We start from the raw sequence: 144,179 nt of genomic DNA on the forward strand, positions 1-144,179 counted from the left end.
GAAGCCTAAGCTTCTTGCTCACGGGTACATTTGTTTAAGCGGCCATTCTTTTTAAAGTGATAGAGTCCACATTATTTCCGTGCACGTGATCACAGTGACATAGAAAAGTTACTATGTTGCACCAACAGTCCATCAATCAAAACAATGTTGCTGAAGGAAACAAAACATAATTGCAGCTATAAGGATCGAGCAATCTGACCTCTTTATGCATAATAATTGCATATTGTGTATTATCATGAAAATCTGCTCAAAACATGTTATACCGCCCAAGTGGGCCACTTTACATTTCTAGTGTACAAGATAAAAAATATCTCTTATTTTCGCACATAGAATGATAAATATAAAAAAAAATCACTGAGATTCAATTCGCTAAAAAGGCCAGATGCCTCAACAAATATTCGTGCTTTACGGTGTCGAGCCCGAGTGGGCTATTTTGATCCAACTGTACAATGCATCTTCAGCATATCTGAAAATAAAAGGACAATGTGCACAATGTTTACTATGTCTCTGGATTACGGTGAGTAAAAAAACATTACACCTTCACTGCTACAGGCAATTCCCGCTGGGTGCTGAGCTTTGAGCTTTCCCATTGTTCATGACAAGGCCAGCTCGTCATAAGCACAGCTCCAGTGGTACTGCATGACGAGCTGACCTTGTCATTAGCATGGAAGAGGTTTTAAAAGACTTTCAGAATGGAACTTAATCAGAAAGTAGGCAAGTTAAAAATACATCAAGTTTGTAAATGGACTGAAAGTTCTTCCCCCATGTTGTGTCCTGCGGGTTGTGTGGTATTGTATCTAATGATGTAGCGGGATTCTATTTTACGTAGTTCCAATAACCTGTTTCCACCCCGTTCTTTATGTTCTACACAATCAATGACAAAAAATTTCACAAGATTGGGGTTCTGTTGATGCTCGGCTAAAAAATGCCTGGCCACCGGATATTGTGGATTTGCATTTTTGATTGCCCTCAAATGTTCCAACGCCCGCAACTTGGCTTTTTTAGTAGTCATGCCAATGTAGAATTTGTCACACGGACATTGCAGTGCATACACTGCGTATTCCGTGTTACATCCCAAACGTTTGGTAATTTTGTGTTCTGCTTGATCTTTGCATAACTTTAGACTTTTACATTTGTGGCTATTTTTACAAGCCTTGCACTTAGTGCAGGGGAAAAATCCCACAATATGCGGGGATTTAGAGGGTTCTTGTATTAGGGCATTACTTAGCGAATCTTTAAGAGATTTCGCTTTTCTGAAGGTCATAGAGGGATTTTCATTAAGTGCCTCTTTTAAGTCACGGTCCAATCTGAGGATATTCCAATGTTTATTGAGACTTTTCCTCAATTGCCACGATTACACAATCTGCAATTATTATGCATAAAGAGGTCAGATTGCTCGATCCTTATAGCTGCAATTATGTTTTGTTTCCTTCAGCAACATTGTTTTGATTGATGGACTGTTGGTGCAACATAGTAACTTTTCTATGTCACTGTGATCAAGTGCACGGAAATAATGTGGACTCTATCACTTTAAAAAGAATGGCCGCTTAAACAAATATACCCGTGAGCAAGAAGCTTAGGCTTCAAAACGCGTAGGGTTTGTTTCTCCGTGTGCCAATAAATACAGCACTTTGAACACCATTTGGGCCCCGGTTCTGGTCTTTTTTCGTTGAAATACGGACTAGTTGTACCAGGAGTGTGTGGTATATATATATATATTTATATATATATATATATACATATAAATATATACTTTCCAAGAGAGGTTCGCTTTTCCGATTTGCTCGGTGCTCCAAAAGGTGCGTCACCCTCGCGGTGAATCAATCCACTTAAACATGCAGCAACCCCTTCACGAAGAAGAAGAAAATAGGGTCGCACTCCAGCAGGTATGATCCAGTGATTAATTTATTCTTAAATCATTTAATTAGTCCGCAAAACACAGACCCAACCAACGCGTTTTGGTATTGCAAAAATACTTGCTGGAGTGGGACTCTTTTTTCTTCTTTGTATAATATGCACTAGACAGTTACTCAATGAGGTAGCACTTACTAATTAACCAGTAGAGAGAACTCCAGTTTGGTAGACATTTTGTGCAAAGCTGTGGACTCTTGTTGCATAAATGGGCAGGTGAGTTTCCATTCTGTCGCAGTCACTCACACAGCTACTGACACACACATACAGACATCTACTCGAACACCCATTCTGCCAATCTCACATCTAATCACAGAGCCAAACAGTCACTAACTCACCAACCCATACAACCACTCCCACTTACACTAACATACCCACAAAACCACTCACCAACCCATACAACCACTCACAGACCCATACAGCTACTCACACACCCATTCACCGACCTATACAGCTATTAGGCTCATGTTTCACTTGTACAAAACCAGTGAAATTCAGCAGTTATTTTTACCTGAGCTAATTATGACCTACCCCTGCAATCCTTCATTATGACCTCGCATATTACAACCCTCATGACATGGTCAGTGACATCGCTGATGACATCACTGATGATACCTCAAATTACATCACTGATGACATAACTGATGACATCATCCACAGAACCACTCACACATCCACCTATAAAACCACTCATTCATATACCCACTTATATACCCATACAACTAGTTACACACCCACTCACTTATCCATAGAACCAATTCATGCAGGCACTTACTCACCCATATAGCTACTCACACACCTACTCACTCATCCATACAGTCACTCACATACCCACTCTCAACCATATAACCACTCACACAGCCAGTCACTCCCCCAAACATCCACTCACACATACCCTTGTTCACCCATACACCTACTCACACATCCACTCACTCACCCATGCACCCTCTTAACAAAGATAGTCACTCATCCATACAGCAATTTAGAAATCCACTCATACACCCACACAACCACTTACATACCGGTTCATACAACAATACAACCATTCACACACATGCTCACTACCCAAGCAGCCACTTACACAGATACTCACTCTCTAATACAGCCACTTAAACACCAACTCACTTGACTAAACACTCACTCAGACAGCCACTCCCACACACATACAGCCATGTACATACCCAGTCACTCCCTCATACAGACACTCGCATAGCTAACTCAGTCACCCATGCAGTGACTCAAGATTCTACTCACCCGCCCATTCAGCCACTCACATAGCCACTTACTCATACACCCAGAAATTCATGAATACAGCCACTGAAGCAGCCACTCATTCACCCATACGGCTACTCATAGACCGACTCACTCACCATACAGCCACTCACACAGCTAATCATGCACCCATACACCCACTCACACATATGGTTTTTTATGCATACACCCACTCACACAGAGACTCACTTACCCATACAGCCTCTCAACACAGACACTCACTGACCCATACAACTCAGACTTCCACACACATAAGCACACAACCACTTACATACCTATTCACACAACTATACGGCCATTCACACACCTGCTTACTCATCCATACAGCCACTCATATTGATACTCACACTCTAATATAGCCACTTAGACAGCAACTCACTTAACGAAACAGCCACACAGACAACCACTCCTGCATGCATACAGGCACTCGCTCATACAGCCACTCACACAGCTAATCAGTCACCCATACAATGACTCGTGCATCCACGCAACCACCCATACAGCCACTCACACAGCCACTCACACACCCATACAGCCATGACTCAACCACACACTCACCAATACAGCCAGTCAAACAACTACTCACTCACCCACACAGGTACTCACACAAACATATACACCCAAATATTGTCTCACACACCCACTCAGACACCTATACAGCCACTCAGAAACCCACTCACACACAGATACACACAGTCACACAACCACTCACGTAATATATTTTAGAAATAATCTAACTCATTAGTAGTACATCGAGGGGCATATTCTCAAGAAGTGTGATAACCATCGCAAAAGTAACTTAGCGCAACTTCCAACATCGCAGTGTATCGCGGGAAAATGATGCTGTGTTAACCAAGCATTCTCAACACGGCGGTACCATGCAATAGTCTCCAGATAATGCGTCAACTGACCCTGTTAAAATCAACACCACGCAGCAACAATGCGAAACGCGAGCACAAAAAAAATGTGATGAGGCCAATCGTGATACTAAAATCAACGTAAACCAGCTATAGGCCTGCAATTCACACGCTTCATGCGGGAAAAATCACCATAAAAGTAGAAAAAACTGACAAACAAATGGCAAACATCAGCGAAGCACAATGGATGTTGCCGGAGCAAGTACGGAGGAGAACCAGAACCCCACAAGCCCCCCAGAGGACCTGCCTAGGACCTCGGGGTCAGGGAAGGACAAGGAGAAGAAGAGTAGGAAGAAGCGCTTCAGTCTGCAGGAAAACAGGATCCTGATGACGGAGGTGGTCGAACACCATCAGCAACTGTTCGTCACCTGCACTGTGTCATTGGCAACCAAAAATGGACCATGGCAGTACATTGTGGACAAGGTGAATGCAGTGGGAGTGCTGAAGAGGATAATGGAAGATGTCAACAGGTGCTAGAATGACGTCAAACGCAAAACGAAAGCAGCAATGCAGACTGGAGGTGGGAGTCCTGCACCACAGGAGGAGCTGGACGAGTTGGAGAAAATGGTGTCCCAAGTCATCAGTGGGGAGACGGTAACTGGAGTCGGGGGACCTGACACTGCTCAACAAGACTGGACACAACAGCAACAGGGTTAGTAACGACCAGGGATGGGGGGACGGGGGAGATGGTCACAATGGCATACATGCACAATTGAGCTGAGCACATCTGCGTACAAACCATGCCCCAGACCCCAACTCCCACCAAGAGACCAATGTACCCAAGTATGCAACATCTCAGCACTGTATAAGCACAGAAGGCAAAGGCACATCGCAGAAAAGGGATAAGGGGCAGCAAAACAGAGCAGCAGGGGCCACAGCCCCAAACTGCAGCACACACACATAACATGCAGAGCACAGCAACACTGACAACAATGTGGCACAAACCGCAACACATCCACAACAGAACATCGGACACAACTGGTGCCGACTGGATGTAGACACTGGCCAATCACAAGTGGCATTGCAGGGAAAAGTGAGATGATAATGTACAAGTACAAACACACACGTCTGTTGTTGAAATGTCCACTGTCCCCCATCAAATAGGCAGCTCCACCCGAATAACCACGATGTACACAGTCATGCAGTCTGTATGTAAACATGTTCAATGCGACAACATACATGTGAACACATTGTTAAACTGCATTTTCCCTTCACATTGCAGAGGGACAATCAACACCTCCTGCAGACCAGCCCGAACCTCTCTTCCCTGATGACGAAGAGGACCACCACAGCTTCAACTCCGACGCCCTACAACAGCTCGTGGAGAGCCTTCGCAGCCCACTCCAGGAGCAGAGCAGCTCAGCTGCTACAAGGAGACCCCACCCCCTGCACAGATCACACAGCAGGCAGCATCCATCACCACAGCAGCCTCCTAGGACCCCCACGAAGAACACATGGACTTCCAATGCCCTGTGTTGGGATGCCAGGAGCAGCTGGCTGAACAGGTGGAGGTGGGCTTCGACCACATGGCAGACAAACTAGATGCCATACTTGTGTGTCTAAGTCCCATCAGGGACCACTCACAGTCCCTAATGGACACCCACAGTCCGCTCCATGCTCTCCAATGACCCATGGATGACATCCCCAGAGTCCTGACTCAGAGACAAGAACGACTGACTAGTTAGAATGGCTCCATTGAGCTCGCCCGGGAGGTGGAAAACATGCAGAGGCTCATGGAGACCATGGAGCAGGCCAATCCGGAAAGAGTGGCTGCCACGGCTGCACACCAGTGAGTGGTAGCTGGGTTCCTCTATGACCTCATAACCATCCTCATGGCATTGCTGCCACAAGGCCTGGCACTGATGCATGCTGCTGCTCCCACTAAATCCACATCTCTGCGCCCTGAAGTGTCAGTGCCACACAGTACGGCAGATATTCCCCCTCTGGCCCCTGAGGTGTCACTACCACACAGTGCTGGAGAAAGGCCAGCATCACCCACACTTGAGGCACATGGAACAGCAGTGGACAAAGAGGTGGATGAAAGCACCATTGTGGTGAGAAGGATGCAGTAGCATTCATCTCCGCCATATGGCCGCTTTCAGCTTGGTTCTGCCCTCTGCATCATCACCTTCCACTGTACCCCCGACACTCACCTTGGACCTCGCAATGGACTGCCATATTCTGTTTGATTGCCAATGACACAGCAATCAGACTGCAGACTGAACTCTTCCTTTGGACTTGTCATTCCCTTAAGGACTCTGGCTGGCCCTCCACTGGCCAACATTGTAAATTGGGGTTTGCATAGCCCTGTACTGATCCAGATGCAACACTCCACCGAATGTGCATTAAACATTCCGACTCACACAGATGTGTTGTGTCTATGGTCTTTCATGTGTGGTAGTATTGATGAATGTGGGGTCAGTGAATTCCCCCTACATCCATGTGGGTCATGTCGTTGGACTTGGGTCACAGTGTGACTCATTGCCGAATGTTGTCCGGATGGCACCAATGCAACAACAGCGACATACGCATTTGTTAATTCCATGTCCAGCCCCATACGGATCCATGCCCAGAGCCCGGAGTCATTGTTCAAACCCTTACACTGGACTGGCATACTCCCTCCAGTCCAGCCCACTACGCTTAAGATCCAGGGGGGGACAACAACGCCTCATGTGCCAGGACTCCCCTTTAGTGATCTGCTGCTCACATGTCTAGTTGTCAGCATGCCATGGCCACCCCCTCATGGCTGGTTTACACCCACACCACACCCATCCAGAACACGCATCACAGCACATGTGACCCTGCCAATAAAAAGGGCCGGACGCACGTGCACAACACCATTTCCAACCTCTCACGGGGTGTATCCGTGTGGTGTGCATGTAGGCCAGGGGCCTGTGACATCACATTCCACAGGCCCGGAGCTGACATGATGGCATCCGTACTATGATCCTCAATATTAGAATTGGGATTTCTGGTTGGCTGAGGCTTGCGCCAAAGGCAGGCAGAAACCACCACTCTAGTTAGGGCAAGGAAGTTACACTCCAAAGATAACCCCTGCTTACCCCCTAGGCAATGTGACACGAGCAGTAAGGCTGACCCCGGAGGCAATGTGTAAAGCATTTGCGCACACACCCACCAGCAACAACATCCCAGGCCCCCCACAAAAGGAACTCCACACAAGGTTATATCAAAAATAGCCTTTGTATTATCAAAAACACATCAGATAGTAATCACACCATATACATTGTGCCGACTGGCGCAGGCAATATTTACAAGGGATTCTGTACACCTGACCGGGCCACATGGACCTCTGTCAGGATCATCACAAAGGGAACTTGGTAAAGGTGAACTAAAACATACAAGTAAAAATAGGTCATAGAACGTACAGTCAGTAAACACTGCTAATAACTGCACTTGCAACAGTCTGTGCCATGAAATCCATCATACACCGTATCCCATCAGTCTAACTACATTAGATCCTCACCACCTAAGTAAAACCTTACACTAGAGGCGTAAATCACACAGGGAAGTACAATCTCCCTAACATACCTAAACAGGTAAAACAACCTCCAATGCATACGTCATATCTAGAGGCATCAAACACAGGGTGCGCACAACATACTACACACAGTACATTTCCTAACACCCAAAGCATCAGCACATAATTCACATCAAGGTCCAGGTTACGCCACTGCACTAAAACCTAAACGTTGCAGCTGCCCAATAATTGCTGGGCAGCTGAGGACAAGAACAGGGCCTAAACTAAGTGCTGCGCAGCGGTGGAAGGCCAAGGTAGGGAGGAAGGAGTGCGTCTCACTCCTAGATGTAAAGTACATGTCTCTAGAAAGAAAAGAACCTAAACGGTGCAGCTGCCCACTACTTGATGGGCAGCTGGGAACTCAAAACAGCGACAGGGGCTCTCACTAGCCCCTCAGGACAAAGACTGCGCAAAAGGTTGCAGCCCTATAGGCTCTGGAACAAACATATTGCACACTTTTGGAGCCCTATAGGCTCTGAACACATGAAGGGCATTTTTGGAGCCTTCCAGGCTCTAAAAGAAACATGTCCCTCCAAGGAGCGCACCGGCTCCGGAAATGAGGAGGAAATTCGGGGCCCTTCTGGGCCAGTCATGCAATTGTGGAGCCCTCGCTGGAGCCCTCGGGCTCGGGAAACTAACGGGGGTGGGGGAGACACCTAGGCTCCGTTAAACAAATAGGGCCTGTTTGGAGCCACACTGGGCTCATAAAGAAAGCATGCCCCACTGTGGGAGCGGCCCACTGAGCACCCGGGGCCACTCTTGACTCGGTGCCCACACTGGCACCACTTCCATTGCCTCCCCCCCGGAGCCTTACTCACCGGCTCCGTCGGGGAGGCTCTCTCTCTCGGGCGGCAGTAGCGCTTTGCAGGGCTCTCTCTCCTCATGGGAGCCCCGCCTTCACAATGCGCCCGCTTCACCCGGTCTTCACCCGGTCCCCCATCTCAGGACCGGGACTTTGGGGCCGATTATGATGGCGGACGGACCTGAGTCCGTCCGCCACCATAGAGTAGGAGGGAACCTCCGCATTGCCTGCGGAGTTCCCTCCTGTGCAATTAGGATGTGACCGCCACCCTGGCGGTCACATCCTCAATCTTTAACATTGCGGCGGGTGCAGCTTCAAGCTGCACCCGCCGCAATGTTAAAAATGCATGCACGGCATTTACGTGCATAAAGCAGCAGGCACCGCGCGGTGCCTGCTGCTTTGTCCACGCAAATGCAGGGGGGTACCATAGGTACCCCCCATGTGCACCCCCCCTTCACCCAGGGGGCCCGCAACGGGCCCCCGAAGTGAAGGTCCATATGCTTTTCCACGGCGGAAAAGCCGCAGTGGAAAAGCATACTTTCTACGCGATCATAATATGGCTGGCGGTGTCTGATAGACACCGCCAGCCATGTTATTGCTTTTCCGCCGCGGTCGGAAGGCGACCGTGGCGGAAAAGCAGCGGACTGAAAAACGATCCCCCAGCCATCCTAATCTGGCGGGGGGTCTTTTTCAGTCCGCAGCGGTTTTCCCGCATCCTCCGGGCCGGCAGTGGATTCCGCCGGCCCGGAGGATGCGGGAAAACCGCCATCATAATGTGCCCCTTAGTGTGTGGAGCCTTCGTGGCTCTGGGGCAGCTTCCAATCAGAGCGCGGCGGCGGGTGGGACTTCCCTGCAAAACCGGAAGTTCCGCCCAGTGTCAGGCACTACGGTGCCTGACTTCCTGTTTTCGGCGCGAGGGCCACGGCGGTAATTTTCGGGCAGAAAGGAGGGGTGGGCACCCTCGGTACGCAAAATAAAACATAGAAGCGGGGTGAGCATCCGCTAAAGCACACAAATAAGTGGGTTGGGCACCCGCTCCAGAATTAATTAATTATGCGGGGTGGGCACCCGCGATGGCCACCCAAAGGGCAGGAGCGCTTCCCCCCGAGGGAAAACGACAGCGCTCTGCTCCTAAATAAAAGATAAAGCGCTCACAAGGCACTGGGGCACAGCAACTACAACGCCCCCCCAAAGAAGGATCCCCCAGAGCAAGGGGTCCCAGCAGTCCTGGGCATCAGGAGGGGCAGAGCAGGGCCCAGGGGCCAGCACACAGGGCACTCCAGCAAGGAGACAGCCCCCATGGCGGTCCCTCCTGGGCCCCACTAGCAGCAAGCCCCCTCCTGTTAGGATTCAAGCAAAAACTCCAGGTATCCAGGCATCCAGGGGCTGGGCAGGGCCCAGGGAGGCAAGCCTTCCCCTGGGCCCCAGCAGCGGCACGCCCCTGGTAGATTCAAGTCAGGAACAAGAACATTTAACATGAGGTCACAGCCTCTTTTTATACACACAAATCCTTTGTCTACAAAGGTGCAGGCAAGGGGCGAACCAGATGCAACTGGTTCTGGAGCACTTTGTTTTGCTCAGCCCCTCTGCCTATTCACAGGGTGGGTCAGGGACATCAGACACACCACAGGGAGTGGAGCCAGCATTGTAGAGGGAAGGCCCAGCCCTATTCAGGTCCCAGGTGCACTCCTCCCTGCCATCAACATGCAGATCTCTCCATTCACCACCGGGGCAGACCCTTCCTGACTCCTGGAGCCAGGCACACCAGCCAGTTCCAGCCACTCACAAGCCAGTCAAATCACATTCACTGCACAGACAGGCCAACTTCTAGAAGTGGCACTTCCACACTAGATACAATAAATCTGCACACATCATCGCGCGTATTTAATCACACAAGTTGGCACATACCAAACTCGAGCCTGTACTCCCCACACATCAGGAACTACCATGGACACACATATCCCCCATGCATTCCTATGGGAGGGCAGGCCAATCTCAAACACGCACTCAGAGAGCGCACGCACTTTATACTGCGCCACAGTGCTAAAGTGCACAAATACCAGAAATCACTATACTTAGGTAACATTAAAAGGCAAAAAGTTCAGGGGTGAACCTGCCAGAAGAGCCAAGTCCAACACTCAATCATTGAGGGTCCATGACTAGCAGGGCACAGACTTGGTGGCACCGAATACACTGCGGCCGACACAGGCACATCGCCACAGAACGGTGACTTTTCGGTGCACTGAGGTAGGTGCACCTTAAGTGCTGAGCGGGTGAGAAGCCTGCGATGATGCCCCATCCTGGCAGTCCAGACGGCTCAGGTTTTGTGTGCCCTGCTGTACCACAGTGTAGGCCTGAGCCAGCGGGCAGCGTGGGCCTACCGCCATGTGGCGTTGCCTCCTGGATCACAGAGTTAGTGGCACCTATGATGCTGAGCGGGTGTGCAGCCTGCGATGATGCCGGGTGCACTGGTATGTCCTCTTCCATGGAGAAATCAAGACCCAGCACCAGATGTGAGACATGGGGGCCCGCGGAGTGGAGCTGCATGATGTGGAGAGTTCCATGCCTGTGGGCCCCTGGCTTGGGGCTTTCACCAGCACATGGAGGGCCCTCAATTCTACACGCCAGTGGCGGAAGGCGAGCAGTGAGACCTGGGTGCGCAGGGGCGGGCATGCACCGATGGGAGGGGCTGGGGTGCAGCTGTCTGAGTATGCAGGGGCGGGCATGCACCACTGGGCGACCGGAGAGGCTGGGGTGCAGCTGCCTGGGTGCGCAGGGGCAGGCATGCACCGTTGGTCGGTGGGAGGGGCTGGGGTGCTGCTGCCTGGGTGTGCAGCAGCGAACAGGCGATGATGTTGCGTGCAATTGTATGTACTTTGCCATTCAGGTATCTGGACTCTGTTTCAGATGACGGGTCTGTCTCAGATGTGGGACCTGGTGAACTGCACTACATACCGGCACGTGGTTGGAGACTCACCGGTGGCAGCAGGTGAGTAGTGTGGCCTGGGTGCGCAGTGTCCGCACTCTCTCTCCCTATCCCTCTCTTCTTTTCTCCGTGTCTCTCTCCCCCTTTCTGTCCATCTATCTCTCTCTCCCATCTCTGTCCGTCTATCTCTCTCCCCCTCTCTGTCCGTCTATCTCTCTTTCTCTTTCCCTCTCTCTCTCTCCTTTGTCCCTTGATGTGTGCAGGACACACCTTCTCATCATGATTTTTGTCTTGCAGGCTGTGACCTACGGAGTGTCCTGAGGGGTGCCGCTGTGTGTCTTCATTTCTGTTCTGTGTTTGTTTTAATACATTTTCATTTGTTGCTTCAAAGGTGAATGTGTGATGCTCATTATTGTGTCAACACATGCATGTAACCAGAGGTGATTGTGTGTCATCTGGCGGAACGTTTGGTACATGATTCTGTGTAGTCGATGTGGCATGTCTTTGTCCGGGGAAGGGGGGGCCCGGGGAGGGGGGTCCTGGTGGTGGTGGTGGGTGTTGTGGCCCTCTTGGGTGTCCGGGATGCATGATGAGGGGCTCCATGGCATCTGTTGTTCTTCAGGTGTGGCTCTGGGCTGGGCTCCCGTTTGTGGTGCAGGCTGTGGTTCGACTTTACACTAGGTCAGGGCAGGTTTTAGTTTCCGGATGCTAACACACTTTAACGCGTGTTTTGTGACCTTATCATCTATCTGGCTGGTCATTGAGAATGTTGCGAAGTGGTGTTGTGGCGGCTTTTGGCACGGGAACACCTACTCTGCATCTCATTAGCAATAGTTGCAGGGGTCATCTATGGTGATGTCTTTTGCGGCTGCTATCGCAGGTAAACTGGTGCTATGGGCTGTTAGAACCAGCTTGTGAATGGGGTGATACATTTATCGTGCCTTTTACTGTGATAAAGTACTGTTAACTCTGCAATAGCTCCTTGAGAATATGCCCCCAAGTATACTATTTCAACTTTTGTAGAACCTTAGTATATATGTTTGGCACTCATCAACTTTTAGAAAAGACACACAATCGCTGGAGGACGTCATCAGTGATGCCATTTGAGATGTCATCAGTGATGTCCTGACCATGTCATGAGTGATGCAATATATGAGGTCACAAGCAGTGAATTGTTGGGGAGTAAGTTATAGTTACCTCATGTAACTATAACTGCTGAATTTCACTGGTTTTGTATGAGTGGAATCTGAGCCTAACTATAACGTCTCTGTAACCGTTGTTATTTTCAGTGAATTCCTAAGGGTATTTAAATTATATTTCCTAACTATAACATCCCTGTAAAGTTTTTTTTTTTCAGTGATATATATATACAATTTTGAATTTGACATTAAGATATTCCGGGTACTAACATATTTGATGACCTGGTCAGTGTATTTGTACATATATATCGCACGTTTGCCTTTGACAAAATCTATTTGCAATTTTTGTTGCCAGTGCCCTGCTATGAACTATGTTTAACATGTTTAGTCTGTTTACCATGTTCAGCAACAGTCAGGTGACAGCACTTCACATGATGATCTGGGTGGGTATAAATAAAAATTTAAATAATTATGTGAAACACTTGATTGGCGTTTATGTGAACCAGGCGACTGGGATCGCCGAAACGCGTCTTACCACTTTGCACCGAGTAATTTAATTAATAATAAAAATCAAATCACCAGCAACCTACAGCGCATCAAAGTGTTTGTTTTCTTCGATGGTGCCTGCAATGCATTTTGGAGCGTAACCAGATATATATATGTCCGCTCCTGCCGGTCGCTGAGACCCGAGCCAGCTTCATTACAGTGAGCATGCGATTAGGTAGCGTACCCCTATCGATCCCATCACGTATGTGTGTCAGGGTGGAGATTTCAACAGCGAAAATAATAGGACTGGCGGAGGTGTCATTTCCTCACCTATGTTTGTTAATGGCATGCATATATATACATATATATAGATCCCATCTCATGTATAAATCTTCCACTTTGGTTGTTTTAGCCGAAACTGAAGCAAAAAAACACCATGGCTCTGATATATTTTGAGCATGTTTACTTAAATGCCTGCTACAATGCTACCCAATGCATTTCAGAGCTCCCGGCTCCTTGATCACGGGTCAGTTCACATTCAACTTCCGGATCCTTTTAAAACCACATGTGATGTCTTGTCCATGCCAAACATAAAAAACAGACTTTCCGGTATTTCATTGAGGAGTCAAATTTCAGCTTTCAATTGTTATCTTAATATTAGATTATCACCAGTTAGTACTGGGGTCTCTAGTTGTCAGAGGTATGCACCTTTATCCAAGTAGGGATCCTTGCTTCTAGTCAGTGTAAAGGGGATACATACTCTAGATAACCCCTGCTCACCGCCTTGGTAGCTTGGCACGAGCAGACAGGTTTCTCCCAGAGGCAATGTGTAAAATATTTGTACTCAAAATACACAGTAACACAGCAATAGCACCATAAATGGACACCACACCAGTTTAGAAAAATAAGGCATCTTTATCTAAACTCAACAAGACCAAGACGACAAAAATCCAACATACATTTAGTAAAATAGCAATTGAAAATAGTAAGTTCCATAATAAAGCTTTTAGAAAACAATATCTCCACCTGGGGTTATTACGATGTCATGACAGCACTAAATCCAAAGTACGGCGCCGACTGCAAAGTGCAGGGTGTCAGGTATGGAGTCAAGTCTATGATGATGCATGGCATCATGGAGATGAGGCGTCGGTGCTGAGGCCGGCTCCTTGGCTGCCACAGGGGAGGCGAAGTGTGGTGTCTGCGAGGAGGCGACGTGGCACATCCAGGACAGGGGAAGCCAGTTGCGTTGGCGGTGAGGCGTCGGTTACAGTGAAGCGATGCGAAGTCGGTGAGTGTTGGCGCCGTGATAACAGGATGCAGGTGCTGGGGATGACGGAGTCGATGGGATTGCTGGCATCGGGAATGCCAAAAACTAAGGGCATTGAAGGGCGTCGGACCTGCAGTGCAGGCCGGGCGGTGTGTCGTGCACTTCACAAGAGGTGCCCCTGGCCTCGGTGCAGGTCTCCGTGGCATCGCTGACGGCATCAGACATTGCTTTTCTTGCTTCTCTTAGATTTCTTCCACCTCCCAACAGCCGAAACAACCTCCAGAGGCCCAAAAGGGGAATAGGCACATCATGGCAGGTCAGAACTCTCAGCAGTAGAGTTCAGGGGAGCTGGGGGTGAAGTCTTTGTGTCCCTGAGACTTCACATCTGGAATCCAGCATACGCAAGCCCTTGGAGATTCTTTTTCAAGCAGGTTTCTCAGCAAAGTTCCAGTCTTTGTCTTTTTCATGGCAGAAGCAGCAACTGCAGGCTAACCCCACACAGCACACAGCACAGGGGCAGTACTCCTTCTTAAAGCTTTCCAGCTCTTCTCCTTGGCAAAGATCCTCTTGAGTCCAAAAGTGATCTAAAGTTCTGGAGTTTGAGGTCCATTACTTATACCCTATTTTGTCTTTGTTCTTCTTTGTGCAAAGGTCTTTGAGACCCGTCCAAACAAGTTCTGTCTTCACTGGTGCAGTATGACCACAGGGGGTGGAGACAGCAGTGTGCAAGAGAGATAGGCCCAGGTGCAAGGAAAACTCCGCCAATACTCTAAATGCAGCCAAGGTCTATTCAGCTCAGCTCTGAGTCATCCAGGAAGGGCCAGGCAAACCTCAACACCACGAGTGGTTGTCTACAGTGAACGCCTATCCCCAGCCCCTGCCACACCAAAACCAGACACTCAATCCAAAAAACAGGCAGAGGCACACAGAATAGTTAAACAAGAAAATGCCTACTTTCTAAAAGTACAAAATAATCAAAATATCTAGCAAACCATTTGATAGGCTGCCAACTTTTTACGCAGACTCAGACCAAATTCTCAAATAAGTTGGTCTATTTTATTTAATTATTCATTTTCGAAAATTTCATTTTTTTTTATTCACAAAGACAGATGTCAGATACACATAACAGTTCAAATAACATCACAAGACAATGCACATACCATCAAGACAAATAAAGATTGAAACAAAGGGTCGAAATAACAAATAACAACAATTTGATATAATTTCCAGTCCAAAAACAAACAATAGGTAACCTGCAAGAACAATTTTCAAGGAGACAACTAAGGTTACCAGCCAACATGGGTAAATGCATTTATGGCGACAGAGGATTTGTACATTCAATACATTATTTCCCTCAACCTCTACTTATTTTTATATTGAAAAACATCCCCTGAAGGTAGAAATATGCCAACGTGTTTTGAATCCCACTCAGTTTACGGGGACTCTCTTCAGGGCTGTGACTGGATTCTTGTGTGGATCTTGAGAATCCCTTCAGAGTTGTGAGGATTATTGTGTGTGTGTTTTCTTATGGGGAAGCTCCTTTAAATCTAGCACATTCGCCACTCTTTCAGTATATGTGTGCTAAGCGGTACTGCAGTACCTTTTTTTCTACTTTGAACTTTCAGTTACTGTTCCCGATTGATGTTCGTCGTGGCAGTTTGAAATAGTTTGCGATTGTTCTCGTTCACGCTGATGGGTTCAGAGTTAATCTATCTTGCTTCCGTGGCAGGTCAACAAGCATTCTTCCTGCTTTCGGTCTGCTGAAACTTGAAAGTAGACAAACAGGTACTACAGTACCGCTTAACACACATATACCGAAAGAGTGGCAACTGTGCCAGAATTAAAGGAGCTTTCTCATAAGAAAACACACCCACAATAATCCTCACAACTCTGAAGGGATTCTCTAGATCCACATGAGAGTTCAGTCACAGCCCTGAAGAGAGTCCCGTAAACTGAGTGGGATTCGAAACGCGTAGGCATATTTCTACCATCAGGGGATGCATTTCATGATAAAAATAGGTAGGGAACGAGGGAAATAATGTATTCTCTGTCGCCATAAATGCATTTACCCCCATTGGCTGGTAACCTTAGTTTATCTCCTTGAAAATTGTTCTTGCAGGTTACCTATCGTTTGTTTTTGGACTGGAAACTATATCAAATTATTGTTATTTGTTATTTGGACTCTTTGTTTCAGTCTTTATTTGTCTTGATGGTATATACATTGCCTTGTGATGTTATTTGAACTGTTATGTGTATCTGATATCTGTCTTTGTGAATTAAAAAAAAAGAAATTTATGAAAATGAATAATTAAATTAAATAGAAAAACTTATTTGAGAATTTGGTCTGAGTCTGAGTAAAAAATCGGCAGCCTATCAAATGGTCAGCTAGATGTTTTAATTATTTTGTATTTACTGGCCCTATCTAGCTGTGTGTCGGAAGGCCCGCCCCTTGCATTACCAATGCTTACTAAAAGTGCCATTTTCAAATACACAGCTTAAAAACCATCTTTACTAAAAGATGTGTTATTAAAGTCTGAGTTCCGAGAGCTTAAACTCATTCCTCCATCTTGTCCCAATGGGAAATTATACTTGTAAGATGTTACAAGGTATCTCCAATGGGAGCCTATGGAATAGATAGTCTTACAATAGTGAAAAACAAAATTGGCAGCATTTCACTATTAGAACATGTCACACACACCAGTACATGTTCTACCTCTCACATACACTACACCTTGCACATGGGGGTACCTTGGGCCTACCTGAGGGGTGTCTTACATTTAAGAAAAGGGAAGGTTAGGGCCTGGCATGTGGGTGCACTTGCCAGGTCGACATGGGAGTTTAAAACTATGCACAGAAACTGCAGTGGTAGGTCTGAGATACCTTTTCAGTGCTAATCGTGTGGGTGGCACAAACATTGTTGCAGGCCCACTAGTAGCATTTGATTTACAGGCCCTGGCACACTCAGTGAACTTTACAAGGGATTTACCAGTAAATCAAATGTGCCAATGAGGGAGAGCCAATTGTTCTATAATAAACCTGAGACTATTGATTAAGTATGCTGAGAAAGACTGTGAGAGATTGTCCTTGGAAATAGAGGAATATATAAAGACGCTCAAAGTAAAATGCAGTAATGAGGAATTTGAAAATGAGATGACCAAGCTTGAGACTAGATTAGAAAAAAAGGAAGAAGAAATAATAGCTAAAAACAACATAAATTCCATAGAGACCATGTGGATTATAAAAAAAAGACCAGATTTTGATATTGGGAAAGAAATTTGTCCAATTGAGAAATACTACACAAAATAAATCATATATCGAGCAACCATATACCTCCAGGAATATTGCACGAGAATACTCCAAAGAGCAAATTGTGACAGATGTTTACGAAATAGATCAAGCCACAAGCAACAATAATGAAAGTGATGCATCAGTACAATCGGACATCACAGGACTAAAATCTAAAATTTTAAAAGAGTTCAACCTGATTGCTAGGGGAAGATTATCAACGCAAACAAACAGAGGTGCACAGGTATACAAAGGTCATGCAGGCAAAGGAGGCCACAGAGGAAACATAAAGAAAATTGACAACACAGAAAACCTGGTGGAAATGCAAACAAGAGGGCAGAAAATGGCAAAATGATGGACAGAAACACAGTGGTGAATCTTTCTAACATTATTGTTACAACCCCACAAATTGAAGTTTTATCTTTAGGTTTATTATTTTACCCCACCTCACATTTTCATTACACTCAAATCAAAATTGATTTGTTCCAATTTGTGAGAAAATTTAAATTAAATAAAATGGTAAGCTACCAAATGTCCATCGATTAACAGTAATGTTTCTGGAAGACCAATTAATTTGAAAATAAGTGATATTGAGTTGTTACATACAATGAATGAATTGGAAGAAAATTACAATTTTATTGATGATCCTTTTTTGAATTTGGTAAATGATGATATAAATATGGGTTTGAGGTGTACTAGTGGATTTAAGCCAAAATCTACTTTTATGCCACAGTTGGTGAATGATGCTGTTGATACATTTGAAAGAGACGTGACTAAAAAATTCAAGAGAATTTATAAGAAAAAAGTTTTTGAAAAAAACAATTTGAAAAAAGTACATGTGGATGCAATAAGTGAGCTGAGATGCAACAATAATATTGTGAATAAAAAGTCTCATAAAGATGGAAATGCAATTGTGCTACCTAAGGAGATATATTCAGATGAAGTTTACAAACAATTGAATCATACTGACAGATACGAATTAACTACTAGACAAAATATGAAAATACGAACAAAGAATATCAAAAACAATTGATTGAATGGTGGGATAAGAGCTTAATAGAATGAGAGTAATATCAGTTCCTAACCTGTATATTTCCCAAACTACCAGCAATGTATCTTTTGTCTAAATTACATACAGGCAATGTAAACCTGCCAGATAGACCTAGTTCCGCGTCAAGAGGGAGCTTACTTGAAAACACCCCTCGGTATGTAGATTTTTTTCTGCGCCATTTGTTCAATCTCTCCCTTTATATATCAAAGACGTGGGAGATTTTTTGTGGATAATTAATTAGATCACCTGGGAAGAGAACTATACATTAATGTGTTCAGACGTAAACATTCTCTACACATGTATTCCTCATGAATTAGGAATCAGAGCTAGCTGACATTTTTTGAGAGCAAGATATCTGTCCTATCTATTCCATACTGAAATGCTTCTTGATGTGTTATTTTATGTTGTTATACTAATTTTATTTCTAAAGCACAGCGGTTACCCAAGGGTGTCCTAGTGCTGGCTACTGCCTTTCGATAAGAGAGGTATGTGATGATCTATGTAGTGAAAAGCCAGGTTTTCAGTCCCTTCCTAAATGTCATCAGTGCAGTGGCATTCCTAATATGGAAAGGAAGCTCATTCCAAGCCCTTGCGGCACATGTGATAAAGCTTCCCCCACCCCAGTTGACTTTTTAACAGGGTATAACCACCCCTTTGGCTCCAGAGGAGCGAAGAGCTCTTTTGGGGATGGACCATTGAAATGCAGTTTCAGGTAGTCTGGGCCAATTCCTTGAAGGGCTTTGAAAACTGCGCACGGGGATTTGAATTGAATCCGTAGTTTGACTGCGAGCCAGTGTAGCCTTTTTATTTCTTTTGTGACAGAAACAAACGTTGGTATCCCGGTCAGCAGTCTAGCTGCAGCATTTTGCATGAGTTATAATAATAATAATAAGGAATTTTATAAAGCGCCTGGTTACGCCAAGTCGGCGTGTCCCCACGGTAGGATAAGCGGGAGAGGCAGAGCCACAAAACCTAGGACAACGTCAGAGCACAACTTTTAAAGAGAGAACAGGTAAGTTTTAAGAGCCTTCCTAAACTTCATCTCAGAAGACTCCAGCCAGATGTTCAGAGGAAGTCTATTCGAACTATGGGTTGCCACCCATCCTGGCCTTCATAACCTTCGGGACTGATAGCAGGCCAGTCCCGCTAGATCTAAGAGGCCGTGCAGGCATAAAGGAGGTAAGGAGACTCCGCAGATACACAGGGCCAGTGCCCTGGATAATGCGATGGCACGTGCAGAGAGCCTTAAACATCACTCTCTTCCTAATAGGAAGCCAGTGTAGGACTTTTAAGGCACTTTTGGAGGCAACCCTCCTGGGTTGCATGAGGACCAGTCGTGCCGCTGCATTCTGCAGCACCTGAAGTCTGTTTAGGCATTTAGCAATGGCACCTAGATAAAGTATATTGCCATAGTCTAAACGAGAAGTAACAAGTGCATGCACCAGCGTCTTCCTGGCCTCTATGGGAGGAGTTTGTTTAAATGTTTCTTTTGGATATTTAAATAAAGGCTGTTACAGTAGTACACACGCGATGGGATTAGAGATGTTCTCACTATCCGTTGACTGTCACCTGGTATAAATGACATTATTTTCTTAATCATTCTGAGGAGATGGAAGCTAGTAGAGGCAGCCACATTTACCTGGTTCCCAAAAGGTAATTTTATTGTCGACTATTAATCCCAGGATTTTGCTTTCCTGGTTGGTGCAGGGAGATTCCACAATTCTTCTGGCCACCAGTCTGGGGTCCAAACGTTAGTATTATTTCAAAAAATGAGGACCTTAATTTTGCTTGGAGTTTAACTTCAAGCAGTTCATGGTCATCCTCAACTTGACCGCTTTCATGCAGTTGTGGATCTTTTTCCCTTTCTCGGCCTTCTGTCCTGTTCACAAGGACATGACAATTTGTGTGTCATCTGCGTAAGATGTCAGCTGAAATCCGAAGGATCGGATCAAGGCCGCCAGTGGCGACACGTAACCATTAAAAAGTGTGGGACTAAGGGAGGAGCCCTGTGGTACTCTACACGGCAGAGAAAAAGATTTCTAGCGAGCCTTGTCTGAATCCACAATTTGAATTATTTTGGTAAAGAAAGATTTCAGAAGGTTCCAGGTATAGCCGTGCACCCCGCAGGCCGACAAGCAGCCCATCAGAACATCATAGTGGACCGTGTTGAAGGCCGTGGAGAGGTCCAGCATGATTAGTGCTGCATTACCTCCTTGGTCCAGGGCTTCTCTTAATTCTTCAGTGGATTTTATAAGGGCTGACTCTGTACTGTGTCCCACCCTAAATCTGTATTGAATGGGGGCAGTATGTTATTTGCCTGGTGTCAAGTACTGAGTTGAGTATTCATGGTTTTTTCCACCAGTTTTGCCGGCAAGGGGTGACAAGAGATTGTGTATAAACAATGAGAGAGAGTGTCCCAGGGATGAAAAACATCCCTGTGATATAGGAAAAATGAAAGAGAGATTAAAAAGAAAAAGTTTTTCCTTTTTTAGGAAACCCCTCACTCACCAACCTCGTTGGTGACATGCTTCATCATCGGGGTCCACCCAAGCAGCCGAGTGCCACTTGGGTGTGCTTCGACGCCTGAACTACAGCGGTGCTGGTTGTTTTTTTGTGTGAAAGACAGTGTGTGAGTGGATTTTAAAAATATCTTTGTTGTACTCCCTAAAATTTTTATTGGTGCAACAAGATAAGGTTAAAAACAAATATGATACTTTTTTGGGCTAAATTGACCAAGGAAGTATCGGTGAATTAAGTGATAGTGATGGTCAACATGTTCAACCTAAGTATATTAGTGTTAGCTTTTCGTCGGGACCAAGATCTGAAACCGGTAGGTCTGCACACTCTAAGGTGCATCCGTCACCTGATTCCACTACTAGCCAAACCGTGTACTTACGGTAAGGCCACTCTACAGCCTTCTGTGTAGGAGTATTCCTTATGGCAGATTAAAGCGGGGCTTGCCCCATGGATGCCATGGGGTGGCTGGCTTACAGATGCATTGTTCTGAAGCCTTTAGTGGCAACCTTCAAACCTACTGCTGTTGCCCACGGGATCCGGTGGGCAACACCAGTAGGTTCGAGATTTTTTTTAAGCAAAGTAAGGATGGACGCAGTCTTCCGTCTCTTGGGAAACTGCCCAGACTCAAACATGGCATTAAATAAGGGGGTGAGTGCCAACCCAATGAGCTCTGGAACTTGTTTCATCACGGATACTGGACAGGCATCGTAGGGGGATCCCGATCTAATGGATGCCTGGAGATTTATAGTATCTTGCTTCTCAAGTAAATAGAATTTGTCAAGAGTTGGCCATGGATCAGTTGTAATACTGGCCATTACAGATGGTTTGTCGACTCCTTTTATCGCGGAGAGTGTGAACAAGGAAAAGACGGCCATTTCCTCACATTATTCTGGACTACTCTGCGGTTTAGGATGCCTAGGGGCAGCCAGTTTGATTACTGTGCTGAAGGGTTATTTGGTTGAGGATTTAGCCTGTATGATTTGATCAGCGAAAAAAGCCCTTTTCGTATTAAACAGTAGCTTTTTGGAAAGAGTGAGACTCTGTTTATAAGATTCTTTTTCAACCTCATTATAGCCTCTTCTCCAGTTGCTCTCTAAGGGCCAGATGTAGGTAATTCGTATTTACCGATTCATAAATACCGAATTTTACCAATTCGGTATTTATGAATCGGTAAATATGAAGGTGTGAGATGTAGGAAAATTCGGTAATTGAATTACCGAATCTGTAAAAATCGGTATTTACCGCATCGGTAAATACCGCATCGGTAATGCCCATTGATTCCTATGGGCATTGAAGCCCATAGGAATCAATCGGCATTACCGAATCGGTAAATACCGATTCCAGCAAGGGTGCAGGGGGTGTCACTTTGACACCCTCTAGCACCTTAAAGACGGGCATGTGTGCCATGTGGCACACAGACATGCCCTAAGGGCATGTCTGTCTGTCACATGGCTAGGTGTGCATGCACACATGTGCATGCACACCTGGATTCGGTATTTTACCACCCAATTGGATTGGGTGGTAAAATACCGAATCTGTAAGGCCTGTGGGACTCTCAGGAGTGCCACCTACATTTGGATATACCGAATCGGTAAAAATACCGATTCAGTATTTTACAGAATCGGTAAATGTACCGATTCGGTAAATTTACCGATTCTGTAAAATATATGCCCCTACATCTGAAAACTCAAATACCGGTCGGTAACGGCCAAATTCGGCCGTTACCGACCGGTATTTTGGCTCCTACATCTGGCCCTAAGTGCTTACAGGCATGTTTTTGCTTCCTCAGATCTTCAGAAAACCAAGGGGCTGAAGGTTGGGAATGCTTGGGAACCTATGTTTTCACCGGAGCTAGCTTGTTATATGCTGTAACTATCCACTCAGTGTAGCATGTTGTGGCTTCTTCCACTTCAGCAGGAAGAAAGCAGGACGTTGCCCTGAGAAGATCCTCTAGCTCTGTGCTCTTAATTTTCTTTCAGGCTCTTGTTTCTATCTCCCTCTTTCATATTCCCTTGCTATGATGAGGGTTGGGTACTGCTAACTCGAACTGAATAGCAACATGATCTGTCCAAGCAAGTGGCAGCACCCCCGTTCAGGTCAGCTGTGGGTTGTTGGAGAAAATCCCATCCAAAGTATGCCCTGCAACATGAGTGAGACCCTCTACAAGTTGTCTTAATTCTCCACTGTTCATCACCTCAACCAGACTAATTGTTTCTGGATCAGAAAGTGCTTCCAAATTAAAGTTAAAATCCCCAAGGATCGTGATTCAGTCGGAGCGAGCCCATCCTCTAACAAAGTTACGACCAAAGTTAGGAATGCACTTCATGGGCCTGGAGGTTTGTACAAAAGGATGCCCTTAAAAGAGTTGTGATGAGGGGTGTAAGAACTAAAGCAGGGTGCCTCACGAGCCGAGTTAGATGCTGTCAAGAAGGTGGCATGTAAAGAGTTGTGATATATGATTGTCAATCCCCCTCCTCACCTAAGAAGCCTGTCTTGCATGTAACACAAAAAAAACATGGGGTGTAGCCTTAGCCAGATCTTGCCCTGAAGCCTTATCTGACCAAGACTCTGTAATAAATGCTGGTTTATGTTGTGATTCTCAAGGAGTAGTGCACACTCCGTCATGTGTTTGATCAATGATCTGGCATTAAGCAGTAGACAGCGCAGTGGGTTAACTTCAGGTCTCTTATTAATTGCTTCTTCATTGGGTATAGGAAGTTTAACAGAGTGAAATAGAATTTGGCGAGAGTTAGGTTGCAGGTAGGACATGTTAATAGCAGATCGCTGGGAGTTGTGAGAAGTATATTATGGAGTTTTATATTATGGAGTTTTATATAGCGCAAACTTGAACCGAAGGTATCAGAACGCTTTACACGAGCACCAGTTGTGTTTCATGAGGACCCATTCATTTTTTTTGTTAGGCACGGGGAGATTAAGTGATTTGCCGAGAATAACAGGATGTTCCACGTCTTTGACGAGATTCGAACCCGGGTCCCCAGATTTGACGTCCACCACCCTAGCTGTTAGGCCAACTCCTCTCCCCCAAAGTGTTAGACACGGACTGGCAGTGCCTTTACCTTTGGGATTCCTAGCAAGAAGGTCGGCCCTTGAGTAGGTCAGGATTTCTGGCTTCTGGGAACCAGGGGGACTGGCCCTGAGTACAGTCTGAACGTGGACGGGTGCAGACAGGCTTCACTTTGGTGCGCCCAGCACACCTGATGCGTGCATCCATTGCGCGATTGCATCAGCATGCACGTTAAGTAGTCTGAGGGCTGAAAGAACTAACCCACTGACCAAGATGGCACCCCTGTTAAAAACTTGCGAGGACCAACCGCTTACCCCGCTTGTCAAGGCAAAAGTGCAGCATGCGAATGCAGGTGAGTGTAAAACCCAATATCACTAATCACAATTTTTTTAAAACCATACCAAAGTTAAAAAACAGATTCCCTGGTGAGCTATAACCCAGCTCTGTTTCCAGGAAAGGCAGCGCTGCGTGGTCATGTCAGCATGCACATTAAGTAGTGTGTGGGTTGAAAAAACTAGCCCGCTGACCAAGATGGTAGCCCACTCAAAACTTGTGAGGACCAATCCATTACCCCACTTGTCATGGCAAAAGTGCAGCGTGGGAACGCAGGTGAGTGTAAAACCCAATATCAGTAATCACAATTTTTAAAAACCATACCAAAATTAAAAAACAGATTAGCTGGTGAGCTATAACACAGCTCTGTTTCCAGGAAAGGCAGCGCAAATATGCCTCCCTAACAATTTTTTAATTTTTGATAAACAAATGTATGGACAATCCCAGGAAATGGGGACCTGTTTCATCCCCCGTTTTGCTGGGTTGTACCTTGGCTGGTGGGAGGAGCATTGAATTTTGATAACCAAGTCCTCCTATGGGTTTGATACATTGACAACATTTTCTGCATTTGATAGGGAGATCTAGAGAAAGCATGTGATTTTGTCAATATATTAAATGATAACTCTTCGACTCTTACATTTACGAGCCACAGACACAGAACCACAATAGACTTTTGGGATTTGAGATTAAATCTTAATGGTAACAGATTGGAAAGCAATCTGCTCCATAAGGACACTGCAGGAAATAGTCTATTGCATGCAGAAAGTTATCATCCAAAGAATTTGATCCAAAGTATCCCTTTTGGTGAACTGTTAATAGCTAAAAGCAATTGCAGCACGGAAGATGGGTTTCAAAATGAAAAGCAGATTATGATAAGCAGATTTTTGGAAAGAGGGTATTCGAAAAAGGGGATGAAACAGGCATGTGAAAAAGTTAACAAATGTGTGAGAACTGAACTTTTGACCCCCAGTACCGAAAGTCAAACAGAAAGACATCAAGTGAGGTTTGTTACCTCTGTAAATGTACAGGAATTTATATAGCGCAAATCACCGAGCGGTTTCTAAGCGCTTGCTTAGGGAACCCGTCCTGGTATTCCCCTGTGAGATAACCCCGGCAGGGTATCCGCAAGGTGAAAGCCAGGCATCCCGCCGCGAGGGGCCGTTGTGGAGATTAAGCAAGCTATTGCCCAGAGTCGCAGAGTGTGAACCCGTGAATCAAGTAGGCACCGGAGCGAGAATTGTCGAGTCCATGGACATTTTAGGACTCAAGACCCCGCCGAGCCGGGAATTGAACCCTGGTCCCGGGCTGACCTCTGCTTCCAGGTCTGCCTCATCTAACCAGTGAGCCACACTTCTCCACCTCTTTTCACAGTTAAGCATGGGAAGTTAAATGCAGTATTGAAAAGTCCCGGGAAGTTTTAAAAACTGCCTCTGATTTAGTGAACTATTTAGGTAAGAATCCACAGGACACCTTTAGGAGGGCTATGTTCTTAAAAGACACTTTCAGTTAGAGACTAACGTCTAACATTGAAATGAATAACATACAGGGCTTTTATACATGTGTTACATGTAAAGCCTGCAAGCATAGCCACAACTACAAAACAATCAAGTTATCTACAGATCATCAACCGTTTAAGATAACCAAACATTTACTGTGTAATTCAGATCATGTGGTCTATGCATTAAGTTATCTCTGTAACAAATACTATATCGAAGGTACTATCCATAAAGGGAAGAAAAGAGTGCTGGAACACCTGAGGGCAATAAAGAAAGGATGAAGAACAGTATACAATTGCCAGGCACTTTAAATTACAACATAACCAGAACACAAATTTGCTATCATTTGTTGTGTGGAACAGGATCCCAATTAGAGAGAGAGGAGGCAATAGAGTGCAAGAGTTAAGACGATTAGAATCCAAACTGATCACCAGGTATAACACTCTGCACCCTTCTGGGCTTAACCTTGATGGAGAATTAGCAGTACACCTAGGCTAAAACAAAGTATGAAGATTAATATTATATTCCTTATAAAGAGGTCCCTCCTTTATAATGAATAATCATGTTACGTTAACATTTTATTCACAATTAAGTGGTTTTTGATTGCCTCTGTTTGAATTTTATTGCAGATTTTCCAGAAATGACATGGAGAACATTGGTTGCTAGAGAGCTAACTAGATCTAGCCCTGTGGGGCTCATTCCATTTTTCACCTGATTATGTGAGCAGGGTTTGGTTTAGAGCATTTTTATATATCCTTTCGTTAACGTGGTTAAAATGAATAATGTTCAAGTAGATTAGGGTCATAAATAAGATTATGTTTTTCTTTATGTATTTTGCAACCTATTTTTAATAATGAATTCAGATATGCCTACTTGGGCTGAATTTCATAAAAGAAGTCAATGAGTTTTGAATAAGAATAGTTAAAGTCAACCAGCTAAAATATGTGAAAACACACAAACATATGTAAGTATTTTAAGGTTGTATCATTTTCCTGACTAAAATTGATTGATGTTAGGTATTTTTGAGAATTGTAAAAATAGTTATTAGTTTATTTAATTTATTTTTATTTTTTTCTTTACTTATGTTACGATGCATTGATAAAATATTTGATTTAAATGTTTTCAACCTGCTGTTTTTGATGGTGATAATCTAATATAGGGATAACAATGAAAAGCTGAAATTTGACACCGCAATTGAATACCAGAAAGTCTGTTTTTTATGTTTGTCATGCACAAGAAATCACATGTGGTGTTAAAAGGATCAGGAACTTGAATGTGAACTGATCAAGGAGCAGAGCGCCTCAAATTACGTTACAGTAGAATTTATATATATGAAAAAATCACCCAGATCCTTCATCAGCTCGCAGCGCCAATTATCACCGCTTCTGCTACGAAAAGAATCAGGAACCACTAGAACTGCAGGCAAAGTTAAATCTTTATTCTTGCTTCCTGGTTACGCGTTTCGGGTAACACTTGCCCTTGGTCACACAATCTGAAAGCTATATATATATATATTTCCACACAAACGGGCCACACTCCCGTAGTTCTTTTGCAATTTTTTTTTTAGTTTCTTTTTACTCCTTCATTTGCAGGGATATAGGGGAGAAAATGATCTACGTGTTGCGGTATCTCCAAATAACAAGGTATTTGGAGATACCGAATCGCGTAGATCGTTTTCTTGCCTACATCCCTGCAAATGAAGGAGTGAAAAGAAACTAAAATAAAAATTGCAAAAGAACTATGGGAATGCGGCCTGTTTTTCTTTCCAACCGGAAGGATTGTGTGGAAATATTGAGCGGTGTGGCTCTGCTGCAGGGGATCGCAACTGTGCTGAGCGCTGCATAAACCGGCGAAGTGGAACCGTGCTGTGGGAATATATATATATATATATATATTCACTGAAAAAACCATAGGTTTCACACCAGTTATAGTTAGGTGGAAATTTTACTCGCATAAAACCATTGAAATTTCCGCGTTATAGTTAGTTGGACTCACTATAACTTGCGCGTGCAATGCACTGCTGATGACGTCACATATTACATCACTCATGACATGGTCAGTGACATCACTCATGACATCACTGATGACATCTCAAATGACATCACTGATGACAACATCCTTGTGACAAAGTGGCAGACCTCCTATCAGCATAAAATAACCTTTGACACACACATTCAAAAATAGAAACTAACATTTTCTTAAAAAAGGAGAAACCAATACCAATTACAACAACTTATTAGGTAATTCCAACATCTACATACACATCCACTCATTCACCAACAGTTCTATATAGTCATTCATGCATGTACTTACTCATCATATGTACTCATACACCTATACATCCTGTTACACACTAATACTCATCCCTATAGTTACTCACACACAAATTCACACATGCAAATAAACTATCAAAAAACCATTTACTTGATTATACTGCTATATACACACCACTACACATACTTCTACAGAAACGGAAACGAAGCAAACCACATTCACTGGATGATGTCATCAGTGATGTCATCAGTGATGTCATTTGAGATGTCATCAGTGATGTCACTGACCATGTCATGAATGATCTAATATGTGACATCATCAGCAGTGGATTGCGGGTGCGCGATATATACTAACTAACTATATAGGAGCAATTTCAATGGTTTTGTATGAGTAAAATGTCCAGCTAACTATAACACCACTAAAACGTATAGTTTTTTGAGTGAATTTCAAAGGTTTTGTAAAAGCTAATTCCTAAATATATAACTCCTGAAACCTATGGTTTTTTCAGTAAATTTCAAAGGTTTTTTTAAATGCTAATTCCTAACTATATAAGGCCTGAAACCTATGGTTTTTTCAGTGAATTTGAAAGGCTTTTTTAAATGCTAATTCCTAACTATATAAGGCCTGAAATCTATCGTTTTTTCAGTGAATTTCAAAGGTTTTTTAAATGCTAATTCTATTAGCGGATAACGTTTAAATATATTAATATCCTAGTGGGACCACCTGAGCAGCCCTAGAGGGTCAGGGTGTTTCTACCCTGCCCCCTTTTTGTGTTCTACACGTTTGTTTTTCTGCTTTCTTGTGCCTAATTCCTAACTATATAAGGCCTGAAACCTATGTTTTTTTCAGTGAATTTGCAAGGTTTTTTAAATGCTAATTCCTAACTATATAAGGCCTGAAACCTATGGTTTTTTCATTGAATTTGCAAGGTTTTTTAAATGCTAATTCCCAACTATATAAGGCCTGAAACCTATGGTTTTTTCAGTGAATTTCAAAGGTTTTTTAAATGCTAATTCCTAACTATATAAGGCCTGAAACCTATGTTTCTTTCAGTGAATTTCAAAGTTTTTTTTAATGCTAATTCCTAACTATATAAGACCTGAAAGCCCACCAGGAATCTCCAGTATGCACCAGGGGACTGCATTGCAGAGAGGTGTAATTAAGCCACGGCCCTTTTTACACCTCTCTGCAACGCAGCCCCCGTGCATGTTTGAAGAGGGGGAACTCATTCCCCCTGCATACTGGGGGCCCCTGGGGGCCAACTAGCCCACCTGGAACCTCCAGTATGCGCCAGGGGGCTGCATTGCAGAGGTGTAATGAGGCTATGCCCCTTGTTACACCTCTCTGCAACGCAGCCGCCTGGCGCGTTTGCAGAGGGGGAACTAATTCACCTTGCATAATGGGGGTCCCTGGGGGCCAACTAGCCCACCAAGAGCCTCCAGTATGCACCAGATGGCTGCATTGCATAGAGGTGTAATGAGGCCACACCCTTTTTTACACCTCTCTGCAACGCAGCCCCCGTGCATGTTTGAAGAGGGGGAACTAATTCCCCTTGCATACTGGGTGTCCCTGGCAGCCATCTTGTGCCTTGTTAGAACCAAGGCACAAGAAAGCAGTGAAACAAAGGTGTGAAACTCGCAAAGGGGCCAGAGTAGAAACACCCTGACCCCCTAGGCCTGCTCAGGGGGTCCCACAAGGACCCCCAAGGCAAAAATATATATATATATATTTTTTTTTTAAGTGGCGGGGTACAAAAAAACAATAAAAAAAATATAAAACAACAATAAGAATAAAAAAACAGTTCTTTTCAGAACTACCTCCAATTTATATAAAAATGCTACATTTTTAAAAAAAACTCTGTCTTTCTTTTTTTCTCCAGGGTACGCGTACCGGTACGTGTACCGATACGTGTACCGGGGCGCGCACCCCCTCAAAAAAAGAACAAAAAATGTGTGTGTGTGTGGGGCGGTGGGTGTGGGGTGTTTGTGTGGGGGGTATGTGTGTGGGGTGTGTGTGTGTAGGATGTGTGGGTGTGTGTGTGGTGTGTGTGTGTGAGTGTGTGTGTGTGGGGGTGGGGGTGGGGGTGGGGGTATGTGGGGGTGAGGAATGTGTGTGTGTGTGTGTGTGTGTGTGTGTGAGGTGTGTGTGTGGGGTGTGTGTGTGTGTGGGGGGGGTGTCAGAGGTGTGTGTGTGTGGGGGGTGAGGTGTGTGGGGGGGATGTGTGGGGTGTGTCAGTGAGGTGTGTGTGTGTGTGGGGGGGAGTGAGGTGTGTGTGGGTGTAGGTGGGGGTGTGGGGGTGTATGGTGTGTGTGGGTGTGTGGGGTGTTTGGGTGTGGGTGGAGGTGTGGGTGTATGAGGTATGGTTGGGGGTGTGTGTGGGGGGTGGGTGTGGGGAGTGTGTGGGGGGGTATGTGTGTGGGGCACCCCCTCAAAAAAAGAAAAATAATAATGAGTGTGTGTGTGGTGTGTGTGTGTGTGGGGGGGGGGTATGTGTGTGGGGTGTGTGTGTGTAGGATGTGTGGGTGTGTGTCTGTGTGTGTGTGTGGGTGTGTGTGTGGGGGGGTGTGGGTGTGTGTGTGTGTGTGTGAGAGGAGTGTGTGTGTGTGTGTATGAGGTGTGTGTGTGTATGTGTGTGTGTGTGTGAGGTGTGTGTCAGAGGTGTGTGTGAGTGGGGAAGGGGTGAGGTGTGTGTGGGGGATGTGTGGGGTGTGTTTGTGAGCTGTGTGTGTGTGTGGGGGGAGTGAGGTGTGTGTGGGTGGGGGTGTGTGGGGTGTGTGGGTGTAGGTGGGGGTGTGGGTGTGTAAGGTGTGGGTGTGTGGGGTGTTTGGGTGTGGGTGGAGGTGTGGGTGTATGAGGTATGTGTGGGGGTCGTGTATGTGGGGGGTGGGGGTGGTGTGTGTGTGTGGGGGGGTATGTGTGTGGGGCACCCCCTCAAAAAAAGAAAAAATAATAATAAGTGTGTGTGTGTGTGTGTGTGTGGTGTGTGTGTGGGGGGATAATGGGGGGGCGTGTGTGGGGTGTGTGTGTGTGTAGGATGTGTGGGTGTGTGTGTGGGGTGTGTATTTGGGTGTGTGTGTAGGGGTGTGTGTGGGTGTGTGTGTGTGTGTGAGGAGTGTGTGTGTGTGTGAGAGAGGTGTGTGTGTGGTGTGTGTGTGTGTGTGTGTGGGGTGTGTGTCAGAGGTGTGTGTGTGTGGGGGAGGGGTGAGGTGTGTGTGGGGGATGGGTGGGGTGTGTCTGTGAGGTGTGTGTGTGTGGGGGGGGAGTGAGGTGTGTGTGGGTAGGGGTGTGTGGGTGTAGGTGTGGGTGTGGGTGTGTAAGGTGTGTGTGTGGGTGTGGGTGTGTGGGGTGTTTGGCTGTGGGTGGAGGTGTGGGTGTGTGAGGTATGTGTGGGGGGTGTGTGTGGGAGGGGTGGGTGTGGGGTGCGTGTATGTGGGGGTATGTGTGTGGGGTGTGTGTGTGTATGAGTAAAATGTTCAGCTAACTATAACTGGTGTCAAACCTATGGTTTTCTCAGTGAATTTAATAGTTTTTTTAAATGCTAATTCCTAACTATAACTGGTGTGAAACCTATGGTTTTTTCACTAAATTTCAAAGGTTTTTTAAATGCTAATTCCTAACTATATAAGGCCTGAAACCTTTGTTTTTTTCAGTGAACTCGCAAGGTTTTTTAAATGCTAATTCTATTAGCGGATAACATTTATATATGTTAATATCCCTATTGGACCACCTGAACAGCCCTAGGGGGGTCAGAGTGTTTCTACAAGGCCCCCAAATCTTTTTTTTTTCTTGTAAAAAAATGAGGTACGCGCACCGTGCACGTACCGGTGCGCGTACCGGTGCGCGTACCGGTACGCGTACCGTAAGAGTACCCCGCAATTTTTATTTTGGGGGGACTTGGGGGTCCTTGTGGGACCCCCTGAGCAGGCCTAGGGGGTCAGGATGCTTCTACCCTGCCCCCTTTTTGAGTTCTACACGTTTTTTTTTCTGCTTTCCTGTGCCTCAGTCTACCGAGGCACAAGATGGCTGCCAACAGTTTCTGTTTTGGAGTGTTGACAGACATTGGCAGCCAATCAGAATGCAGCTCGCGCACTAGAGGTACGCATACCGTACGCGCACGTACGCGTACCGTAAGCGTACCGGTAAGCTCACGGGTAAGCTGCCATAGATATATAAAAAATTTTGAACCTAAATTACTCAAAATCCACTGGAGCACATATCTTGAGACATAGCAAAGGCACATCGGGCTACCAGTCCCTACAATTTTGCCAAGTTTGGTGGAAATCCATTCAGCCGTTCGAGCTAAAAGTGAGACCGACCGCCCTATGGAAATTAACATGGGGAAAACACGTTTTGGGACCCCCCTTTTATCTCGGCCCCCGCTTGACGAATCCCCCCCAAACTTTCAGGGAAGGACCGGAGCGTCGCGAGGCAAAGGTAAGGAAAAATTCAGGAAGATTCCTCAACCGGCGCCAAAGTTATTCCCAATAGAATGTTGCGATTTCCCTATGGAAAATAATCCTAACTATATATACCTACTGGCGACCGCCAGTAGGTAATATATATATATATATATTCACTGAATAAACCATAGGTTATAGACCATATATAGTTAGGAATTAGCATTTAAAAAACCTTATTTTACTCACACAAAACCATTGAAATTCCATATATAGTTAGTTGCACTAACTATATATCGCGCACCCGCAATCCACTGCTGATCATGTCACATATTACATCATTCATGACATGGTCAGTGACATCACTGATGACATCACTGATGACATCTCAAATGACATCACTGATGACATCATCCAGTGACTGTGTGTTTCTGTAAAGTTTAAATATGTTTTACATATTGAAGAATGAGTAGATGTAGAAGTGTCTGGATGAAGGATTTAGTAGGTGCGTGACTGACTGTATGAGTGAGTGATTAAATGTGTCTCACTGAATGCATGGGTTAGTGACTAAACTGTCTTAATTTGTGCATCATTATGTCTGTTGTGATGTAAACTGCTGCATGTGTTGATCATTAGCTATACGAGAGGCTATATGTGTTATTAATTGGTTGCCCAAGTATTTCTATGGGAGATTGAGTTTGTGTGGGGGTGGCTGGAAGGTGTGTGACTCTGTGCATAGATGTGTGAGCAGTTTATTCACTAGGTGTATGAGTTCAAGAGTGCATGTGGAAACAGCTACATGGGCAGTTGGCTGTGTGCATGAGTGTATTGATGAGTGAATGGATATCTCAATGCTACATGTCATAGTAAGTACATATGTAAAACACAGTACATGTGAGAGTTGGCATATATAAATAACTGTGCATGAGAGCCACTGAATGAGTGAGTGGTTGTATCGATCATTGTGAACTTGTATCAGGGATTGTATAAGAGAGTAAATATGTGTTAGTATATGTTTCAATAAGTAAGGTGTGTATAACTGTATAGTTGAAGAAATGGAGGTGAGATTGTTTCTTTGCATGACTGACTGGGTGTGTGAGTAACTCCATGGATGAGTGGCAGTGTGTGAGTGTCTGTATACACTGAGTGTATCTAAGGTTATATTAGAGTCTGAAGAGGTTTATCGTATTAGCACAAGAATGATGTCAAATGAGACGTCATCAGTGATGTCATCAGTGATGTCATTTGAGATGTCATCAGTGATGTCATCAGTGATGTCACTGACCATGTCATGAATGATGTAATATGTGACATGATCAGCAGTGGATTGCGAGTGCGCAATATATAGTTAGTGCAACTAACTATATATGGAATTTCAATGGTTTTGTGTGAGTAAAATAAGGTTTTTTAAATGCTAATTCCTAACTATATATGGTCTATAACCTATGGTTTTTTCAGTGAATTTTCAAGGTTTTGTAAATGCTAATTCCTAACTATATATGGTCTATAACCTATGGTTTTTTCAGTGAATTTCAATGGTTTTTTAATAGCAAATATCATAAGCTGTCGAATGTCAAGTACGTGGTAAGTGAAAACATTTTCGTGTTTATGCACACTGATCTGCTTTGAATGGTGCACCCCCCCCTCATTTCTATTAGGAGTACTCTCTCTTTGCAGATAGTGAAAGGTAGTTAACGCAGGCCTTTGCCCCCGTTGTAATCCGTCGTGCCTGCTTCTCTCTCCATTTGATTGATTGTTATCCAAGTATTTACTGTTTTAGAATTAGTTCTCTTTGGTTCATTCTCTATTTACAAACAAACACAGAGTCGCAATACTCTGTTTAGTCTTTGCAGATAACGAAAAATCGTGTAAAAAAAAAGAAAAGGAATCGAGCAAAATCAGTAGGCCACTAATGGGATCTCTTTTTGACCTCGCTAAAATAGAAACATTAGGAACAACCCCTCATGACAAATACAAAACTAGTGAGATGAACTGAACTCCACACAATGATGGCTGCAAAACAGCTCGGCTCCGCCACCCACCCCGCCCAAAATAACGATAAAGAGCGGCTGCCATGATTGGTTGCGGAATGGCCACGACGGAGCTACGAAATGGTGCTGCTCTCATGCTAACCCCAGCTTCAGTCTGAAACATCCAGAAACACTGTAGACTACCAATTCGATCAGTTCCGGTAGCGCCCCAATGTAACCCGGTAGAGAAGAACTAGCCCTCCCCTCTTTGACTGATGGTTCTTGTTGCCTGTCCCTTCTGTTGTCATTTAACAGAACTATTTAGCCTGCTGAAAGGGGTTGTGTTCCGACCGCTGGTTGGTGGAGACATTTTGACTATATTCTGGACCTGCGTTGTCGCGTAATGCGTCATATGACGCGCCGCGTTAGCGCATCCGGAAGTCATCCGGGGCGCGCAGCGCGTAACGTAAGCATAACAAGTCATGTGACTTGTTAATAAAACTTTTCATTGGTTCATTTTACTTTTCTTATTGTAATGATGAAAGGCTTGGTCATATGACCTAAAAATTACGCTTTTCATTACTTCCGAACATTATTTTTTCTTAAATATATGTTATAATGTTCCAGGCTAATGTACTTTCCCGGAAATTTTACAACTGTCCTGCAAGTAAAATATATTCTTTTTTCGAGAAAAAGAGCGTTTCTTCGTCCCATGACGGAGCCGTTGAGCAAAAGAGGGTCGACCTGCTGTCTTAGTCGCCGATACGCCTGAATATGAGATTCTTATCGATCACTTTATGTTGCAGGAATAGAAAACACAACAGCCCTTGACCATTTATCTTTACTGCGTTCCTTCGTATTATACCTTTTACCCTTCATGTAATTGGTCTGCTTTATTTCACTTGCCTTTTAATGATTCTAAAACAGTGACTATTATTAAAAACTTTACCAATGTATATACTACTACCATGTTTTCTTTTAAAAACCTTTATTGTGAAAATTTCATTATACAAATACGAGCCTATAACCACGTGGGCCTGCCACGGAGCAAACTGTAATCGTATATGATGAATAGACATTTACACTGTAGAGGAACGTAACGGGCGGGCCATTAGGTTGCAAGAACTAAGGTGTCTAACAGTTACGGAATCGGTGGACGTACATTTTATAATTAAAATACGACAGGGCCAGTTACAATAAAATTATCTAGATATACATTTGCGGGCAAGTACCATGGGTGACGTTAATTCAAACTTTCAACAGTACAGTAATCAATAACACATCAGAACTTAATATCAATAGGGATGTCGAAATATTCAATCAATTCTCGTCCCCGCCCGCCATGTGCTTCAAAACTGCATACGTATCTCGTGATTTCAAGGTTCTGCAACCAGTACACAACAAGGAGTTACGAGTCCCATTTATTCCGGCGCCATTTTGGGCGAGGACGGGCAGGTCCAGGATATAGTCAAAATGTCTCTACCAACCATCGACTATGATGATGTTCATATGCTGTATTTATTAGAGTAACACTCATCTGTCCACATGAAATTAATTTGCCACAATCTAAACATGTCATTTTAATCTTTCCAAAGTTCTTCTAAATATTTGGGACCATTTCCCTTGCCTCTGAAGCTCTCAGTGCCACTTCTTTGATGAATGTACTAGCAGGTCAGGGGTTCTCCTCCAAATCTCTCTTTTATGCAGCACTATAATTAATTGGTGCTACCTCTCCATATGACGATGCATGGTATAGTTACCACAACTATATTTTTTTTCGGTTCCTCTGGAGAGTTCATCGTGGCAGATGAAGCGTGTAACGTACCGGGCATTTACCTTTTTTTGCATGTACAGGAAAGGAAAAAAAAATCGAGCGTCCGAGTTCTAAGGTGTCCCAGGGCCATTTTAGTGGACCAGGCCCAAATCCAAAGAACAGGCCGCCATTTTGAGAGTCCTCTTGCAGCCGCCTGTCGCTGTAGCATCAAGAGCAGCCGAAACTCAGCTGAATGGCAACTGAAACGGTAAAGGGGCGCCCCACTACAGCAGACGAGCCTCCACCTAGGAAGGCCCATTCACGCCGGCTCCCCCTCCCCCCCTTCGGGCACCCCACGCCGTTATTCGGAGCAGTATTGTAGGATGGCCACACCAGTGCGGCAACTTGCTAGACATCACCTCGGTGGTAACCGAATCTCAACGCCTTGTGGTGTCTTCTATTCAGAAAACATTGTTATGCTGCCTTCGACCTATTCGCCGCAAGTGCGCACACAACTCAACTGCATAGCTTGCTAGACACCACCTCGGTGCCATCCGGATCTTGGAATGTCAGCGCCTTTTGGTGTCTTCTCTTCAGAAAATATTGTTGCGCTGCCTTTGGCCCCATTCGCACATCAGTCCGCTACTGACGCCATCTCACAGGCTAATGGGGCGCCCCACGCTGACTTTCAGCATTGTAGGATGACCACACCAGTACAGCAACTTGCTAGACATCACCTCGGTGCCATCCGGATCTCGGCGCCCCACTGCAGATGAAGTGCCTCTCAACTATGAAACCACCACGGTGACATCCGGATCTTGGCGCGTTGTGCTGCCTTCGGCCTATTCGCACATCGGTCCGCTACTGACGCCATCTCACAGGCTAATGGGGCGACCCACGCCGAGTTTCAGCATTGTAGGATGACCACACCAGTACAGCAACTTGCTAGACATCACCTCGGTGCCATCCGAATCTTGGCATCTCAACGCCTAGTGGTATCTTCCATACAGAAAATATTGTTACGCTGCCTTTGGCCCCATTCGCACATCAGTCCGCAACTTAGACATCACCTCGGTGCCATCCGGATCTTGGCATCTCAGCGCCTTGTGGTGTCAGTCAGAAAATATTGTTGCGCTGCCTTTGGCCCCATTCGCACATCAGTCCGCTACTGACACCATCTCACAGGCCAACAGGGCGCCCCACGCCGACTTTTACCATTGTACGATGGCCACACCAGTGCCACAACTTGCTAGACACCACCTCGGTGCCATCCGGATCTTGGCATCTCAGCGCCTTGTGGTGTCTTCAAATCAGAAAATATTGTTGCGCTGCCTTTGGCCCCATTCGCACATCGGTCCGCTACTGACGCCATCTCACAGGCCAACGGGGCGCCCCACGCCGACTTTCAACATTGTAGGATGGCCACAGAAGTGCGACAACTTACTAGACACCACCTCGGTGCCATCCGGATCTTGGCGCATTGTGCTGCCTTCGGCCTATTCGCACATCGGTCCGCTACTGACGCAAACTCACAGGCCAACGGGGCGCCCCACGCCGACTTTCAGCATTGTAGGATGGCCACACCAGTGCACCTTACTAGACACCACCTCGGTGCCATCCGGATCTTGACGCGTAGTGAAGCTGCAGCAGCTGCAAATAAGCTTCAGACAGTGTTACAACCGCTGCTCAGAACTCTCAACTATGACACCACCTCGGTGCCATCCGGATCTTGGCATCTCAGCGCCTTGTGGTGTCAGTCAGAAACTATTGTTGCGCTGCCTTTGGCCCCATTCGCACATCGGTCCGCTACTGACGCAAACTCACAGGCCAACGGGGCGCCCCACGCCGACTTTCAGCATTGTAGGATGGCCACACCAGTGCGGCAACTTGCTACACACCACCTCGGTGCCATCCGGATCTTGGCATCTCAGCGCCTAGTGGTGTCTTCTATTCCGAAAATATTGTTGCGCTGCCTTCGGCCCCATTCACACATCGGTCCGCTACTGACGCCATCTCACAGGCCAACGGGGCGCCCCACGCCGACTTTCAGCATTGTAGGATGGCCACACCAGTGCGGCAACTTACTAGACACCACCTCGGTGCCATCCGGATCTTGGGGCGTTGTGCTGCCTTCGGCCTATTCGCACATCGGTCCGCTACTGACGCAAACTCACAGGCCAACGGGGCGCCCCACGCCGACTTTCAGCATTGTTGGATGGCCACACCAGTGCGGCAACTTACTAGACACCACCTCGGTGCCATCCGGATCTTGGCGCGTTGTGCTGCCTTCGGCCTATTCGCACATCGGTCCGCTACTGACGCAAACTCACAGGCCAACGGGGCGCCCCACGCCGACTTTCAGCATTGTAGGATGGCCACACCAGTGCTGCAACTTGCTGGACACCACCTCGGTGCCATCCGGATCTTGGCGCGTTGTATTGCCTTCGGCCTATTCGCACATCGGTCCGCTACTGACGCCGCCTCACGTGCCAACGTATTTTCTCCGCATTTTATACCCTATGCCGCATAACAGGTCACGTGACTTGTTTATAAAACTTTTCATTGGTTCATTTTACTTTTGGGTTCCTAATGATGGAAGGCTTGATCATATGACCTAAAAACAACACTTTTCATTGGATGAAAACTTTTTTTTTTTCCCAAACGATGAAAGCCCCACCTTGTTTCTGGATGTTTCAGACTGAAGCTGGCGTCAGCATGAGAGCACCACCATCTCGTGGCTCCGTCGTGGTCATTCCGCGAGCAATCATGGCAGCCGCTCCCCACCGGAAGCCTGCGGGAGTCGGGGCTCCCAAAACTTTTGATGAATTCTCAAGGTGGAGGGGACGCTTTCGAGAATGGGGTCCAAGACCTAGCAGACAAGCGTCCGATTTCCAAGGTGTCCCAGGGCCATTTCAGTGGACCAGGCCCAAAAAGGAAACAGCCTGCCGCCATTTTGAGAGTCCTGTGACAGCCGCCTATCGCTGCACCGCAAGAGTGGGCGCAACTCAGCTGAATTGCGGCTTTTGACACAGTGGACCAAAAACGGACGGAATGGCAACTGAAACGGTAAAGGGGCGCCCCACTACAACAGATGACACTCCACCTGGAGAGGCCCGTTCACGCCGCCTCCCCCGGGGCGCCCCACGCCGTTATTCGGAGCAGCATTGTAGGATACCAAAACCAGTGCGGCAACTTACTGGACATCACCTTGGTGCCATCGTTCTGCTGCCTTGGAACTATTCGCACAACAGTTTGCTACTGATGACCCACCCCCCGCGACGCCCCACGCCGTTATTTGCTGGGTGGCAACTTACTAGACATCACTTTCGTGTCATCTAGATTTCAACGCGTTCTGCTGCCTTGGAACTATTCGCACAACAGTTTGCTACTGATGACCCACCCCCCGCGACGCCCCACGCCGGAAATCTGGACGTTGTGCTGCGTTGGGACTATTCGCACAGCCGACCGCTACTTCGTTGTTTTTCCCTAAAAATGTTTATATGTTATTACTATTTTTGTTTTCTTGTATATATTTATAAATTATTAAAGTTTTATAATCTTACTACTTTGTCGGAGTGCTATATATTTTTAATGTGACACATAATTGTAAAAACTTTGATGTACAAAGAGTCATCCCTGGAATCTTCCGCTTCAGGCTCGGTCCCCTCCCCAATCACAATACAGGATGGTTTTCAGATAATAGCAACGCTTCTGCTGTGACGGATCTCATCGAGTGTGGGCCTTGATCTACTATAACTCCTTTGAAGAGGGGTGATTCTTTACAGCTGTGGCCATAAACTACATCTGCAGGGCTAGCTGATACCCTAGGACCAGCCTGGACAATCGGACACAGAGGAAAAGGAGTGTCAGAGGGTGCGGTAGTGAATAGGGCGAAAGGGAGGTGTCGGGCGGGCACAGGGTGTGATTCTCAGGGAAGAGCAGCGCAGATGGGGGGAGGTTTATTACCCATGCATAAGACAGAGAGCGGGGGTGACCACTGCCTGGGGGAGATGCTTGCGAGGGTGGGGAGCCATGCTAAGGATCGACAGCGTGCACAGAGTGGGTCTGGTCAAGGCATCTAAAATGGCTGCCGTGCACGACAAAAGTGTGGCATTTGAAAAAAGACAAGATGGCGCAGACAATGTTTTTCAACACTTCCTGATTTCCTTCGAATCGAACGTTAACAGACGTTGGGGCATATTACCAAAGTTAAGCGATATTTATCCCTAACGATGCTTAGCAACGATTTTTTTACCGTCAGAAATTATCGCAGATAAACCTTGCTATTATCAAGGTTTATCGCAAATACGATAAAAAACGACCGCAATGCATTAATATCGCTGAAAACTCAGCGATATTCATGCATTACCGAGCTAATGCTCTTAGCCATGTTATCCACCTCCCATTGGATAACATGGCTAAGAACTGCTCAGGGCAGGTGCTAGCTTTTGGAGATATTCGCGCTTATCTCGAATATTTCCAAAAGTTGATAATAGGAGATAGCGATGTTAGCGACTGTTTCCAGTCGCTAACATCTTGGCATGCCCACTTTGCATGTCATTAGTGATAAATATCACTCACATGCAAAGTGGGGCCCAAGATGGTCGCTATCTCCTACTAGCCGTCGCTAACTGGTGTTAGCAACAGCTAGGTAATACAGATATAATTTTATCTCCGCGAAGCGGAGCGCTGTTACAGATATATATCTTGTTTTTGAACGTTAATTTCTCAAAATGCACTGAAGCACATATATTGAGACCTAGCAAAGGCACATCGGGCTACCAGTCCCTAATATTTTACCAAGTTTCGTGCAAATCCATTCAGCCGTTCGATTATTATTATTATTATTTTTTTTTGCCCCGCGGGGCCCTTTTAAAACCTCCACATCAAACCTAGGGGGTCAGCGAGGATCTACTATGCCCCCTTATGGTCATTTGCCCCTTCGCCTTGGCCTCCTCTTGTCTCTCGATCCTACCGAGAGACAAGATGGCGGCCGCTACGGACTGTTTGGAATGTTTACAGACACCGGAGAGCCAATCAGCTTCGCTTCGCAAAGCTCCGTAACGCGAAAAGTACGCGAAGCGGTGCGCTGTTACAGATATATATCTTTTTTTGAACGTTAATTTCTCAAAATCCACTGGAGCACATATATTGAGATCTAGCAAAGGCACATCGGGCTACCAGTCCCTACAATTTTGCCAAGTTTCGTGCAAATCCATTCAGCTGTTCGATTATTATTATTATTATTTTTTTTTGCCCCGCGGGGCCCTTTTAAAACCTCCACATCAAACCTAAACGGTCAGGGAGGATCTACTATGCCCCCTTATGGTCATTTGCCCCTTCGGTTTGGCCTCCGCTTGTCTCTCGATCCTACCGAGAGACAAGATGGCGGCCGCTACGGACTGTTTGGAATGTTTACAGACGCCGGAGAACCAATCAGCTTCGCTTCACAAAGCTCCGTTGCGCGAAAAGTACGCGTACTGGAGCGCTGCCCGGTCCGCTGTTACAGATATATATCTTTTTTTAAACGTTAATTTCTCAAAATCCAATGGAGCACATATATTGAGACCTACAAAAGGCACATCGGGCTACCAGTCCCTACAATTTTGCCAAGTTTCGTGCAAATCCATTCAGCCGTTCGGGCTAAAAGTGAGGCCAACCGCCCTATGGAAAACTCAATGTTAAAAACACATTTTGGGACCCCCCTTTTTTCTCGGCCCCCCCTTGACGAACCCCCCCCAAATTTTCAAGGGCTGCTCAGAAACAAATTGTGCCATTTTCCTGAAAATTTCAGCCAATTCCGTCCACAAACGCCAAAGTTATTAGACATAGAATTTTCAAAAATCCCATAGAGAAAAAATCCTAACTATATATACCTACTGGCGACCGCCAGTAGGTAATATATATATATATATATATATATATATATATATATATATATATATATATATATATATATATATATATATATATATATATATATATAAAATTTCTATGGCAAAATGAAACCCCTCATTTTGTTCCTTTTCAAATTAAATGTATTAAGTGTTACCACTTTATTCCAATCAAGATGACTTCAGGTGTGCCATACTTTTGTCATAAGTAAGACTGTTAGCGCTCTAGTTGTTCTTTAGAACACTCTGGGACATTCTGTCATTGGGCTATAGTTGGGCTACATCTGGCTGATATTTGGGCTACATTTGTTGTTTTTGTCTCTGGTGGCCATCTTTGGGCTACATTGGGCTACATTGGGCTACATTGGGCTACATTGGGCTACATTTGGGCTCTAACATATATATAGCCCAATGTAGCCCAATATATATTTTTTCAAAGTTAATTTTCGTAAAAACCACTGGAGCATATATCTTGAGACATAGCAAAGGCACATTGGGGTACCAGTCCCTACAATTTTGCCAAGTTTGGTGGAAATCCATTCAGCCGTTCGGGCTAAAAGTGAGTCCAACCGCCCTATGGAAATTAACATGGGGAAAACACGTTTTGGGACCCCCCTTTTATCTCGGCCCCCGCTTAACGCATCCCCCCGAAACTTTCAGGGAAGGAGCGGAGCGCAGCGAGGCAAAGTTAAGGAAAATTACAGGCAGATCCCTCATTCAGCGCCAAAGTTATTCCCAATAGAATGTTGCGGATATCCTATGGAAAACGATCCTAACTATAACTACCTACTGGCGACTGCCAATAGGTAATATATATATATATATATATATATAAACACAAATTGTCCTGTAGCAGCGGGAGCGCTGTTTAGTGGGTGCCCGCGTCGAGACCAGGCCAGTGTCTCGTAAATATTCCACACGAAAGAAAATATCGCGGCACACTTCTTGGTTTTCAAGCAGTTCCTACGCGTGTTCACGGCAGTGTTTGTCATTAGTCCCTCTTTGATTTTACTATTTATACCATTACACCCAGGTGTTAGTTATGGTGCATGCTGGACCATGTAGAGTGTAAGTTGTCAAACTTTATTAAATTAGCTTTTCAGTGCTCCTACATGTAACACGTAGGAGCTTTTGTCACGTTCTGACAATAAAATAACTGCATGAAAACCAAGAAGTGTGCCGGATATTTTCTTTCGTGTGGAATATATATATATATATATATATCACAGCTCCAAAATCCTACGCAATACCCAGCCGGGTCATAGGATAAAAAAGCACTCTCGAGCACGGCAAAATCACTCAGCAGGGTGGTTTATTTTAAAGATAACAGACGCGTTTCGGGAGAGCCCTCCCTTTCTCAATGTTCACATCTGACATCCAGTGCGCAGCACCATTTTCAATGTTTGCACGTCATAAATAGAAACAAACAAGGAACCAATTCATTTACGCAGCTTTAGGCGCCATCTTATAGTGTATATTTACATCGCAAATTCACATATGTTGCTATCAGTTTCAGAACACCAGAATACTGCCGTGTATCGGCAAAAGCAAAGTCTCATAAACCAATCCGGAATATTATGTAAAATATTAATACATTTCATGGCTGGAATAACTATGCATTTTTAAGAAAAACTCAACTCCCGAGCAGAACACAAAATTATACTGTGATCAAGTCGGACAAAATCTTGCCGTGAATCGCCAGTAGGTATATATAGTTAGGATTTTTTCTCTATGGGATTTTTGAAAATTCTATGTCTAATAACTTTGGCGTTTGTGGACGAAATTGGCTGAATTTTTCATGAAAATGGCACATTTTGTGTCTGAGCAGCCCCTGAAAATTTGGGGGGGGTTCGTCAAGGGGGGGCCGAGAAAAAAGGGGGGTCCCAAAACGCGTTTTTCCAATGTTAATTTCCATAGGGCGGTTGGCCTCACTTTTAGCCCGAACGGCTGAATGGATTTGCACGAAACTTGGCAAAATTGTAGGGACTGGTAGCCCGATGTGCCTTTGCTAGGTCTTAATATATGTGCTCCAGTGAATTTTGAGAAATTAACGTTCAAAAAAAGATATATATCTGTAACAGCGGACCGGGCAGCGCTCCAGTTCGCGTACTTTTTGCGTTACGGAGCTTTGTGAAGCGAAGCTAATTGGTTCTCCGGCGTCTGTAAACATTCCAAACAGTCCGTAGCGGCCGCCATCTTGTCTCTCGGTAGGATCGAGAGACAAGAGGAGGGCAAAGCGAAGGGGCAAATGACCATAAGGGGGCATAGTAGATCCTCCCTGACCCCCTAGGTTTGATGTACCATTTTGCCAAGTTTGGTGTAATTCCGTTCAGCCATTCAGGCTGTAGACGTATCTAAATGTCCTATGGAAAATTGCATGGGGAAAACACATTTGAAAGTGTTGAAATTTAGAACCAATTAAAATGTTACTTTGGTTTTGTATTTGTGTGTGATGAAAGTTAATTGGTTATGTATATATCTAAAATGAGAGGAAACCACAGCCATTTTGTGATACTACTGTCTGAGGTACATTTATGAGGAATTTTTGGTGCTCAATTTCTGGTGTTTGATTTACACAGTACTAACGCTTCTCCTACTTTCAAAAAGGTGAGTTGTTAATTTGTAAGGGGAACTATGTTGTACACTTTAAGATAATTTGAAAAATGTTTTCTGTTATTTATTTACAGTCCTTCTGTTATACTAAATACTTGATAAAGTTAGTTTTATATTATGTATTACTAAAAACGATAAATGAAAGTGATTATTTTTTTCTGCAATTTACAGCAAGAAATTTCAAAATAAAATGGATCACAATGAAGAGACCGTGGCAATTTCTTTTGAATTATCCACTACATTTATTGAAATTGACAGCACCAATAATGAAATATTCTCACAAGGAGGAGATGACTTGAATGATTTTTTTGATCAATCTCTTGACGGCGAATTTATCGAATGTTTGGAGACCATAGAGTTACAAGAATCATCATTGCAGACTTTTCATGAGGAGATTCCTGATGAGATGATTGAAGAGGAAATTCCTGATGAGGACATGTTACTAGTTCTTTCAAATTATGAAAATTCAGAAGAATAAATTTATATTTAGAAATCAAAAATTGTTTGAGACATTATTCATTTTTATTTTTAATTTATGAGGTTGTAGCGAAGTGATTGTAGTATAAAATGAGACTTACAGTATAGAGTGCAACATTTTTATGTTACATAGTAAGTTTACTCATATTTACTTCCCTTCTCCCACTATATTATCTCCAATGTGTATTTGACATCTCTTCTTCATCTCCGGCCTCCTTTCTCTCACTGTCTGTCTCTGATGCATCCTATCGCTGCCATTTTGTGTAATTACAGAAGAGAGTAAAATAAAATAGTTCAGAACGTGAAAAGGGGGCAAAGTAGAGTACCCCTCACCCCCTAGGCCTTCTCAGGCGGTCCCTAAAGGATCAGTTCCTGCTTTCCTGAGAGATTATGGTATGAGTTCCATATACCACAATAACTTGCATTACAACATGCAAGATATCTATCTCCTATTACCAACTTTTGGAGATATTTGCGCTAAGCGCGAATATCTCCAAAAACTAACACCTGCCCTGAGCAGTTCTTAGCCATGTTATCCAATGGGAGGTGGATAACATGGCTAAGAGCATTAGCTCGGTAATGCATGAATATCGCTGACTTTTCAGCGATATTCATGCATTGCGGCCGTTTTTTATCGCATTTGCGATAAACCTTGATAATAGCAAGGTTTATCTGCGATAATTTCTGACGATGCTTAGCGGTAAAAAATTCGTTGCTAAGCATCGTTAGCGATAAATATCGCTTAACTTTGGTAATATGCCCCAACGTCTGTTAACGTTCGATTCGAAGGAAATCAGGAAGTGTTGGAAAACATTGTCTGCGCCATCTTGCCTTTTTTCAAATGCCACACTTTTGTCGTGCACGGCAGCCATTTTAGATGCCTTGACCAGACCCACTCTCTGCTGTCGATCCGTAGCATGGCTCCCCACCCTCGCAAGCATCTCCCCCAGGCACTGGTCACCCCCGCTCTCTGTCTTATGCATGGGCAATAAACCTCCCCCCATCTGCGCTGCTCTTCCCTGAGAATCACACTCTGTGCCCGCCCGACACCTCCCTTTCGCCCTATTCACTACCGCACCCTCTGACACTCCTCTTCCTCTGTGTCCGATTGTCCAGGCCGGTCCCAGGCTATCAGCTAGCCCTGCAGATGTAGTTTATGGCCCCAGCTGTAAAGAATCACCCCTCTTCAAAGGAGTTATAGTAGATCAAGGCCCACACCCGATGAGATCCGTCACACCACACGCGTTCCTACTATCTGAAAACCATCCTGTATTGTGATTGGGGAGGGGACCGAGCCTGAAGCGGAAGATTCCAGGGATGACTCTTTGTACATCAAAGTTTTTACAATTATGTGTCACATTAAAAATATATAGCACTCCAACAAAGTAGTAGGAATATAAAACTTTAATAACTTATAAATATATACAACAAAACAAAAACAGTAAAAACATTTAAACATTTTTAGGGAAAAAGAAGGAACAATGGTCAGTAGCGGTCGGTTGTGCGAATAGTCCCAAGGCAGCACAACGTCCAGATTTCTGGACGGCACCCAGGTGATGTTGCCTGGGCGCCGCACTGATTTGAGTATCCGGCGTGGGGCGTCCCGGGGGGTGGGTCGTCAGTAGCGGTCTGTTGTGCGCATAGTTCCAAGGCAGCAGAACGCGCTGAAATGTGGATGGCACCAAGGTGATGTCCAGTAAGTTGCCGCCCTCCGAATAACGGCGTGGGGCGCCCCGGGGGGGGGGGGAGGCAGTCCAAAGTTCCGTTAAAAGGGCAAAGGAAAGGATCGGTGGTTTGAACCATCAGTCAAAAAGGGGAGGGGGTGCAACAATTTTTCCTACCGGGTCACACTGTGCTTTCACCGGAACTGATCCGAACTGTGGTCTGCAGGATTCTAGTCATTCAAACTGAGGCTGGCGCCAGCATGGGAGCGCCGACGTCCCGCGGCTACAGTTTCGTCACTCCACGGGCGATCATGGCAGTCATTCCCCATCGGGGGTGTCTGCGGGGGTCGGGGACTCCCGCGGCTCCTCTAGAATCTTCAAGGTCGTGGAGGACTACGGTGGTGGAGTCAACCAGTGACCGGGCCATTTCTTTATGCTGGGCCCGCTCTTGCCAGGTCGACCGCCATTTTGAGAGTTCGGTAGCTACCGGCGATCGCGGGGTCAAATGAGCGGACGGGCTCCACCCTGCCGGGCGAGACGTTGCAGCATCGCCACAGTGGAAGAACCCTTTTCCGGGCGCCTGGAGCGCTGAGGGTGCAGCTGGGAAGCCTCCACCTGGGGAGGCGGGAGAGGCCTGTTCGCACCGTCTCTCCCACCCAGTGCACCCCACGGCGTCTCGCTTGACATTTGTTATGGCCGGACCAGGCGATGAGGACGAGGGGGGGGGTCGGAGGCATGTGCAAGACATCCCCCCCCAGTGTTGTCGCAGCCATTATAAAAGAAAGAAGAAATGTCCCGTCCGTCTTTGGGCCGGACCTCCGGTGGATGGCGGCCGGACGCCCATTGCTCTGGCCCCATGAACGGGTTCCTTGGCTCATCCGGTGGGGCAGGCCTTGGCGTGTGGTGCCTCTCCTGGGCCTTTCGTGCAGTGGCCTCTCCACTCCCAGGCCCTCCATGGATGCTGGCCCAGACTGGGAGAGAGAGGGTCTAACCTGCAATTCTCCAGGGTTACCGCCACCGCGGCCGGATCCCGTCGGCCTCGGCCTCTGGTTGATGGTGGCCGGACTGGGAGAGAGAGGGGAGGGTCGAGGACACAGACATTCCCCCCTTGCAACTCTCCAGGGTTGTCGTAGCAATCCCCCTGGCCGGGTCCCATTGGCCTCGGCCTTTCCTCCGGCTACACCCTACGTGATGATCTTCTGCCGACGGTTGGCAGCAGGACCCGCCTTATATGTGTTGCTTCCGGCTGGGCGTAGCCGCAAACCTGTTGCACTTTGGAAGTTTCCAGAATGGGGCGGATGTCTGCTGACTTGTATCTTTCCCAGTTTGCCGTTATTTGGCCGTGGCAGGCGGTGGGACAGACACGTTTTGGGGCAGTGAGGGGCGATGAAGCCTCGTTGCCTTGTGGCCGTTGCAATGTCACACTTGGTTTCTCTTACTGTTTTCAGGTTTCTTATTACGGGCTTACTTCTAACGTTTCTTGTTTCTAGGACAATAATAGGTTTTATCATTACGTACTGTTATCGTTTCTTTGTTTGTTATTTAATAAAAAGTTCATCAGTGGCCTACTGATTTTCGTTTTCCTATTCCTTTCTTTCCAGGTTGTTTCATGCTAAAGTTTCTGTTAACAGGATACAGTGATCACTTCGTTATTATTGCATATGTCCTTTTCACTAGGGGTGCTCTCTGGTCGGGCCAGATGACCTATCTCTAGTAAATGGTCCGGGTGAAACAGGTGCATCAATCAGTGGGGATTAGATAGGCATGACAGATTACAACGGGGGAGAAAGGTCCGCATTACCTACCCTTTCACTACTTGCAAAGATTTTCCTACGTTTATTTGCAAACAGGGAATACCTCCAAAAAGAACCAATTCCCAAACAGTCAATGTTCGGGCAAACAATCAATCAATGAGGAACGAAATAGGCACGACGTGTTAAAGGTTTGCGTTACCTACCCTTCACTATCTGCAAAGGGAGAGAGAATATTCCTATTCTTCCCCGTTTGCAGGCAGAGAAGATCCTTAAGAGAACCAACTTCGAACAATTCAATGCTCGATTCAAACAATCAACAAGGGGTACTGTGAACACAAATGAACGCCGCTTATGTACATACACATTGCTATTTTCAACAGGTTGTTCCTAATATTTCTATTTTAGCGAGGTCAAAAAGAGATCCCATTAGTGGCCTACTGATTTTGCTCGATTCCTTTTGTTTTTTTACACGATTTTTCGCTATCTGCAAAGACTAAACAGAGTATTGCGACTCTGTGCTTGTTTGTAAATAGAGAATGAACCAAAGAGAACCAATTCTAAAACAGTAAATGCTTGGATAACAATTAATCAAATGGAGAGAGAAGCAGGCACGACGGATTACAACGGGGGCAAAGGCCTGCGTTAACTACCCTTCACTATCTGCAAAGAGAGAGTACTCCTAATAGAAATGAGGGGGGGGGCAGCATTGAAAGCAGATCAGTGTGCATAAACACGAAAATGTTTTTTCTTACCACGTACTTGACAATCGACAGCTTATGATATTTGCTATTAAAAAACCATTGAAATTCACTGAAAAAACCATAGGTTATAGACCATATATAGTTAGGAATTAGCATTTACAAAACCTTGAAAATTCACTGAAAAAACCATAGGTTATAGACCATATATAGTTAGGAATTAGCATTTAAAAAACCTTATTTTACTCACACAAAACCATTGAAATTCCATATATAGTTAGTTGTACTAACTAAATATCGCGCACCCGCAATCCACTGCTGATCATGTCACATATTACATCATTCATGACATGGTCAGTGACATCACTGATGACATCACTGATGACATCTCAAATGACATCACTGATGACATCACTGATGACATCTCAAATGACATCACTGATGACATCACTGATGACATCTCAAATGACATCACTGATGACATCACTGATTACATCTCATTTGACATTACTGATCACATCACTGATGACATCATTCATGTGATAATACGATGAACCTCTTCAGACTCTAATATAACCTTAGATACACTCAGTGTAAACACAGACTCACAGATTGTCATTCATCCATGAAGTTACACACACACACCTAGTCAGTCATGCAAACAATCAATCACACCTCCATTTTCCCAACTATACAGTTATACACACCTTACTTATTCAAACATATACTAAAACATATTTACTCTCTTATACAATCCTGGATACAAGTTCACAATGATGCATACAGCCACTCACACATTCACTGGCTCTTATGCACAGTTATTTATATATGTCAAGTCTCACATGTACTGTGTTTTACATATGTACTTACTTTGACATGTAGCACTGAGATATCCATTCACTCACCAATACACTGATGCACACAGTCAACCGCCCATACAGCTGTTTCCACATGCACTTTTGAACCCATACATCTAGTGAATCAACTGCTCACACATCTATGCACAGAGTCATACACCTCCCAGCCACCCACACATACACTCAGTCTCCCATACAAATACTTGGGCAACCAATCAATAACCCATATAGTTACTCATATAGCTACTGAACAACACATCCAGCAGTTTTCAGAACAACAGACATAATGATGCACAAATTAAGACAGTTTAGTCACTAACCCATACACTCAGTGAGACACATTTAATCACTCACTCATACAGTCAGTCATGCACCTACTAAATCCTTCATCCAGACACTTATACATCCACTCAAGACATATTTTAACTTTACAGAAAAATACAGTCACTGGATGTTGTCATCAGTGATGTCATCAGTGATGTCATTTGAGATGTCATCAGTGATGTCATCAGTGATGTCATTTGAGATGTCATCAGTGATGTCATCAGTGATGTCACTGACCATGTCATGAATGATGTAATATGTGACATGATCAGCAGTGGATTGCGGGTGCGCGATATATAGTTAGTACAACTAACTATATATGGAATTTCAATGGTTTTGTGTGAGTAAAATAAGGTTTTTTAAATGCTAATTCCTAACTATATATGGTCTATAACCTATGGTTTTTTCAGTGAATTTTCAAGGTTTTGTAAATGCTAATTCCTAACTATATATGGTCTATAACCTATGGTTTTTTCAGTGAATATATATATATATAAATACATATATATATATATATATATATTCTGCTAAATTCTTTCAAATACCAAAGAACACCCGCACTCACGGAATTTACGATTTTCCAGGGTTGCTTTATTTCTTTAAACAGACAAAGACAGACGCCCTCGCGTTTCGGCACAAAGCCTTTTTCGATGTCGGTAGCCACCAGACATCGGCATGTTTTTAAACAAATTCACCTCGTTAAAGGAAGGACTACTGGTCAGCTAAAATAGTTAGCGCCATCTTAGAGTGGTGTCCAAACATTTTGAGTGTAGTCAATTTCTATTAACATGTTATGCTATTAAATAACACTGTTAAACCACTCGATTATACAAGTATACTAAGGTGTGAGATGTAAATTTATCATTATCCTCTCACCAGTACATTTTTTATATATAATACTATTTCAGCATACTTGTTAATATAACGAAACAAAATCTAGCCGTGGATCGGCCATTATCCTTCCTAAAACACTTTCCCAGTCTGTTTGTCAAAGTAAGTCAACAAGTAAATACTACCTTTATATACATTATATACATTCTTGTAATTTGTCAAAATTCATGTGACAATTAAATATATATATATATATTACCTACTGGCGGTCGCCAGTAGGTATATATAGTTAGGATCGATTTCCATAGGGAAATCGCAACATTCTATTTGGAATAACTTTGGCGCCGGTTGAGCAATCAGGCTGAATTTTTCAGCAACTTTGCCTCGCGGCTCTCCGCTCCTTCCCTGAAAGTTTGGGGGGGATTCGTCAAGCGGGGGCTGAGATAAAAGGGGGGTCCCAAAACATGTTTTCCCTATGTTAATTTCCATAGGGCGGTCGGTCGCAGTTTTAGCTCGAACGGCTGAATGGATTTGCACCAAACTTGGCAAAATTGTAGGGACTGGTAGCCCAATGTGCCTTTGCTATGTCTCAAGATATGTGCTCCAGTGGATTTTGAGTAATTTAGGTTTAAAAAAATTTATATATCTGTAAGCGCGCCCCGGTACGTGTACCGGGGAGCGCTCCGGGCGCGCCACGCGACTTGCGCACGGCAAGCTGATTGGTTCTCGGGTGTCTGTAAACATTCGAAACAGTCAGCAGCGGCCGCCATCTTGTGTCTCGGTAGGATTGAGATACAAGAGGTGGCAAAAATCAAAGGGGGAAATGAGCAAAAGGGGGCAGGGTACACCCCCCCTGACCCCCTAGGTTTGATGTGGGGGCCATAAAAGGGTCCCGTGGGACAAAAAAAATATTTTTTTTTCGATTTTCGCGGGGGGGAGCGCCCGGTACGCGCACCGGGGAGCGTACCAGGGAGCGTACTTAGGTGAAAAATAGTGAAAATAATAGTGTAAAATAATCATTTTGAGTGATTACAGGTAGGGTAGCTCTGAAAAGAGCTTTTGGGTTCTGTGGCTGTTTTAGGTACCTACAAGTGTGTCCCACTCACACCCACATGCACACAACCCCACACCCACACACCCACACACCCACACACTCCCCACACACATTTCACACATGCACACTTCCACCCACCGTCAAACACCCCACACCCACACATCGACACCTTACACATCCACACCCACACCCACATCCCACACACCCACACTCAAACACACACCTCACCCCCCTTCCACCACACACACACACACATGCACATACACACAAATATCTCACAGACACACCCCACACATCCCACACACACATCTCCCCCCCCCACACACACACAGACAACTCACAGACACATCCACACATCTCACACATACATACACATCCTACACAAATACCTCCCACACACACCCCACACACACCTCACACACCTACACTCCCACCTACATTCAAACACCCCATACACTCACACACACACACCTTACATACCCATATCCCCACCCACATCCATATACCCCACACACCAATACACCTCATGCCCCCTAGACACACACACACACACACATACACACCTCACAGACACCCCCCGCACATCCCCTACACACACCTCCCCCACGTCTACACATGGGGAAAACTAAGTGAAACACTAAAATAATAATTTAAAGTGCTTAGAGGTAGGGTATCTCTGAATAGAGTTGTTGTGTTGTTTGGGTGTTTTAAGTACCAACATGTAGGTACCAATGCTGAGTCTTAAAGTCAATGTACACCGTCTCCTCTATAGATAATTTGCATGTTGTTACAGAAGTTATTGTGGTATATGGAATCTATACCATAGTCTGTCAGGGAAGCAGAAACAACATGCAGGCAGGAGATGAAAAAGAGATGTCAAATACACATTGGAGATAATATAGTGGGAGAAAGGAAGTAACTATGAGCAAAATTATTATGTAACAGAAATACGTTGCACAGTATACTATAAGTCTGACTTTATATTATAATCAATTTGGTACTAGTTTATGAATTACATATAATAATGAATAATGTCTCGAACAATTTTTGATTATTAAATATACATTTATTTTTCTGATTCTTTTTCAAAATTTAATAGAACGTCTAACATTTGACTGTCCGAAATGTCCTCTTTTTGACTGAACATAACTTCCAACATTTGACTGTCAGAAACGTCCTCATATTGAATTAACAAATCCACAGATTCTACACATTGTAGAAGTTCATGGTCCCGTGATTCATCCATGAATTCCAAGTCAATGGGTTCAATGATTTCCTCATTGTTCATCTCTAGGACAATTTCAAAGGAAACGTTCTGTTCTCCTTCCATTTTTGTGCTGAAATTTGCATTAAAAAAATCAGTAGAAATATGGCACTGTTGGGTTTAAGTTCAGACAGGTAGTTTTGATTTTTTAATAGTGAAGTTAACTTTGGGCAATGTATGGTAACAGGCAGGAAGTAGAAATATTAAAAAGTGCCTGTGAAGAAGCGTAAGTAAATTCATAATTATAGCAGAGAAGCCTAAGTCAATCTATAAATATAACAGAGGAGCCTATCTCTATCTATAACTATAGCAGAGGGACAGTAAATAACTATCAGAAAATGTTTTTAAAAAATAACTTAAAGTGCCCCTTACAAATTATCAACTTACTTTACAGAGAGGTGAAGAAGACAAAATGCGAAAATCCTTCCAAGATGTACCTCAGGTAGTTGTAGTCAAAATGGCCGTGTTTCCCTCTCATTTTTCATTTATATTCATGTACATAACCAATCAAATGTCAGGAAAAAAAAATAGAAAATGAAAGTAACATTTTAATTGGTTGTCAATTCTAACACTTCAGATGTGTTTTTGTTATATAATTTCCCTCAGGATATTTAGACAGGGCTACAGGCCAAATGGCTCAATGGAATTCCACCAAATTTGGGAAAATGGTAGGGACTGGTATGTAGTATGGTCTATTCTATATTTGGTGATAGTGTCTCCAGTGGTTTTTATGTAAATTAACTTTTATCATTTTTGGAGCGCTTCCAGGTGCGCGTCCCGGTACGCGTACCGGAAGCGCAACGGGAGTCCTCCATTTTGTGTTTCGGTAGAATTGAGACACAAGATGGAGGATAAACAACGTTGGGAATGGGTATAAGGGGGCACGGTAGACACCCCCTGACCCCCTAGGTTTGATGTGGGGGCCATAAAAGGGTCCCGTGGGACAAAAAAAAAAATATTCCGATTTTCGCGGGGGGAAGCGCCCGGTACGCGCACCGGGGAGTGTACCGGGGAGCGTACTATGGTGAAAAATAGTGAAAAAAGTTAAAAAAAGATAATCATTTGGAGTGATCAGAGATAGGGTAGCCCTGAAAAGGGCTTTTGGGTTCTGTGGCTGATTTAGGTACCTACAAGTAGGTACCAATGCACAGTCTTAAATTCAGGAGGAATATTCTATTCCCCTCATCAGAAAAGTGCACACCATCTTCTCTGTAAATATCTTGCATGTTGTAACGCAAGTTGTTGTTGTATATTGAACCCATTCCATAGTCTCTCATGTAAGCAGAAACAGATTTATTCACATGTTTCCGTGCTTTCTCAAATTGTGGACAAAATTGATTGGACCACTTCCATTTCTGTCTTTGGCATATATTGGAATATACCAAGGCAGTTTGTGGAAAAAGTGCCATCAAATGATCAAAGGTGTCCTTTAAAAGCATTTCCTGACCTACCCCAGTCAAAGTGCCCAAGTCATTTCCTCCACAGTGCACAATTAACAGGTCGGGGTGTGGCAAATGGAAAAAGGTTTTCACCAATGGAATCAATTGGTGACATTTTAATCCTCTGTGGCCAATCCATTTTATGTTCACGTTTGATAAATCAAGGTTTTGTAAATTTCTGGTAGCTGCATACCTTTGAGCCCAGTGGATATAGCTATGTCCAATAATCCAGACAGAATACATGGTCAGAGGAGATTCTGGTGCAGTTAGATGAAGTGTGGAAAAGAAATGGCAGTTGGAACAATAGACGTTTGCAAAAAAAAACCTGTGGAGTTTCAGTGCTTTTGAATTACAAGCAATGATTGGTAGAATGAGATAGGTGAAAACTGAAAGTTAGGGTGCATGGTTGTGTTCTGTGTAAGAAGTAATTTGAATGGTTAAAAAAAAGTCATTGAAAGAAACCTTACATAAGATAAGCTGGTGTATTTGCAGGTCAAACATCCTTGCAGAGGTGATTTGCAACATTGTAGAATAAACTTTTAACCCTGGCAGGTCAGTAGGGAGGGAGTTGTTATGGTAACAGGTAGAAAGGGCTGAGGGGGGGAAGGGTGTTGGTTTGAAAATACAGAGGGAAGAGTTTTGATTGGTTACCATGAGCAATGTGTGTAGAATTAGAGGTTTTCTGTGCCATTAAGGTTTGCAGTGCCTGGAGAACATACCTTTTGCTCTGCTAAAGAAATATTGGTGTGTGTATCTGACACTGTTCTGAATCTCCTAGAGCATTTGTAAAGGTGAGTTATGATTCATTTAATATACATAGAGACTTGTATACTCTATGGAGAAGATTTGGAAGCAAATTGTGGTTTTTTAATGTTGCTTTGTGTCATGCTTTTTGATAATGCTTGGTAAAAAGTTTTTACTGCATAGAGTAATTGTATTTTGTAAAATTGTGAAGTTTTAGTAGTGACATGGAATGCGTCTACATAGGACATGTGTTATGTTTTTTAAATGTGATGTCAAAAACGATTTTGGGAAAAAATAAATGGATTTTACATTTTTAAAAAGGAATAAAGAATGTGTGCATGTTTAAAGAAATATATTTGACTATTTACAATGATGTTACCTGTGTTTTAACTCAGTGTAGGAAGCATATTGAGTTTGTTTGCATAGAGTAATTGTATTTTGTAAAATTGTGAAGCTCCATGTGAAAGCTTTTGCCTCAGTCTTATCCCTGGTTTTTACATTTTGAGTATAATGTGGCGCAGAGGTTTAAAAAGTGACGCATCTAATTACATGTGTCTCTTTTTAAATATGGTGCAAAAAGGTACATGTTTGTGCTTTCCTGGGGAGCGTAGGTGGTGAGGCTTGTGTCTAAGAGTGCAGTGAACTAGGCTTCATGAAGCCTATCCCTGACTGCACTGTTAGACACAGGTGTCAATTTGACTCTTTACAATGATGTTACCTGTGTTTTAAATCAGTGTAGGAAGCATATTGAGTTTGTTTGCATAGAGGAATTGTAATTTGTAAAATTGTGAAGCTTCATGTGAAAGCTTTTGCCTTAGTCTTATCCCTGCTGTGAGGCAGATGGTTGTACATAGGATCTGTGCTGTGTTTCCTAAATGTGATGTCAAAAACGATTTTGGGGAAATGAATGTTTTTTACATATTTGAGTATATTGTGGCGCAGAGGTTTAAAACGTGACGCATCTAATTACATGTGTCTCTTTTTAAATATGGTGCACAAAGGTACATGTTTGGGCTTTCCTGGGGAGCGTAGGTGGTGAGGCTTGTGTCTAAGAGTGCAGTGGACTAGGCTTCATGAAGCCTATCCCTGACTGCACTGTTAGACACAGGTGTGAATTTGACTCTTTACAATGATGTTACATGTGTTAACTCAGTGTAGGAAGCATATTGAGTTTGTTTGCATAGAGGAATTGTAATTTGTAAAATTGTGAAGCTTCATGTGAAAGCTTTTGCCTTAGTCTTATCCTTGCTGTGAGGCAGATGGTTGTACATAGGATCTGTGCTGTCTTTCCTAAATGTGATCTCAAAAACGATTTTGGGGAAATGAATGTTTTTTACATATTTGAGTATATTGTGGCGCAGAGGTTTAAAACGTGACACATCTAATTACATGTGTCTCTTTTTAAATATGGTGCAAAAAGGTACATGTTTGGGCTTTCCTGGGGAGTGTAGGTGGTGAGGCTTGTGTCTAAGAGTGCATTGGACTAGGCTTCATGAAGCCTATCCCTGACTGCACTGTTAGACACAGGTGTGAATTTGACTCTTTACAATGATGTTACCTGTGTTACCTCAGTGTAGGAAACATATTGAGTTTGTTTGAATAGAGGAATTGTAATTTGTAAAATTGTGAAGCTTCATGTGAAAGCTTTTGCCTTAGTCTTATCCCTGCTGTGAGGCAGATGGTTGTACATAGGATCTGTGCTGTGTTTCCTAAATGTGATGTTAAGAACGATTTTGGAGAAATGAATGTTTTTTACATATTTGAGTATATTGTGGCGCAGAGGTTTAAAACGTGACACATCTAATTACATGTGTCTCTTTTTAAATATGGTGCAAAAAGGTACATGTTTGGGCTTTCCTGGGGAGTGTAGGTGGTGAGGCTTGTGTCTAAGAGTGTAGTGGACTAGGCTTTATGAAGCCTATCCCAGACTGCACTGTTAGACACAGGTGTGAATTTGACTCTTTACAATGATGTTACCTGTGTTACCTCAGTGTAGGAAACATATTGAGTTTGTTTGCATAGAGGAATTGTAATTTGTAAAATTGTGAAGCTTCATGTGAAAGCTTTTGCCTTAGTCTCATCCCTGCTGTGAGGCAGATGGTTGTACAATGGATCTGTGCTGTGTTTCCTAAATGTGATGTCAAAAACGATTTTGGGGAAATGAATGTTTTTTACATATTTGAGTATATTGTGGCGCAGAGGTTTAAAAAGAGACGCATCTAATTACATGTGTCACTTTTTAAATATGGTGTAAAAAGGTATATGTTTGGCCTTTCCTGGGGAGCGTAGGTGGTGAGACTTGTGTCTAAGAGTGCAGTGGAGTAGGCTTCATGAAGCCTATCCCTGACTGCACTGTTAGACACAGGTGTGAATTTGACTTTTTACAATGATGTTACCTGTGTTACCTCAGTGTAGGAAACATATTGATTTTGTTTGCATAGAGGAATTGTAATTTGTAAAATTGTGAAGCTTCATGTGAAAGCTTTTGCCTTAGTCTTATCCCTGCTGTGAGGCAGATGGTTGTACATAGGATCTGTGCTGTGTTTCCTAAATGTGATGTTAAGAACGATTTTGGAGAAATGAATGTTTTTTACATATTTGAGTATATTGTGGCGCAGAGGTTTAAAACGTGACGCATCTAATTACATGTGTCTCTTTTTAAATATGGTGCAAAAAGGTACATGTTTGGGCTTTCCTGGGGAGCGTAGGTGGTGAGGCTTGTGTCTAAGAGTGTAGTGGACTAGGCTTTATGAAGCCTATCCCAGACTGCACTGTTAGACACAGGTGTGAATTTGACTCTTTACAATGATGTTACCTGTGTTACCTCAGTGTAGGAAACATATTGAGTTTGTTTGCATAGAGGAATTGTAATTTGTAAAATTGTGAAGCTTCATGTGAAAGCTTTTGCCTTAGTCTTATCCCTGCTGTGAGGCAGATGGTTGTACAATGGATCTGTGCTGTGTTTCCTAAATGTGATGTCAAAAACGATTTTGGGGAAATGAATGTTTTTTACATATTTGAGTATATTGTGGCGCAGAGGTTTAAAAAGAGACGCATCTAATTACATGTGTCACTTTTTAAATATGGTGTAAAAAGGTATATGTTTGGCCTTTCCTGGGGAGCGTAGGTGGTGAGACTTGTGTCTAAGAGTGCAGTGGAGTAGGCTTCATGAAGCCTATCCCTGACTGCACTGTTAGACACAGGTGTGAATTTGACTCTTTACAATGATGTTACCTGTGTTAACTCAGTGTAGGAAGCATAATGAGTTTGTTTGTAATGAGGAATTGTAATTTGTAAAATTGTGAAGCTTCATGTGAAAGCTTTTGCCTTTGTCTTATCCCTGCTGTGAGGCAGATGGTTGTACATAGGATCTGTGCTGTTTTTCCTAAATGTGATGTCAAAAACGATTTTGGGGAAATGAATGTTTTTTACATATTTGAGTATATTGTGGCGCAGAGGTTTTAAACGTGACGCATCTAATTACATGTGTCTCTTTTTAAATATGGTGCAAAAAGGTACATGTTTGGCCTTTCCTGGGAAGAGTAGGTGGTGAGGCTTGTGTCTAAGAGTGCAGTGGACTAGGCTTCATGAAGCCTATCCCTGACTGCACTGTTAGACACAGGTGTGAATTTGACTCTTTACAATGATGTTACCTGTGTTACCTCAGTGTAGGAAACATATTGAGTTTGTTTGCATAGAGGAATTGTAATTTGTAAAATTGTGAAGCTTCATGTGAAAGCTTTTGCCTTAGTCTTATCCCTGCTGTGAGGCAGATGGTTGTACATAGGATCTGAGCTGTGTTTCCTAAATGTGATGTTAAGAACAATTTTGGGGAAATGAATGTTTTTTACATATTTGAGTATATTGTGGCGCAGAGGTTTTAAACGTGACGCATCTAATTACATGTGTCTCTTTTTAAATATGGTGCAAAAAGGTACATGTTTCGGCTTTCCTGGGGAGCGTAGGTGGTGAGGCTTGTGTCTAAGAGTGCAGTGGACTATGCTTTATGATGCCTATCCCTGACTGCACTGTTAGACACAGGTGTCAATTTAACTTTTTACAATGATGTTACCTGTGTTAACTCAGTGTAGGAAACATATTGAGTTTGTTTGCATAGAGGAATTGTATTTTATTAAATTGTGAAGCTTCATGTGAAAGCTTTTGCCTTAGTCTTATCTTTGCTGTGAGGCAGATGGTTGTACATAGGATCTGTGCTGTGTTTCCTAAATGTGATGTCAAAAACTTTTTGGGGAAAATTTATGTTTTTTACATCTTTGAGTATATTGTGGCGCAGAGGTTTAAAAAGTGACGCATCTAACCACATGCGTCAGTTTTTAAATATGGTGCAATAAGGAACATGTTTGGGCTTTCCTGGGGAGCGTAGGTGGTGAGACTTGTGTCTAAGAGTGCAGTGGATTAGGCTTCATGAAGCCTATTCCTGTCTGCACTCTTAGACACAGGTGTGAATTTGATTCTTTACAATGATGTTACCTGTGTTAACTCAGTGTAGGAATTATATTGAATTTGTTTGCATAGAGGAATTGTATTTTGTAAAATTGTGAAGGTCCATGTGAAAGCGTTTGCCTCAGTCTTATCCCTGTTGTGAGGCAGGTGCAAGATTTTGATGTAACAGTGTCGTAAAAGTGACGCAATGAAATCGCATAGATTTAACTGTGTCTTTATTACAAGGCTTTTTGTGGAGAAATGACCCCTCTCTGTACATTACACTTGACAGAGGTATAATGTGGTGCAAAAGGTTTAAAAAATGACACTTTTACCTATATGCATCACTTTTTACATATGGTGCAACAAGGCATATGTTTTATGACGTCAATGCGTCACAAAAAGTGACGCTTCAGTAGCGCAAAACTGACGCATGGATTTATAAATGAGGATCAATTATGTCATCTGCGTTACCTGAGATTAGGAAGTAGATTGTGCAGATGAGGTGAGACATGTCCAGAGGGATAGAGGAGGTGAGGTTTATGATCAAGACTGTAGTGGGAGAGAGGCCTTTCTCGGGAAGCATAGGTGGTGAAGCCTGTGTATAAGAGTGCAGTGGACTTAGACATAGGTCTCATCTTCTTTGTACTTGTGGACAGAGCTGTCTTCCACTATACTCTTCAATACAGGCCTCACCTTTTGTGCACCCCTGGAGAATCCTCACCTGATCTGTAATTTTGAATAGATTGTTTGCTTTTTGTCATTGCTTTGTTGTTTGGTAATAGTGGTCTATAATGTGCTATTTTTTTCTGTAACACAGATTGAAATCGTTATTTCAAGAATAAAGAAAGATGCCCACGAGGGAAAGGTCAATTAAACAACGTAACCGGGAAAAATCAAAAACAGCAACGGAATTACAGCATTCTTCCACAACAGATACTTCAAAAAACAGGAACAAAGCTCCTGGTAAGACAACTAATTCTTATTTTACGCAACATATGTACATCCAGAAAAAATGATGGACACCATGTAGAAAAAGAAAATGAGAGAGTAAAATTGAAAAGGAGGGAGAGAACTTCAAAGAATCCTAAAACTGGAGCAGGAGAGAATAATATGAATAGGAATAGAAGGCAGAATCAGTTTAGAGACATTCGTAGACGAATGTTTCGCAATAGAGTGGTTTTAAATTTGTTAAAAAACATTACGAAAGGCAAACAGAGAGCTGCTTTTTATAAGAAAAAGAAAAGTGTAGAGAAGATTGTTGATCAGGCTTTTGAAGTTAAGAAAAAATTATTTATTTTAGTAATCAATAGAATTAGGACACTTAACAAGACAATTGATGTTTTCAAATCAAACAGTAGATGGAAAAGAGTAATTAATCGGACTAATTTTTGTAAAGTTTTTTCTGGAGAATGGATGCACAGTTCAAGTTGTGAGCCATTTTTTAATGAGGAGAGTTACTTCCAGGAGAATGATTTAGTGCATGCAGTTGACACCAGTGGTCGAGCGTATGAAGTGAAAGACGGTTGTCCGATTGAAAAAGAGAAACTTGTGCCTAGAGAACCAGAAGAGGTGTTATCTGATGGAGTTTTAGGGAGACTCACTTAGGGTCCAGTGTACACTTGGAAGTGTAGTAGTATTTGTAGTGTGCGACAGGAATCAATTGATTTGTTTTGTAATTTCTTACGTACATATAGTAAAAAAAGTATAAAGCAGAAAGTGAAGTTGTTGCAAGACTTAGATCCTTGCAGAGTGAGAGGAATCACAGGTTTGCAAGGCCATTCACTGGCTTGTCTTTCTAGAAAAGTCTGTCAGAGTGTTTTTCATCATTTTAGGATGTTAGCAGTGCATCATACCAAAATTAGGAAATTAGTGAGAATGTTGTATTATGCAAAAAGTCCAGCACTTAAGCTTAAACAATTAAACAGTGCTCTTTTGTATGGAACAGAATTAGATGTGAAGAAGATTTGTGAAGAAATTGAGATTTGTTATTTTCGTGAGCAAGAGGACAGTGTAGAAATTGAGACAGCAATTCAAGGTAATGTGGAAGACAATGTACAGATTTCAAATACAGAAAAGTTTGAGCAGGAAATTACCAGGTTTAAAGTGAAATCAAGTGAAAGGCCGAATTTTACTTGTGTGTGTTGTCGACGGACTCATTATAAGATTCAGACTAGGTTAGTTGATTTATATGCAAAAAGTGAAAAGATGGATAATTATGAGTGGAAGGATTTTGCAACATATTTGTGGGTGGAGAATTGTTTTGAGTTCTGATCAGCGTATTTGTAAATATTGTTATGATAAATTAAATCAAAACAGAATGCCTGCTAGAGCTGTTCATAATAATCTGGAGTTGGTAGACATTCCCCGTGAATTGATGGATTTAAATACATATGAGTCTATTTTGATTCAATGTGTCCATCCTTTTCAGGCAATTGTTTGCATGGAGCCTAAGATAGGGAAATTGCCTCCTACGGATTTGCAGAGAGGATTAAAGGGAAGAGTTGTTTATTTGCCCCTAGATTTGAAAAAAAATATTGATACAATTGGTATAGAAAAAGTAGAAGAGGAACCTTTAGTTATTCTAGTTAATGGGGTTCCAACAAAGAGTAAAAAAATCTGGCAAGATTTAGTGGATGTTAGGAAAGTCAAAAAGGCAACGTTGTATTTAGTCAAAAACAATGAGTATTACAAAGATGTATGTGTTGCAGCAGAGGAAACAGCTGCAGATGAAGACAGTGATTGTTCAGGCGGCCAAATTGAAAAAGTTGATGTGTCTAGAAGTGAAGAAATATATGAACATTATACTGTTCATCCTTTGCATTCCAAAGAAGTAATGGGGAATGCAATTGAATTGTTTCAAATGAAAGCAGCAAAAGGAAGTCCCATTAGTGTATGGGAAGAAAGTTTGGAAGCTCGTTGTTTTCCACAGCTATTTCCAACAGGTCAAGGTGGACGATATGACAATCGTCCACTTCAAATTCCTGCATCTGAATATCGAACTGTAAGATTATATGCTGAAGATCCAAGGTTTCGTCAATGCATTCCCTATTTGTTTCATCTACTGTATGAAAGTGACTTGTCTGGGCTTTCTTATGCAGTAAACCATATACTGAAAAGTGGAGCACATCTGCAAAATGTTTCGGCGAGGGACTTTATGGAGAAAGTGAATCTGAAAGATAATATTTTGGAATCTCATCTAATCAATCTCATGGCATGTCAGCGTGGTACAAATGACTATTGGTACCGTCGCCATGGGGAATTGAAATGTATGCTGAGAAAGTTAGGAACCCCTACATGGTTCCTCACTCTTAGCTGTGCCGAGTATGCATGGGAGGACTTACTTCAATTTCTACGAGAGGCCAATGCTAATATACAAAATATAGAATTCAAAACACCTGGAGAACTGTGTTCTTTGGATCCAGTGAATGTATGCAGATATTTCAATCATAGATTTGAAGCTATGATGTTTTTTATTACCAACAAAAAAAATCCTCCCCTTGGAGAGGTTTTGGATTTATTTTGGAGAAAGGAGTATCAAGCGAGAGGTGCTCCTCATATACATATGTTGTTGTGGATTAAAGATGTACCCAAATTTGGAACAGATTCGGATGAGACAGTGATGAGCTTCATTGAAGAGTATTCAACATGTGCTGTTCCGAAAACTACGGAAGAGAACAGTTTAAGGCAACAAGTTTTACGTTTTCAATCCCATCGTTGTGGAAAGTACTGTCGTCGAAAATTCAGAAACAAGGACAAGTTCTACACAAAATATCGTTTCGGCTTTCCACGACCAGTGATTTCTAAAGGAAGAGTAAATAATTTGATGTCTTCTCTGCGACATACTGTGACGAGGAAATCACCAAAAAATACATACAATTTAAAAAGAGACGAAGAGTCCAAGTACATCAACGACTACAACCCAGTGATTTTGTCCATGTGGAATGCTAACATGGATATTCAATTCGTTGCTGACAACTCTATTGCTGTGGCTCGATATGTGACGTCTTACATCACAAAAAAAGAAAAGACAGAACTAAAGGAAATGTGGGAGGACATTTCACATGAAAAGAGTCTAAGCAAGAAATTATACAGTTACAGTCTGAAGATGTTGTCGCATCGAGAAATTGGAGCGTATGAATGTTCTGATCGATTGTCGTCAGCAAGTCTCTATGCCAAATCTAGAAGCATCATTTGGATAAGTCTAGGTCTTGCTGCAACACGAAATCGAGTTTTGAAATCTGTACAAGAGATAGAGTATTTGGCGGAGAAAGAACCAGAAAGTACAGATATTTTGAAGACAAACATGTTGGATACATACTATCCAAATAGAAGTCATCACCTTGAGAACGCTTGTCTCTATGAAGTTCTGCAAAGATATATTTATAAGAGGAACATCAGAGAAGATATCAATAATGGAATATATGGAGTCATTGGATGTGAAGGATGTCTAGTGAAACAGAAAAAAGGTCATTTGATTAATCATCGCAAATTGAGTTGTGATAATCCAGATAATAGAGAATTTTATTATTTGGCTCTTTTGCAACTGTGTAAACCATGGCGTGAAGAAGAGGAACTTCTTGGAGATTTTCTCTGTTATGAAGACTCCTTTAATGCAACGAAGGATACCATAGAATATCCTGTTTTTCCAAATTATCTGCAAATGTTGAATGAAGAAATAGAGCAAGAAGCCACAATTGCTGCAGAGATTGCGAGAGACAGTTCTCAAGGCAGTCAGAGTTCTGCTTCATTGAGTCAGGATCCGCTAGGAGGTCCAATTATCCAAAATGAAGCTGCTACTGCCATGGATGAGGTGGAAAGAGCTATGGAACAAGCTCAAGATGATGAAGTTATTTTAGAAGATTTGGTGAAACAACTAAACCTTGAGCAGAAACAGATATATGACGAAGTAACAGAACAGATTGAACATGGATTCAGTCATGAGAAAAAAGAGTGCTCATGTACATCATTTAAGCCTGTCCAACTGTACGTGAGTGGAGAAGCGGGAACTGGAAAAAGTTTTCTGATTAAAGCCATTGCAACTTATCTGCAGAAAAGGACTGAATCACCGCTGTCTTGTGTTGTTACCGCTCCAACTGGGCTGGCAGCACATAACATTAAAGGGATTACTTTACATCGTTTACTGATGCTGCCAGTGGAGCATGATAACAAATTGGAGTATCACAAGCTATCTGGAGATGCGTGTTCCGAAGTTTCAAGAGTCCTGAAGAAAATGAAACTTCTTATCATTGATGAAGTAAGCATGGTGTCAAATATAATGCTTGCTTTTGTGCATTTGAGGATGCAAGAAATTCTTAGAACAGACTATGATGTCTTATTTGGAGGAAAACATATTATTGTTTTTGGAGATCTTCTGCAGTTGACTCCACTAAAAGGACACCTGTGTTCAAAATACTCACTCATGAAGATACCAGGAAGTGCTTAGGGAGCATCGGAAACGTTAATATATGGTTAAACTTTAAATATGCAGAACTGCTTCAAAATATGCGGCAGGAAAAGGATGAAGATTATAAAAATATTCTACAAGATGTAAGGATCGGAAAAGTAAGTCAGCAAGGGAAAGAAGCTTTACATGCACGATTAATTTCAAATTTGTACCCAAATGAAAACATTCTTCCAGAGAACATATTTAAGAAAATTAACGAGAAGAAATCTGGCATATGTTTGTTGCCAACTCTGAAAGAATGTTCCATGTTCAACAACAAAATGTTACAGTTAGAAAATGAAGAGATAGTGAAACTGGAAGCTATTGATAAAATAGAGCATATGGGAGCAACAATTATTTTGTCTGAAAATTTGAAATCAAAATTGGATTCATTAGAGAAGACTATATCTAAAACTGCTGGTTTTGAAAAGACTCTGAATGTGTGTTTGAATTGTCGTGTCATTTTAAGAAGGAATTTAAATGTTGAAAGAGGTGTGGTAAATGGAGCAATGGGTTATGTTGTTGGTTTTGTGAATTACAAAAAAAGAGATGGAATTGAAATTTTTAAAATTAAATTTGATGACATTGATGAAATAGAACAAATTTGTCGTTGTTCAGCTAGATTTTTGCTCGTGAAAGACTTATATGTTCGCCGAAAACAGTTTCCTATTTGTTTGGCATAGGCGGTGACAATTCATAAGTCTCAAGGTTTAAGTGTAGATAGCGCTTTGGTGAACATTGGAAGTTCTGTGTTTAAAGAGGGTATGGCATATGTGGCATTATCACGAGTCAGAACTTTAGCAGGATTGTACTTGATTGAGTGTGATGAAACAAAGATTTGTGCAGATTTAGATTGTGTAAAAGAATACAATAGGTTAAGAAGAGAGTATGCTCCACATTTGCCTCAATATCCTCTGATTGATAAACGTGTGGTAGGCCGAAAAAGAAGAAATGAGAGTAATTGCAGTGAGGTATCAGCAAAAAGGCATAAAGTAGATAAAAGTGTAATTGTAAAGAGAAACAAAAAGGATTCTGTTGAAGATGTTGTTGGATTTCAGTTAGAAAACAGTTCTGGTGTCAACTGCTATGCTAATGTAGTAGTTAATGTTGTTTTTTTTCTTCAAAATTTACAAAGACAGATTGTTGAAAATCGAGAACAAACATTGTGCTGTTTATTGAATTCTGTGTTAGACAAATGTAGTAGTGATAGAGCAAAAATAGAAAGTGTTTCAGAAATTAGAAATCTTCTAGATATATGTTCAGGTCAAAATCAATTTTCACAAAATATTCAGCAGGATTGTCAGGAATTTTTTATATATATGTTTGATGTATTACAAGATGAAGGAGTAGATATAAAAAATCTATTTGGCCTTTCTTATCAATGGCAACATGACTGTGATAACTGTGCTTCATCAAGTACTACTAGAATAGACTCTGAAAGATTTATATATTTAACTTTACCAGACTGCAAATCAGTGTCTTTCAATAATCTAGTTAAAGCTGCGGATCACAATATGGTGTGTACCCAATGTAAGTCTGCAATGCTGTCCACATTATTTCTACAAAATTATGGTCACTATGTTATTTTAATGTTCCAACGATGTAGACCTGATGGAACTAAATTGACAACTTCTATTAAAAATGTCGTGGCTTCTCAGTTATCAATATCAGGAAGAACCTTTGCAACTGTAGCTATTATTTTTCATGACGGTCCTTCTACAGCATCAGGGCATTACACATGCTATTTAAAAACTTCTAAAGGTTGGACCCAATGTAATGACACTCATTTGACTTTCAAACAACGTTTGCCTTTTGGCTTTATAAATTCATACCTAGTGTTTTTACAGCCAAAATTTAGGTAAAGGTAATTGGCCTATGAAGACGGGAGGAGTACTCATATATACTCATACATCTGACACTATTTGGCCAAATGGAAAGGTGCAGGAATGAGTAAAGAGTCATGACTGAAAAAAAGGAGTATATTAAAATTTTGAAAATATTTCAGATGTTCTTGGAGCTTTTCTTGTAGAAAGTCGATGAAATGGATTTCTAGGTGAACAGCAAAATACTATGCAACGAGAAAAGGACCTCCATGATATACTATTTTGCCTCAAGGAAAAGTAAGTCAATCAAAGATTAGCGTACAAGGGTTATTATAAGGGTTTTTTTAAAACACAATCTTTTAGATTGTGGTTTTTTTTTCCCGCTGTCATATGATGAGTAATTTGAACTCACTGCTTTAAGTGAAATTCAATATATTCTGAGAACAGCAAAAATAAACTATGTAACATGTTGTAGAAGTTATTCTATACTTTGGATTGTGTAAATTAAATTGTATTCCCATTCTCTGACATCCACTCTCCCTCGCTTATCTTTGTTTGCTCCTTACTTTTGACCTCTTCTCTCTATTTTTCGTTCACTACTTCTCTGTGCTCAGTGCCTCACTCTACTTGTGTTATTTTCACTTGTGTTTATCTACCTTCTATCACTTCTTTTACAACAACTTCACTGCTCCTCTCTCATCGTTCTTCATCCCATTTCTTTTACTCTGGTTCCGTTACTATCCATCATTTCCTTTCTTTCAATGTCCTTCTCTTTACTTTCATCACCAAATTATTTTCTCTCAGTACCACTGTTTTAGTCGTCTTCTCCTCTCTTTCCTTTTTTTTGCTCACTTACTTTTTTTCTTTTCTCACTCATTGTACTCCACCTCACTCCGTTTTTCTCTTAGTGTGTCTACCTTATAACTTCCTCAGTCCATTTCCTTCAATTGTTGTATATTATTCTGTCTCCCTTCATCCATTCACTCTATGACTGTTCTTCACTTACTCTCAGTTATCTTCTATTCCTCATTCTTCTAAATGCATCCTTAATTAGACTGTTTTCTGTCTCAGTCATTATCGTTTTACTTACTTCTGTTTCCTGATTTAGTTTTGCTAACTCACATTGTTTTAGTATCTTTCTTACCTTCAGTTCATTTCTCTGTTCTTCTCTCTCTTTTTCTTAGTGAATCTATATGCCTTACTCTTTGTAATTTGCTCTCCTTCTATTTCTTTTTCCCTCTTTTTGTCCTTCTACCTTAGTTTATTTCCCTTTCTGTGTTCTTCACTCTAACTTTATTTCTAAATAGAGTGTTATGATGTTTTTAGCTCTTCATTTGTATCTTTTAATTTAAAATACATATTTTACTAATTATAACTTATTTTTTCTTCTCTCTTTCACAGATACCAACTGTAGTAAAAAAAATTATAGTTACATTTATTATATGGTAAGTATGACTAAAAAAATGTAGTTTGTTATCACCCTTTGCTTTAAGGTCACTAACATTTTCTCAATCTACCTCACTCCTGTGTTTTTACTCTGCTTCTCTCACTTATTCTTATTCTCCATGTTTACTCCCCTTTCCCTATTTACCCTCTCATATTCAACTTCTTTTGATCCCTATTCTTTACTTCACTTACCCTCTGTTCCCTTCCTTTGCTTTTTTACTCATTCTCTTTTTCTTAATTATTTACCTTACTCTTACACATATACCTCATCCCCCTCCCAACACATATACACACCTGTAACATACACCCCACACACACACCACACATACACCTCATACACACAAAAAAAACTCCCATACACACTCCTCAAAAACACACACACATTCCATACACACACATACATCGAACACATATACACCCCACACTCATACACTTCTCACACATATTTCACACACCCTCATCTCTACCCACACCGAAACACTCCACACAACCACACCCACAGACACACCTTACACACCCACACTCTGACCTACACCCACTAACTCCCTGTAAGTCACACACACTGCATTACTTATATTTTTTTGCTGTTTTACTCAAGCCCATTCAGGTACTGTTTCCTTTACTCTCTTTGTCCTCTCTCTTTGTCACTCACCATGTGTTATCCTAATTCAATATTTCTCCCTCTTTCACCCCTCTTTACTTTTACTATGGGTAGCGCACCGGGGAGCATAACAAGGGGAAAATAAAGAGAAACAGTAAACTAATATTTTAGAGTGCTTTCAGGTAGGGTAGCTGTTGTGTTGTGTGGGTGATTTACTTACTGCACTCTTTCCACTCCTTTTCTCAGTCCCTCTGTTCTCACAGTTCCTCACTCCCGTTCACTCAGTCCGTCTCTCTAACTGTAATTGTCTCTGTCTCTTCAGTCTTTCACTACTTGTTCATTATGCTTTCTCCCTGAAGTTCAAGCACACTACGTTATTTACATTTCTTTGCTGCTTCAATTATTCCCTTTCTGTTACTTCTTCTTTTCTTCTTTCAGTTTTTTCTCTCTGTCAATCCACATGTTTTAACTTTAGGAGATTTTATCCATCTTATTTCATCCCTCTTTAGTTATGCACACTACTTTTTTCTCTCTCTCCCTTACCAGTGTTATTTAAATGTGGTTCCGTTATTACCTTTTATTTGTACATCATTTTTTCTCTTTCCTTTTACTCTTTACAGCCACTCACATTCTTCATGTGCCTCTGCTTTAGTATTCTTCTTCTCTCTTTCTTTGTTTCACAGCCTTATATTTTTTTCATTTTCTCTCTTTCACTTTCTTATTTCTTTTACACTGTTTTACTATGTATTACACAGTACCTCTGTGTTGCTCTCTCTTGCTGTCTGTCTCCTAACATTACTCTCTCTTTCTCTTTCTCTTATGCTCTCCTTCTCTTGTTTTTTTTTCTTTTTTTTTAATTGCGCTAACGGGACGCTCACCGGTGCGCGTACCGGAAAGCGCACCCATGAGAAAATTGAAGTCAAGAGTGCTAAAAATTTTAGTAATTTTTTTTAAATGGGAGGTAGTTCTGAAAAGAACTTTTTTTATGTTATGTTATGTTTTTGTTGTTTTATATTTTTTTGTATTTTTCTGAACATTTTTTTTTTTTTGAACAATTTTATGGTTTTTTGAAAAACTGGCATTAGAAAGGGCTCAACAGGAGAAAAAAAAAATTTACTTCTTGGGGCGTTTTGTGCAATTGTGGTTTTCAAACGCTCTATTAATCAAAATGATACTCATATTCCCGTATGAAATTAGTTCACCACAATAAATGCACACTAGCTTCATGTGCACAAAATTCTGTTGGCTACTTGGGACCGTCTCCCTCGCCTCTGGTCCCGATAGAGTTACCTGTGACGATGTACTGGCCACAGGAGTTGGTCGGTTATCTTGGAGGTGACGCATCTCAACAACGCTGTAATTGAGTGGATGCCACCTCTGCATGTGGCGGTGCATAGCATAGTTACCATAACTATACTTTTTATCTGTACCTCTAGACAAAACATTTTTACAAATGAGGCATGTCACATGTCGGGCATTGACTTTTTTTTGGCCTTGAGGGTATGAATAAAATTGCCAAATAAAACTGTCTTTGTGGTGGGATTTCCGGGGCTGTTCACGTAAGAACTGCCTCGGCTCTACGTCTTCTTCCTCTTCTTCTTCCTCTTCCTCTGGGGTAGGAAGGAACTGTGGAGGTGGTCCTTCCTTCCTAGGTGGTTGTGGTGGTGGTGGGGGTCCACCAGCTGCAGCTACTACAGATGCCATAACTAAGGTCTTCCTCTCACAAAGATGAAAGTCAGAGTGAGGAAAAAAGGAGGGGTTTTCATCATTTGGGAAAAAAAAAGTTCTAAACCAATGAAAAGTGTTATTTACAGGTCACATGACCTGTTACGCTTACGTTACGCGTCCCGCTCCGCGCCCAGAGCGCTTCCGGTGTGCTGCGCTTCGCGCCTCATTCGCGCACCCGAGCACTTCCGAGTGCGCGAACGCGGCGCGTCATAAGACGCATCACGCGGCACCGCGATACGTCGCGTTTACGCGACGTGTCACGATGTTGTTCTCGAACGCGGCAGTTGTGCAAACGGAACGTTTCCCGGTACGCGGACCGGGTCGCGGCATAAAAATGAGCTAACGGGAAGCTACCCGGTGCGCGGACCGGTAGCGAAACTAAAAAAAATAAAAAAAATTATATACATAAAAAAATTATATTAAATACATATAAAATATATTTTTCCTTTAAAAGAAGAATACATTTAACAGCTTTTAATATTTGCTATTAAAAAACCATTGAAATTCACTGAAAAAACCATAGGTTATAGACCATATATAGTTAGGAATTAGCATTTACAAAACCTTGAAAATTCACTGAAAAAACCATAGGTTATAGACCATATATAGTTAGGAATTAGCATTTATAAAACCTTATTTTACTCACACAAAACCATTGAAATTCGCATATATAGTTAGTTGCACTAACTATATATTTCGAACACCCGTATTCCACTGCTGATGATGTCACATATTACATCATTCATGACATGGTCAGTGACATCACTGATGACATCACTGATGACATCTCAAATGACATCACTGATGACATCAATGATGACATCTCATTTGACATGACTGATCACATCACTGATGACATCATTCATGTGATAATACGATGAACTTCTTCAGACTCTAATATAACCTTATATACACTCAGTGTAAACAGACATTCACAGACTGTCACTCATCCATGGAGTTACTCACACACCTAGTCAGTCATGCAAAGAATCAATCACACCTCCATTTCCTCAACTATACAGTTATACACACCTTACTTATTCAAACAGATCCTAACACATATTTACTCTCTTATACAATCCCTGATACAATTTCATAATGATCCATACAGCCACTCACACATTCACTGGCTCTTATGCACAGTTATTTATATATGTCAACTCTCACATATACTGTGTTTTACATATGTCTTTACTTTGACATGTAGCACTGAGATATCCATTCACTCACCAATACACTCATGCACACAGTCAACCACCCATACAGCTGTTTCCACATGCACTTTTGAACCCATACATCTAGTGAATCAACTGCTCACACATCTATGCACAGAGTCATACACCTCTCAACCACCAACACACACACTCAGTCTCCCATACAAATACTTGGGCAACCAATCAATAACCCATATAGTTACTCATATAGCTACTGATCAACACATGCAGCAGTTTACAGAACAACAGACATAATGATGCACAAATTAAGACAGTTTAGTCACTAACCCATGCACTCAGTGAGACATATTTAATCACTCACTCATACAGTCAGTCATGCACCTACTAAATCCTTCATCCAGACACTTCTACATCCACTCATTCTTCAATATGTAAGACATATTTAAACTTTACAGAAACATAAAATCACTGGATGTTGTTATCAGTGATGTCATCAGTGATGTCATTTGAGATGTCATCAGTGATGTCATCAGTGATGTCATTTGAGATGCCATCAGTGATGTCATCAATGATGTCACTGACCATGTCATGAATGATGTAATATGTGACATCATCAGCAGTGGATTGTGGGTGCGCGAAATATATAGTTAGTGCAACTAACTATATATGCGAATTTCAATGGTTTTGTGTGAGTAAAATAAGGTTTTATAAATGCTAATTCCTAACTATATATGGTCTATAACCTATGGTTTTTTCAGTGAATATATATATATATATATAACCTGCTGGCGGTCGTTAGGACCTAGTTTCCATAGGAAATCCGCAACATTCTATTTTGAATAACGTTGGCGCTGGTTGACGAATCTTTGCGAAATTCTCAAAGAAGATGGCCCGCTCCGCTCCTATCCTGAAAGTTTCGGGGTGATTCATCAAGCGGGGGCCGAGAAAAAAGGGGGGTCCCAAAACATGTTTTCCCCATGCAATTTTCCATAGGGACATTGAGCCGCGGCTACAGCCCGAGCTGCTGAAAGGAATTACACAAAATTTGGCAAAAGGGTAGAGTTTGGTTCACAGTTCACACTTTTTGGTAAATTGTGTAAATCCGTGCTGTAGTTCCTGAGAAAATCAAAAGTAAAATCATAGATATATCTATGGATGAAGTAGGGTACGCGTATCGTCTGAGTATCATGCAAGTACCCTCCTGAGCAGGAGCTGCATGCTAATTGGCTGTCAACTGTCTGTCAACACTCCAAACCAGGAAGTGTTGGCAGCCATCTTGTGTCTCGGTAGAACCGAGGCACAAGAAAACTGAAAAACAAGTGCGCTAAAGACGTAAAGGGGGTCAGTTAGAAACGCCCTGACCCCCTAGGCCTGCTCAGGGGGTCCCACAAAGACCCCCAAGGCCAACATTTAAAAAAGAAATGTTTTAAATCGCGGGATACACGTACGATATGCGTATCACGTGAAACAAAAAAAAAACGGAGCCCTCTTTAGTGCTAATTAGCCCCCGGGAGGGCCAAGTCCCGGGGGCAATGTCATTTATTATAATGGGTGGCCCGAAGGGGCCCCCAGCCCCGGGGACCACCACCTGCCGGGGCATGAACATTATGTGTGCGGGGGGCTCTCGGCCCCCTGCAGCCCCGGGGAACGCCACTTCCCGGGGCATTGGTTTAATATGTGCGAGGGGGCTCACGAACCCCCTGCAGCAAATGTAAATAACCAGCCCCCCCCAAGCCCCAGGGATTTATAAGGCGTCCCATACGCGTATTCAAGCAAGAAGATATTTTTCAGATATCTATCAAGCTTACTTACGCCAGTGCGGTAACAGACAAGGAGGACCTGGAAACTATTGAAGACGATCTCCCATAGCTGCACGATATATCAGGATCGGCACGGGGATACAACACAAGAGAATGACGCTGAAAAATACACGACGTACAAACAGTTGGAAATAAAAATAGAGAGGACCATTATTTTTACTTTTGGAAATACAAAGTGATTCTATCAATATCACATCTATATTATCGATTTTCATCATTGGACTAATAACATAATAAGACTTAAATAGCACTTGGACAACATAGGACATTATATGAATTTTTGGATCCAACTCATTTCCCGAAGCCTTGAAAAAGCCCTGTGGGCGAAACGCGTGTCGGCTACTGTTATATCAACAATGTTCTGATTGGAAAATAAAAAAAATATACGGATCTGATTGAAGAGTGTGACTGGATCCCTTCCTTTGATTGACTGCTTGGAAATTTAAATTACAGTATTGAAAGGACTCATGATTATGCAGACCTATCTATGTGTGATACACTAGTTGGATTATAGATATAGTGATTGGGTGTGCTCTGGTGTAGAGGCGAAATCAAGCTTATGTGTTTAGATGTTGGGTGGCTCTAAAAAGAGCCCTTGTGTTTATTGGGAGATGTTGGTACCTACAAGTAAGTATCGATGCAGAGTCTAAAGTTCAAGAGGAAGACTCTGTTCCCCTCATCTGTAAAATGTACACCATCTCTCCTATAGATGCAATGCATATTGAAACGCAGATTTTTGTGGTAAATTGACCCCCATTCTATAGTCTCGGAGAAAAGCAGAAACAGATTTATTCACATGTTTCCTAGCTTTCTCAATCTGTGGACAATATTGGTTGGACCAGTTCCATTTCTCCCTTTGGCATATATTAGAATAGACAAAGGCAGTTGGGGGAAAAGTGCCATCAATTCTCCAAAGGCATCCTTCATAAGCATTTCCAGACCTAGCCCAGTCAAAGTGCCTAGGTCATTGCCACCACAGTGCACAATTATGAGGTCAGGGTGTTGGAGATGTAAAAAGGATTTACCCAATGGCATCAATTGGTGCCACTTTAACCCTCTCTGTCCAATCCATGTAATATCTGCATTTGGTAAACCTAGGTCTTTGTGAATTCCTTTCTGTTCTGCGTACCTTTGGCTCCAGAAAATATAGCTGTGTCCCACAATCCACACTGTAAGCATGTTGAAAAGAGGTCTGGATGCACTCAGATGGTCTCTGTAAATGAAATGGCAGTTTGAAAAGTAAGATTTTTCTAAAATGGTGGATAAGATGCAGTTTTGAAATAAGAAAAGAAATGATTGGTTGTTTGAGAACATTCTACACTGAAAACTAGGGTGCATGTTTCTGTTTTTTAAAAGCATTATTCTTATTGATTAACAAAAACTGCTTGAAAGGTACGTTACATAAGATAAGCTGATATGTTGCACAGTCAGCACACTTGATGTTTTGATTAGTAACATTGTGTGAAGAACTTTTGACCTGTGTGCTCAGTTAAGTGTTTCATGAGGTGTTTTTATGGTAACAGGCCGAAGGCAGATTGGGGGTAGGGTTGAAAGTTATGTCAGTTGGAAAGGGTTCAAAAGTTCAACCAATAGAAATGTGTATTCACTTTTGAATTAATGTGGGAAGAAATGTGCTTTGTTTATTAACATGTATATGTGTGTAGAATGAGAGGGAAAGTTTGCCATGTTCTGGTTTTGCTAAGAACAATTCTGTATAAGAATATCTGCTGTGTGACTGACATTCTTCTTAATCTACAAGTGAATTTGAAAGGTGAGTTGTTAACTTGTAAGGGGATGTATGTGGTGCATTTTGTTTTTAATAAAAGTAATGTGCTTCTCCTTCTAAAGTGCAAGGAGTAGCTTAGTTGTGTAGAATCACATTCTGAGTTTGTCTGCATTTGGATAACCATTGTGATAAAAGCATTTGGTAAGTTAATGTGTTTAGTGAGTCAGCTTTGTACAGTAAAGTGCAGTACTAAAAAATTTAGAATGTGTGCAGTCACTATTTTAGTTGTAGAGTAGTTAATAGTGTTGCTTGTTTAGAATTAGGCTAGTGTTTCAAATCTATAATTTTCCAGGCAGTATACATACACTACTGCAAACTCTCTGTGGCAGATTTAAAAGCCTCTTGCGCCTCTTTGTGCCGCCATTGTGTCCCTTTTTTTATGTAATGTTGGCGCCATTAATGTACCAGATTGCTTATGTATTTGCAAAATGAGTCAGGATTGTATAGTAAAATGCAGCAGTAATATATATAGAAAGTGTTTAGTCACCTTACCGTTTCTAGACTAGTAAATGTTTTATGGTAAAATGCAAGGTCTAATATTTTTTGTCTAGAATCACACTGTGGGTCTGTGTGCTTTTAGGAATTATTCTGAGAGAAGCAATTTTGTACGTTTTGTGTTTGCAGACAGCTAAGTGCTTAAAAACCTATTTTTTTCTAGTTTTGATAGAACTAGAAACCAGTTATTGCTTTTGTATTTGCAAAATGACTCATGGTTGTACGGTAAAATGCAGTATTTATATTTCTGGAATGTGTGCAGTCATATTAGCCTTTCACAAGTGATTATTGGTGTTGCTTGTCTAGAATCAGACTTGTATTTCAAATCTACAATTTACCAGTCAGTATACATACACTGCTGCATACACTCTGGGGCAGATTTACAAGCCCCTTGTGCCTCTTTGTTGTTCTATTGTGTCACTTTTTTTAAATGTAATGTTGGTGCCTATAATGCAGCAGATTGCTTATGTATTTGCAAAATGAGTCAGGATTGTATAGTAAAATGCAGCAGTCATATATATAGAATGTGTTTAGTCACCTTAACGTTTTTAGAGTAGTAAATGTTTTTGGGTAAATTGCAAGGTTTAATATTTTTTGTCTAGAATCACACTGTGCGTCTGTGTGCATTCAGGAAATATTCTGAGAGAAGCATTTTTGTATGTGTTGTGTTTGCAGACATATAAGTGCTTAAAAATCTTTCCTTTTTTCAAGTTTTGATAGAATTAGAACCAGTTATTGCTTTTGTATTTTCAAAATGACTCATGGTTGTACAGTAAAATGCAGTATTTATATTTCTGGAATGTGTGCAGTAATATTAGCCTTTCAAGAGTAATTAATAGTGTTGCTTGTGTAGAATCAGATAATTCAGTCAGTACCCAAGTACTCATGCAGCGAAGTAGGCCTTAGGGCATGAACTGTTTCAAACCGCTATGCACTTGCACTATGCATGTAGTCTTCTATCTACCTGCACACTTGTCTTTTATACCTTCATTTCCCTAGTCTGTATCCTTCCACTTCCACCAAGCACTCTGTCACTGCTGTTGCACTATTGTAGTGACCCATTCAGCAGTTTGTGCTAATCCATTCACTCCACTAAAACTCAAGCGCTTATAAATTCAGTCAGGCACTGTCCTTGCAGAACTGTAATCATTCAGTCAGTACCCAAGTACTCATTTAGCGAAGTAGGCCTTAGGGCATGAACTGCTTCAAACCACTATGCACTATGCTTGTAGGCTTCTATCTGTCTGCACACTTGTCTTTTATACATTCAATTACCTAGTCTGTATCCTTACACTTCCACCAAGCACTCTGTCACTGCTGTTGCACTATTGTAATGAGCCATTCAGTAGTTTGTGCTAATCCATTCATTGCACTAAAACTCAAGCACTTATAAATTCAGTCAGGCACTGTCCTTGCAGAACTGTAATCATTCAGTCAGTACGCTAATACTCATGCAGCGAAGTAGGCCTTAGGACATGGACTGCTTCAAACCACTATACACTATGCATGCAGTCTTCTATTCATGTGCACACTTGTCTTTCATATATTCAATTCCCCAGTTTGTATCCTTACACTTCCACCAAACACTCTGTCACTGCTGTTCCACTATTGTAGTGACCCATTGAGCAGTATTTGCTAATCCATTCACTGCACTTAAACTCAAGCACTTATAAATTCATTCAGGCACTGTCCTTACAGTACTCTAATCATTCAGTCAGTATCCAAATAGTCATGCAGCGAAGTAGGCCTTAGGACATGGACTGCTTCAAACCCCTGTGCACTAACTGTATCCTTACACTTCCACCAAACACTCTGTCACACTATTGTAGTCACCCATTCAGCAGTATGTGCTAAACCATTCACTGCACTAAAACTCAGGCACTTATGAATTCAGTCAGGCACTGTCCTTGCAGAACTGTAATCATTCAGTCAGTACCCAAGTACTCATGTAGCGAAGTAGGCCTTAGGACATGGACTGCTTCAAACCCCTATACACTATACATGCAGTCTTCTATCCACCTGCACACTTGTGTTTCACATCTTCAGTTCCCCAGTTTGTATCCTTACACTTTCAGCAAACACTCTGTCACTGCTGTTGCACTTTTGTAGTGACCCATTCAGCAGTATTTGCTAATCCATTTACTGCACTAAAACTTAAGCATGTATATATTCACTTAGACACTCTCCTTACAGTACTCTGATCATTCAGTCAGTATACAAATAGTCATGCAGCAAAGAAGGCCTTAGGACATGGAGTGCTTCAAACCCCTATGCACTATCTGTAGCCTTCCACTTCCACCAAACACTCTGTCACTGCTGTTGCACTATTGTAGTCACCCATTCAGCAGTATGTGCTAAACCATTCACTGCACTAAAACTCAGGCACTTATAAATTCAGTCAGGAACTGTCCTTGCAGAACTGTAATCATTCAGTCAGTACCCAAGTACTCATGTAGCGAAAAACGCCTTAGGGTATGGACTGCTTGAAACCCCTATGCACTATGGGGCATATTATCAAGCCCCTTAATGCCGCATTATCGGCACTTTTCTGCCGACAACTCGGCGATATTTGCATCGCCATATTATCAAGGCAGCGTTAAGTCAATTAACGTGGCTTAAAGCCACATTAATTGACTTAACGCTGCCTTGGAAATAGGGACCCTTTCAAGATAAACTCATCGTGAAAGGGGGCGTGCAGTGGGTGTTGCGGTGGGCGTTCCACCGCAACACCCATTCAGTTCGACGCTGCCACCTATTATCAAGAGAGGCGATAATAGGTGGCAACGCCAAATTTAAGAACAGGAAAGACCTGTTCTTAAGGTGGCAAAACGAGGAGAAATCCTTCATTTCTCCTCGGTTTTGCTTTTTCCATGTTTGCTGCCTTGTGCAGCATACATGGAAAACGCAAAATGCCAAGGTTTCTTTATTTACAGGAAGGTGTCCCTTACTGTACATAAACAAACCTCTTTTTAAAAATGCCAATTTGTAACTAACATGTGTGCTGCATGAAGCATGTAAGTTACAAAATGGTGTTTAAGCTTTGTTTATGTTGAGGAAGGAACACCTTCCTGTACATAAAGAAACCTTATGTTACATTCATGTGCTTCGGAAGTACTACAGTATACTGCAAGTAAACACCTTATACAGTTATGCTGTAGCACCTCCTTATAGTTCTGCACTTTCACATTCACCATACACTACCAATGTATTCTTTTATTCATTTATGCACTACACATTCATTCAAAAACACTTTTACACTCTATCATACAAATATAGCTCTTTTTTTACCATTGAAGTTAGTTCTTAAAATAACTTTTTATTTGTCTTTTTTGTTGTTTTGTATTTTTTTGTGATTTTTTGAACTTTTTTTTTTTTTTTAAAGGAAAAAAAGGGAACTGTACAAACAAAACAGTCTGGAACAGCAACAAATAAAGGAAAAAATATTAACGATGGCAGCAACGGTGCTCCTGTTTCCGTCTGCAGATTAAATCAATGGACTGTTCCCCATAACATGGGGTTTCCTTACAAAATTTACACAAAATATTCAAATCAGCAAAACCCAGACGGATGTCCGGATGAGGGCTTGATGATGCAGTGGAAGTGCTGGCTACAGCTGGTGGAGGGTCTTCTCGCAGCCTGGCACATGCAGCTCTCGCATAATTAGGAGGATGTAGTGACTTCACATGCTTTACCATGTTGGCAGTTCCAAACTAATATTTCTTGTTCGGATCGCCTCTTGAAAGCACTGTCCCACACACCTTACAGGTGACCTAGGCTGCATTAACTTTCTTTTCACCTTCCGGAAAGAAAAAAAAAAATCCAAAATAATGCTTCCTTCCTCTTTGGGCTGGGTCTTCTTGCACAAATTCTGCACACAAGAGTGTTCTGATGTATCTTCATCTTGCTGTGCAGCCATGATGAAAATGTATGGAAAAAGAGCTCCTTCACAAAAAGATGTTTCTTCAGTGAAGGTCAAAGAAGAATAATTAAAATGGGTGGGGTCCTCCAACAGTTAGAATAGGAAGTATTATAAACTAATCAAATCTGTTGTTTTGAAGTCACATGGGGTGCGCGTAGGGTGGGCTTTTAAAAGTAATATAAGCTTATTAAAACTAAATGAATACTGTTTTCATGATAACCTCAGATAATCTATTGCCTTAAAATTTACATTAAATAAATAAATATATCTTTTCAAACAGTAAAAAATGTTTGCGGTGTACGCGCATGGTGCGCCGTACAAACGTACATGACGTCACGCAGTAGCGCCGATGCGATAAGTGAAAACGTATTTGTGATGTATGTGCGCGTACGCGTACAGTACGAGTATAGGTGCGCAGGACGGTGCGAGGACGGTACGCGTACCCTACGTTTACCCCAAAAAAATGCAAAAAATATATATAGAAAGTAATTTTAATATATTTTAAAAAACTATTAAAAAAAATCATTTTTGATTTTTTTCTATTATTTTACAGTAAAAATATGTAATGTAATTTAAAAAACAAAATAGCTAAAAATAATTATTATAAAAAATGTAATAAATTAGTATCAAAGAAATAAATATAACAATTAATACATTTAAATAGTGGCATTTACAAAACCTATGAAATTCAATGAAAGAACCATAGGTTTTAGGCATGTTATAGTTAGGAATTAGCATTTAAAAAACCTTGAAATTTCACTGAAAAAACCATAGGTTTCACACATGTTATAGTTAGGAATTAGCATTTAAAAAACCTTAGAAATTCACTGAAAAAACCATATTTAATAGTGTTCTATTGATCTTTGTTAGCATGTATCAGTGAATCTATAGATAAGTGTTTAGATGGGTGTGTTGATGTAGGAATCACTGAGTGCGTTTTTAGAAACTTGTACTGGTGTGTCAATTGTTTCAAATATGGTTCTTCATATTTTATAATGAGTGTTAAAAGATTATGGTACTGTATGATCAGGTGTATCAGCTTGTCACATGATGATGTCATCAGTGATGTCGTCAGTGATGTCACTGACCATGTCATGAATGATGTAATATGTGACATCATCAGCAGTGGATTGCGGGCACGCGAGTTATAGTTAGTACAACTAACTATAACGGGGGAATTTCAATGGTTTTGTATGAGTGAAATGTCCAGCTAACTATAACATGTGTGAAAACTATGTTTTTTTCAGTGAATTTCTAAGGTTTTTTAAAGCTAATTCCTAACTATAACATGTGTGAAACCTATGGTTTTTTCAGTGAATTTGAAAGATTTTTTAAATGCTAATTCCTAACTATAACGTGCCTAGAACCTATGGTTTTTTCAGTGAATATATAAATATATTTCACCACTAAGTGAAAAGCCAAAACCAGTGGTTAGATTAATCCCCACATTCAGTAGTCAAGAAAAGCAAGTTTGAAGGATTGTCAACAAACATTGGCCCATCCTTAAGACGGACATGACCTTAGCTCCTGAACTGGATACTCATCCAGCAATAACTTTTAGAAGAGCGCCCTCCATGAGAGACGCACTCGTTAGAACAAGTCCGGAAGTGAGCAACACAAGCAATTGGTTGTCCAATAGAAAGGGTTTCTATAAATGTAGCTCGTGTAGGTTTTGCAAATTTGGGGTGAACAAGCAGGAGTTTGTTGACGCTTTCTCTTCTACGTTACATAAAATCCAAGGCCTTTACTCATGTAAAACAGATTATGCAGTCTACGTGCTTAAATGTGCGTGTCAACTGCAATATGAGGGAAGTACAAAACTCCCTGTTTTTAACCGTATATTGCAGCACCTGCAGGCGATAGTTAATTCGGATTCTTCATATCCAGTCGCCCGCCATTTTAAATTGGTGCATCAAAACAATCTTAATGACCTTAGTTATTTTGTGATCGACGCAGTCCCCAAATCTATTAGAGGAGGTAAGAGAGAGAAAAAACTGCGCCAACTAGAATGTCAGTATATTATACGGTTAGACACTAAGATGCCTAATGGCCTTAATACAGGAGAAGATGTGTACAATTTCCTTTAATAACCTCTTATACTGTATGAGAGTTGTCTATTCAGATTTTGCTGCTAATGATAAGATGAAATGCTTCTTTGTATCCTGAATTTATTTAAATGTTATTTAAATGTAATTTGTATTATACTTTGTGCACAGGTTGATTATTTATTGGATTTTAGCTTCACTTTTACTGTGGTGTTAACTGGTTTTACTAGTTTTCTGGTTTTACTGGTTTTTATCCGGTGTCTATGTGGTAATGGAGTCCAGTGATGTTTAACTGTGTGCGCATTGGATATACATGTTTACTTCCACTTTCCCTGTTTCCCTCAATTGCATATACTAGCATATATTTGCACATTTGTCGTTTCTTGCACTTTAACATATCAATTTAAATGAAATATGTAAATGCATTCGCTAGTCCTATTTTAGATTTTTTCTTATTAAAAAATGATCGTGTTTTCTATGAATTTTTAGTTAACCGATATATATTTGCACTTTTTTGGGTATTACATTTTTTTGAAATGCTCAGGTTGCCAAATCCTATATTTGATTTGATAGTATCAGATGGACAGTCATGTATATGAATTTGGGCACTAGCCCTTTATTGCACATTTCTGTGTACATTTGGTTCTTTTCTACAACACTGTAATAATGTCTGGGAGTTGTTTTAAGACTGTACAATACCTTTTTACCTTTTAGCGTAGTTTTTCTATATATAACAGAGTATCTAAAATTTTTGGGGAGCTTTGTGTTTTTAAACTCGCTTAAAACTCAATTGTGATATTGTGTAAATTGGTATGTCTTCTAACTTTTACTCCACACTTATATAGTCTGTCTTTTACTTTTCCTTCTATTGGAGGGAAAGCATTGCAACAATGAGTATTTAAATCACGCGGGAATTAGACATCACATGTGTGACATATTCAGAATTTCAGTGTATTTTCGAGTGACATTTCAATGGCTAAGGGTAACACTTTCTAGCAAGCAAAATCAAGCAATAAGATGAGGGGAACTTATAAATATCATAAATTACAACCATTTATGGACCCAGGCAGAGTCTGTAACAGGGTGTGAGAGGCCCTAACACTGATCTCAGAAGTCAGCTGACTCTCGGATTTTGGCTGTCACAGACAGTTACAGCACGGCATGATTGGACAGTACTGATAAGGCAGCTTCTAGATCTGAAATAAAGCTTTTATTGAAGTAGCAGGACAGACGCTAGTGTTGTCTGGGGCAAACAAGCCCTGGCCATGTCATGTGAAAGAACCATAGCTAATTCTGTTTGGCTACAGCACATTCTATGATGGGATGTTAAGCACATACTTACACTGGTTAAAACTAAAACCACAAGTCCCAAAATACAATGTGTTGTTAGCTAAAAAAGCAGAACTCGCTGAAGGAGTCTCTCATGGCTTGGACGTACTCGGCAGATATGTGCACAGCAGAAATTTGTTGCTGAAGGGCCCTTGGTCTTAATTTCAGTAGTGCCTCATCTTCATCCTAGGAGAGCATGGGCTGAGATCGAGAGGGACCCATCTGGTCAAGTTTCCAAGAATTCAAAGAGCCAGAATGGGAGCTCGATCATTTAGCTATCTCACAGCAAAGACAAAGAAATAGAACACTCTGCCTCTGAATCTGAGATCTGAATCCGTGGAACAAACCTTTCGTAAACAACTAAAAACCTGGCTATTTGCACCTTAACTCTGGTTTTAGTTTATGCTATTTAGCTTCAGCTCCATGTTAGTTAGTCTCTGCTTTTAGTTTAGATTCTGCTGTGTCTTTTACCTTTTCTCCTGTCTGATAATTATATTCTAACTAAGCATCAACAGGAGCTGTTTGGGGTCATAGATGGAGCAGGAGCAATTTAAAACGCTGCATGTCAGGTAACACCTCTCATTTTAAACCTGGCATCTTCCTCATGGGTGGTACCGTGTAGAACGGGGAAAAAGCTCTAAGAATGCAGACTATTGATTAAAACTGTTTTCTTTTGCTTTTTTTGGATGCCTGATCAGGTGACTGAAGAACCTGGTGGGTTTCCTTTCATTGCTTTTTCCTTTAAGTCTGGCTGGACACCGTATTCACTTTTATTTTCTTTAAACACCACAATACCTAATATAGGAAGTGCAGGATAGCACTTATCAACTTCACATAAATAGAGAAACGCATATCTGGGTAAAATAACTTACCTGAGCTCTCCTTTCTGTTGATGGTGCCGGTGGACGGGAACTCCCAGCTGACCTAAAGAGAGAAGAAGAACAAGTCAATGGAGAACCAAACCTGAATAATCTACTTCCAGAACTGTATAAAAAGTAAGAACAATCAAACTTACTTCCTCTCCAGAGTCTTAATTCATAAGCCAAGCAACAAATACTTGTTTAATTTAATAATAGTAAGTTTGAAAATACATTTGACTGATTTAATTTGAAAGGTGAGCCAAGGCAAAGTTCAGTTTAGCCGTTTTACCAATATTGGTGGAATGTTACTTCTTTTAAAGAAAACCAATTTATATTGCATTCCCCCAATATTTCATCCTGTATGTTGAGGACATATTGTATGCCCATTATGATTTCTGAGGAGCACATCTTTAAAGGAATCTAAAGTCAAGCACTATTGCAACTCATTTGCCAGGATCATCTATGTGCAACCAACATCACAATTTGATATGTTCATGCTCGATAAAAATTGAAATGATGAGTTGTTCAAAAAGCCCTTATTACTTAAAAGTGCAAAGAGGCAATTCAGTTTCTGGCGTAAGATTTAGAGATGAGAAATGCTCTGTTTAATGTTTTGTTTTCTAATAGGTACTTGGGCAAAATTTTACAATATTAATCCAACCATCTTGTTGTTGTCTTGGATATTATGTACCTTGTTCATGAGGCATAGTTACATGCACCAGGCAAACATCAAACCAGTTGGCTTTGCTAATGCCTGTTTTGCATATTGTTCACTGTCTCCTTTTCAGATCTGAAATTATCCAAGACCTTTTTATGTTACTAAAAATTATATTTATATATTGTTTGTAATCTAAATTTTGTAGTAAGTTGTGAGTGCATACATTTAAACCATTTGTTAACTATATGTATATTTTGAGTGAGAATTATGAATGTACCATGCTTCAAATTAAAAAATAAATGTGGTTTTGATTTAAATGGGAATATCAAATGTATACCCCTCAAAGTACAACTTTTTCCCCCTGATGAGTTCTATAAAGAGAAAAAGTAGTAAATCTAATCCCATCAAAGTCGAACTCTTACATTGGAGTTTGCATCCTGAATCTGTACACCTCAAAGTCCAACATTTTCCTCACTGTGGCTTAGACTGGAGTGGGAATATTACACCTATGCCCTTCAAAGTCCAATCTTTTTCCCAGTATGGCTTAAATTGGAGTGGGACTAGAAAATGTGTACCTCTGAAAGCCCAAGAGTTTCCCCAATGTGGCCTAGATGGGAGAGGGAATAGTACATCTGTACCCCTCAAAGTCTGATACTGTCCCCAGTGTGGCTAAGTGGGAATAGTACATCTACACCCCTGTAAGTCCAACACTGTCACCAATGTGGGTTAGATAGGAGTGTGAATAGAGTATTTGCACCCCAAACTGTTATATTGTGTTTACTGTGTGTATATTTGTTTTTTGTTTTTTAAATGCAGTAAATAAAATTTTCATCTTACCATTTTCAACATGTTTTATTAAATAATATACTTACAATAGGTATAAACTTTTAAACATGTTTACATTTTTTAGCTTTGTAACAAAATACAATGTGCTTTTCATGTAGGTGTCATTTATATGCAATATTTTTTAATATTTTAATATTTAATATTACCTATTTTCATGTAAATTTTTATTCTTTTTACATGTATTTATTTACATTTTAAAGTTTTACATAATATATAGTGAAACATTTGTATGGTATTTTCAATGTAATTTAAAACATTTTTTGTGACTTTCAGATAAATAATACATTTATTTTTTGTTCAAAAGATATTGTTAGCATGTTGTACAATTTTCTTTTACATTAAAATAACCAGCAGATAATTTTAACATTTCTTAACACATATATGGGTTTTTCATAATATTTTCAGAAACAATGTATACATATTTTATGTTTTAGATATTTTACATGTAGTACATTTTTAATAACCAAAAATGAATACATATTTTTTCTATTTTTTAAAAACTTTTGTAACAATTTCTGCATTGCTGTACATTTAAAAAAAAAATTTCTACATTTTATTTCCATAACTTCTATGCATACACAGTCGATTTTATTTTTACCACACAATTCTTTCACTGCATACATGTGATTTTAGTATTTAATTTTTATATTTAGTTTGTGTCTTAAGCCGTTTTGGTTTGAAGGATCTGCACGTCATTAGTTAAGGTAACATTTTAACAAAATTATTTATTCCAGTTTATATTTAGTTCTAGTGTTTAGTATTTGGATGTGCAGTCTAATCAGGGTTGAGCAAACTATGTGACAGGAAGACACATTTTGCTGCATTGTGCGGCACATTTTATAGTAGTATTACATCATTATTTTGTAATGTTTAAACTTGTTAACATTGTCTGGGCATTAGTTGCACTTCATTAGTACCAGTTTGACAACCAAATATAGCAATAAGGTACAACAAGTTGACAAATCAACTTTTGGAAAAAACCTTCCAATGCGCGCCAACATGTATTGCTGCAGTTTAGTAACCTTTGAACCGTTTGAGTTAGAAATCATTTTTGTGTTAAAATCTGCAGATTATGCAGCAAATGATGGATTATGTAGTACATGAGCCTAATGTACAACTATGCAAAAATTGCTGTGGCTGCATAATCACATACTTGCAGTTGCCCTCTGTAAAGTGTACAATGAGTGTTGTTACTTTTTGTGTGTAGTGTTAGTTTTAGGATAGAGTAGATTATTTTGTATATTTCCGTGCTTATTTGTTGTTATATTGTGATAATTGCTATACGGTATGGTTTTAATATGTAATTTGTTTTGTTGATGTTTGTTGATACATATTTTTTTTATTTATGTATTTTCTTACATTTAACACTATAGTGGGCTGGGATGTTTGATATGTTTTTGCACCACTGAAGAAGCCTTCTTTCAAGTTTGTTTATTTTTCTTGGTTTTGTGATTTTTTTTATGCGATTGTGGGTCATATATTGCAATGTCTCCTCATTTTTAAGGTAATTTCTTTATTTTTGAGAATTTCTTGTACAGTTTAAAAAAATTTTTTATCGTTATTGGATTTCTCGACTGGGTGGAGTGTCTTTTTATGGATTTGTTTTTGCTTAATCTTGTTTAAAATAGTTACTTTATTTTGTGAATTTTTGCTGCAGTGTTGCAACATTCAAGATGTCCTTCTACTACAGAATTGTAAATCATATTGGTAAAGTTATTTATTTGTATGTGTGATGTTTTCAAGAGTATGTGTTGCTGTCTTATTGTAGTGCTGTTTGACTTTTATCTTGGCATATTTGAAACTATGGGCCTGATTACGATGTAGGTCGGAAACTAAACTGTCCGACTCTTTGTCAGATTCGGTTCTAACCGATTTGGGGTCGGCGGTTCCGCCCGACCTACTATGATGCTTCCGAACACCGTGCAGAAGGACTTCCACTGACTTCAATGGGAGCCTGTGTTCTGACCGATAACACAGGCTCCTATGGGGAAATGGACTGTGTGTGGAAAATCCTGCACCCTGTTGCAGGCATCCCATGGGGCCTGCCACACACTGCAGGGTTTTACAGGGGGGTCCCCTAGGTACCCCCTCGTCCCCCAACCGGAGGACACAGGATGAATGAGGCCCTGCCAGTAGCCCCCAAAGCCAATTTCCAATAGCCTTTTTGTGTTGGACATACCGTGTCAGAAATGCTGTCAGAATCCGTGATCGTAATCGGTCGGTCGGAAACGCTATCTCTAGAGCTGTATGAATCGGCTCCGACCAACTCGGATTCTCCAAGTGCCGGTCGGAACCGATTCAGAATGACCAAACAGTTTCCATTCGAATCAGGAGCATCGTAATCGGTTGGTCGAAATTGTTTCTGACATGGTCTAGGAGAATACGACTGTCGGTCCGAGGCTTTCCGACCGATATCATAATTGAATATCTACCTTAATGGGGATTTTACTCTGCAATACAATCACAATGCAGTTGTTACAAAGACGGTGTTGTTACCATGTAATGCCATTACCATGCAAGTCATTACATCAGAGCAATAGGGAGGGTCCAGAGACCATGATTCTGGATATTAATTCCTATAGTGCTGTAGGAACTTTGCTCAAGGCTCTGGACCTAACCAGCCTCGTATTAACAGGTAAGAAAAAGTGTAAACATATGTTCCTTCCTTCCAAACGATCTGTTTTGGCCAATATGGTAATTCCCTTTTTTATTAACACACAGAACACTAGTCCAAATTGGTTTAGATTAAGGTTTTTTATTTGCATTCACCACTTTATAGATCCTTTGTGCATGATTTCACTTTTTTTGCTCGTTTTTTGACAAGTTTTTGGGAAAAATAGGATACAGCTGGCACATGTTTTGCCCTATATGGCAAATTGAGCCAGGGCTTTCTCAAGGATAATCATTTTGCCTAGAAGTCATAGAATCAAAAGAATTTTAGTACATTCCAGTGTGCTTCAAGGTATCGGTTAATAGCATCCAAAGTGCGAGATATCCAAATTCTGTTTGTTCTATCGAAGAAAGATCCCGGGATAAATCTGTGAACGTGGCGGTAGATGGCGCCATAACATTAAAAATGTACCATTTACTATTCCAACTCCAGCCTATGTAACAGTAGGGAAGGAATTGGAATAGTAATCTATACTATTCCTTTTGTTGGAGTGCTATCTACTGCAAGTCGATGTAATGACTTGCGTAGTAATGGCACTGCATGGTTACAATGCGGTCGTTATAACGACTGAGTTGTGATTGTATTGCTGAGTAAAATCCATGATGTAAAGGTGTTTCCCATCGTAATCAGGCTCTATGATGTTTATTTACTTCATGTATGTTATTTCAATTGTCATTATTTTTATAATTTTTTTCTTGAACAGTATTTGTTTTGTTTTATCTACTCAACAAAAAATGGTTTTATGTTTGTAACATTTTCTGTGTGTTTTTGGTTTAGTGTGTGATTTGTTTGCAGTGGGTAGACTTTGGAATCCATATAATCTAGGGGTGGTAGTTCTTTATATAGCTTTATCTTTTTTAAAAATAATTTCATGAATGTATAGGATTTGTTTGGATAGTTGAGGTTTTAATTGTTGGATTCTTTGGACTTGGTAACTGAGTTCTTTTTTTAGTATTTCAATAAATTGGTATGGAGGTGGACAGTGTCTTCCTATTGTGGCTTTGAACACATTTTGCCAGCCTTATGCTTCATTGTTGGCTTTGGATTCTTTGTTTAGAATGCTTACATATACCTTCCACCACTCAATCTGGAACCTGATAGACTGGTGCAGGGGACAAACTTTGGTGTCCTCAACTAGTCATGTGCAGTGTATAGTTGGTAGAAAGATGGTAGGCATGTCCTAAATGTCTCATCTATGAGCCACACAGGGCATTGTGTTAACTTCTGGATATTTTGGGCTGCTATAATTTGTTTTTCATCGCTTTGATGTTATAGGGCAGGAAAACACCTATTTTATGAACAATTAGAAAATGAATGGGATGTCTATTTCTGCAAAGGTTTTAGGGTTTGAGGTTGCTATACCCTCATTTCTTCTTTTTCTAGACATAGATTTTAGGTTTGGGACAATTGGCAATTGTACTACACAGTGCGTAGGAATTCTATGGGCATATTCTCTGAATACTGCTACACTTGTAGCAGGTAAGTTTAAGAAGGCTTCTTTGATGTTTTGAATTATATTTCTGATCTTGATTTTTGCCATATTTGGCAGATGGCTATGTTAAACAGCATTGTAATCGTTATAATTTACAGTTACTGGCCTCTGCTAGAAACCATTAGAATATTATTTGGAGCAGTCCAGGGCTCCCTTGTTCTTTGCTGCAGGTGTAACCTACATATGTTACCAGATGTTTCCCTTTCTGGGATAGAGTAAAACTTACATATTTGGACATTCCATATAATCTGATTTTTATTCAAACATATAAAAAATATTGTTCAATTTGTTACATTAAGTAGATAGCAGTTTACATTTAGCACTTTTTCCATTTCTGTATAACTTTTATAACTTACATTTTGGAATGGTTTTCTTTTTCAGATTGGTTGCTTTGTTTTTTGGACCTTCTGGTTTTTGGCATAGATTTCAGATTTTTTCGTTTTTGTTCTTAGTATCTTTGTATTTTGAAGATAATAAAGGAGAAATCTATATTAGTTATTTTAAAGTCGCTAAAATTAATTAAAAAAATAAGTGTTCGTTTTTAAAATCGTTTTTTTACCTACTTCTTTAGTAATTTCCTTTACGTTTTTGGGAACTGTGACTGGCTTCTTTGTTCTTGGATAGGTGCAGACAAAGACGTTGTCTTCCTTTAGAGTGGCTTGTTAATTGAAACTTGCTTTTGGTTGATTTTTGCAGTTTCTAGCGTCGTGTTTGGTGTATTTTTATTTTTTAGTGGTGTATGGTAAATGCAAATTAATACGTGTTTTATTGTTATTTCTTGTGCACATGGTATGTAATTTTAAAGAAATTAGTAATTATATACATGTTTATATTGTGTAATATATTAATATATATTGAGTTAAATTGAAAGTTTAATGGTATCGAAGTATGATGATATGAGTGTCAATATTGTGTATTTCTATATTTAAAACTTCAAACAAATGATTTCTATATTCTTAGGTTTGATATTGTTATGTGCAATATTATTGTGTTTTACATAGGGTCAATGTGACCTCAGTATTTTGGACTTTGCTATTGTGGTGTTAATATTTCCATATGTCAATATTTTTTGTCTCGATATTCAGTTGTACAATTAGCAGTCTTTCCACAGTGGGACTGGTAACACGCATGGATGGATCTAAACAGTGCATGAAGAAATGGGCCGAGTAACAGTGACCGCAATGGTTTGCATGAAACAATAGGCCTAGTAAAGAGAGTCAACGGACCCGCAAAGAGAAAGCATTAACGTCTCTAATAATGAGTGTTAATGGTCCTAAATAATTCAAGTGTCAGTGTGCCTAGTAACGAGCTTCAGTGGACCCAGATAATGCAAAAAATGAATGGGTGCCTATGGCCCCAGAGAATACATGCTTCAATAGTTGTAGAAACGGACATTAGTGGTTCCATATTGCATGCATTTCATCATTGCATGGGTTAAAGAGCCTTGCATAACATTGAACCCCCAGAGTCCACCAGCATTTATGCAAACTCAGACCCTAGTATGCACTGTGCTATAGGGGTTTAAGAGGAGAATTAAGATTACACAGGTCCAAGAGAAGTACTAGGCAGCAGAGGGACTCAAAGTTAGGTTACAAGCCGGCTCTATGGAATGCGCCAGTTCTTGGATTTTCTTTTACACATCAATGTTTTTAGGTCTATCACATCAATTGGATCACCTGAAATGAGCCAGGACTACATCGCCCAGAATGCTTTAGGTTTTTAAACAAATACCAGCACTGCATCATCACTCCATCACTGACATGGAATCATATAGTAACCCTAGGTCAGAGGAGCAGCAGTAGTGGCTCTTGGAGGGATTGCCACGGGGCGGGCGGGGGAGGGGCATTGTGGGGTTAGTAAACTCAGGCTCATGGCCGAGCAGAGTGATGTAAGAAAAGAAATAAATAAAAACTAATTTCATTGCGTGCGCGGAAACGCCAAATTTATTTACTTACATTACTCTGGTTGGCTGTGAGCCAGAGTTTACAACCCCCCACCCGCCCCGTGGCACTCCCTCCACGAGCCGCTACTGAGGAGCAGTGATGCTCAGGTGTGGTTTAGTGGATCAACAACACTTCAGGGCATGGGCTCAGATGAGTACCTATTCTGTGGTGGGAGGAGGGGTGCTTAGATGAGTACTAACACAGTGGAGGGACTCAGAAGAAACTATTGCTGCTGGTAGGAGGCGCACTGAGATGAACAATGGCACTTGGGGAGGCACAGAGAAGCACTAAGCCTGCAGGGGTCAAAGAGGAGCAATGAGGCTGCAAGAGATTCACACAAAGATGAACACTTGTCATATCTTCTCAAAGTGCAAGACGTATAGACCATATAGATACAGGTATAGTTGTGAGCTGTTTTTAATTATGTGTTCCCTCTCTACCACTTGTTCCTCTACTTCTGGGGGATCTTGTATCCACCTTTGCTGCCTCTATGCTTTCTTGCTCTGGAATGTCAGACTCATCCCCACACTTCTTGTCCTGTCCCTAGGTGTCCAGTGTCCTCACTGTGGACTTGGGAGGACGCTTGCACTGCAGGGTTCCAGCATCCACACAACCTGACATCTCACCTTTCCTGAGAGAAAATATATATAAATATTGGGCACTTCTTGAAGAAGGACGACACATTTCCCCTTCATTTCCCCCTTTGCATGTATGTAATCTGGCTAACTCAGAGTCCGGTGAGTCAGTCAAGCTGTTCCTATCCCAAGGGATGGAGTGATGATCAAGGTCTTCTGTGACACCAGCTTGTATGACCTCTAGGGTTGTATGCCTGCCAGTTGCACTGACTCATGGGAGTATATTAATCTGGTCTTAGAATGCAGAAGGTTCTCTGACTCTGTGTGTATGTTGGCGCTTGTCTGTAGGGACGTTCTCTTGGTGTGACTTTTGTGTCAGCTGTTATGATGTACTCTCAGAGACTGGCGTGTCTTCCGGTGACAAAAGAGTTCTCTAGATCACGGGTTGTTTGGTGTTTCCATTGATTCAGCAGACTGTGAGGCAATCATGGTGTTTTCTCTTTCAGTCGTCATCCACTGTGCAGCTACCCTCTGTTGTGGGCCACACTGTTAAGCTGCTGTGATCACCAAAGTTTACCTTATCTCATCTCTTTCTAAGGTATTCTTTCGTGTCGCACAATGGTTTCGTTGAACTCTTTTTTTGTATCCATTTTGTTTGCTTAGTTTTCTCTCATTTGTTTACAGGGTTTGCTTTGGAACCAAAAGTAGCCTGCTGTCATTACCAGGGAAAGCTGGAGAAATACTGACAGAGGAGCCAGGAGCGCCCTGCAGCCCGAATAAAATACAGACCCCAAAACCTCCAGCCCTCTGGGGAAATGCCTGGTGGAAAAACAGTCCGTCCAGGTTGGCTTTCTGTATCCTCAGACTTCTTTATTTATTGATTCCTCTGACTTTAATTTATTTAAGGTTTACATTCTTTTTAGGTTCTTTTCTGAAATCTCTCATTTGTTAGAGCTCATGGATTATAACAGCAGTTTATTTGTCTCCATCTTAAATCTCTGTTTTGTTTGTTTCAAGTTCAGGCGTAAAATGTCGCTCTTTTATCAATACTTGTCTTACTGTTTTGGACTGTTTCTGCTTCACTCTTTAATGTATTTCTTTGTTGTAAATCCTTTCCTATGTGTATGCTAGAGCAAGGCAGCCCATCCTAAAATGTCATTTATAATCTTTATTTCGGCACAATAGAGTCATAAAATATACATAAAAACAATCATTTACACAATACAAGATCTATATAGAGGAATTAATGAATTTTGAGGATAGCATGGATACGGTTAGGAAATTAGTACAATAAAATCTTAATATAAATTAATTAAAAAGGCATCAATTTATAAAAGCACAATGGAAACATTGGTTAAATTCATCTCATAATTTTTTCCAATTGCTAGTAGCTTTAAAATGTATGGATATATATGGACGATTTAACAAACCCAAAATAGCAGCAATCATTATATATTCAGGTACAATAGAAAATTATATTGCAATTCCTTTTATAGCTTCAGGCCCACTTTGTAATGTAGAAAGCTAATTGCAAGTAGGAATCTGCTAACACCAAAAACTATCATCTGCCTAGTATCAGTCTTGATAATCCTTTCCGCTTCCTTATATGAGCGCAATCCTAAATTAAGACAAAGGGGCTTAATCCATCTTTTCCTGGCCGCCTCATAAGCTGGGCAAAAAAAGAGGATATGAGACTCATCTTCTTTTGAGTTGCTTTGGCACATAATACACAGATCAATAATCTTTTCTTTACAAGTGCTTGTCCACCTCGCTATGGTCTTGTTAGTTTTCAGAGTTCCATACCTAAATTTCATATATAAAGTTTTAGCCAGGGGTGGTTGAACCTCATCTAAGAACAGTTCAAAACAAAGACTGTCTTTAAAAACACAAAAATTACATGTCAAGGTTCCACCTACTTGGTCATTTGACAAGCTATGATCAATGTATGCTCAAAAGGCCATTTTCAGCAGTTTTTTCGAGCTTTGCATCAAGCTCGATGGTTCTTCCCAAAACTGTGCCAACCCAATCCTGTTTAGCCATGTGCGCACGTGTTTTAGCCAGATATTAGAAGTATTCGAGTCTAATCTCATTATTTCCTGGAGGCCATTTCTATAAACAACTAGCTCTGGTGTACACCAAAGTCTCACCCATAATAACAATGGTCCCAAGGCAACATAGTGATCCGTGGGCTTCATATTTAAGTCAAGCATTAGGGGTATTAATGGTGTACTTGTCGGCAACCTCAAAAGAGTCCTATAAAATTTGTTTTCGCTATTTTTGAAAACATTCCTGCACATTGGCCCCCATATTTCTGCCCCATATAATGCAGCGGACTGGGCCTTTAACTTAAAAACCTCAAGTGCTGGGCAAACAGCCTTGATAATGCTCTCCTTGTGTTTTTTCATGTTTGGCAGTGTGTTCTGTGCGAGTATCATTTTACTTTTTTCTACTTGGGTTTTCCATGAGAGTTTTGAATCCAGCGAAACTCCCAAATAAGTAAAATTCTACACGGATTCTAGTTTTTGATCATTTAAAAACAGGTTCCCCCTAAAGATTTTATGAGGGTTTATGGCCATGTATTTAGTATTGTTGGTATTAATTTCAAGGCCTTTCCTGTTGCAATATGTTTGGAATGAGTTTAAAAGGGATTGCAGACCTCTGGGCGTTTGGGATATCAATACAGTGTTGTCCGCAAATAAAAGGGATGGAACCCTTTCTCCATTCAATTTCGGTGCATCATTATTACAACCCTCTAAGTATGATGGGATGTCATTGACAAACATTGGAAATAATGTGGGAGCCAGCACACATCCTTGGCGGACTCCTCGTTTGATTGGAATAGCATTTGCTAGTTCGCCATTTGGTCCCCATCTTACTTTAGCATAGTTGTTTTCATGCAACCTTATAATCTTTTGCATAAGACAAACCAGAAGCCCTTGAGAATGTAAGGATTCCTATAAAAGTTCACGTGAAACAAGATCAAAAGCAGCGCTAAGATCTACGAATGCAACGTAGAGATGCCCTTTCCTTAAATGAACATATTTCCAACATAAACAACAAAATCTGAAAACCTGGTCTATAGTGCTTATTCTGGGTCTGAAGCCAGCTTGAAACTTAGTAAGGACAGAACTTTCCTCCGTCCATATATTCACACATGTTAAAATGTGCCTTGCATAAATTTTTTGTAAAATATCCATTAAACTGATAGGGCGATAGTTTGCTGGGTCACTCCTATTGCCCTTTTTACAAATAAGTACGATTTCCGCACCCCTCCAACTTTCCGGAAACTCAGCGCCTGCTGCTAAGGCGTTGCATAGAGAATTAATGTAAGGCGCCCAGACATTGATTTTGTGCTTATGTAAATCACCCGCGATTTTATCTAGTCCGGGTGCCTTACCAACTTTTACGGCATTAATTGCTAGCACTGTTTCCTCTAATTCAAACTCCAATTTAGCTACACTGGGGCTTGACCATAATATATCCTTATCAAATACCCCAGTATCATCTGGAGCCCTATATAACTGTGTGAAATGTTTGACCCAAGTTGTTTCATCAAGAAACACGTCCCTAACCACTCCTCCAGTATTGTTCCCCTTCGCGACCAGTCTCCAGAACCCCACTTGGTCCTTTTCCTTAGCTGCCCTAAGCAACTCGGACCAACTTTCCTCATCCCAGTTTGTTCTCACCTTCTCTTGTATCATCTTATATTCTTTTCCAGCCACCTTGATCTCAACAGAAGTCTTATTTTGTATTGCTTGTAATAGTCTAGCCTTGCCATTACGACAGTCCTTACCATACCAGGATTTGCTACTTGGCATATTATTCATATTTTGGGTGTTTTTTTTGGCATTTTAGTTTCCAATGGTATTAGTAATTTAAAAAACCCATTGTGTAGATCAACAAAAGTACTCCCCTCAAGTGGTATGCTTAGATATCTAACGAACGTGTCAGCTAGTAATCTGTAAATTTCTGCTAGCACATCTCCATGCTCCAATATATGGGCCCATTTTAGTGAGCGGCGATTGTTACTGGCTAATATAACATCCTTCGTTACGTTGGCTAGATTAACAGCTTCTTTTTTTGGAATTACACTGGACAGTAGGCTGGTGGAAAATAGCAATTGGAGTGGACGATGGTCACTCTCATTCCTAGACTTAATCTCAAGGTCAGTTACATGAAACCAAATATCGAGGGAAACCATAACAAAGTCAATATTGCTTTGGGAGTTATTCCTTATAAAAGTCGGGGCCTTTAGTGTATCTGATGGTAATCGGCCATTACATGCTCTCAATCCATGTGCGGCTGTCAGCCGAATGATTTGAACTGCCAATACGGTACACCGGACCGGATTGATATTATGTAATATGGGAATATTATTGGACCTATCCTCATCTTCAAAGATGTCTCCAAGGCTATAATTGGCTCATAATTACAGTTCAGGTCACCACCCAATATTATACTTGGTTTCTCCTCCATGCAATTTAGGAAGGAGTCCAACTTTTCCTGTATCACTGACTCTTTTGATACGGGGCATGGTCTATTATAAACATTGAATAAGTATAGCACCCTTCCTTCTTTTGTGATTATTCTTAATCCCAGAATATCCATTGAGTTAATATTTAGCATTGTTATTCGGATCTCAAGTGTTACTTTTGCCCATATTACAAGCCCCGCCGAGGTCCTGCCTCTGGCAGAGGGAACTGCGTCAACATTAAATGTTCTGTATCCCACTCTATGCGGGGTATTTAACGCCCAAGTTTCCTGCAAAAGACAGATATCACTAGATTCAGTATAATCACTCCATTCTGGGTCGCTAACATTCTTCCTAAGCCCCGCTATATTCCATTAAATTAATTTTAAGCCTGGGAAGTTATCATCGCTCATAGCTAAGAGGGGTTCATCTAACAACATATCACTTGTACATGTATTTGGTTCTGTCAATACTGCTTCTCCACCCGAAGTTAATGACATATTTTGAATCATTGACCCACCTCCTCCCGTATCTACCTCTTTCGCCATAGACACATTAGCCAGTGGTACAATAACTGATGGAACCTTTGTCTCTTTTATCTCTGTTTCTATTCGTACAGCCACTGTTCCTTCTCCTTGGGCTGTCGTCGGATACAGTCAATCAACAGCCTCCAAGGAGGGTAAATCTTGGAATCTGTTAAAGGTGTGAAGAGGGAAGGAATTATCACAGTTCCTACGTGTTTCATCCCCATCGGTCTGTAAAAGTACCCCAGAGGGAGGGCGTGAATGTTGGTGTTCTCCGTCAGGGACTCTTCACTTATTCCTAAAAGATTACGGGCTATGCGAGGGCGCCTAACATTTACGACTATACAGTCGCCCTCAATATTTTTCCTCTGATCCCCCACCCACCCTACCCTACGCACCATTATGATCTCATTCATTTTTTGTGGGCTGAATTTTTTAAACTTTTGAAGCCAGTCTACTACCTTGTTTCTAATGGAAAGCCACGTTTCAGTTTGGTCCCTCCTTAGAGCCGGTACGCCAGTTAGTATTAGAACATGCGGGCATGCGGCTGGGGGTAGACTTAAATTTTGCCAATTGGGGATCTGTTCAAATTCATCAGGGCTAGGTACTGGTACCCTTGGATTTCTACTACAAGGGTGACCTTGTCTCTTTATGATTTGTTCTATTCTCATCTCTCCTAAGCGGGTAGGGTTACTTTGGGATTCCTTGTTTCTTAATAATTGTTCTCTTTCTCCCGCAATACCAGTTTCATTCAGGGGGCTATTCTCGGTTGGACTAGGATATTTCCATGCGGGATCGCTTCCTTGTTTTTATGGTGGCTTATCCTGTACTCTGCAAGTAGTTTAGCCCCTTCTTCAACATTGATTCTCCCCTTCTAAAGCATAATATCTAGTTTGGCTGTAGCCTGATTTATTTGGGCAATTTTATCATCTAAATCCTTCAATCTAGTGCCCAAAGAATCATTTATTTGCGCCTGGACAGAGTGTAGAGTAGTCTTAAAAATGTCTGCAACGATGTGTTCTAATGTTTCAGCTATACTATCCACTCTGTTAGAATGCGAGGAGTTGTCAATCTCAGTTTGAGTTCCAAAGGATCTACTTTCAGGCCCCATGTTCTCTACTAATTCTGGATGGCTTTTGTTTGACATCCTTGGCCGCCCTACTCCCCCATTTTAGTGACATTCCGTTTCCCTTGCATTGTATTCTTAGATTTGCTTTTTTCCAACCCCCCCTGCCTTGCCCCTCGATGCCTAGTCGCCATCGATGAGGTTGACGGCTATTCCAGCTATGGCCGGTCATTATCATTAGGAGTGTGATCTGCCATAGAACGCCCTAAGATGTGAGAGGGGGATATAATACAATCACTCGTTAACGTCTGCAGTGGGTGGAATTGGGCTAATTGACCAGATTCATTGTATGTCGGTAATTTGGACGGATCTAAGGATAATCTTCTTTCAGCAAGGGCAATTTCGCGGGTTATTATTGATTCTGCCCTTAAAATGAAATTATCCAGAGTCCCCACTATACATTTTTGTTTACTCATAATGATAAGCTGTATTTAAACTGTAATGAGGTTAATCGCTGGTCTTAGCTAACAGAAATTAACCTTGCTCGCAGAGCAAATAGAGTAAGCCGTTAGCCTATTTGACAGATGCGGTATCACAACTCATCAGCAACGTTAACAACCAATATAACCAGTGTAATATGCTCTCTCCCCTTCATCCCCGATACTTTGCTAGTAAAATCAACTGGCAAGAATCATCCAGTAATAGAAACCGCAATTCAGCATGCTCCTTTCTCCTCGCCCAGACGCAGCCCAGTTTAAATTATAAGCAAATCAGTCACGAAAGGGTTGGGAGCAAATGTCAGCATATATTAATTCATATACAACATACCCAATAGGTTTGATAGTTATTTCCGGATTAAAGGGCCAAGAGGGGTGGCCCAACCCAGCCTCCTTCGGCCTCTGACAGCTGCAGACGGCCCCGCCCTTGTCCCGGGCTTCTCCCGGCGCCGCCCGCGTTCGCCCCGCGTTGCGTGGGGGAAGGCGGCGCTTTGTAGCATGATGACAGCGCCTCCCCCTGCAGCAGCAGCTGAAATCACTTGGGCACTCTGGCAGCAGGGAAAACAAGCCGGTGCACCCTGGGACTACGAGTCCCACCAGGGAAGCAGGGCGCGTGCGATGGGCGTCTAGTTTCACCACGGAATAGCAGCAGGTCAGTCGAGTATCCCGCAAAGTCTCAGAAGGACCCATCGTAAAATAGCTGCCATGTTTCTTTGTATTATTTTTGTTTTCAACTTCCAAATGATTGTACTGTTATTTTCTTTGGGTCACCTGGCTTTATAATGGCCTCGTTACTGATTTCAATAGAGCACTTGCCTTTAAGTTGGCCACTCATTTGCTTCCTTTAGACTAGCTAGCTTCTGAAAAATCTGCCTTAATGAATTAAAGGGAGTGTGCCTCCCTTTAAATTGACCTTTCTTGCAAACCTCCCAAACCCCGCCGGCAGCTTATGCAGGGAACAACTGCTTAGTTGAAATCAAATGTGGAAATCAATATGGGAATGCCAACGGCAAATGCATCCAAGCTCGGTCAGGTACTCGGAAGTGTTCATCATTGTGCCTTTTTTCTCCTCATGTGGGAGGTGATCCTGACCATGGGCTCATTGTCCACAATTTTCACCATTTGTTGTTTTCTCATGGTGCAAGATGTATAGACCAAACAGATACGGGTACAGTGTTAAATTGTTCTTTGTTAGGTGTTCCTTTACTTCAGGGGGAGCTTGGTCCCACCCATGCTCCTCTACTCTATCCTGCACAGGAGTACCCAGCTACTGCCCATGCTTCCTGCCCAGTACCTGGAGCAGGAAGTGATGTCCAGACTCCTGGGTGTGCAGAGTCGTAGCTGTTATCATGAAGAATCTTCATTCAAGGTGAGAAGTAGATAACGTTTATTACACATCGCCAGTTCCAGTCAAGAGAGCAGCTCCACGTCCGCTGAAAGAACAAAGGCAATGGCATTTAACAGCTTTGGAATGTTCGACGGTTAGGACAAAAGTGTGGGGAGGGCAGAAAGGAGGTTCCAAAGGGACTAAGGTATCACACTAGTGTTCTCACTATCATACAATGCTGAAGATGCAGAGGGCTCAGGAGAGCAACATGCCAAGCACCAGGCTTCAGGTGTTAGACTAATGGATGTTAGTGCTGGTGTCCGCATCACCACACAAAAAGTCTGTCATAAATTATTACTAGCTTCTCGACAAGACTCTGCAGCTCCGTGGAGTTAGATGAACTCAGCAGCAGGGGCTCTTGCCGGGCTGCTACGGGAAGTTATGAGCCGGGCCCAGGTCGAGAAGAGGTAACCCGTTGCTACGGAAACTGGGCTGGGTCCAATTAAGTCGTTTACTTTACTTTTACTGAAGCCAGGCAGAGTTTATCCCATTGCCAGTAACTGAGTCATGAAAGTCTTTCAACTACATGTTTATCCAATCTGCAGCTTCTTGGAAGAGTGCACAATTTCAGACTGATGTCAGGAGAATAGTGTCTATCAGAGTGAGAGACTGTAATATTCAATTCACAGTCTAATATTCACAGAATTCAACTATTTTCATTTCAATTTATTTTTTATAGTACATCCATTATTACACATGAACCTAATACAGCTAACAATCGTTGTGTGGTATGTCTGGAAACAGTAACAGAAACTTCACAGAGCGGCACACAAACTCTGGCCATTGCTTTTATTTACTTTCAAGAAAGTGTCGCTTGAAGTGTCACACAGTTGACAGTGGAATGTCACTCACGTGCCAACTGAAACCGCAGATCTGTCACAAATAAGCAATCTGAAAACTTGGCAGCTTCGATACAGGGAAGTACAAGGGTATATGCTAGGCTTTTAGAAAGTACAACTCCCTCAGCACAAGGTTACCTAATACAACATTTTCAGAAATCAGTAGGATATGTGTATTTATGACATCACATCACTCTACTTAGTAATTTCGAAAGATGAAAGAACTCTAAATAACTCTGTCGAACAAAAATATTTGATACGGAAATGTTACAAAAAAGAATACGTTCATTGCTTTGGCCAAAAGCACTGAAATTCACTGGTGCCATTCTTGCATTAATGCAATTTGCATACTTTAATTTTGGAAAAACGAGTTACTTACTTTTATATAAGAGTTGTCACGCTGATTTAGTTATAAAGATTATCTATTTCCAAAAGGAACTGACAGGTACACTACAGGTACAGCATTTTCCCAAGTACCTACTCGCTCTGCCAACCATTCTCGAAACATTCCATCAATCGCCATACATTCTACCCTTGTCATCATCCCGACCACATTTTACTCAACTATTCCCTTAAAGACATATGCTAACATATAACCCATACCTCCTTTTTCTTTAACATGTCAGCCAGTTCAGTATCTCAGCAACTCTTTCCTTCCACATTCCTGGGCAGGATAGCCCACTTTTTAACAATCAGGGCCCAAACAAATGCCGGCTCAAAAATCAAAACAAACACGAAAGGGCTAAAAACTATTTTGTGGAAACAAGACAACACACACTTTTTCTGCAATCACAACTTTAAAAGAAAGCCCTGAGGTAGCAAATTTTTTAGGTTTTAAGCACATTTTACCGAGCTTCAATAACACACAGAGTAAAGACTCAGGGGCATATTATCAAGAACAGGCGATAAAATTATCGCCGCTTTATCGGCAGGATACTGTGTCCCTTAGTATGGGCAGCAACAGCATTTCTACCTTAGCACTGAAGGCTCCTTCACATACTCAGAATAATTGTCTTCGACCATCTTTTGTGATCTCACACTGGATGACATCAAAGTAGGTAAATGATATGACAAGAGAAAAAAAAAGTCAAAAAAGGAGGTTCTGCTACAGCTGTGCAATGAACACACTGCAGAAGTCAAAGAGTAAAAACAACATTTTAGAGAACATTTACCATTTCATCCAAAACTTGGTATTCAGCCATATATACAAACTGAACTGTAGGATAAATCAATAACTTAAAGTACGTTTGCACCTTAAACATTTAGTAAAGATTTTGTCAACAAAGATTCACATTGTTTGATAATTATTTGACCTTCACATGGTGAAAACATAAATAGAAATGTTAAGAAAGTGTGCATTTTCCGTTTGAAAAGTCTCTCTTAAAAAGACCACGTTGCCCATTCACCTTACATGTCTTTCACATTTATCTGCCCCAACCCAATTTTGAAGAGTTAGAAATGGGGTTTCTGGTTGGCAGAGGGGTGCACCCTGTCCAAGCAGCAACCACAATCCTAGTCAGTGGAAGTCACAACACACACTAAATTATCAGATTGCTCACCCTCTGGTAGCTTGGCATAGAGCAGTCAAGCTTAACTTAAGAGGCAATGTGTAAAGAATTTGTGCAACACTTCAAATAGTAACACAGTGAAAACACCACAAAAAGACTCCCCACCATGTTAGACAAATAGAGAATAATTTTATAAATAAAAGAAGACCAAATAGACAAAATCCAATAAATAGAATTCGAGATATGAATTTTCAAAGAATGAACTGTAAATTAGTGCTTAGAAGCAATAAGTGCTTAAATGGGATATCTGGTTGCGCCAGAACGGGGCAAAGTCAAAAGCTCAGCCCAAACATGATGGAGTGCGGGCCAGATATAGGGACTCAGTTAGGCCTGCTGAACACAAGTACCTCGATCAGGTTGCGTCAACATCGAAGAAGATGGGAGGTGCAGCCAAAGAATGTTTTGGTGTTGAGCCACGCAGTAGACAAGATGCGTCGATTTTTCTCCACGCAATGGCAGTAATGCTTTGGTTCCAAGTGCAACCACCAGCTCCGCTCTGTGTTAGGATGAGGATGTACCGGTTTCGGCCATGAAAAGGCGAAGATGCGCCAGTTCTGAAGAGGATGCATGGTTTGGCTTGAAGAAGCACCTCAAGTCTCACTTTCAAGGGTCATGACTGGGGTGGCACCACTTGGCAGGGCAGTCTTGCCGATGGCAGAGTCCATGTGCAGATGCAGGTAAAGTGGATGCCTTTTCTATCCCTGAGACTTCAATTAGGATGCAAGCCAGCAAGCCCTTGGAGTCACTCTGGGTGAAAGTGCTGCTGGTCCAGTCCTTTTCAACCAGGCAGAGGAACAGCAGGCAGCAGGGCAGCACAGCAAGGCAAGAATCCAGAAAAGCAGCAGTCCAGCAGAGTGGCACGATTTCAGCAGCACAGCAGTTCTTCTTCCTGGCAGTGGTCATAGGTCCAGAAGTGTTCTGAGGGGGCGTGGCTAAGGCGCCGATGTAGCTGGAAGCGGGACTCCGGAGCTCCTCCGCTCCCGCCTCGCTCCGCAGTATATCCTGACCCCCGGCTCGACCATCGGACCCCCAGACACGCATGGGAGGGTCTGGGGAGCACTGGGACTAACTTTGACGGCCCTGGAGTCCCCGTAGCCGTCAAAAACGAGCGTTATTGCGCTCGCAGGAGCGCCCGGAGCCACGGGCGCCCAAAATGGCGGCCGCGGTCCCTGCCCGCTACGCCTGACGGCGAGATCCTGCAGGCGGTGGGGAACACCGGAGAACAGAGACGATCACCCGCGCTGCAGCAAGAGCCCCCCGGTGCTGGGGGAGGCAGAGGGCTTCGCCCAGCGAGGAGGCGTTTGTGGAGATCGGTGGCCGGCGACGCGGCGAGCTGCCTGACCTTAAGATGGCGGCCCCATTGTGACGGAGCCGGATCGGGCTCTAACGGCGGTGCAGCCGGGCTGTGCGGTGGTACCGCCCTGTTGCTGTGGAGGAGACCCTGTTGCCCCCTGCCCCGGGAGGACCGGCTCAAGCGTCATTGGAGGTGAGAGGCCCCGAGGCAGGACGTCCAGAGTGGTGTGTGGCCAAAATGGCGGCTGCGGCCCGTATCTGCACGGACTGACGGCGGAGCACTGGTGGCGTCGGAGTGCCCAGGAGGGAGCGCGAAGCATCACCCACATCGCAACAGTGACCCAGGCGCCCGGGGCTATCCTGGGGATCTTGGCGGCAGTCGAGCCCGAGACCTCACTGTGTGGGGGGGGCCACCTCGCAACTGGGAGAAAGACGCCTGTTCTCACCACGGGTCGGCGGTGAGCGGCCTTGAGCAGCGAGGGCACGTGGAGGAGTAGGGGAGGCGCCGAGACTGTCGGCGGCGAGAGCCGGCCCCCAGACCAGAGGCGTCGAGCTGTTGGGTACCCACACGCCAGGGGTCGACCTAGGCCTCGCACCTGGAGGTGCACGACAAGTAAGCCTGCAACGTCCCGGAGAGGGGGGGCCACTCGCCCTGCGTCTGGAGGGGGGACCCCCGGGGGGACCCCCCCTGACCTGCCGAAGCGGAGACCTGCGCCCTGTGGTCGCGGATGAGCTGGTGCACTGCCAAGTAAGAAAAGAAGAGGGGAGGCGCGGAGGCGCTGAGTGCCTGCGACGACGCCGGAGCGGAGGCCAGAGGTGCCCTGGATCGCTGGAGGCACTCGGCAACATGGCGCGAGGAGGCAGGAAGAAGGGATTCGGTGCACTGAAACTAGATGACCCAGGCCACCTCGTGGAGGAGGACGCGCCGGCCACTGGTTCGGGGGGCTCGGCGTGCTCGCGGGATCCCTCATTGAGTGACATTATGCAGGCGATTGTAGCGTCGCGGGAAGCTATTGAAAAGCGTATGGACACCATCGGTTCGGACCTGTCCCTCCTGAAGGACGACCACAGAAAGTTGAAGGAGCGAGTGGCGACCTCGGAGGTGACCCTGAAGGACTTGCCTGGGGACGTGGCTACGCTGAGAGCCTCGTTGGCGGAAGTGGCGCAGAAGGTCCGGGTGTTGGAGCTCAGAGCCGAGGACAGCGAAGGGCGCTCTAGGCGTAATAAGTGGAGGGCCAGGATGCGGTCTCCTACTTGGAGGGGTGGCTGCGGTCTGAGGTGGCTCCGGAAGGACTCTCCCCGTTCTTTGCCCTGGAGCGCGCCCACAGAGTCCCGGCGCGACCGCCCAAGCCTGGCGAACCGCCGCGCCCGATAGTGATGCTCCTCCTGCTCTTCAGAGACCGGGACTATATCCTCCAGAGGGCCAGGAACATGCCGGACCTGCGGATAGACAACAGCAAGGTCATGGTTTTCCCAGACTTCACAAGAGATGTGCAGAAGCAACGGGCCTCATTCACGGCGGGCAAGAGGAAGTTGAGGTCCTTGCAGCTGCCGTATGCTATGTTGTTCCCGGCCCAGCTGAGGGTCATTGCTGAGGGTCACACGCACTTTTTTCTCACGCCGCAGGAGGCCTGGAGCTGGCTGGACACTAGAGGGGAGTCGAGCACGGAGGCCCCCCCGATGACCTCGCCTAGGAGGCGCTCTGCAGAAACGGCGCCGGCGGGGGGATCTGGATCCCCGTCGGGATGGCAGCAGGAAAGAGCCAAGGCGGTACTGGCGGTATTGGCCATCAGCCAGGGTGACGTCAGCCCTTCCAGCAGTGCATCGGGGCTCTCGAAGAATAGCGCTCTCAGCCCTGGCTCCAGCAGTGTACAAGATCTTTCGGAGGCGGACCTACCGGTGGTGACTCCTCAAACAGCGGACAGCATCCTTAGCTGATGCGGCCTGGGAGATACTGGACACGTTTACAAGGTACTGGGTTGTGAGTTGAAGCTGCCTCCAGAGACTGGACGCTGTGATGAACATGCCTCCTGGGACTTATCACTGGAGTGCGGGGGGGGGGAAGAGCCGTGGGGGAAGAGCCTCCTGAATGTTCCAGGGGGAGGGGGTGGGAGCGGGGGGCTTCGGGCCTATCTGGGTCGGCGTACTGGCCAACCTAGCCCTCTTCTGTTAAGACACACCCGCTTTACTAGAGTTTGGATGGGGATACCATGTTGGTTGTCTGTCCGGGGGAGTGGGAGTTGGGGGGATTTTCTTGGTTTGGTTGGGGGGGGCTGGGGAGGGGACCTGGGCGTGTCGGGGAGATCACTGTGAAGGTGGCTGAAGCACGATGGGTACTGCAATGGGACCCGACCTAGGCTACAAATGTCTCACGTGGAACGTAAGAGGGATGCACACTATGCACAGACGCCACAAGATCCACTCCTATCTGGTCAGACGGGGAATTCACTTCGCCTTCCTCCAGGAAACACACCTGTTAGCTTAGGTGGGGAAAGCACTACAAAGAAGGTGGAGAGGGCAGGTATTTCATACTGGCTACTCCGCATATGCTAGGGGGGTGGCCTTCTGGATACGGGCGGGAGTTCCATTCCAAAGCACACAGCAATTAATTGACCCAGAGGGAAGGTATATTATGGTGCGAGGCAAGCTACATGGGAGGGACCTGACATTGGGTTGTGTATACGCCCCGAATGTGGAACAAATAGCATTTCTCTCTTTGATGTCCAACAGGCTGGCCCCTTTCTTGGTAGAACCCTTGCTCCTCGGTGGTGACTTTAATAGTGTCACTGACACTACGCTGGACAGATCGCACCCCCCCCTACCGAATGCACCGGCTGGCAGACTGGCGCTTGCGCGTTCCGCTTGGCAATCCCAATGGAATCTGGTTGATTCGTGGAGAGCTGGTCATCCAGCGGATAGAGATTACTCGTTCTTTTCCGCTCTTCATGACCTGCACGTCCGCATAGATGCCTTCCTGTGTTCCCAGGACGTGCATGCGGAGGTGTGCCACTGTGAGTATCTCACACGCACAATCTCCGATCATAACCCGCTCCTTTTGCAACTGCTCTGGTCGCAGTGCCGCCCCCGAGTCCCTGCCTGGAAGCTGCGCCCGGAGGCGCTAGATGATCAGGTCTTCCGCACCACGATAGCCACGAACATCGAGGACTACTTTCGGGTCAATGCGGGCACCGCAGGCTCAGCCACGATTGAATGGGACGCCTTTAAAGCCGTAGTGCAAGGGCAATGCATCGCGACGGCGTCGGGAGTTAGAAAGACCCTGCTGGCTGACATTACGCGGGAGGACGAGAAACTCCGGGTTCTGGAGAGAGCGCGGCCTGAGCGCCCAGACACCCATGAGGCCTTACTGGAGGCGCGGGAACTAGTGGCGGCGACGGTGGAGCGACTAAGGTGCTTCGACTACAAGGCCTACCTCACCCGGGCACACTCGGAGCGTGATAAGACAGGTGCTCTCTTGGCCTGGCTGGCCAACCCGGCACGCCGGAGCGCGGTCATCCTCGAGCTCAGAGACCACTTGGGGGCGGCGCGGTTTGACCAGCAGGGGATTAATGACATTTTCTTCGACTACTACACGGAGCTTTACCGTAGCAGGGTCCTGCCGTCGGAGGACGCATTCCGGGGCTTCCTGGAGGGACTAGACTTGCCGGAGCTAGCGGAAGAAGACGCGAAGCTGCTCGGGGGCAAAATTGAAGAGAGGGAGGTGAGAGTCGCCATCAAGAACATAGCGAGAAATAAGACGCCGGGCTCTGACGGGTTCCCTACGGAATTCTATCTCACATACACTGATCTCCTGGTGCCCCGCCTAGCGTGGCTTTACAATGGGGCAAGGTGGCTGGGCAACCTGCCAACGACCACTGGTGAGGCGCTCATCGTCCCGCTTTTGAAACCGGGCAAACAGCCGTGGGACAGGGCGGCGTATCGACCACTGTCCATGCTCAATCTGGACTACAAGATCTTGAGTAAGATCCTAGCGACACGATTACTCCCTCATATGTCCACGCTGATTCACGCGGACCAATCCGGGTTTATCCCGACCCACAACATGGCGCTCAATATCCGACGGCTCCTTCATGTCTTGGAAGCCGACACCTACGATGGTGAGGAAGCGGCGGTGTTCGCGGTCGACATGGAGAAGGCCTTTGGCAGCCTGGAATGGCCGTACCTTTTCCAGGTCATGCGCACGCTGGGCCTGGGTGAGGGATTCGTAAGCACTGGACGGCGCTGCTCTACCGTAACGCCACAGCGAGGGTCAGGACTGGCAGAATAATCTCTGAGATGTGTGTGGTGGGCAGGGGCACCCGCCAGGGATGCCCTCTCTCCCCCCTATTATTCGCCATAGCTGTCGAACCCCTAGCGGCACGAGCCAGGCAGGGCCAGGCGTATGAGGGGCTGGATGTCTACGGGCAAGTGCACCACATCGCCTTGTACGCCGACGATCTGCTGATGTTTTTGGTGGACTCGGCAGCGTCCCTGCGTGGGGCTAAATCCCTCCTGCAATCTTTGAGTAGGGTGTCGGGCCTCCGGGTGAACTGGGCGAAGTCCTACCTGTTCCCGACCCGCCCGCGCAGACTTTGTTCCCAGTCTACGGAAGGAGTGACGTGGGAGGAGAGGAGTCTTCGCTACCTCGGCACCTTGATCTTTCATGATCAGGCAGACATCCTGGAGGGCAATATTGGATCAGCAATACGGCTCACTAAGGTGAACTTTGACTTCTGGAGCACGCTCCAATTGTCGTTGATGGGGAGAGTGGCGCTCCTTAAAATGGTGACCCTGCCGCGGCTGCTTTATTTTTTCAGGACCCTCCCGGTCTGGATCCCGGTGAGCTACTTCCGGAAGTTGAGGTCAATGGTGATCGGCTTCCTATGGGGGGCGGGCAGACGCAGGGTGGCACACAGTACGCTTCTCCGACCCAGAGCAGAAGGAGGGCTAGCAGTGCCGGACTATGAATTGTACTACCTGGCGGCCCAGCTGCAATGGCTGACACGGTGGGTCGCGAGAGCCAGGAGGGAGGGAGACGGATCCGGAGAGCCGGCGGGACTGGTTCAGGTCTTAGCCCGGATTGTCCTGGGACTTCCGATGGGAGAGTTCCACCTCACCCAGGAATTCGCGACGGCACGGAAATGCTGGAACAGATACCGACGGAGGGGCCACATTGCGGTCCCGTATACACCTGTGATCCCGCTGAAGCTGTGCGGGGCACTCCCGCATGGGGGCTCTTGGCGCGGACTTGAGAGCCGGGGGCAGCAGGGGTTGGGGTCCATGGGGGACTTATATGAGAACGGAGTGCTGCTGCCTTTCGACCTCTTGCGAGACCGCTTTGCACTAACGGGGGGGGGACTTCCTCCTCCACGCGGCGCTGACGACGGCGATCCGCAAGCACTGGAGGACGGGCATGTTGGAACCGCCGCTTTCGCTGGGCTGCCAATACGCAGTGATGATGGCGGGGACGGTCAAGGCTGTCACGTGCCTATATAGACGTATGGTCTCGGAGACTATCACCCCACTCCTATCTCTGAAAGCGAAATGGGAGGCCGACTTGACGACGGAGATTCCGGAGGAGGCATGGCCTAGCATAGTGGAACGAGCCCGGAGCGGGTCGCGCAACGCTAGATTCCAGCTGGTGCACTTCTACGTCCAGCACAGGGCCTACCTGACCCCTGACAAGTTACATGCGTTTTTCCCATCCCACCCGGCGACCTGCCCGCGATGTCCGGCGGACGTGGCTGACTTCCAGCACATGTTCTGGTCCTGCCCGCAGTTATGCTCCTTTTGGCGGGAGGTGGTGGATACTCTGGGGGAGATCACGGAGAGGGACTTACAATTCAGCATGGCACACTGCATCCTACACTGGTTCCCACACACATCAAAGAACAAAATCACTAGCAAGTTTCTGGACCTGGGTCTACTCTTAGCAAAGCGGGCCATAACATCCCAATGGAAATCAAATAGGGGTCCCTCTATAGAGAGATGGAAGGCCGAGCTACACAAATGGGCACGATGTGAGGGGGAGGTCCGCATGCAGGCTGCGCTCAGGGCAAACAATGATGCGCCTCTGGAGAGGGCCAGGGCGTGGGAGCGGTTGGTCCTCGACCTCCAACTCCTAGACCTAATTGACGAGGACGCCCCCGCACGTAGCCCTGCTCCGGCGGAGTAGCCATCTGAGGTGGGGATGGCCCGACCTCCACCCCTTGTTTCCCTGATTCCCAACATGATGACTATCAGTCTTAGTTGATTACTCCTGATGATCTGCCTCGGGTCCGGGTTAGTAGAGTGGTATGTAGGCTCACATTAGTGGTACTCTGACACGCCTGGGGGGGTGGGGGGTGGGGAGAAGGGGGGAGTGGAGTTAAGGAAGGGGGGGAGAAGGTGGGGTGGAGGGGGGAGTTGGGGGGGAGTTGGGCAAGGGGGAGGGGTTGCTCGGGGAGGGAGGACGAAGTTTGGTGGAGACTGTTGTAACTTTGCAAGCGTGGGGGGGAATGTGGGGTCCAAAAAGCGGCCTTGCCATCTTCCAGACAACAGGATGTTGCTGACCCCTGCGACATCCCCCAGGACGGACCTTTCTCCACGATTGCGCCGCTCAACCTCCGGGGTGTGAGCTAAATGGCTGTGTGAGGGAAGCATTGGAGAACTAGATGCACACTGATTAACGGCTGATATGGCGAATACAGTATGTCTTAAATACCTGTTCTTGCTGCATTAAAAATATATTTACCAAAAAAAAATAGGTCCAGAAGTGTTCTAAAGTCATGGTGACTGCAATCCAGTACTTATACCCATTTGTGCCTTCGAAGTGAGGAGACTATAAAGATGGCTTTTTAAGTGCACAGATGTCCTCCCTTCCAGCCCTGGCTCACTATACGGGGATATGCAGCCTTTTATGTGTGGACAGGACACAACCTGTTCAGCTGTAAGTGTGAGGCTAAGCCCTGCATCTCCCTCTCCTCTCCCAGGATGGCCCATCAAGTCACACTTAAGCTTACTTTGTGTGTGGCTGTCTAGAGGGAATATACAAAACCCAGCTGTCACCCAATCCAGACTGAATAGAGACAGGCAGCAGGCACCAAAAGGCTAAAGTAAGAAAATGGTACAAAAGAGGGTGGTGATGGACGGAGCATCTGAACCAATCAAACACTCACACCCAGTCAACAGATCTGGGTTTAATCCATCACCGTTCTTTAGCCCACTCTGCCACCCCAGTTCAGACATGGCCATGTGCAAATCAGTCTGACCCTGTGCCTCATGGGAACAGTCCATCCCGAACTGCCAAGCCATGCCTTTGCAAGGATATGTCACATTCCTGTGCTCTCCCCTGCGCTGGCACACAAACAGCTGCCATGCGCTGGCGCAGGCACCCTTGCACCATGGTGCAAGGATGCCTGCATCATGGGGAGATTGTTTTTGACCAGGAAGGGGCACCTTCCTGCACAAAAACACAACAGGCATTTTCCTCTTTCAATGCGTGCTGTAGAAAACAGCACAGATTGAAAGAGGAAAAAAACGATGAGAAATGAATGGATTTCTCCTCGTTGCGCCTCACTAGGGGCCAGATGTAGGTAATCTCATTTTACCGACTCTTAAATACCGAAATTACCGATTCGGTATTTTAGAATCGGAAAACCGGAGGTAGCAAATAAATCGGTAAAAATTACCGATTCTGTAAAATTCAGATTTCCCAATCGGTATTTACCGAATCGGTATTTACCGATTCGGAAAATACCGATTCGGTAATTCCCATTTAAGCCTATGGCCCTCCAGGCCCATAGGAATTCATGGGATTTACCGACTTGGTATATACCGAATCGATAAATCCCAATTTGGTAAATACCGATTCGGTAAATACCGATTTGGAAAAATAAAAAGAACCCATGTGAGCCAGTCAACCAATCAGGAACACCCACCACACCCCACAACAAAGCAACAGAGGAACCAACCAATCAGATGCAACTACCCCTCCCCAGTACTTGGATGTGGCCACACCCATGCAGGTGCAGAGCAACTGAACTCTTTGGAAAGCTGGAAGAAACAGAGGAGCAGGCTGCCCTGAGCAAAATGAGCAGCATAATGGAGTCCCAGGATGGCCAGAAGGATGGAGCTGAGCGTAAGAGGAAGGTGAAATTCAGCCCAGCAGAACTAAAGGTGCTGGTGGAGGAGGTGGTCAAACACCACACCCAGCTCTTTGGCAAACAGTCTCTGCATGTTGCAGAGTCTGTAAAACGGAACACCTAGCTGGAGTTCCAGTCCAAGGTCAATGCCATTGGGGTCATACACAGGGACATGGATGACCTAAAAAAAAGGTGGTATGATCTGCGGATCATCACCAAAAAAAAAATTGCAACGCGGAGGAAAGAAGCTGGAGCCACAGGTGGAGGGAGGAGCCGTGCACCAAGACTGACAGACCTGGAGCAGCTGGTGGAATCCACCCTAGCGCCAGACAGTTTCCATGGGATCGGGGATGCTGAAAGCTCAGCCAGAGCTGCAAGAAAACAAGGTAAGATGCATGGTCATGAATCCCCGCCCTTTTCCCTGACCCCCTTCCCCGATGTGGGTGTCTGCATCACATTCCAGAACTGGTTTTAGTTTTTACCAGCAATGCATCATGGGAGACGTAGTCATAGGAACATACATCAATGCAGTCAACATAGAAATCAGCATGGCATGCGACACACTACATCCATAAGCAATTGAGGACTAGGCAATTGTGTGATAGGAATGTGATTTAATAATGTCACACAGGTGAACAACACCACTGACCCATTGTCCATATCTGTCCACCGGAGAGTCATCGTGCAGTACAGCGCAGGAGAGGGAGGGGAGGGCACCGGCAACGGAGATGAGGGAGAAAGCACCCGAAAGATCAGGTCCAAGCACTGTTCTGGTAAAAACAACCCCAGCGCAGGCAGCCACTACACCGGAGCGACCAACCACACCACAGCCACTGTCACCTCTGCTGTTTGGGTCACAACATTTGGAACCACCAGCACTTTCCCCTACACCAACCTCAGAGTCATCTGTGCTGGGAAGGCCAAGGAGGCATGATGTGCCCCCTCTCAGGATCCTGGAGACGTCAGATGAGGAAGATGTGGAGGCTCTCACACCAACTGATCCACCTCTGGCTGACAACGCTGGGCAGCAGACTACTTCTGGAGCTATGCGTGCCGGTGTCCGAGGCCGTAGGGTACGGGAGAGAGGCGAAGGCCAGGATGGAGAGGGGGTCTTCTGTGGTCTTGAGTCTACCATAGTGAAAGTGCAGCGCCTGCAGGCAAAGGGCATTTTAGCTGTGCATAGACAGGTGCGCATATTAAACAGCAGGATGTCCAACATTGACAGGGGGATTGGCTCCATGACAGAGAGCATGGACTCCATGGCAAAGGGCATGAGGGACATGACACAGTGCATGAGTGCTCTCTGTGAAAAACTAGAAAGTGACCACTCAGAGAGGCGCAGGGATCGTCAGTGCATGCGGCAACAGACCAAAGCCATGAACCGGCTTGCCACAGCAACCTCCCTGCTATGCCGGCGCTCTGTTGCCATGCAGGATGACATTGTGCACTGCTGCACGGATTTGTCGAGGGGGATGGGGAGAGTCACCTCTGCCATGGAGGTTTTGCTCACGCACCAGGCAGCCACTGCTGGAGACAAGTGTCGGGGACACAGAAGACTCCACCAGCAGGAGTGGCTCTAGCACTCCCGTTCCTGACATTCGTAGGAGCAACAGGTGCCAATCTGCTGACCCAGGCACAACTGCAAGCGTTGACACCCAGCCTCGTGCATCCGCACTGTAGTGCGTGGGTGCAAACATTGAGATGCCCTCAACCCACAGGACAGGTCACGGCGAGGTCAACTGTGGCCACCCAGTGTGGAATACAGACATTGTTGTACAATGGTGTGATAACAGTAAAGTGCTGTAGCGACTATTAAACTACGTAGTTGAAACACTAAGCCTGCCTGTGTCTCCTTACTTACTTAGAAATAGCTGCGTGTGATCTCTGCCCGTCTCAGTCTCCCATCTGTTGCTGGCGCTGCTCCTGCTGCATTGGGCTCTGCCTGTTCTGTACCATCATCAATGTCCTCATGATGTGTGATCTCCACCTCTGTGCCTTCCTTGGTGGCAAGATTGTGCAGCATGGGACAGGTCGCTATTATTTTGCAGCAGATAATTGGAGTGTACTGCCGTGTACCTCCTCTCTTATGGAGGTAGCGGAACCTGCTTTTTAGAAGTCCAAAAGTGCGTTCTACAACGCTGCGTGTTGCTCTGTGTGCCACATTGTAACGCCTCTCACTCCTGGTAGATGGATTCATGTAGGGGGTGAGAATGAAGGACCACAGAGCATAAGCACTATCACCTAGGTGGAAAAGAGAATGCCATTAGTTACATACTCATGATTGATCCATCTGCATTGACTATCAGGGTATGTCACAGTTATTTACCTAGCAGGTATCCATTCCCGAAATCGCCAGCAACAAGGCGTGTGTATATCCCACTGTTCTGGAAGATGTACGAGTCGTGGGTACTCCCTGGGAATTTGGACACAATGTCTGTTATGATGTTGCCAACGTTACATATCACCTGCACATTGATTGAGTGCGTTGATTTCCGGTTCCTGTAAATGTGTTCTGTGGCTGCAGGTGGGCAGAGTGGGATGTGGATGCCATCTATACAACCTATGACGTGAGGGAAGTGTGCCAGTTGATAGAAATCTGTTTTGGTCTTCGCAAGTTCCGCAGGTGTGTCAGGGAACCTAATATAATGAAGCATTCTCTGCATCATGGCCTCAAGGAACTTCCTAAAGAAACGGGACAGGCAGCTCTGGGACACACCACCTACTGCAGCAATCACACTCTGGTAACTCCCAGATGCAAGCAGGTGTAGGCTACACAGCACCTGCACATGGGGTGGGATGGCATGCACCCTTGGTGTTGGGTGATCCAGGAGTGGTGGAGGTCCTTGATCAAGTCCTGGATGGTTTGGGGGTGTAGCCTGTACCTTTGCAGTATCTCTGGCTCAGTCAGTTGGAAGAGCGTTATCCTCTGCCTGTAGACTTGCTCCTCCCTTCTCCATAACCTCTCTCCTGCTGCCTGTAGCCGTAGCTGCCTTGCTATGACGTAGAATGCTGCCATTCTGGTTGCACTGTTGCATTTTGGGTCCTTATTTTATAGCCTGCACCTGGTTACCACCTGCTTTCAATCGATGGTATTTACCAACTCTTAAATACCGAATTTCATGAAATTCTGTATTTTTTAGGTTTCCTACATCTCGAAAGTCATTTTTTACCATTTCTTAATTACCGATTCTGTAATTAAGAATTCGGTAAATAAGGATTCGGAATATTGCGAATCGGTAGAATACCGAGTCGTATTTACCGATTCGGTAGTATTTTGACTCCTACATCTCATTTTACAAATACCGATCGGTAACGGCCTAAATTCCCAAATTTCGGCCGTTACCGACCAGTATTTGGCTACCTACATCTGGCCCTGAGCCACCGCTAGGGTGGCGTAGCATACTGACACATTTCCACGTTTACGAAACCTCGTAAATCTGGAAATGTGTCTGGTTCCATGGGTGTTGCATGGTAACACCCACATCAACACCCATAGAATGCCCCATTTACGCAAAGTGCTGCGTGTAAAGGGGACGTATTTACAAGGACAGGAAAAGCCACACAGGGTGGCTTTTCCTGTCCTTGCAAATATGGGGCAGTATAATGCGCTGCCAGTGCGTCACAAAAAGTGACGTACTGGCAGCGCAAGGGGGCTGTAAATCTGCCCCTGGGTTTCTAGTTAGGTATGCAACCTGTCCAAGCAGGAACCACAATCCTAGTCTTGGTAAGTCACAACACATCCTAAATTATCCTGTGCTCACTCTCTGGTAGCCTGGCACAGAGCAGTCAGGCTTAATTTAAGAGGCAATGTGTTAAAGTATTTGTGCAACACAGTGAAAACACCACAAAAAGATTCCACACTAGGTTAGAAAATTAGACAATAATTTTAAAAGTAAAGCAAGATCGAAGCAACACCAATCTAATCAGTAGAAATTGAGATATGAATTTTCAAAGAATAAACAGGAAAATAGCACTTACAAACAATAATTGCTTAAATGGGATATCTGGTCGCGCCGGGCCAAAGTTCAGGCAGACCACGATGGAGGGCAGACCGGACACAGGGACCCAGTTAGGCCCACTGAGCAAAAGTAACTCGATCTGGGTTGTGTCGAAGTCAAAGAAGATGCAAAATGCAGCCAAAGCGATGTGTCAGTGTCGGCCACGCAGTGGATGAGATGCGTCAATTTTCTCCACGCAATGGCGGTGATGCATCAGTACCGAGTGCAATGCACTGGTTCCCAATGCAATGCACTGGTACTGTTCCTGCAACAGAAGATGCAGTGATTCCAAGGCGATATGCCAGCTCCCCTCCACGATACGAAGAGGATAGAACCGTTCTGATGAGGATGTGTGGGTTGTCTTGGAGAAGCACGTCCGGCCTCACTTCCAAGGGTCCCAGCCTAGGGTGGCACTACTTGTTCGGGCACTCACTGATGGTAGAGTCCAGTTCCAGATGCAGGTAAGGTGTAAGTCTTTTGCCAGTTGTAATTTACACTTACAACATGTAATAAAATGATACCAATGTTATCCTATGGGAGAGATAGGCCTTGCAGTAGTGAAAAACGAATGTAAGAGTTTTTCACTACCAGGACATGTAAAACTGAAAAGTACTTGTCCTACTTTTTAAATACACTACACCCTGCCCTTTAACTGTTCAGGGCCTAACTTAGGGGTGACTTATATGTATTTAAAAGGAAGGTTTAGACCTAGCAAGACGTCTGACTTGCCAGGTTGACATGGCAGTTTAAAACTGCACACACAGGCTCTGCAGTGGCAGGCTTGAGGCATGGTTCAGGGGCTACTTACGTGAGTGGCACAATCCGTGCCGCAGGTCCAATAGTAATATTTAATTTACAGGCCATGGGCAAATGTAGTGCACTTTACTAGGGACTTACAAGTTCATTAAATATGCCAATTGGGTGTGAGACAATATTACCATGTTTAGAGAGAGCACATGCACTTTAGCACTGGTTAGCAACAGTAAAGTGCTCAGAGTCCTAAAGCTAACCAAAACGATGTCAAAGAACGAGGACGAGAAAGGCAAAATGTTTGTGGTGACCCTTTAGAGAGGGCAATTATTAAACATGCAGTAATTACGACGGTCATTGTAAAATAATCAGATTATTTCAGCCAGCTGTTTAGCTGTAGCTAAGTGAATGCTACAAAAGATGCAGAGGTTAGGTTAGGGAAAAAGAACAATAAAGGGAAGCTTCTTTTCGTTGGGTAGAGGGGATGGCCGGGCTCTCCTAGCTACCCCTGGTTCTATGAAGCATGCAATACATATGACTAACATGCAGGTTGTCCTGTTTTCTTGTACAGCTTAGTCTTTGGTTTCACTGTGATCCTTCTCAGAGTTGCTGCTTACCAGTGCTTGATTTAAACCGGTGGTTTCCGGGGCTCAGCACCGGCACTTAATTGTCCGCACCAGGGCTTATGACAGTTTGCCACATGGTGGCGATGTCTGCCTATTTTAGGTATGAGAATAACAACAACTGTTTATTAATTCAATATACATTAACATTGGCTGATAACTGCTACCCAAGCCATTCTTATTGTTTTGAGGGCTTGGAATAGTATGAATTGTCACACTTGCAAGAGTATGATGGTAATAGTTGTGTTGGCACTATCATGGGAGCACTGGCCGGGCAATGGATGGTGCAAGTTGCAGTGCTCTCCTGAAGAGGGCCCTGCCACTTATTTTTTCAGAAATTAAGCACTGCTGCGTACCAAGGTATGGTTCTTCTAGAGAAAGTATATTTGCTTGGGTTTTATCAAGTTTCATTCTTGTATGAAGATATAAGAATTTTGTTACATAATATATTTTATTTTCGAGCTAATATCAATTTGCTGCACACTTGTTTTTCCTGCCTCTGTAATGTGCTTCTGATTACTGCTAAATGCTGCGACCAAGTGTTTTTGCCAAATGCAGATGCTGTGGGATGGATCGCCGGAAAGATATACTGTGGAATGCAGCTCGACAGGAGGATAAGTCGCCCTGCAAGAATGTGCTTTAGGCAAAGTGAGTGTATATTGTTTTCCTCAACCATACACGACATTGCCACCAAGAGTTCGAGTCAGTTTGATAGCTCAGTGACAGACTCGTCTTGCAAGAACTCATGCAGGGCCGGCGCTAGGCATGGGCAGCATGGGCGGCTGCCCAGGGCCCCGAGCTCAGCCCATCAACAGGGGGCCTCGCAAAAGTGTTAACTCACCACATCTTAGGCTTCGCGCCTGTGGTGAGCACTGCGTGTCCCAGGGAAGGGCTGCCTCTCCTCTGGGCTTCACAGGCTTGTGTAGGAATAGCGGAAGAGGCCCCCCTCCCCTGTGCCTTGCAGCCCTTGGCAATGGCTGTTAACCCCCAGGGAGGGGGCCCCTTTCCCCCTGGGCCTTGCAGCCCCACGTGTCGCGCGAGGCCCTTCTGAATTTTGGTTTGACCTGTGATTAAGGATGCTGTCCACTTCCCACGCCAGTGACAATTAGCACGCATTTTGGGGCCTGACAGTTTTAACATTTATAAAGACAAGCAACTCTCACTCTTTCAGATGCTGATGAGCTGCGAAAGAGATGCTTGTCAGTGGCTGAAAAGAAGGCGTTGTAGCACACGAGGGGGGCATGCACCATTAAGGATCAGGAGCACCTTCCGTAATTTAAATGCAAATAGCTTTCAATGTGTAAATGAAACCCGTTTTCTTCTGCTCTTTTTATATAGCGCAAACTTGACCCAAAGGTATTGGAGTGCTTTACGTGAGCACCAGTTACAAAACATGGACATATTCCTTTTTTTAGGCACAGTGTGATTAAGTGACTTGCGAGAATCACAGGATGAGACACCGTCAAAAATCAGCAGCCCTGACGTAACATATCTTCTCCCACCTCTACCTCTCCGGGGAGTCATCTTTTAATGTCTATTTCTCACATGAAAGCTGTTTCAAAGTGCTGCCCTGCTGTCAAATCAGTGGACGGGGCACAGTGCCAAAATTATTTGCCCAGAATCAAACAGTTGGTTAAATCAGTAGAGCCAGGACTGCAGTGCACTCCTACTTGGAGCAAACCCTACATATTTTCCACTGTACTGCATTTAGGTGAAATCCCCCCTGATGCATCAAGAACCCATTTTGCTACTCCTTAATAGCGAAAAATAACGATTCGCTATTAAGGAATAGCAAAATGCAATGCATTAAGATATCACAAAAAAAATAGCGATTTCTTAAAATTCCTTAATTTCAACTCGCAAATTGCGAATCGCAATTAAGGAATACCTCCCCATTCATTCCTATGGGCCTAAAGGCCCATAGGAATGAATGAGAAGACATTCTCAATTTGTGAATCGCAATTAGCGAATCGTAAAATGAGAATGCGATTTCAAGGGTGCAGGGGTGTCCAAAGGACACCCTGTTGCACCCCTGAAATTAATCTGTGCACATATGTTGCGCACACGCATGCCCCTAGGGTATGTGTGTGCGCAACATGAAACTTTGAAAAATGCACTTTAGTGCATTTTTCAAAGTTTTTGCAAATTACCATGAAGTTGTACTTCATCGTAATTTGCGTGCCCTATTAGCGAAATCGCTATTTTTTTAAATTTTAAATTTAATGCATTGCATTTAAGGAATCTCAATTTGAGATTCCTTAAATGCAAGTAATCGCAATTTAGCGAATTCTCAATTTGCGATTTTTGCATTTTTGCATTTGGGATGATGCATCCCAAATGCAAACATACCGGTCACCATACTGGGAATCTGCCCCTTTGCGACCAGATTTTCCTTTGATGAATCTGGGCCTATACCATGGGTTGTATGAAGTTACAAAGCATACTTTTACAACGCATGCCTTTACAACACATTTTTCACATCACAACATCCTTTACCACGCATTCCAATACATCGCATGACACGACATCGCATTTTAAGAAACTACATTTACAATGCATTCCATTACATCGCATACTACCTTTACAACGCATACCATTACAACACATACCACTACATTACATTTATGGTAAGTATTGGATAGTATAGGGGTAAAAATTACTATTCTAACTCCAGGTAGTGCAACAGTAGGGTAAGTGTTGGGTAGTGTAGGGGTAAAAATTACTATTCTAACTCCAGGGGCTGAAACAGTAGGGGAAGTGTTGGATAGTGTAAGGGTACTATGCGTTGTAATGGTATGCGTTGTAATGGTATGCATTGTAATGACATGCGTTGTAATGACATGCGTTGTAGTGTCATGCATTGTAGTGTCATGCAATGTAATGGTTACTATATGTGTAGTGTTTTAAACTTAACATAATTCTGGAGAGTAAAGAGCCTACACACAAAAAAGATTGTCCTATGTCTCTTAGCATGTGCCTGTGGGATACTGATGGGAGGGTTTATGTTAAAACAAATTACGAAGTATTAATGTCATCCTAAGGTAGCACAATAATGGCACGGAAAGATAAGGGGGCCTTTTGAAATTTGCAATTATATCCATGGTGCGAGAGGTTTTCTCTTGTGTCATTTTATTTTTTGAATGATCCCGCCCCTCATTACCTCACAGTATCTCCCCCCTTTATGAGGCAGAACTGGAAATTGTATCATGGAGTTATCTCGAAACAATAGGTTAACGAGGAGTAAATAATATACATCTTTGTGAGACCTGCACCTAGCTTTTCCATCCAATGTGACAAATTTAATCCATTTAATACAGATTTAAAATATATGGACTTATTTAATTTGTATATTTATCTTTTTGCCCATGTTGTTACTGATATCGACGTTAGGTCTCTTCAGGGATGCCAAATAAGATCAATAGTCCCGAGATGTAACTTTCAAAGCTCCTCCACTAGGGCGGAGGAGCGTTGCCCCACTGCTTTCTCGCAGTGCGAAAAGCAGAAACACAAAATGCAAAAACTACCATTTTATGTTTCTGCTACGCGCACTGCGAGAAAGCAGAAGTGTTTGGTTGGGGGCGGGCGGGTCTGCTTTAGGACAGGGGAGGAGTGCCTTGCCCACTACTAAGGGCCCTGACTGTTTGGTCTGCCCTCCAGTCATGCACACGCTGGCCTTTCTCCATGTAGGCACCAGTGCACCCTACATGGAGAAAATGGCCTCCCCATAGGCGCCTGGCTGGTCGGCTGACATTGCAGTATTGTGATTGGCTTAGGGAAGGGAGGCTGCCTGCTTCCTGTTCCTGCTAGAGGCAGGAAAGAAGGAAAGCAGGTCAGGAGCAGAGATGACGCAAGACCTGGGAAGGTAAGTTTATTTTATTTTTAAACTACTCCCCCCCCCCCGCGCGCGCGAACCCCCGCGAGACCTTGGCTGCAACTGGATTTTACATGCAAATTAGAGGGGCCTCACAACTTTCCTTTCGCCCAGGGCCCCAGAAGTTCTAGGACCGGCCCTGAACTCATGTGGTCAAGAAAGGGCTTGTGCCATGCTTTCTAGGTTGTGGTGAGCCTAAGTCTGAAGCCTTCCACTAGGAAACAAAACTGAGGACACCCAAGCAGGGACTGGACAAGGAGAGGACTTTTTTCGGATGACCCGAGTGAGGGCAGCTCTAGGTGATAAAGTCAGGCTTGCAATAGCTGGCGCCCTGACAGTAAGCAAACTAAATGCTGTCACTCACTCTGATACTCCAAAGAACGAATGGCAGAGAGTCTCATGCTTCTACAGCCAGAGAAGCATGATGCAAACTGACTGCAGTTGTTTTTGGCGGTAGTGACTGCGCTTGCATCTACAAAACGTTTGGCTGTGTCAAAACTGGCCCAGCAGGCTCCGAGGTGGAAAGCTCCATGCAATCTGTCTACCATCCATGGCTGGCACATTAACAGATGAGATCCGAGATGATGGTGGATGAAGAATCTTCGGCTTTTTCTCGTCCTTCATTTCCATTTCTTCTTTTTACCACAAAACAAGAGGAATATTGTTGGTGTGAGCCTCTGATGTTATGGCCTCCCTTGAAAGAACATCTGATGTTAGGGCTTTTCCTCTACGAGCCTCTGAGTTAGGGATTGGCTTGTATGAGCCTCTGATGTTAGGGTCAGCCCTATATGAGCCTCTGATGTTAGGGCCTGCCTTATATGAGCATCTGATGTTAGGGCCTGCCTTATATGAGCCTCTGATGTTAGGGACTGCCTTAAATATGGGTGGAGATGTCACTAGATATGTGCCACAAGATTTTGTATTTATATTTATTGATATACAAGAGTAGTCATTATAAGTAACCATCTTTAAGTCAATAAACGGGAATAATAACAGCCTAGCAATAATAATTACCAAAATCCAATATGCAATAAGACAGGTCTGATATGAACATAAACAAGGTATATTTATATTACAAAAACACATAATATAATATCATTTTCATACATGTAATTAATAGAGCTTATGGTGGTGACAACAATAACCCTGAAGAGAACCCTGAAGTAGATGTTGTGAGACAACCATACAGTTTGTAGCCTTAGCTAGTTCTATACTACATGTTCGCAGAGCGTCAACCTTTTTTTCTGAATGACGGTAGGTTACTTTTCGGCTGTGCAATGGAGTGTTCTAATTGGAAATACTGCATCAATTCCTGGATCCAAGAAGCTTAGGTAAGAGGATCTTCACCTAACCAACCTCGAGCCAAAAGTATACATTAACAATAAGAGGTCTACATTTTGTTGGAATATAGGCTTTCGAGCGCAAAGATTTTTAAGGTAGGTAATCTGGCGAAATGTGTTCCCCATATTAAGATAATCTTTTGAAAAAAATGCCCTCCTGAAAAAAAATCTGAATAATGAGGCTCTCTGCAAAAATACGGAAAAGATTCAAATGATCTTGGTAATGCAGCATGTCATTCAAACCACACTGAAATAACCCATTGAGACCTAATACATCCTCGGGAACATTCAATTTATTTGGAGGTGCAAATCAGCTGGTCTGACATATCCGCCAATGTTTAACTGGTTGAATGTGTTAACAGGGCAAGGCCCCGGACTTTGACGTCCTCGTGACCCACCACACTTTCATGGCATTGTTCTGGTAGCTATTTCGTGACAACCCCTTACATCAGTAAGTGTGGTTATAGCCCCATTTACTATTGAGAGGAACTTCTTGCTTTTCAGGGTTCAGCCCTTCTTTAATTTCGACAGCACGCTACAAAAATCGCACTGGAAGTGCGCAGATTAGGGATTGTTAGTGAAAATAGGAAATCTTTGAACCTGAAATGGGGCCTTCGCAGCCTGACCCCCTCCACGTACGCACTATACATGTGGAGGCTGAATGTGCAGTTTGCTGGTCCAGATAACACTTTCTGCTACAGAGCACACACGCCACACACCAATAACATCAATCATAGCATGCAGTGGCCACGACTCACAGTTGTCACATCTGTCATGCCTGTATCATGGCAGTGTCTCTTGGCTCACATCCTGCACTGGCTTCACACAGCAGCTCAATTTAAGCTAGGTGGTAAACCTGGAGATGGACCCAGTTGCTTTTTTGTGCCAACTGTAGGAAAAGACACGGAAGCAGGAAAGCAGTTCCGAGTAGGTTTAATCAATATTCATGTCTTACAAGTTCCTCGGGTCAATTCTTAATCACTCATCGTTCTCTTTTCCTTGAAACCTCCAACCTCCATTCCTTTTGAAAGATGCTCACAACAACAGAACCAAGTGCGCGAACACTGCGCATCCAACACGAGACAGACACAAGACATGATACGCAGTACCATTCTTGTGTCTGTCACATACCTATAAAACAGTACTAACCCAACACACCTTCCCCCCTTATAAATTAAACCAAAAAAAACAAAATCATCAACAATATAGCTTGAAGAAACAATAAATTGAAACAATAACAATAAATTAATAACATATTTTTACACAGAATACTTAATTCATAATATAGTCTTTATACCTTACAGGTAAACGATGAACTCTAATACTTCTTGTAGGAGAATTACCAGAGTCATTAGAACAAGAAACATGATGTTCATCCTTGTGTAATTTGATATCCAAAAATACATTACTGTCATGATCACGTTCTGAACATCTCACTCCTTTAAATATAGAAACTCTATTCAGATTCCATACACTTCCTCCTTCAACCCTGACAGCATGTTTAAATACTTCCACGTCTCTTTTCGGTTGTGACCAAACCGGAGTTCCTTTTAAAACTCCTTCACTTTTTTTATGCAAACTAAGTTTCCAATTGAAATTTCTTGTTTACTTATAAACCCTTGTTTCTTTTCCATTTTCTTACTCAATTCCTCTTTGTATGCATTCACCCTACGGCGAACCAAGTTGAAATCTACATTAGAAAAATGACTGTCCACATTTACAAAAATGTTTTAACCACCATGGAGTAACTCTAGTACTTGGTTTGCGTCCTCTTAAAAGCTCAAACGGGCTAACTAAAGTAACAGAATTAGGAGAAGTTCTATATGAAAGCAACATGGATTGTAATGCATTACGCCAATTAAAACCACCCCTTATAGAAAGTTGAATAGCTTCCTTCACCACGCGATTAAATCGCTCAACTTGACCATTTGCTTCAGGGTGCAAAACAGCGATATTCTTATGGAAAATACCACACTTCTGAAAAAAAAATCAATCTCTTTACTAACAAATTGTGCTCCATTATCAGTAACCACTTCTTCTGGAATTCCTTCTCTGCAAAATACATCATCTAAAAACTCTATTACATTCTTGGACGTGACATCTTTTACCATTTTTACTTCCGGCCATTTTGAATAATAGTCAATTAAGACAATACCAAATTTCTCTTGTCCAGAAAGAATACCAAAAGTCCCAATAATGTAAAGGCCAAGTTTACGCCATGGACTGGATGGATATTCCACTGGGCAGGGTTCAGAACATAAAGCTACTGCAGACTTATCACTGTAGGCACACTATGTACAAACACATACACAATGTTCTACACTTACATCAATTCCTGGCCACCAAAAGGATTCTCTTATGCGTCTCCTTGTGAAAGAAATTCCTGGATGGTCTTCATGGTCAATTCCAATGATAATATTTCTTAAAGAATGAGGAGGAATTCATTTATCTCCCCTCATAAGCAACTCATTCTCCACAGCTAACTCATCTTGTACTTTAAAGTAACTCATCATGTCACCAGACACTTTCCTTTGCTCAGGCCACCCTTGCAAAATATACTTTTTGACATTTGTTAATTCTAAATCCTTCCCATTTCTTGTAACCACGATTCTTCACTTAGAATCATTTGATCACCACATGTTAAATTTACATTGTGAGATGTAAAAGCAACTTCACATTCTTCATCCTCTATTTGATCATAAATGGGTGAATGTAATCTAGACATACAGTCTGCATGAGTATTCATTTTACCTTGTAATATTCAATTTAATATTGAAATGACTGCAATCTTGAGGCTCATCTAGCAAGACGTGAAGACATTGTTCGCTCTCCGCCTGGTGCCATCATGTAAATAAGAGGTTTATGATCTGTTTTTATAGTAAAGTTTGTTCCCCACAAAAATGTTTTCAAATGTTCTGCTCCCCAAATGCATGCTAACAATTCTCTATCTATAACTGAGTAATGTTGCTCTGCCTCTCTTAAAGATCTTGATGCATACGCTATTCAACATTCTTTCCCATTATCTCTTTGCATTAGAACAGCACCAAACCCTGTCTTGCTTGCATCGACCATAATAATACATCTATTATCAGATACAAAGCGTTTCAAACATGGAGCATTCACTATGAATTTTTTTTAATTCTCAAAAGCCATTGTCATATCACAAGACCATATAACTTTTGCATTTTTCTTCAAAAGACATCTAAAAGGATCCACTTTTGATGAACAATTAGGTATAAATTTAGCATAAAATTCTATCAGTCCTAAAAATGCTACTAATTGTTCTTTAGAAGTAGGTACAGGTGCATTCAGAATGCTTTCTACTTGTTTGTGCTTGGGTTTGATTCCCATCCCACTGATAGTGTGACCTAAATACACAACCTCCTTTGCTCTGATTTTACATTTATCAAGACGTAAGGTAAGTCCTTTAACCGATAATGCTGAAAATACTTCTCTTAAATTGTCATCATGTTCCTCAACATTTTTCCCAAATACAAGTATATCGTCTTGAAAAGCGATGGCACCAGTTAAACCTTCAAGAGTCTCTTTCATCAGCCTTTGGAACACTGATGCTGCACTTGCAAGTCCAAAGGGCATGCATTTGTATCTGAAAAGACTTTCTGGGGTGATAAAAGCGGTAAGATTCTTTGATTCATCATCCAAAACTACTTGATGGTACGCATTAGCCAAATCAATGCATGAAAATACTTGTGCACCTGCTAATGTGGATACCATGGCATGTAGATTTGGCAAAGGATGAGCATCAACCCAAATAGAATTATTGAGACTGCGAAGATCCACACATAATCTAAGCTCGCCATTAGACTTAACTGAAATCACAATCGGTGAAACCCATGGTGATGATTCAATAGGTTCAATAATATTTTTTTCACATAGGTCTTTAAGTAAGACCTTGAGTTTATCTCTGTAAGTCTCTCCGTGCAGGCGCAGATCCAATCTGTGGCTGGGTCATGTTTTGGCCTGCTTAAGATGCTGAAACAGTTCCTGCAACTCTTATCCATCACCCATAGAAAAACAGTGGTCTAGGCATTGATAATCTCCAAGTTAGATTACGTGAATATACTCTATCTGGGTCTGCCTGAGTATCTACTGACTAGACTACAGGTGACTCAGAATGCCGCAGCTAGAGCCATACTCATGCTGGGTCCAAGAGACCGTATGGCTGCACAGTTGAAGTCTCTCCATTGGCTCCCTGTCTGCAAAAGGATTCATTTTAAAGCCATGGTCCTGGCTTTTAAGGCTTTCACGGTCTAGGAGCAGGGTACATTACAAAAAGCGTTCAATTTTATCATCCACACCGTTCACTCAGGTCAGCAGCATTGCAACTGGCTCGGTCCCCTAGATACTTTCGGGCACGTATCGGGGGCGTTCTTTCCAGGTGCAAGCAGCCAAGTTGTGGAACAATCTACCCATCAATCTAAGGTTAACTCAGGATCTCCTGGGGTTCAAGAAATCTCTAAAAACATGGCTGTTTCAGCAGTAGAACTCAGTGCTGGGCTCCCTCTCCGGGCTGAGCCTTCATCCTGCTTCAGCGCTGGGACACTCAATTGAGAAGCTGTGAGCTCTACAAATAAACTTTTTAACATAACATAACATTTAACATAAGTGAGAGGAACATTTCTCACTCTATGTCGAACTGGCACTGCATTATCATTCAATTTAATTACATGTTTAAAACCTTGGTATTCTCCCAGTTTCCCACTGAAAACATTAAGAAATTTTAACTTTATCTGATGTAAAATACTGTTATCCTCGCTTTCTGCAGTATCAATAGAATAAACCGTAGGGTCGGTGCAATGATCAAGTTTAATTCCTAGTTGTTCTTGATGCGGCCACCCCAAAAGAGATTGTCCTGATTTAGCTACATAGATTTTCCCTAGCGTAGAACGACCTGCAAACATTAAATTGCCCCCCAAAAAAACAATTAAATCAATTTTGTGCCCCGTGTACCCACTAGGTGTAACATCAGGTTTGAACAATTCCTTTCCAGGCAAATTACTTTTGACTACATCAAGACTAATTATGGTGTACCATGCACATGAGTCCACCAAAACCTTCAGTTTGATAGCATCAATGGCAATGTCACAGGATGGAAATTTACTAACACCCTCACTGCTACACATATTAATGACACTATTGATATCATTATCATCCAAACATTCATGATCATCACTATCTTGAATAAGATTCACTTTCCTATTACCAGTTTTGCAAAATGTGCTAAAATGACCTTTCCTGTTGTATTTGGAACACTTTTTATCAATTGCTGGACACATTTTTAAATTTGCCAAGTGACCTTGACTTCCACATCTAAAACAAGCCCATTGGTTGTTCTTCCTTTCGTTTTTTGTGTTTCTAAATTTCCAATCATTTTTAGTTGAAGTCTCATTCTTTTGTGTGGAGAATTTTTTTTGTTTGTCTCCTTCTTTTGGAACACTAAATACATCTCCTTTATCATTTCCTCGTATTTCCTTTACAAATTTCTCGGAATGTTCAATAGATCTTGAAATTTCTATAGCTGCATTTAAGGACATATCTGATATGGTCCATAGTCTTTCCTGTACTGTTTTATTATTAGTTCTCATTAATATTTGATCCCTAAGTACTTGTTCGTAGGTAATATGCTTAAAGTCACAAGTGACAGCAAGTGATCTGAGAGCTGACACAAAATCATCAATGGATTCATCACACAAACCTTTCCATCACAATATTCTTTTTCTTTCCAAACCTTATTTTCATTTGTTCCGCAGCAAAGTCATATGCATTTTTATCACCAGGGTTAGCTAACGTAGGTAAGGTGTTGAATTCTTTCAGACCAATTCCACCAAGACAGTGTTTCAGTAGTGAAACTTTCCTCTCAGGTTCACACTCTCCTCCTTCTAGAACTTCCACATAAGACAAAAAAACTGTTTCCCATATTTCCACAGGAGGATCACCTTTATTTGCCAAAAATGATGGAGGAGCAACAATTCCACGTATTTCTTCTCCCTTTTTGAAATATAATGACAGTGTAACACAAAATAAAAAATATATAAATATATCCTTTTTTTTTATTTTTACCTGTCGAAGGTCCGTATAATACGTTAAATACACGCGGTATGCATGAAACCAAACATAAACACAAAAGCAGATTGATGACTGCTTACTTTCCCTTCACTCGTTTTCTCCTTGAAACAGAAATAACTTGTGATATCCAATTTAAAATGGCGGATATAGAGTGACCTCTGCGTGATGATGTATGAGAACGTGTCACGTCACACTTTTGTTGTTACTTCCTTCTATCGCGCTTCGTCAGTCGGATTCCGCTCTGAGAGAATGAATAAACGTCAAATGCCGGGCATGGAATACCGCTGGAATTCAATAAATAATAAAGAGCGGGCGGTTACACCAATGTTCCCCAGAGTAGTTGTAAATCAGACTTGCAAATCAGTCCACAAACTTTATTTCTCTGTCACCGTTCTTATCAGATTCCGTGAGAGAAAAGCTGTGTTCAAAATGGACTTGTAAATCAGTCCACAGTCAGTCAGCGTTCTCATAAGCAGATGCTAGATCAAATTACAATTTAACTGTACCTTAAAAGTTCTTTCTCTCTTCTTCAAAAGCGTGTAAGCAATTCCTCCTTGTTGATTCTCAAACATAAATAGATAGACTTATCATTTTCCGAAAAAAAAATATTCTTAAAAAAAAATTAAAATTTTTGAATCCTTGGATCTGTATTGATAATTCTCTGTTTTAGAGGTTCGCCTCCTGTCGTCGCCAGTGTAGGAAAAAACACGGAAGCAGTAACGCAGTTCTGAGTAAGTTTAATCAATATTCATGTCTTACAAGTTCCTCAGGTCATTTCCTAATGACTCATCGTTTTCTTTTCCTTAAAACCTCCAAACCCCATTCCTTTTGAAAGATGCTCGCAACAACAGAACCAAGTGCGCGACCACTGCGCATCCAACACGAGACAGACACGAGACATGATACGCAGTACCATTCTCATGTCTGTCACATACCTATAACACAGTACTAACCCAACACCAACCACTTCCGATGTGGACTAAAATATAACAGGGAAAAGTTCCATCACTCCACATGACTGACACTCCAATTACCAAATGGCTGTTGTGTGGGAGGATCTCAAATCTGAGTGGCACTGCCAACAAAAGAAGGGCCATGGCCAATAACCTACAGATCAGTGGTGGGTGGTGGAATTTAAAATCGGTGAGTACCGATGTGAGCCACTGATAAAGTGAGCGATTTTCTAATGTACATTTCCTGTGCATTCTGTTGTTTAAATGACGCTGCTATTTTTAAAAGTTGTAATTTTAAAAATAAACACTTAATTTAAAAACAAAATGCATGAAAAATATACAGTACCAAATGCCTCAAGTTGTATTTTATGAGTGGCTAATTTTGATTCTATGAATGTATTCTAATTTGGCGTGTTGTCTACGTGTGCTTGATTTGTGTGTGCGCTTGTGACCAGCATTCCAAAACCGGTTCCCACCGGTTAGTTCAGTTGAGGCTGGGAAGGGAACTTGGACACACAGGCTGTTCGGGCCAACCTCAAAGACGAGATATAAACTTCAGTTGGATTTACCTGATCTGCCGACAGCATTCTTGTTATCTGAGCTTGTTGGCAACGAGGATGGTGCCTCAACTGAACTAACAGTCAGGGACTGGTTCTGGAATGCTGTGCACACGTGCACGCACAAAGCAAGAACACAGAGACAGCACTCCAAATAAGAATTCATTTATGGAACACAACACAGCCACCTCCTAAATAATGTATTTCTAATAGGTAAGAATCAAAAAATAAATAGGCCGTACAGAACATAATGAGGAATAGGCTGTACCTAATAATAAATGAAGGGTAATAGATTAATAAAATCGAATGGCTTGTGGTAGAATAAACATATCTATTACACAAAATCATGCAAAATTAATGAACGAATATCTGGTGCTAGAAAAATATATCTACTTCACAAAATCATGCAGGTAGGAAGGTTTAACAAATCTCCTCCCTGATCAAGCGAAAACCTGTTGATTGTTATTCATTTTGACAACTCGAGAAAGAGCAATCCTAGTACTGTTCAGCAAAGAGGAGGGACTGAGGGTCTTTTTACCGAGTTCCAGCAAAGATGCCCTGTGCAATTATATTCAAAAAAGGATTTGCTGTTCCTCAACACGGTGATGCCTAGAAAATAAACACACCACTACCTTCAGGTATGATATGGCAGTTTGGCACTGTTTTAGGTTAGAAGGATCTAGAGTTCAAGTTCAAGTTCAGGTATTTATAAAGCGCACTACTCACCCAGAGGGTCTCAAGGCGCTAGAGGGAGGGGTTCATTGTTTATCGAATAGCCAAGTTTTCAATTCTTTTCTGAAGGAGATGTGATTCTGAGTAAGGCGGAGGTGGGTGGGGAGTGAGTTCCAGGTCTTGGCAGCCAGGAAGGAGAAGGATCTGCCGCCCATGGTGGTTTTTCGGATATGCGGGACTGCGGCGAGGGCTTGAATGGATGATCTTAGTTGGCGGGTGGGATAGTAGAAGGACAGTCGGGAGTTGAGGCATTCTGGTCCTAGATTATAAAGGGCCTTGTGTGCGTGGGTAAGAAGGCGGAAAGTAATTCTTTTGTTGACGGGAAGCCAGTGGAGGTTTTTTAAGTGACCGGTGATGTGCTCTTGGCGTGGGATGTCTAATATGAGTCTCGCTGATGCGTTTTGGATGCGCTGGAGCTTTTTCTGCAATTTTGTTGTAATTCCGGCGTAGAGAGTGTTGCCATAGTCCAGTCGACTCGTGACCAGTGCATGGGTGACAGTCTTTCTTGTTTCGAGGGGGATCCAGCGGAAGATCTTTTTGAGAATGCGAAGCACGTTGAAGCAGGAGGACGATACGGCGTTGACTTGTCTGGACATTGAGAGAGAGGAGTCTAGAATGAAGCCAAGGTTACGTGCATGGTCAGTGGGTGTGGGCGCTGAGCCCAGAGCGGAAGGCCACCAAGAGTCGTCCCACGCTGAGGGGGAGGATCCAAGGATGAGCACCTCAGTTTTGTCTGAGTTGAGTTTTAGGCGGCTCTGTTTCATCCATTCGGCTACTTCTTTCATACCTTCGTGGAGGTTGTCCTTGGCGGTGTTGGGGTCTTTGGTGAGGGAAAGTATCAGCTGGGTGTCGTCGGCGTAGGAGATGATGTTGAGGTTGTGTCGAGGGGACTCATGTAGACGTTGAAGAGGGTGGGACTGAGTGAGGAGCCTTGAGGTACGCCACAGATGACTTCGGTGGGCTCTGAGTAGAAAGGGGGAAGTCGGACTCTCTGTGTTCTCCCGGCTAGGAACGAGATGATCCAGTCCAAGGCTTTTCCTTGTATGCTGATGTTGTTGAGGCGTTGTATGAGGGTGCTGTGACAGACAGTGTCGAAGGCGGCGGAGAGGTCGAGAAGAATGAGGGCAACTGTTTCACCGTTGTCCAGGAGTGCTCGGATGTCGTCGGTCGCTGCAATGAGGGCGGTCTCGGTGCTGTGTTTGGCTCGAAAGCCATTCTGTGAGGGATCCAGGGAGTTGTTGGATTCAAGGAAGGCTGCGAGTTGGCTGTTGACGGCTTTCTCGATGACTTTGGCCGGGAAAGGGAGGAGGGAGATGGGTCGGTAGTTTTTCAGTTCTGAGGGGTCTGCTGTTGGTTTTTTCAGAAGGGCGCTGAGTTCGGCGTGTTTCCATATTTCTGGAAAGGTGGCTGAGTTGAAGGAGCAGTTGATGACATCACGGAGTTGGGGAGCAATGATGGAGTCAGCTTTGTTGAAGATGTAGTGGGGGCGGGGGTCAGAAGGTGAGCCAGAGTGGATTGAGTTCATGAGGCGAATGGTATCTTCAGTGGTGATTGGGTTCCAGGAATTGAGGTAGTTAGTTGGAGGGGTGGGATCAGAAGGGGGTGGGGTGAGTTGGTCATTGGGAGTGTTCTTGAAGCTGTTGTGGATGTCGGCAATTTTGTTGTAGAAGAAGGAGGATAGCGCATTGCAGAGGTCTTTGGAGTTAGTGATGTCGTTGGATGCTGCGGGAGGGTTGGTGAATTCTTTGACGATATTGAAGAGTTCCTTGCTGTTATGAGAGTTGTTGTCGAGACGGTCCTTAAATGCTGATTTCTTGGCGGAACGAATCAGTTGGTGGTGTTTGCGGGTGGCTGTCTTGAGGGAGGTCATGTTGTCTGAGGTTGGTTCTTTTCTCCAATTCTTCTCCAGGGTGCGGCAAGTCTTCTTGGATTTTTTAAGGTCATCATTGAACCAGGGAGCCTTTTTGCTGAATGATTTCAACTGGTGTTTTTTCAGGGGTGCTAGTTCGTCCGCACTGTGTGTAATCCATTGCCTGAGGTTTGTGGCCGCTTGGTCTGGGTCCGTTGTTAGGGTGGGAGTGTTTTGGCTGAGGGATGCGAGGAGTTGGTCGGTGGTGATTTTGTTCCAATTTCTTCGGGGAATGGGTTGTGGACGGTTGTGGGTCAGGGTTGTTTTGTAGCTGAAGTGAACACAGCTGTGATCCGTCCAGTGGAGAGCTGTAGTGTGATCGAAGGAGATGTGCTTGCTGGAGGTGAAGATAGGGTCGAGCGTGTGTCCGGCTGTGTGAGTGGGGGTGTCAACAAGTTGTTTGAGTCCGAGATTGGACATGTTGTCCAGGAGGGTGGTGGTGTTGTTGTCGAGAATGTTGTCAAGGTGGTAGTTGAGGTCTCCTAGAAGAATGTAGTTCTCGGAGGCGAGAGCGTGCGGGCTGACGAAGTCTGTGATGTCGTCGCTGAATTGAGATCGGGTGCCTGGGGGCCTGTAGATGAGGGTTCCTCTGAGGGTGGTCCTGGGGTCGGTGTGGATCTGAAAGTGGAGGTGTTCGGCGGTTGCAAGATTGTCGTCAGAGCTGGTTGTAATTTTGATGGTGTTTCTATGGACGATGGCGATGCCTCCTCCAGTTTTTTTAATGGTGTGGTCTTTTCGAATGATCTTGTAAGTGTCCGGTATGGCTATGGCGATGTCGGGGGCAGAAGATGCGTTCATCCAAGTTTCAGTGAGGAAGGCGATGTCAGGTGACACAGTGTCGATTATGTCCCAGAGTTCGGTAGCGTGTCTGTGGACCGAGCGGGTGTTCAGTAGGATGCATTTCAAGTCGTTGGGTTCGGAGCTGAGTGTGGAGGAAGTGTGTTTGGTGAGGGTCCTGAGGCAGTTGAACTTACAGGAGTGGCAGGAGAATGGGCCGTGAGTACGTCCTGGGGTAGCTACGCAGCATAGTGGGGTGCGTCCTGAGTTGAGGGCGAGGAGAGTAGCGGCATCATAAGTTACTCTGGGGGGTTGGGAGCGGCATGGGGCAGGGGGACGGGCGCTGGGCGCGGTCCAGGCGCGGACGGGCGCAGACGGGCTTACCTTTGGCGCACCTTCGGCGCGGCTGGGGCACGACCGCTGCGCGTGAACGCTGCGCGCAAATGCATCTGTCATATGTGGATGGGGAGGGGCGCGGGAGGGTCAGCAGGGAGGCGGGAGCGGGGAGGAGCCACCGGCTGGGAGTGGAGGCAACAACAACAACAAAAATGGCCTCTTAATGAATACACGAAACGGGGCACAGCCGAGGGTCTGCAAGCACAGTTAAACAGTTAACAAGAGCAGTCTCATGCACAGAGCAGCGCAAACGGCACCAAAAACGAGCAGCTTCTACAACAATGAATCAATTTCGAAATGTCTGGCAAAGAGAAGTGAAAGTAAATTTAGCGCAAGTAGGGCACTGAAAAGCGCTTAGCTGAAACGATACCAGGCGCAGAGGGAGAGCACTCGAAACACGGGTCCAGCAGGGTATCAGGCAGCAATGAGGTAGGCAAGCTGGCAGCAGGCGTGGGAGCGTGGGTGAGCGACCGCTTCGGGACAAGCCCAGGTGGTCACAGCGCTAGGAGGGGAGGAGGGACGCACTTACTCTGTCTGTGGGCGGGAGGGTCAGCAGGGAGGCGGGGGCGGGGAGGAGCCACGGGCTGGGAGTGGAGGCAACAACAACAACAAAAATGGCCTCTTAATGAATACACGAAACGGGGCACAGCCGAGGGTCTGCAAGCACAGTTAAACAGTTAACAAGAGCAGTCTCATGCACAGAGCAGCGCAAACGGCACCAAAAACGAGCAGCTTCTACAACAATGAATCAATTTCGAAATGTCTGGCAAAGAGAAGTGAAAGTAAATTTAGCGCAGGTAGGGCACTGAAAAGCGCTTAGCTGAAACGATACCAGGCGCAGAGGGAGAGCACTCGAAACACGGGTCCAGCAGGGTATCAGGCAGCAATGAGGTAGGCAAGCTGGCAGCAGGCGTGGGAACTAGGGTCCTCACACACCCAGCAAGCTAGGTGTCATGTTTCATCATTTGGACCTGCTCCTTGTTGGGTCGGTGCTGCAATACCCAACGGGCTCCCATAAAGGGGCTCTTTTTCGGAGATCTTCTGTTCCTTGCCGTATGAAGAAGTGTGGGTGTGTGGTCCATGAAGTGAAGATATAGTGAAGTGTATGGTTTAAAACAAGTAGGATAATCCAAATAATATTTTTATTCAGGCTGGTTATCCCCTTGACTTAAAACGTGTCGAGTGGCAGCTTTCCTGTCTACTAGGTTCTGCACAAGCTATGTTCATCTCCTAAGGTCAACATGTTTCTTGCCTAATGGTTCTAATAATAATCCGCAGCAATTCTTAAGGACCTATTAAAGGTGAATTGAATCTATCTACAGTCAGTGGTGGGAGCTACTAGCTACCTACTTTTATGTGGCGTTTAGAGCGGAGAGTGAATTTTCCAGATTTATGCCCTTATATAGGTACAATTCACAGTGCCCTTATATTGGCATAGAAATCAGTCCCTTATTTAGACATAGCCCATGCAGACCAAATACAGGCTACTTCCACCAGTACGAAACGTCACAACGATTTCTTGGAAAATCGGCTTAAGCAGTTAGGGAACTTCCCCTTGCTTGAATATTGATTTGTCTAAGAACTCATACACTTTGCAAAGAACATCTATTCCCAAGGGGTTCTTTCCTGACGTTGTTATGCCCGACTTTACGTCAATCTCTGGTATTCCTAAACACCTTCAAGGTATAAATATACCTTCACTTGCTATAGCAAACTACGGTGGTTCCGAGCAGTTCGACTATCTACCTGCCCGACACAGCTTGCTTCAGCAAGTGCCGAAGGAAGCTGACCCTCCAGCTGACGCACTGATCAAGAGGCTGCCTTTTTCTTGCCGAGAATCCAGCTCCGGTGTTTCCAAGCTCCCCTTGCGGGGTGTTGGGAAATCGAGTCCTGAGACAGAGATACCAGACCTCCTTCATTCTAAACCAAGGTCTGGAGCTGATTAGAACCTAAAGAAACCTTTGGTAGATTCTTGGCAAAAATAACTAAAACCTATTCTACACAAAACGTACTTCTTCCCGCGTACTAGACTTAGGTTAGCTACATTGGGGTAGGCGTATTTAGAAGCACCAGTTGAGTATTTTAGTCAATGTTATTTATGTATGTATTTTTATATGGCTTAGAAACCATACAATGCTCTTACGGTATTATTTTATAATACTATTCTCGCTGCAAGCATTATACTTTGCAGTCCGCAAACGATTGTAGCAGCTCTCTTCTCTTGTATGAGAAAGAAGACTGTTCAATAAACCTTTTTATTGAAAACGCCTGTCTCTCTATTTCTCTACAAGCTCTGTTGCAACGAAGCATGCACGATTGACTGAATGAAATACTTATCTATTGTTTCCACGACTCTAGAGATATATTTCTTATTCTTGGGAAACAAAGTTGTCATGTTTATGCAGTTGTCAGAAACTAATCCCTTCATGTGAATTCGAGAAAGTTTCTAGTGACCTCTGAGCTAGCTGGCACTCACTATTATATTATATTCGATAGAGACCTAGTCGACCTCAGTCCTACGTCTAATCTATAGGATATATTATTCCAATGCGCAGAGCCTATTGGGAATATAGGAACTACACTACACTACCACAAGTAGTCAATATGATAGAGGTATTCAATAGTGTGGTTCAAAGATCTCCCATAGTAAGGGATATTGCCTCAATCGGTGTGCGGCAATTCTATAGGACACCTGGAAGTGTAGTGTCCATTCTGTTGTTTGGGGATCAGCTGGCTCACCTACCCTCCACGCCGGCACCGGATCGGTCCGGTGCCAGCGTTTTTAGTCAAGGGGATAACCAGCCTGAATAAAAATATTATTTGGATTATCCTACTTGATTTAAACCACACACTTCACTGTATCTACACTTCACGGGCCACACACCGCCACTTCATCATACGGCAAGGAACAGAAGATCTCAGACAAAGAGCCCCTTAATGGGAGCCCGTTGGGTTTCGCAGCGCTGACCCAACGAGGAGCAGGTCCAAATGATGAAGCATGACACCTAGCTTGCTGGGTGTGTGAGGACCCTAGTTCCGACAGAGCGGGATCCCTCTTGATCCTTCTAACATAAAACAGTGCCAAACTGCCATATCATACTCTATGGTAGTGGTCTGTTTGTTTTCTAGGCATCACCGTGTTGAGGAACACAAAATCCTTTTTTAATGCAATTCTGGTACTGACATTTTGTGCATCTGGAGACACTCATCTCTCAGTAACATTCTACTGAGAAGTATTAGACTATTCACTAGTAGCATCCTCATTATTTATTTGCTTTCTTTCACTCCCCACATCCTTATTTAACCAATCAAACTTATTACAAATTGGAATGCTTCTGTGCACAGTCATTCTAATGGGCTTCCCCTTAGATAAAGCTATTCTACTGGCATGCCAAACTTGACCCTCACTTAGTGTGGCAACATGGCATATAATCTTCCCTACTTGCAAAGGTTCAATAAATTAGCTTTCTCCCTTCCTTACCAACCTTCCTTTTTTTACTCTTACCAAACCACCCACACGCAGCTCATATCTTTTATCCCCATGTGTTTTGTCATATCTGTACTTAAACACTGCTCTTCCCTTATTCAACTTGTTCCTAACTAATTCCATCAGCACTGCTGTTTCCTTCATTTTACTTAACCATCCCAAGTTGTCTTTAGAACTTCCTCTCTTTCCCTCATGAGATGGAAGGGTACATGCCAAGAGGAACTGTGATCCTATATGTTCACACTGTTTCCTTAATTTCTTTCTCCCAATTAAGGTTGTTACTATTGGACAGTTCTATGATCCCTTTAATCACACGATTGAAGTGTTCTACACAACTATTCCCTTAGGGATGATAAATGGAAGTGGTTTTGTGTGTGACACCTGGAGTCTTTGCAAATTCCTTGAACCTATCTGACACGAATTGACCACTATTATCACTGATAATAGTTTCTGGTAACACTTTCCTCTAAAAAATTTCTTTCCCTCTGGGTTAGACCTGACATCATTTGCGTGAGTCTCCCTTCCAATTGTGATGGATTGCTTCCTCTGTTTTGATATGTTTTTGCTGGATTTATGTTTTGGGCACTGTGCCACTGCAAATCAGTGCCACAGTGCAAGTGCTCCCTATGTTAAATTAATGTACTAATTGGTTATTCCATGATTGGGTTATTTGATTTACCTGTCAGCCCCTAGTACAGTGCACCATGTGTGCCCGGGGCTTGTAAATCAAATGCTGCAAGTGGGCTTGCAGCACTGGTTGTGCCACCCACAGAAGCAGCTTGTAAAGTGTGTCTCATGCCTGCCATTGCAAGGCCTGTGTGCAGTCTACCACTGCCATGTTGACCTGGCCAAGTGCTCCCACTTACCAGTCCCTAAACCTTCCCTTTGCTTCATATTAGACACCCCTATGGTAGGCCCTAGGGCAGGGTGCATTGTAAGTATAAGGTAGGACATGCTCTGATGTGTGTAGCATGTTCTAATAGTGAATTACAGCCATTTTCGTTTTTCACTATTGAAGGCTACCTGTTCTCATAGGCCAGAATCGGCAGTTCAATTATTACATTCCTATAATCCTAACTGACTCAGGGAACACGGTAGAAATTCAAATTTAGTATGCCTGAACTCAGAATAATAAAATACATCTTTTAGTAAAGTTTATTTTAATATTCTGTGTTTGCAGATACCACTTTTAGAAAGTAGGTATTTGCTTGCCTAACAATTTAAGCCTGCCTCTGCAGGGTTGTGTATTCCTTGTCTGGGTTTGTGAGTGACAGGCTGGGGGATTCCAGGACACAGGCTGGGGTAGCCCGGTGGTGAATAGAGAGATCTGCATCTAGATGGGAGGGAAGAGTTGCACCTGGGACCTGAATAGGGCTGGGCCTTCCAGCTACTCTGCTGGCTCCACCCCCTGTGGCTTGTCTGACGTCTCTGCCCTACACTGTGAAAGGAGAGGAGGAATCATGTCAACAGAGTGCTCCAGAGCTGTATCTTTCCTCCCCTGTGCTGGCTCCACCTCCTGTGGGGCTGCTGATGTCTCAGCCCTGCACAGTGAAAGGAAGAAGAGAGTCATGTAAACAAAGTGCTCAGGAACTGGTTTGGACTAGGCAGAGGCCTCTCTGCCTTCAGAGAACAAAGGAGTTTGGGGTATAAATATTGGGACCCTAATCGCAAGAAATTAGATCACTTCTGGAACAAGAAACCTTTCTGCCAAGGAGAAGAACCAAGGAAGCTGCAGGAGTTGTACTGCCCCTCTGCCAGTGTGCTGTTTGCTGGGTTGGCCTGCAGTGGTTGCTTCATTGCCAAGGGAACGGAGAAGGAACTTTGTAAGGACTTTCATCTACATGATATTCTTCAAGGGCTTGAACTGCTGAATCTCAGAGCCAAAAGACTTCACCTCCAGCTCCCTCCTGAATTTCCTTGCTGGGAATTCTGACTCCAGTCACTTGCGTGCCGCTGGGAGCTGGAAGCGCGACTCATCGAGAAGAAGCGTGTCGCCGCCGCAGCTGAAATCATCACAATGCCGTAGAAGCGAGCCTTCATCGCATCTCCTTGGAAGCGTGTGTTCATCGAAGCTGCCTGCTGTCGCATCACCGGAGAAGCGTGAAGCCATCGAGAGAGTCTCCATCGCATCACCGGAGAAGCGTGTCGCAGGGCCTGTCGAGGCTCCAAAGTACAGAGTCGTCGCAAGGCTGCCAGGGCGTCATCGCATCATCATCCCATCGCCGCATCAATGGCACCATCTTCTCGCATCGGAACCGGATCATCGCATCAAGGCGCTATCTTGCGCACCGCAACGGGCCCGCAGGCCGAGAATCTACGCATCACCTTCGCTCTGGTAAGGCTCAAGACGAGTCCCCTACTCTGCGCAAGCATTGAGGAAGGATGCAACCGTTCCCCCGGATCATGGAACCGACACATCTCCCCTTTTGCGAGCCTTTTGTTTACTTTGTGTTACGCATCCAGGTACTTTGTTGAGAACTTTTTCGCATTTACCAACAACTTGAACTAACAGACTTTAATCATCTTTTAAGTAATCTTAAGTGTAGTATTGTGGATTTTTGTCATTTGTGGTCTTGTGTTTAAGTCTACATAAAGAATACTTATTTTTATAAAACCCGTGTTGTGTCCATCTGTAGTGTTTTCACTGTATTACTGTGTATATTCACAAATGCTTCACACACTGCCTCTGAGATAAGCCTGTCTGCTCGTGCCAAGCTACCAAGGGGGTGAGCAGGTGTTATTAAGGAGTGTAATCCCCTTATCCTGACTTAGAAGTAAGGGTTCCTATTTGGACAAAGGTGAACACCATTGCCAACTAGAGACCCCCAGATCTAACACTCTGCATTCCGTTCTGGTTCACAATGTTCTCTCTGTGTTCTTGCTTTATGCGTGCGAGTGTGCCCAGCATTCCAGAACTGGTCCTCAATGGTTAGTTCACTTAAGACTGGGAAGGGAACTGGGCACACCGCCTGTACGAGGCTTCACCTTCACAAATGGGAATAAACTTCAGTTGGTTTTACCTGTTCTGCCAACAACATTCTTTTTTTGTCTGAACAAGCTGGCGATGAGCTATGGTCAAGCCCTCCACCCAGGCTACAGCCATTTCGCCTGTTCACTCCGCCGTTTTGCCTCTTCACTGCATCACATTAGTTCAGAGGGTTAAAGGGAACTACTCCTCATTACTGCCGTAAAAGGAGTCATGAGGTTCTTTGTGCCCTTCCATCAAGCAGCCGTGTCAAGGTAAAGGCAAACATTTTTTGCTTCTCATCGGTGCGCAGACAGCTACCACCTTTGTCAGCACTTGTGCTCCTTTGGCCCAGCCTTATAAAGACTAGAACGCACACCATGCACCTGAAGCCTGCAGGAGTTCCTCTATACGCCGGGGCACACAATTTGTTGGCCATCTTGGATCGACCCATTTTCATTGATTTAGCGACCATCTTGGATTGAGCCATCTTCTACTCAGCTGCCATTTTGGACTGTGCCATTGTGCTCCATAAATGTATTCTTTTTTGGAGTGTTGGCTCTGTGTTCTTGCGATGTGCGTGCGAGTGTGCACAGCATTTAAGAACCAGTCCCCTACGTTCAGTTCAGTTGAGGCTAAGAAGTGAACTGGATACACCGACTGTACAGCCTTGACCTCCACAACTAGAAATAAACTTCAGTTGGATTTACCTGATTTACTGGCAGCATTTTTCTTTTGTCTGAACAGCAAACAAGACACATGCGGCACAGTCTACACTAGTTATCCTGCACCCATCCTGAGCTGACATATAGTTCAAATAGCTCTCATATGTGCAAACAACTTAATTAGCACATAGGAGATCATTTTAAAATGCATGAGCTGAGTATGTCCTCTCTCCCCTGTGTTTGCTTTAAGCCTCAAGATTGGATCCAAAAATACCAGGATCCAGCCATGAGGCTCAAAGCAAACTGTAAAAATAAAATTAGGGGAGATCGCAATTCCGGCTTACCCGGCAGACCCTGCTCTGGATTTTCACCAGCACGCACACAGGCCCACAACAGAGTGTGCTGCTGCAGCTGTGCCAGCCAGGAGAGCAGGCATAGCAAATGCCAAGTGTACCCTCTCAGCCTCTATGGAGCTGCTGAGGAACTATGCTGTAAACAGATACCCTGAGTGTGCTGAAGCTGTGCAGTGTATCTGTTTACAGACAGCATGATGGCCCGATTTATTTGTGACAACAGGTCGCATGTCCCCAATCATTCACAGGCAGCATGTTCAGGGACATCATAAGGATTTTGGGGGCAGTGGGCCAAACATATTATGGGGCCCCCTGTTCGGAACAGCTTTGAATATATGATCCCGTTTCAGCTCTTTCATGCCCTCTCTTGGCCACTTCACTGACACTGCACAGGTACACTCATCCAAATCCCTCAATGTGTTTACATCTAATATTCAGGAATAATGATGCATTTTCAATATTGTAACAAAGCAACTGCTCACTAATATTATTGCAAATAATCTCTCTGACACCCACCAATTTCTCATAAGTCAGGTCTGGTTTTGATCAAAAAGAAACTTACTTTTATGGCTGTTGCATGAAACATAAACACAATTTTTTGCATCATACTCTCACACATCACCCACATGAAAAATACATTATATTCAAGATCATTGGGGCAAGATTCTCTGCAGAACAGAGCTGGCTCTATCAGGGGGCCCCCTGAAAGGCTGGGGCCCTTGGCCAGAGCCCACTTTGCCCATACCTTAAAACGTCTCTGCAGGACCAGAAGAAAAAGGACCAGGTGTACTGGCACTAGTACCCAGAAAGATCAGAAGGAACATGAGCATGTGGAATAAATGGATTAGGTCCTAGTGGATCAGGGCCTGAAGGAACGGAAGGACCAAAGGAAGGCGGAACTAAAGGCCTGGACGGCTAGGAGTGACCAAGCACACAGATCAGACCCAGCGGGACGAGGAAGAATAGAGCCAAGAGTAACAGAGCCCGATGGACAGACCCAAGAGGACCAGTTCAGGAGAACAATGGAACAGAGAGCTAGAGATACGAGGATCATGACTTCAGAGATCAGATCCAGGAGGACCAATGGGAAGATGAAGAAGGACTAGTGCTGGAAATAACATGTGGAAAGATCCAGGTCTAAGAGACCCAGGATGCCTGAGAATAGCAGGACCAGAAAGGATTGATAGGAACACGAATTCCAGGACCAGTGGGATCAGGATCATAAGGTCCAAGAAGGTCATACTCTACAAGTCTCTAAACGTTACCTTTCAGTGCCCGCATAGGCAACATAACCCAACTCCTTTTTCCAACCTCTCTTACTGGTGAAGTTGTGTGCAGCAAATAAAATGACTAGGAAAGAAAGTCTTGATTCTGAAAGTGCAGTATGTATTGCCCAAGGAACTGGTATTGAGCCTCTAACACAAGGAAAACCTCATAAGTTATACAGATTCCTTTAAACGATCTAGAGATTCTCCCAGTGATTCCTTTGTAGTACAATGATAAGGAATCTATTTGTGATCAGCTCATACATGCTTAGGGTTCTGCTTCAATCATAAATCTTTCTTGAAAATACCTTTGGGACTTATGTTGTTTTTTCAAAGGTCTTTGTAACAATACACACAAAGACAGGACTCACTTATCTTTTTATGTGCAAGAAATTGCAGTTGTACAGATACTAATAGTGAAATACATTTGGGAAATATAAGCAATCATAACCTTACGCAAAAGTGAACGTTTACCTTTGTGAATTGGGCCCTTAGATTATCAGTTCTAACATTATCTGCCAAGTACTAACTCTATTTTATGACCCTTTCAGTTCTTTAAATTGTAGTCTTTGGTCATCAATTCTCACAGCAGTGTTCCTTCACACTGGTGTTT

Source organism: Lissotriton helveticus, chromosome 6 (genome assembly GCF_964261635.1).
Source record: "Lissotriton helveticus chromosome 6, aLisHel1.1, whole genome shotgun sequence".
Classification (NCBI taxonomy): Eukaryota; Metazoa; Chordata; class Amphibia; order Caudata; family Salamandridae; genus Lissotriton; species Lissotriton helveticus.